We start from the raw sequence: 138149 nt of genomic DNA, 5'->3' as shown, positions 1-138149 counted from the left end.
TTGCGTGAGGGTTGCCTCGGGAATGGAAGTGCTTTCTTTGCTTCCCAAAGGGAGGAAATTCGTGCTTTGTGGGGGAGTGCAGGGAGTGGAAGCACCCCAGGCTGGGCTGTTCCTGGGGAAACCCACTGGCACGCTGGATTTGTATCAGCTGAGGGTGCACTGAGCTCAGCTCCTCTGCAGTGGCTCTGTCCCCTTAGCAAGCTAGTGCTCAGGGTATTAAGCATGCCACTGCTTTTATTTACTGATAAACATGCTGAGATGTGAAATCTGTGTAAGAAGAGAGTATGTGGTTAAAGCTGATTTTACTGAGGTAGCTCAGCAGTTACAAGAGCCTCAAAGTATGGAGAGCAAAACCCCAGCCTCCTCTTTAGCATAACCAGTGAATCTAAGAGCTGACTTTTGGCCAGTTCCTGCTCTTTTTGGCTGTCTAACCAACCTGTGCTGCTGCACAGAAAACTCCTGAAGATGTTCTGGTGAAGCCTTTTCCTTCTGCAGGTGGAAGTCAGGGGTTCATAGGGTCCTGTGCCCTGGCCCTCTCTGCAAGCACATGTGTGTGACTGCCAGAGGTGCCCTAGGCAGGGATGCTCCTACAGGTGTGCCACCTTCAGAAGGCTGTTTTAACCCTCCATTGTTTCAGGAGCTCATTTACCAAAGGGAAACTTCAAAGTGGGGAGCAAGGGACTGCAGCCCAAGGGGCCAGGGATAGGGGTCTATGGGTGGGAGTGTCTTTGGTGGGCTTTGCTGCCAAAGCTGGCAGAGCAACATCCCTGAGGATCATCCCTGCCAGGAGCTCCCTCCGCCCTTCTCAGGCTCCCATCGCTTTGCTGTCAGATTCCTACATTGCTTGAAGGAGTCGCATTTCCCTTTAGGGAGCGAGTGGTTCACATAGTTTGGTATTCTGTCACGGCATTCGAGGGACTATCACTAACATTAAGAGGAATGATACATCCATCCAGCAGAGAATAATCTGCTTAATGGCTAAATAGGAAAGCTGTATGTGTAACATGGCAGGCAGCTAGTCGGCTCCACGGGGCAATTCTCCCTTTGATAAAATTGAGAATCATTTCAAAACAGGAAATGAACTTTCCCTCTCTTTATTCAATGAGTCCCATAAACATAAACACGCCCCTTGACATCCATAGAAGTTTCCACTGTAAATGATGTATTTATAGGAACGGACGTGCCATGGATGCCTTAATGTAACTCCAGCTTCCAGCTTTGTTAGAGACAGATCCTGAAGTGACAGATAGCCTGAGACAAAATTTATCTCAGCTCACACCCTGTGCCAAACCACGAACAGAACAGCTTTACAGGAGAAACTTCAGCATTCAAACTTTCTATACTGGAAAGCAGGAGAGCAGGGTGATTTGAAAGGAGGATGAAAAAAATCAGGTGGATGATAGCTAGTCGATTTGTAGAGGTGATTCTCCAGAAGCGATTTAAATCTGGGTGCATTTCATCAAAAAAAAAAAAATCAGATCAGTTATTCTTAAACCCATGCTACTCTTTCAGTAATTAAAGTTGTGGCTACACACTTGCATGAATAAGGTAGAAATTCTTTGTTATACGGTTTAATAAGTGAAATGGAAGTAAAATGAGAGAAAACTGGAACTAGGGAAAAGAACCAGTGGGTTGTTTCTAACCCAGGCTGGTCTCCAGGCTGGTTCTCCCTTTGGCCCCAAACCAGGAGCTGGTGGAACAACGGGGGATGTTTCTAAGGGGCAATGCGTAGAAAGGGAAGGAGCCACTGCTGAAAGAAATGCAAGCCAAATCACTGCCTGCAATGATGGTCTGCCAGGCCTCCTGTACCTGCTTCACTGGTGTCTGCCTATGGTCTCAAGGTCACAGAAGGACCTGGAGAAAATAGGGGAAAGTGTGTTTCTTTGCCTCTCCCTACAACTTCCCACATTGCCATCCCCATCACTCACACCAGTAAGCTTTTCTCTCGCTGTCAGCCACCAAGCAGCTCTTGGATGATAAAAAAAAGCCATTCAGGCCAAATGTGTGGGACCTAGGTCTGAGTTAAAATAAGCCCCTCAGCCTGAGCAGCTCACCTGGAGCCTGGGGATGGTGAGATCCAGCTCTCCTTGTCCCCACTAAAGTCCCAGCAGTCCTGGGGTCCAGGCTTTGGGTGACTGGCAGAGTACCAGGCTCATGCTAACATCCAGACAAACTGCAAGACAAAGGAAAATCATCCCTGATATTTTGTTTAAATAACAGTTTCCCATATAAGCCACATAAGCTACAGCTGTATATGTTTCAGCCCGATAATTAACAGCCTGTTGATTATGCCTGGGATATATAATAAATACATTGTGGCCTGCCTTCTCCTCTCCCTGTCCCAAATAAGGACTTACTGTGAACATCTTCCAGGGGAGTGAGGGATGATGCTAACTCCCAATATGGGTTACCTCCAGCACAGGTTACCACAGAAGCTGGGTAACAAATCCCCACCAGCATGTCCTGCCCCTAGCCCATTGCCTCCATCCACCTTTGCAGTTTCTGACCTCCCATGGGGAGAGGAGATGTTGTGTGACCCTTCCCTCTTCCCACAGCCTGGCTGTTTGGGGTAAGACAGAGCCCATGTGGTCCCCCTGGCCTCTCCTCGCCCTGCCCTTGGGCAAAGAGGAGAAATCGGTGCCCTGCAAGAGTTTGTGTTAGTATGCAACCTGGCTTCTGTGATTTTCTGAAAATGTCATCTCAGACAGTAACTCCTCTTTCATCTGCTTTTGAAAGCAAGTAATTCTCCTGGAAAGCACTTTTCTGTCTGGTGTCAGGACAGCGAAGCTCACCCTCAAAATGGAGGCTCGTTCAAGCTGCACTTTACGAGCAGTGGCTGCTCTTCACTTAAGTAAGAGGCAGTGCTCATGAAAAAGCTTAGCGTGGGGCAAGGGTCAAAAAAAACAACATGAATATTCTGCTGTTGCAGGAGTGCCAGCCTGGTGCAGACTATTCCTAGCTTTTGTGCCTGCCCAATGTTATCTGAAGAGATAAAGGGGGAAGGTCTGGTGAGGAAGGCTGGCTGGTGGAGACGGGATGCAAGAAAGCTTTGCAAATGCTGCTGCTTGTTCTTAGAGAAGGAGCCCAGGGCTGTGGCTGGCTTTGGGCAGTTTGCAAATGTGGGGGATCATATTTTATTTCTTGCTCGCGGCCAAGCCAGCTGCTGCATTAAAACATGGCCATGGGCAAAATCAGCGCTGGATGCAGCCGTGACATGGGGTAGAGGAACCGTGCAGCAGTGCATCTGCGTCCCTGGCACGCAGCCCAGCACACAAACTGGCAGCACAACGAAAGGGGGGGAAGAGCTGCAGCCTCCAGAGCCTCCCACGCTCTGGTGGCCGTTCCTTCTTGGGCTAAATCTTCCTGAGCAGCAACCTCTCATTGCCATGGGGAAGCGGGACCCAGCAGGCTGCCTCCGCTCTCCGGGCTCCACATCATCCCACTTGCCCTGTCAACTGTGGTGGCAGCCAGGACAATCCCAAAAGCAGCAATTTGGGGTCAGGAGCTTCCCCTAAAGCTGTGCCAGCTCCCCCAGATGCGAGCAGCCCCCAGGGGACATTAACTGCAGGGTGGATCGGGGTCTCGCAGTGTCAGTGCTCCAGGAGCTGTTCCTCTGCCTGGCTTTCACTGCTGCTGCCAGAGAGGGGCACGGATCTGTGCTGAGAGCTCTGTGTGCACTCACTGTGTCAATATTTAATAATGGTAATTAGTAACAGGCTGGGTGGCTCAGGAATTCACAGCTCAGCATTTACCCCATTCACCTCTCCCATCTTTCGGGTACGTAAGGGATATGTCTGCAGCAAAGAGAAGCAGGGGCTCAAAGGTTGAGCTCTCCTCGGGGACATTGTCAAATGGGTCCCAGGCCTCCTGCTCTGAAGAGGCTTGACATCAGAAAACACTCTCTCCTGTCATGTATGTGAGCTAAGTTTCTGATTCTTCAGCTCTGAAGGTTCAAGTTAACAGCTGCAGTAAAGTGAAAGCCAAACGCAAAGAGTTGCAGAGGGAATGGGCAATAAAACAGCAGCTAAAACTTAATGCTGATAAATGTTTCTGGGACTCCTTTTCTCTCTGCAAAAGAGGAAACACATGGGGGGATACTGAAGGCCTATAAAGACTTGATGATATTGAGGAGGTGAATACGAAAGGTTTTCATTTTCTCCTCCAATAAAAGAGATACAGGCCAATAAATGAAACTAGCAAGAGGCAGGTTCAAATAAATTTCACTTTATTTTAATATAAAAAAATATATTTTAATAAAATACAATCAAGTGGTGGAATACCTTACCTAACACATGTGGATGTGGGTGCCCACAGTGTAGCTCAATTAGCCAAATTTGTAGAAGAACAGATTTATCGAGGGACCAGAAACGGCTGCAGTGCCTATGTTAGCTCTCATTTTAGTGAGAGAGGAGAAGCTGTGTGCAGCCATCAGGAGCTGCTTCGAACCATAACCTGTGCAGACTATAGTCCCAAGGAGCAATAGTCACTGTTCATACAACAAAAGACTGCTGGATTCACAATACACCTCTCCATCACATCTTGAAGGCTCTGCTGTCAGCACTTACTGCCCAACACAAGACAATTACTGGGTCCATGCCCCCTCCTTGTTCAAAATGCTGTGCCATGTCTAGCAGGGCAGTGGCTACACTACTTCATGCATCTGGGATACTGGGGTGTTAGGATGTAAAGGTTTGGGTTGGACACACCTCTCACCAGTCCCAGCTCCCCCCCAGAAGGCAAAGTACTGGTAGCAGCGCTCCAAGACCCATGGTGAAAGGAGTGAGCTCCTTCCCATGTCTTCTCTGCAGAGAAGCCTACACCTCCTGCTTTTTTTTTTTTTTTTTTTTTTTTTTAAACATGAACACTGCAAAAAAAATACAGGCTGATTGCTCTCTCCTGCACCCTTCCCCAAAGTGCTGGCACCTGGGAGCAGGTGGGGATCACTGTTGTGGTCTTTTTTTTTTTTCCCCAGAGGAAGCAATTAGGTGGTCTACCTATTTTGACAAGGGTGGTGTCCCATCCTCCTGGTGTTTTCCCTAGAACAACTGCCATGACAGCCATGTGGTACAAGAGGCAAGCATTTGGCTTCATCATTTTTCAGTGCAACCCGGTCTCTGTGGCGCGTTCATAAATAATTACCCTGCTGGGGCTTTTGGAGTCGGCTCACTGCTGCAGATGGGCCTTGAGGGGACGAAAAGAGATGGGAAGACAAAACCCAAACCAAGACCCAAAGCTTGTCTAATTAGTGCTGGGAAGCTTCCTACTGAACCCAGCTCAAAGCAGGGCTCCTTGTTCATGCGAGGGAGCAATTTGCCGGAGCTGACAGGGCACGGCATTAGCATTCCCAGCGGCTCCCCAGCGACAAGCAGAGGGAGGAGGAAATATCTCGCTCCCTGATGAGAGCAGGAGGTGCATGAGCAGGGAGCATCACTGCAAGCCTGACAGCTGCAGGGCTCCACGTCCCCTCCGCTGCTGACAGCAGTGCCTCCCGCTGCTTTGTGTCCCCGCCGCCGGGATGACAGCCCGCCGGGGTACGCCTTCCTCCCAGACGTGGATGCTGCGCACGTGGGAGCAGGCTTTGTTAGAGCCTGGCAAACAATAGGGAAAAAAAAAATAAAAAAGGAGAAAAAAAAAAAAAAGAAGGTGGCTTTCTTCAAACCCAGACTTTCTCACTTGGAACTGATTTGGTTTTCAAGGAGACGGTGAGAGCAGCTTGCCTAACCAGACCTCTCCTTGGAGAGGGAAACAGATGGGGAATATGCCCCATGTTAGAAGAGATTAGAAAAAAAAAAAAAAAAAAAAAAGAGCTGCCTTCCCAATATAAGTGGAAATTGGTAACAAAGGAGCATTATGCTCAGAGCTTTCAGGGCCCTGAATGCTCATCCCCCTTCTGCCACCCTCTTCTGGACACTGCTCCAGCACAGGCTGGACAAAACCACCCGTGGAGGACTCCAGGTGTGCCTCCGAGTGAGGTCCTGATTTAGGGTGGTGCTGTACGGCCTTCATCACCTAGTGGGCTTCTGAAGGGTGCAAATGCTTGAACAGTTTGCTTTGGTTTTGCAAGGAGCAGGCAATGAAAGCTCCTGGTTGGGATGGGATGCTGGGAGGTGGTTTGGAAACTGGCTGCAGCTCTGACACTGAGAAACCCTACAGTTAGCCCACAGGCTTTTCTCTTCGTCCCCAGTGCTTGCATCCTTGCCTCTTTTCCCTACTTTTGACACAGAAAGGAAAATGGGAGACAGAGATAAATTAGGATTGCAGCCTTCAGCCACGTTTCTGTGGAGCAGTGACCTTCATTTGCAGCAAGCAAGGCTTAGACCAGAAAGTAGGTAAAATTTGCTAACTCCAGGCACTGTGGGACACTGAATGGGACTGCCTGGGGTGCTTATTGAATCCCCGTCACTGGAGGTTTCCAGGAGCAGACAAGGCAGACATCTGTTACAAATGGTTTACATCTAATTGATACTGCCTTGCAGCAGGAGGACAGACTGGATGGCTACTAAAGGCCCGAGGCAGTCCGATTTCCTGAGGTGCTTTTAGATGTGCTAATGATCTAAGCTGTTCATAAGAGCTAGGTATTTGCTTTTAGTACCAAATTGGCACATTTGGCGTGCTCTTAACCAAGCAGCATATTCATCATGGTGCTGGGAGAGCAGGAACTGGCCTGGCTTGGCCTACAGTGCTCACCACACACATACATATCCAGATGAGGCAGCAGGCCAAAACCCACTGCTAGCCTGACATCCATGGGAAAATGATACCTGCACCTGAGGATGGAGCATTTCACAAGCTGAGGTGGTGTCCCCAGCTGTGGGTGACAGGCGAGCATCCTCACAGAGTGGTTTTGCAGCACCTATCAACCAGTTTTTGACAGAATCAGGAAGGAGGAGGAGATGGGCAGGCCTTCTCCTGAGGGACAGCCCCATAGCAGGCTCAAGCACAGTGCACAGCCTACGCTCCTCATCCCAGCCATGGGCCTTGCTCCCAGAGTCTCTTCAGGGGGCTGCAAGAGAAATAAGTACATGTGGGGTGCTGCAAAGCCAGACATCTGCTTGAGGGGCCAGCCTGCTCCCCCAGAGTGTGTGGACCCCACAGAAATGGGAGGAAGAGAAGCAAACACACCTGTAGTGGGAATTACTTGCCATGCTTCTGAAGGAAGCCTGTCTCCAAAGCCATGGGGTAAGAAGATGCTAAGCTCTGCCCTAAGTCTCCTTTTGTGTGGAGCACCCTGGCAGGATCCGGATCAGGCGTTCTGTGGGAACCCAATTTAAATATGAAAACGCACAGAATCAGCATGAAAATTATTACACAATTCAGAGCCCTCAGTCCTGGTCTAAGGCTCACTTCTGACAAGCTTACACTAAGAAGCAATTAACTTTGAAAACGACCCTATTGGATCAAGAAAGCAAGGCAAAATGTTTTTTGTCTGACAGCCATTTCAATTCTGTTATGCTTTCAATGTATTCCCATATTTCATCTGCTATTATTGTGTTTTTCCCCCAAACTGAGCACAACCTTGAAGTCCCCAGGCTGTGGATCTGTGTGGCTTGGGAGGATGCAGGTTAAGATGAGTTCCCTGATGCTGTTACGGATTCGCCAGCTACTGATAGCAACTGGAGTGGACATGGCTTTGAAGAGCCTCTTGGACGATCTATTCTGATACCTTTATCTCAGTAATAAACTACAGTTCCTGAACAGGTGTATAGAGTATTTCAAGTGGATAGAACAATGCACGATACCTGTACCTATGATTAAAAACTTATTTAATACATGTACATTAGAGTCATAGAGTCAGAAAATGGTTTGGATTGGAAGGGACCTTGAAGATGACCTTATTCCAACCCCTGCCATGGGCAGGGACACCTCCCACCAGCCCAGGTTGTCCTTGAACACCTCCAGGGATGGGGCACCCACAGCTTCTCTGGGCAGCCTGTGCCAGTGCCTCACCACCCTCTGAGCGAAGAGTTTCTTCCTTACATCTAATATAAATCTACCTTCTTTTAGTTTAAAACCATTGCTCCTTGTCCTATTGATCATTATGTGCATTATGTGCACTTTAATTATACTGTTAAATATATAGTATATTACAGTATGTTATACTCAGGGTTAGAATTAGGTGATCTCTAGGGACCCTTCTGACCCAAACCATTCTATGAACCAATTTATGGATCATATACACCTTGATTAAATGGCAGTCTCACAGTACCCGTGACACGGGGGCATACCCCTGGGCAGGCACGGTGCTGCACCATCACTGGCTGGCCACGGGTTACGCAGCCTGCACCTGCACACATGTGAGGGCACAAAGTGTGCGGGCTGCTCCTCATGCAACTGTACCCTGCTGAAGTGACTTCTGGCTCCCCCACTACACACAGAAATAGCTAAGCAAGCAGTCGTTTCTCTATACGAGATGAAAAGACATTAAGGAAAAATAAAAATACAGCGGTGGCACTTGTAAAACTTCACACGCTCAAGGACGCGGGTGTCAGGCGGGGCTGGCAGCTCTGCTGAACCAAAGGGCTTTCTTGCCACTTAATGTGTACGTGTGAGCTGCACCCCCACGGACTGCTCACTTGTGCTTTACGAGTGCGTTAGACGGGTAAGATCATAAAATGAGAGCTGGTGCCCCTTTGAAGCGCTGCCTTGCTTTTGTGCTCTTCTGCCTGTACGTTATCACAGTGTCTTTTGTGAAGCTTTATTATCACTGATAATGAAGAACTAAGAGGGAAAAAATTATATTCAAGTATTGAGTAGTCAAAAAAAAAATAAACACTTCACAGGATACTGGAAAATCAAATAGAAGACTCCAGGGCAGAAGGGCTAATTAAAAAAAAAAAAAAAAAAAAAGGAAAAAAACAACCACAAAAGCCTGCCTTACTATGAAAACCCTTGAGGGGAGATAAAAGCTGAAGGGAGGTGCATGCTTGAATAATAAGGCCTTAATGGGTCTGGGTCCGTGTCTAATACAAAGCATTGATTTTGGCTGCTTGATGAAGTTAGTTATTCGATTAGAAAAATCTAATTTAAAGGGACGCTGCCCACTAAAGATCACTCTGTTAGAGAAATATGTATTGAAGTCGTAATTAACTATTAATTTTTATCAAAAACAACAAAAAAGGAAGATTAGAAAAAAAAAAAAGTCTGTGGGTAATCAGTTTATTTATTTCGTACAGCTGGCAGAATTTGTGTTGCATCTCAGCTTCTCTCTTTGGTGTGTCCAGTCCTTTGGTCTCCCATTGGCTCTTTGAGAGTGCAAGAAGGAAGGAGAAATATATCTATTTTTTAAAATAGCAAGATGTGAGTCTAGAAATGCAATGAAAGAAGATAAAAGCCAGTGTCAGAAGGCATTTCTGTAAGATATTTTAAACAATTTATTTGAAACTCAGCTGTTTCCAGTTTGAAAGTGCTCAGTTAAGTAGGGATCAGCAGGAGATAATGACCGAGGTGTTTGGAAGGAGCCCAGGTTATGCAGGGAGGAGAGGAGAGAAAAAATTGAGGGAAAGGGCAGTTTGGCCACCAAAATACTGTGCTTTGACTCTGCTTCTTAAATGCAAGCTCAAGCCCTGTCCTTACAGCTTCTGCTTTCTAGGAGCCCAGAAGCAGCAATGAGGGATTTGCCTACACGCAATAAAAACCAACACTGGAGTCCCAGTCTTACCCAGTCTCAAGTCTGGACTTGTGAGGCAGTGTCCTCTCTTTAATGCCACATCCCCATGCTGACCCCAGAGAACTCATTCCAGATCTCTGTATTCACAGGGGCGGAAGCAGGTGGGGATTAGACGTGTCACTCTCAGGGCACATGTATTGTTTTATTTAGAAATGACAGATCAGGGGTGAGACAGGGCCAGTGACACACCTCAAATTATTAAGAAAAGCACTCATCTAACCTTAGACATGGCAGTATTAAATGTCTTTGCCAGTTGGACTCCCTTTGTAGTCATTGTGAGGCATATGAGTCATCTCACCCCGATGCAGACATCCAAAAGAGGGCAGATGACTCACATCTTACAAGTACCTACTTCTCTTCTCTGATTATAAAGGCCAGCTCAGACGGAGACATCTGATGCCAGGTGAGATGACTCCCATCTTGACGGGCTAGACCGCTGCAAGATGCAAAATATGAACGTAGACAAAGAACAACACATGCAGGCTGCTCAGCACCCATCTGATATCCTACCCTAGTGGGTGACTTGATGAGAAATATTGTGTCTGATTCCTTTCTCGAATCAATATAGATCAGCTGGAGAAGAAAGACACCAGGAGAAGAAAGTAGCCAGCTGGATAAATAAGTCACAAACGGTGACATGGCTCATCCATAACTGGTGTGATCAAACTGCAAGGGTCACTGAAGAGCTCACCCAGAAACTCCCATTTTTTGGTGACTTGTAGCACTGTTGCATGCTCAGGAGGCAATCTTTGTAGCATCACCAGGAGCCCAGCCTAACCGCTAATATTGAAAAAGCGTGTTATCCCCCCTGGCAGTGTTACAATCTCCCTGAGAGGACATCTAACTAGCAGTTGGCGAGTTTATTGATCCTGGTACCCTTCCTTCAAATCAGCAATAATTTCCACATTTCAGAAGCAAACGTGTCATTTAGTCATCTACAGAGTTGTCTTTGGAATGAATGAAGGATTCAGTGCTCAAACAATATGACTGCATGTCTGACTCTTGCAATCTCTGCTCTCCTCCCAGGATGTTAATCCTGGACTCTGTGTAGCCGCCTAACCCAGCTCCTGCAAATGCTGCCAGGACTGGATTCTGGGTATGTGCCGCATGGACTTGTCATTAACACTGAGACAGTCTTGCAACAGTTTCTTCAGTGTCACAACCTGATTATTAAGATCTCAGCAGCACTGGGACATGCATTCAGTGACAATGGACAGCCCTGGGATTCCTGAGCAGTACTTTTACAGCTACTTAATTAGGGGCAAAAAACAGCTAGAGTCCAATATCATGCTTTCAGGTTATTCTGAAATCATGCTGTAGAGCTAGCCAGTCAAAATTAACAACTGGAAGTGGAAAACTTTGGACACAGACATTTAGAGACAAATCTATGACCATAGCTTTTGAGGCAGAGGGTACAGCCAGCCTGGAGGACAGAAGAGAGAAGATGATGCTTAAAGAGAAGTAGTTAGCCACTTTTACAGACATTTCAAAGTCTCTTCTACAAGCTCAGCACATTCTTTATAGGCATGTGTATTTTCATGTGAATGCACGAAGAGTTGCTGCATTGGTTAAAATTAGCTACAATACATTTAGGAAATGGGCATGATGACAGCACCCATTAATAATAATACTACTCATCATACTTCTTTGGAACAAAAAACACTTACCCATTGAAATGTTGCAGGAAAAAAAATCAGCTGTTACCTCTCTCCATCACTACAAGGCAGAACCTAGTGCTGCAGCTCATTACAAGTGTCGTCCCAGGTAATCACATTGCTCTATGAGCAGCAAAACAAATGAGTATTGGGTTCCTACGGATTTGTGTCCTATTTCCCCTCATCTGCCTCCAGCTATGCCCTCTGCTGTACTCCCAGCTTCCATGTAGGTCATCTGATAAAATACCAATGTCTTCGATGCTGTTCCTTCTGTCTCCTGCACTGAAGGAAACTAGGATTACAGAGGTCTGATCTCTAGATCACTCTTTATCCATACAGGTTGAAATTTCACCAGCTGTGGAAGGGCAGGACAAAGTGAAAGGAAATGACATGGGATTTTGCTCTACAGCAAAATCTGATATGGTGGTCTAGGACTGCAGGTACAAAGGCTTTGCCTCAGAGACCAGAGGGGCAGTAGTTGGTCAAGCTGTCAGTCCTGATGTCACTAGCAAGTGTTTTGAACTCCTCTCTATGGCAAATCTGAACCAATTTGCCGTATTTGTTTTATCTCTCTCAGTTTTGTCGGGGATGTTCAGTTTTGAACCCAATTCTCAGCTTCCTCTGTCTCTGGCAACTACCGAGTCCCACCTGTGTTCCAGCTTCTGCACCTGCTATGGGCAAAAGGCTCAGAAACTGACCTCGCCAAGTCCTACATTGCTTCAGTTCAGGGGCTATAAATTTTTACACGCGCTCACAGCCAGATTGTTTGGATCGGTTTTCTTGACTACGCAAGTTCCCAAACAGCGATATTATTATTTATATCTGTCAAGTCTCTCATTAATCCTAATCATAAATCCTGCCCTCTAACAAAAAACATTTTATGCCTCCTAAGGGAGGAGGTTCCTTCTGAGTCACTGGCAGAACAGCGTGTTCTCTGGTCTCATGGGCTCTCCAGCATGTCTGGCTTTTATTTCTCCCTCTTTCTAGTTTTACGAGTCCTCTCTTGGATTGCAATCATCCATCAGAGCCCTGCAAGGTGGCAAGAAATGAACAGGAATGTCTGGGCGTTTCTCCTACAGCTGCCAATCAGTATCAGTGTTGACTAAACGAGTTGGCACTCGTTCACACAGCCAAGTAGCATTGAACATGAGTTTTGGGTATGTTTTGGCAAAGAACATTAAAGATGTGTGATCTGTCCTTATTTTGGTAATTGGCTATTGGTCAGAACTGATTAGGCACTGAAGTTTGCATGTTATCACATGGCATGACAACTTGGCTAGCAATTCAAAGGCCTAGTTAATGAGGAAAGATGATCTCAGTCTGCTTACAGGAAACAAAGTCCTTCCAGCAGTGTCCAAACTGCAAAAAAAGCGAGTGTGTGGTAGCATTTCACTTCCGCGTGTCCAGACCTGTGTATGAACCAACAATGTTGGGCCTGGGTCCTGGAAATGGTCCCAAAAGTGCTACAATATCAGCACAAGGGCAGTGCTGTTGGGGCCAAGAGCGTAGCTCTGGCTACTCCTTCAAATGTTGTAGCCGAGCTCATGACAGCCTACAATGGCAAGTTGTATTGAAGTTGTGCTTGCTGCTGGAAGAGAAGAACCATCATGGGTCATTGCTGTTGTGGTGTGAAGGCTTGCCATTCTCTTGTGACTGTGATGAATGTTGGTAATGAACATTAGAGCTGCTCCCTCCCCTTCAGATGAAGGCAAAGAGCACGCCTGACCAGAAACATTAGCATCACTGCTCGCTTTCTGGCGAGCAGGCCATTAACTCATTGTGACAATAAGAAAATAAGGCCAGGCTTGTGTTTTTTCCTTGTTTGTTTTATTGTTTAAGTTGAGAGAACTGTAACAAGATAAAGCGCCCTCTGGAAAAAAAGTTTATTGGATTTGAATAGCTCAATTGATGGAGATGGGCACCTACGTGAAACCATTTTTTCTTTCATTTTTTCCTTCAGTCTGCGGATTTTCTGCTTCTGTTTCTCACAATCTGCGCAAAATGTGAGCATGAAGTTACACTTTTTTTGCTGAAGTAAGGTTTTGTACTAATTTGGAAAGGTATAAATCATAATCTGCAAGACTAGAAAGAGTCAAACAGCACGTGTTCTGTGATACAGCGCTCAGATACTGGTTAACTCTACAATTATTAATGGTTGATCAGGAACTGGGCATAGTTCCTCTGTTAAGGCTGTTATCGTTCAGTCAGACTGTAAGTACATTCAAGAGTCATGAGCCATATAGCAAAACATTTACCACTAAGGCCAAGAGAACTAATTTTCTAGTGTTTTCTTTCTTTCTTTCTTTTTTTTTTTTTCCTCCTTCAAAAATTATAACTTGGTTATAACAGAATGACCAAAAAAATATTAAAAAGATGACAAAATGAACAATCAAATGATATTAACATTTATGGTTTACTGTCATCAGAAGAAAAAACATTTCTTAATGAACCTATGGAAATTAGTCTTGCAATTACTGTTAACATTGGTTGAGCTGATGAATTTACGGTTGTAGTGTTCTTGGCTGCAGTTTAGAAACACAACACAACAGTGAAAGAACATTTGTGTCACATTCCTGCTGCCTGTTAGAGCAGGAAAAAGATCTAGTCTCATGGGAGGAGAGGCATGGCTGCCCTCTAAACTCCCACCTCCCATAGCCTCCAGGAATTACCCGAACTGCGTAATGCTTAGCCAAGAGTAAATTTGATAAAAGTCTTTCTCAGAATATCTCGGGAGTTCACAAAGCAGTGGCAGACTTTGCCCTCCCTGGGACTCCGCAGGAAAAGGGTACTGGAGGAGAAAGATTACTGCTTTGGAGGGTTGGGTCAGACTGGTTGGGGCGGACTTGAGAGATGCAGAGAGAAATGCCACAAGATATGTCTTAATGGAAGCTGTAGGCCTTCCAGGATTTCCTTTCAGGCAGTTTTTTTATCTTTAATTGTGCATTGCCAGACCGGCACTGGGATAGACAAAGGGGCAGAGTTAAGGTTACAACACTGACATTTCTAGTGCTTGGTGATGATGCTCTGTAACATTCTCTTAATGTTAGGTGGGACCTTCCTGTGAAACACAGTTGTTCCTTTAAGTTTCAGCAAGGTCTTCCTTAAAAAGGAGGCCCATGCTCCTAATTTTAACATCTCATTGAACCTACTCCTTCAGTACCTTCTGAACTCCCTGCTGGAATCAAAGGAGCTTCAGGCTGCTGAGCCAGCTGTAAAGCTCCTGAGAAGTTTCTGACTATGTCTGAAAGCTCCTGAGAAGTTTCTGGCCATGTCTGTGGTGAGGGGTGGCTCAGCAGAATGGAAACAGACTCTTGTTTTGGCACTTACACATCGATAGCGGTGGTGCTGACAGACTAGCTCTATCATAATGTTGTGAAATTAGACATCACCTTAATTGTCTTTCAGGGTTTAGATTTTTTAAGTGCTCAGGGCTTATCTCCTCTGCATTGGTCTCTTTGGGGATCAGGTTTATCTGGAAGATCAAGATCTCCTCTTTCAAGTGAGAAGTACAAAAACAAGCTACCATGCAACAATAACAGGGCATCTCCTCCCATTCTTTCCACTTGGACCAGGAGACAAAGGAATAAATGTCTGAATTTCTGCCACTTGCTGATTGTCTTTTTAGCCATCCTGGTAAACAGGACACTGTACTTAGATTTTCTTCTTCTTTTTCCAGTCATCATGGGCTAGTAGCTCTTGAATCTGTTTGTTCAGGTTATCTCCAGATAACATAAAAAATGCTTTGTGAAAAGTGACATTGAACTGACGAGGTGTAACCAAGGTGTTTTAATGTCACTCTAATGTTTCAGACCTCTGCAAGTCTGTTGAAATTTTATCCTCTTTCAGACAAGCTCAGAATCTCTTCAACCAACTTTACAGCTGTTTGAGACAACAGACACAGCTTCTTACATATGTGTAATCTAATCTTGACTCTTAATTGTTTTATTTTTTTTTTTTCAAATATCCTTATTCATTTTTACCAGAACCACCTGAACATTTAATGCATTGATCCTGAATATCCTTATCAGAGAAAATATGTTAAATGTGTTGCTCATGAAGAACCTATCACAAAGGGATTTTCCTTGAAATATAAATGGCACCTTCAAATTTGTCTTCTTTCCATAAATAAATCTATTCTAATGAGGTCGTTTGTGCCAAGAGCATTTTCTGTTCTCCAATGTTAATCCCCTGGCAAGTCTCTTCAGGCCTTCGGAGTAATCAGTCACATCATTCTCAATAATCAGTCACAGCTCTCCTGAACAAACACAGGCTGTGGTGGCACACGGTCCCACACACCAGTGCCAGGCTAATGAGACGGCATGAGCAGGGCTCGTCTGATTGAACTCCAGGAATGTGAATTCCCTTCTCGCCATCCTTGAGCAATTTGGGTTTTGACGGAGATGGCAGAGAACTTCTGTCCCAGAGGTACAGCTCACTATGAAATAGTACCCGTACTTAAATCACTGTGTCATGAACATTTGCCTGCCAGAACATCCAGTTTTTCTATTGTATTATGAAAGTATAAAAATGGACAATCCACGATGGGGCAAGAAACCCAATTGTACAGAAAGGCACTCAAGCACCCTATTAAGTATAGATGAATTGCCAAGAGGTAAGTGTATCGTAACTCATGATCTTGATATGAATAGATGTAAATTATCTGGGGCTGAGTATGCTTTTCCTGTAAAAAACATATTTTACAAAAGCTTTTGTTTCCTGTGCCCTTTGGGAAAAGAGCAAAAGTTGCCACAAATGCTAAATATTTCTGCCTACCTCATTCTGACCTAACCTATTATAAAGTATATAAAAAAAAGGTACTGAGCTGCCATGAGTTGTGCTTAATAGATTACTTAAGCCTACTGTTGGTGTTACTAGATGTGAAAACAAAGAGAAATAATAAACTACACCCATATGAATGATGCCACTAGCCTGAATAATTAGAATTGCATTGTGCAGAAGATTTTTGTTAATGGTTCATCAGAGAAGACAATTTCACACAGCTTCTTAAACCTTGCACGTGTCTAATGAACTACAGCTCCATGGCACCAAAATGCAGAATCCAGTTTCTCTTTCTTTCCTTTATTTCATTAACACAAGGTTCTCCTGCAATGTGTGGCTGAAAACATCATTATCACACCTGGCAATCACACTGGCAATGGGGATAAAGGGATTTAAGAGATAAGTAGAGCCTGAAGGGGACAGACAGCTAACCGGGAATTGTAGAGAGCATTCCCAGCAGATGTCTGCTTCCCAGACAAAACAGAAAACCTTGGAAAGCAGAAGATAGCACAGACTTGAAGCTCCTCTGTCTTGCCCTAGAGGGCTGGAAAGTGCAAAAGTAGAGCTTTTCCCTCAGCCTCAGGCCTGGGAGCGGATTCAGTAAGAACGGAGCCCAGGTTTTACTTATGTTAAGCCTGATCAACGAATGCACATAATTATTTTGCAAAATTTATAGTCACAGAAATTAACACGACCTAAAGGGTGACAAAAGTATGCAAATCAAACTCTTCCTCAGCTAGCATAAAAGCTACTGCTTTTCAAATGAAAAATGTAGGAGTACATACTTGACTATGTTTAAGTATATACAAAAATAGGTGCCGTGTCTGCAAAATGTGCATTTGCATAAAAGCCAGCTCCTCTTCCGAGGACTGTTATACCAGGAACAAACTACTAAAATAAAACACAAAGTAAATGAATAATTTAGAGATCTCGTTTGTATAAATCCTCTTCAAAAATACATGTATGTGTGAAGGGGGAGCCAAGTGACCATTAGATAAAGTACAAATCAGTGAGCTCACCGTGGAAGGAAAGCTATTTTTAGTCAATTTTTCTTAAAACGTTTTATGAATATGGCTTCATATCATGCTGTATTAAATTATAAGAGTGAAAACTGGTTCTGATTTAAGAAGAGATAGCATAGCAAGATGTAATGTGTCAGAAATGTAATTGTATGTTGCACGCTGATGCTCTGCTTGTCTTCTATTTGTTGGAGGCTGACCAAATTGGGAAGCTCATTTTTGCCAGGAGAATCTTAACCCTCAAGAGCCCAACCTGCAGCTCTCATATGCAGCAGTAATATTTTTCCCTTGTGTCAGCAATAAGACAATTAATGCTAAGAATTTACATGGAGTAAATTCCCAAAGTATAGTTACAGCCACTGGGGCTGGAGGAGAGAGCCCTCTGAAAATTAGGCCATAAAGATCAAACCTGCAAATAATATGGGCTGTTGTAGTTTTTAGGATGGGCAAAAATCATCTGTTGAGGGTCTTCCCCTCTGTGAAGGGTCTCTCTCAATGGCAAATGGAGCCTGGGTGTCTTTCAGTTAAGCATTCATTGCAAATCTGGCTCTGACGCTGGTAACATCCATTTCCACTTCACCATACCAATGTTCCAGCACAATTACTGGCCCTGGTTCATTAAAACACTTTCCTGCCTCTGAAGAACTTGATTTGTCCCTAAGATGCTCCTGACTTCTCGTGTGAGACATTAGCCTCTTCCATTCCCAGCCCTACCAGCTTCTTTTGTGTCTTGGTGGCCAAAACCTGCCCTCAAGGCTACTGAGGCAAAGAAATGTATGTATAAATAAGAAATGAAAGCTGTGCAGCAAATCAATTTAAACGCTATCCCAGACATAAAGTTTGACAGTTCTTGTGTTTGAAGGGAGGAAAGAGAGGCAGGTTTTGACTGCTGTGATCCAAAACTTCCAGCTTCTGGCAGTCCATGTCCATACAAAAATGCAGTGCCTGAGAAGCAGAGGCTGTGACACCAAAGGGGAGGTTACAGCGGCCAAGCTGGATGTAGCCTCTGGTGATTACGTGTAAACTTCTAAGAAAATTGAGTCATGTAGGAGGGCATTCATTTTACCAGGACTTGAACATGTCTTGAACATGTTTGTATTCATAAGCTGTACTGCTTTAACCATTCCAACACGAACACAAACCAGTATCGCCAGGATGGAGAGGACACCCAGGATGGGCACCTATGCTGAACTAAAGAACACAGAAAAAAAAAAAAAAAAACAAAAAAAAAACTCCACAGCTTTATAGGTTGTTCCTGTGTCTCTTTTCATTGTCAGAGCAGAAAAACAACTCATTATTGCCCTTCCTACAGCAACAAGTGACTTATGATTGAAGAACAGATGCCTGGTGAGCTCATATCTTAAAGGTCTGAGAGGGTCAAAGAAAAATGTTGAGAAACCAGCAAGTCCTCTGTATTCATGATCCTATATCCAGAGAGAGGAAGACCTGAGAGAGATTCTCACCATGCCAAAAAAAATAAATAAATAAAAATAAATGTAACTATCTACATTGTTCAGAAATTAGGATATCTTCTATCTAGAGAGAAGTTGCATAATGGACTCAAAGCTTTAAGTCTCAATGCCTTGCTACTGAATTTTAATGGTCAAGGAACTGTTCAGGAAGTCACCAAGAAAAGCCAGTACTTGTCTCCAAAGTCCTATTTACTGAAAGAGGAATGAATGGCTATTCTGAATGGGTGACAAACCCAAAGGCGTCATGTCACTCAGCAAACATCTCAGGAGGCATACCTGAGACCAGCTGATGAATACATGAGCTGTTTGGTGCTGTACTTACTTCAACCCCTACCTTTTCCTCCAGGCTCTTCCTCTTAACCCATAATTTGGCTGTCAGATTTATGTGATGTTGTCTACCAGGCTAAAGGGCATTTGATGGTGGATAAAAAATTGAGAGAAATATTTGAGAGATGCCAGATGCAATCTGAGAGGAGAAATAACAGAGTGACTGCCCTTGAGACCAGTGAACTTTCCAAGCCACTACAAGATGCCCTCTGTCCATTTACCTGGAGGTCTGATGTAGCTGGTCATGGCTACTAAACCTCGATTGTGAAGGTTTTCTGAGTTGCAGAGATCCAGGACAATGATTCGGAGGCAAAAGCAAATTAGCTGGTATATTCTTCTCTTGAATTCATGCTGTCAAAGGAAAACGTGAAAGAAACATGCAAAACCTCATAGGAGTCTGCTGGTTCCCTACAAATGGCTTTGTGCTTTGCAGTGTTGTTCTGCAAGTCATCTGCTGTATGTGTGTATTGGTTCATACATTATGTATGCTACAGAATACAATTTTTAGATCCCTTGAATTTCTCTCTTGTCAAAGGCTTCATCATTCCTCTGAAATTGCTCACAGGCTTTGAATGCACACAGTGCCCTGCACTGCTGCATTGGACATAGGGCAGTCCTAGGGACATAATGGGACTGTAATGGGACGGCAGATTAGCCAGAATGCACACATTTACAATTGCTCGTTCCTGCCTCCTCTGGAAACAGCGGAGGAACAGAAGCAGCTGGTATGCAGAGGAGATGAGGTGCAATATCTGCCTAGGAGTGCTGGTTGCCCAAGCACCTCTGGTGCATGCTGGGGAGCACAGGCAAACCCCGATGGCTCTTTTTGAGGCTGCAGCCTATTGATGACTGTTTGCCCTTTGTTAGCATCTCCCAGCACAGGCAGTTTGTCTCAGTCCATGGTGTGCTGTTGGCTGCTCACTGCAGCGCTTCTCCACATGTCAGCTCGGAGCATGATGGCAAGGATGCTGAAATGGGAGGCATTAGAAACGTGTTGGCAACACGGGGAGCCACATGTGGCCTTTAAACAGTGTGTTATGGGCGGAAAACAGCGCGGAAAGCACCAAAGTGCTGCTTACACAGGCAGGCTTCATAAAGAAGCATCTTCCTCCAAGTCCTCAGCTGGACTTGCTGGCCTCATTGACTTTATGGTGGAGTTATCCCAGCCTACACCAGCTGAAATACAGCCCACTAGGCTGCACATTGCCGTGCGAAGTTCCTGTGAGTGGTACAGTTTATTTTCTCATTTGTTGGCGCTGCCATCTGGCACAGCCCTCGTATATCGTTCTCCATTCGCTGTCCTCTGAAAACATCTTTTGTGTTGTCTATAGACATTTCACTTTTCCCTTGCCAAATATTAGCTTTATGACTGAATACATCCTTTGACTCCTTTTGAAATATCTTCAGCACATTACTTTTTTCCTCATACATCGCCCTCAGGTTTCTATTATGCAGTGTTGTATTGTGCGTGCAGGTGTAGCATGGGTTAAAAGAATACAAGCCTAGCTTTGCAAACATTTGTGCAGCTTCACAGCTTTAATGGGTTCCAGTGGTTATAAATAATAAAGGAAAACTAAATAATACACTCCTTCCTGTGAGTCACATGTAGGCTGGCTACATTTCGGAATTCACCTCCTGAAAAAAAGGACTTTGCCTTTGTTACAGGACAAACACGTATCATCCTATGATGGCACCTCAGGATCAGACTGTAGCCTGCAGAAAATTATGGATGTACCAGAATGATGTGCTCAAACTCAAACCCTGGTGACTGATACAGAGAGCAGCCTCCCAACGATGCCTGTAGTCCAGTCCATCCCACGAAGGCCTGTGCTGCTCTAACGAGGGATGAAATTAGCTCGTTTGACTGGGTAGCTACAGGAGGTTGTTCCTGAAGACTGAGATGCAGAACTCAGGGAAACCTCCTGGGTTCCCTCTCCACCCTCACTTCTCCCTGACTTCAGAGACACTTAGGGCTGCTCACCCTGCTCACCTTCAAGACTTGGTGGGTTTGGACTGTGGACTTTCAGGCTTTGGACTTTGGGGCTGATAAAACGCTAGGTTATAGCCTTCCACCCTCAGAATGAATGGCAACCTGCTCTACAGGTTGTCCCACTGATGCCCGTGAGAGTACCTAAAAACTAATATTTGCCATGATAGAGGGCATTGGGTTCTGATGGGAAATTACACCAGGTTTCCTTCCTTCTTTTCTGATAGGCAACAACTAGCTCCTCCTTCTCACTTGTGCTCTGTGGTCTAAGGAACATGACAAAGCTTTTCTAACATATAAAAACCATCTACCTCAACCAGTTAAGCATAGGGCACCCATCCCACTGAAAACATATCCAAATTTTTACAAGCCTGCACTAGTTGGCCTTCATGGCATTGTTCTCATGGCCCTTGGGATGCTGCACATGACTCTGGAAAGACAGGACAGAAGGAAAGATGCAACAAGGACCTGGTTTTGGCTAGACAGAGCTTGGCTTTCATCAGAGATAAGATATCTGCTGAGGAAAAACTTGCCAACTAATGATTTCCAGCGTGAGAGGAAGGTGATCTAAGACAGGGCCTTGAAAGCTGGTCTCTTCTGCTAGTGACCTTTTTTTGTTCCTGCAACACACAGCCATCGGGAAGGAAGACAATTTTACCAGTGTGGCTATGCCATGTTCCACCTCAGGTACAGCAGCTTTTTGGAAAGAGGTCACTGAGAATTTCAATCAGCTCTGTTTGCAGCTCCCTGCCTGACTTTGCCCTCTTATTTTGGCTAACTTTTGACCCCTGTGAAGAGGATGGAAACAATCACAGCTCCTTCTCCAGGCTCAGAGTGCCACCATACAGAGCAGTGAATGGCAGGCAATTTTTAAAAGGCTCACACATCACGTAGCACTGCAGGAGCAGGTTTGCTTTTTCCTATAGCTACTGCCGAGTGAACGGAGAATATATTAACAAGTGCTATGTACCAAAACCTGCTGCTGAACATTTCTCTCTTTGAGACATCTGAACAAACGTATTGCTCTGGTGTGTGTCTATAAACTGATGGTCAGCGAACAGAAACAGTGAGAAGCCGATGCACCAGGGCAAAGCTTCTCGGTGCTGCTCTGACCAGGGAAGTTAAAGCACAGCACAGGGAGTTACTTTGAAATAAATCAAAAATATTCAACAATAAATGGTGAATGTGATGTGCAGGGCAGGTGACCTCTAACAGCAAACAAAGCAGAACTTTTGATCTTAAGACAAGTTGTTTCTCCCCTGGAGGGTGTCATTTGACTCATTCTGCTCTTGTACAGTTATTAGAGATAGTGTGATGTGTTGCAAAAGATCAGGAGCTACAAGAGCCAAGCACAAAAGAAAACATTTAAACGCAAAAGCAGGGGTGGCAGTGGGAGAGAGCTCTCATACAGAGAGAGCTCTTCTCCACTTTGCTCCTGCTTCTCTCTTGCTTGTAAACACACTGCTTGTAGATTAACCAAATGAGGAGAAAAAAAGGGTGTCATGCAGAAAGAGCTGTGATTGATTTCGGTGACTCCCTTGTCACTGACTGGCAAGCTGGCATAGCTGGTCACTAGATGCCATGAATCATCCGCAGACCAAAATCAGAGAGTAAAGAGGACATAGCTCACCCAGCTCAGCATACGTGCGGGGCTTTGAATGCCTGAAGCCTTCAGAAAAACATTATTTTTTCTTCTTTTCACCTGTTTCCTTCCAGACTCTGCCACTTACTTCCTACTCTATCATCTTGTGTAGTTCTCACTTACTTCATAATGTTAGTCAAGGAGAATTTCAGCTAGTTTCTTTTCTCTCTTTCTCTCTCTTTTTTTTTTCCCTAGAGAAAATAAATTCTAAGGATTTCTGATACTCTTTGTTCCCTTCCTTCCAAGTGCTGAACCTTGTACTGGGTGAAATAGGAAAAATGTGCCTTTGGGAAAAATAAGTATTGGCTGGTCCTGTGCCTTGATCCTATTTCATATTTTGCCTCCATCTGAATATAGTGTCTTGTAATTGGAAGACCTGTGAAACTGGCAATCAAATTATTCTACTGTATATGTAGTTCAGATCCAAATAGCCATCTATGGGCATCCCATAAAAGTAAATCAAATAAATATGTACAGTGGGAGAAATTCATCTTACTCTGAAGATATCCAGAGCTGACAAAATATGTCTGAGACCTCTACTAAAATTAATGTATGGTGCACAGCAAAGAGCTTGGAGAAACAGCAGCAAGCAATACATTGAAGACAAGAAATCCAAAACAGAGCTGTAAATTTAAGCGTCCCTAATGCCACAATACTTCTGAAGGAAGTTTGACAGACTTATGGTGCTTTTATGGATACATCAAAGTCATGCCTGGGATTCTCAAAATCCCAAAAGCTGCAGTTTGGTAAGAGTTTAAGCTGATCTCAGTTGCTGCTGCCTCTGGACTACCTGCCTCACTGCACTGCTGGCTGGACTTCCCTGCTCTCCCTCACATTGGTGTTACTTCTAATCCTGCAGTGAGTTGGTTCAGAGAACAAAATTGTAAGAAAATGTCTCTTTATTTTTCCATAAAATTAGTTGCTAAGTTTCTCTCCCTTAACTGGCTCATTGTAAGATCAGGTAAATGTCAATAAGAATGGGGGAGAGTGCATCTAAAGAAAGGAGGACGGCACCCTTACATTAGATCTTAATAAATTTGCTGTGCACTTGCAGCCTTAAGCACACAGCCCCACTCCCAGTCATGCATGTGGATGTTTCAGAAGACCTACACTTTAGCTGCACCAGAGTTGCATATGTTTTCTTTAATGCATAATCCTTGAAACACTGGGTTCGCTTGTTTTATGAGTTAACTACGTGGATCCACCATACTCTTTGGAATTTACATATCCATTTTAAAAAGAAAAAGAAAAAAAAAAGGCACCTATCCATCATGGTTGTTCAGAAAATCATCCCAGTAGGACCCAGCCGTGTGGTGTTTCCTTACTTGTGTCTGAAAACAGCCTTAAACGATAGTGGTGAGAGAGGTAAACTGTTCAAACTGCTTGTTTCCATTCAGGTTTTGACTCAAAACCTTATTGACACCATTATAAATGTCAACATTTGATACATAATACATGAATACATTTCAGCAGATGGAGTGGAATAGAAATGAAGCCAATATGCAGTTGAGGCTGGGTTTTGAATTGCTGGAAGGAGGAGAATGGAGAGAGGAAAGATGCCAAGGAGGAAGTGGAGCAGAAACAGAGATAGGAAGATGGGGAGGGAAGAGAAATCACTCCCACTGAGTTCTGTTGAATTGAACACTAACAGAGTGAAAGAACAATAAACAACGCATTACCTGCTGCAGCAAAAGATGATATTTTGCCTTTTCACATTGTATAGAGCTCTCTTGGAGACTAGCAGGAGTTGCGGTATGGACAGAACACAATATGCTTGCTTAGACCCATGCCACAGCCCATCCTCCACATCCAGGCACATGCAGTTTGCTCTCTCCACAGGATGCACAGGATACCCCTAATATCAGAAACAGTTTAACTAAAACAGCCTATTAACCAGCTGCTTCAGATTAACAAGAGCAACTCACAACATAAACCCCATAGCTGTAGCAGAGCTACAAAATTGCACTAAACTTCTGAAAGCGTTTTGTCGTATCTAAAAGTTATGATTCTTATAGATTACATAGTTACAGGAAGCGACCACACATCACTCTGTAAATAAATGAGTACCTTTAGGAAAAAAAAAAAAAAAAAAAAAAAAAAAAAAAAAAAAAACAAACTCATAATTACACAGAAGAAACACATACAGTAGGAATGAGGTGCAAAAATAGCACCTCAAATAACCCTTCCAAATGATAAAAATGATAACTATGTTTTCTGCAAATGATAACTATATTTCTAGAGTCTAATAAAATAATGCCAGAACACAGAGAAGAGCATAAATGTATAAACAAAAGGTAAACTTAAGATTTTGCACTTGAATGACCAGGTTACCAAAAACTATTATAGTTTACCATGTATCAAACAGGCCCAGAAAATGATTTTCACAAACTCCTTTACATTTCCTAAGGAGGAGCTTGTATGAATTTTTTCCTTTCCCTATGTTGTTTATGCACTGAATACTTGCACTTCTTTTCTTAGAGACAGAGGTGATTAGTCACAAAGTCTCTGCATTTAGAAGATCACTGTATTAATCCATGATATTTGCTTTTCTTGTGCTTCTCTTTCTCAAAATATAAAAGAAAAACCAACATTCATTACTCAAATTTCTCTAGGAAAGCATGGGATCTTCTCTGTACCAGAGCTGTGATAGCTCCATTTTTATAGAGCAGATCAGTTTATCTGCTTTTGGTCTCAGATTTGCTTATTTAGCCTTCAGCAAGTGCTGTGCACAAGCATAAGTCTGACAAACTTAATTTATGTTAAGAAATAATTTTTCTGTTGTCATAGAAACTGCTGCAAGACGATCCAGGCATGAGTAAAAAGTAACAAAGGTAAGCCGGCTGGTGTTTCTGCTAGTGAAATTCCCCTCATTGTTTATGTCCCACCAGTAATTTCCCTGTACCCTAAGGCATAAAGGGCCAAAAGATCGCATCTGGCAGGATCGCTGAGAGGAAAAATTTGCCTAGGGGGTGACTGCAGTGTCATAAGGCATCCACATTTCTCCATCCTAAGTCCTAAAGAGGGTGTGCAGCCGGCACAACTGCTCCTGCAAGGTTGCACCATGGGGATCAAAGAAAAGGTTTTATTTCAACTATGGAGTAAAAATGGACTAGAAATCCCCAAAGCCAGTTACAGAGACCTCCCTGACACCATAGGGAGAGAGGGAATAACTTGCTTCTGTTATGCCAGGAGTTTGCTTCCATGCACAGGAATGAATCGTGCCCACATTTTAATGTTTGCGCAGCTCTCGTCATACATTGACAATTTCTGCTTCAGACAGAGGGAACTTCCACTTGGGCAGAACATTAATAGGAGGCGAATCAATGAACATTGGTCATCGTGGCATGTTTGTTTCCAGTTGCCTTCACCCACCCCCAGCACACCCTGCCCAAGATCTCGGTGCCACGGCGTAGGCAGTGACACCCTACCCAATGTAGGTGATCACTCAGCGACATTTTTATGCGATGAGAGCATGGGAACACAGCCTGTGCTACAACACTCACACTACTCAACCTCAGCCATCAGTCGGTGACATCTTAGGGCCATTTATACCCAAGTCTGGCAGTGGCAATGAATGTCACTCATCCTTGCCACTGCTGCTGTTGGGCTGTCTTCATGTTCTCTCCTGAAGGAAATCGCTCTGTGCATCTGCTACCATTGGTTCAGCTAGCAACAGGCATTCAGCTAAAGGGTCATTGCTGTGGATCCATGGCCTTGCAAAAAGGCAGAAGGACAAAATATTACTACAAAAAGGCAGAAAACCTGTAATGCTTTGTGCACGCTTCAAGTTCCTCTAAGCAATAACTGGAAAAGGAGGAGAATTCCCGCCCGGAACCCTCCTCTGGTGCAATTAGTACTGGAAACGCTCCAAAAAGACAAGGACATTACAGCTTCTTCTTGCCTCTCATGCTGATTAGTTGCAATATGTCAATAAGTAGCAGAGAGTTTAGTAAACAAATGTTGCCTTTTTTTCTGCGGGTGCACTGTCCAGAGAGTTTTATTTTTCCCCTATTTTTTATCATTTGGAAATATTTGCCAAACGATGTCTCCAAATCCTTTCTGATCTGAAGCTTGCTCGCATTCATTTTGCAAGTGTTGGAAATAGAGGCAGGTCTGGCATTGCTTCTGATTCCTGATAAGGTGAATGCAGTTTTCAGTACTGGGTGTGCCAGTGAATTCCAAATTGATAATTTCCAAAATTCTCTGTAAAATGCACTCTTGTAGGCTTTCCATGCAGCTTTGTCTTTGCTAATAAGGAAGAAAAAAAAAAAAAAAAAAAAAAGCAGAACACAAGGGGCAGGAAGTCAGTTAAAGTATAATTGTCTCGTGATTTATATGGATCTTAGTAGACGTTTTTAACGGAGCTTACTGGAGTCTAGTTACAAGAATCTGAATAGAAAGTTTACCTTTTGCTTACACATTTCTGGCATTGTGTATTTTTCAGCAGCCACAGAGGTGAGCAAGGGATGGAAAATGAAAACAAAACTTAATTATTATTGTGATTGTTGTTGCTAGATTATAAGAAAATGTCTATCTGCCACTTCCTCCCTGTGAGCACATGTACACTTCTCTTTTTATGTTCACTGCCTGTCCACAGCTTGTCTCATACATGCATCTCGTTATGTCTCATTATCACATCTCATTCCCATGATCTTTATAGTGCAAAACAAGGTGTGTATTTGGTTATGAAAATGCTGGAGGGGGTGAGTGCATTTTGCATGGGAGATGCTGTATTACCATGTCAATCATTGCTCCTTCTTTTTTCTTAGTCTTTGCAGATTAATCCTGGATGAGCCCCAGCTGGAATGCTTCTGGCACTGGGGAAGCTCAGATTCAGACACCAAATTCTCAGCCCAGGTCCACTGGCATGCGAATCATATCCTGTTATCAAACTGGCACCAAGGGGCCCAAAGCTTTCCTCCCACCGTGCTGAAAATCTGGTTTAGACTGAAGCATATCTTATGGGCTGCTGGGGGAAGATTGTCTTTGCCGGGTGAACTTTTATTCTGAGATCTGTTTTTATTATTATTATTTATTTTTCCCATAAGAAAGGCTGCTGTCTATCAGTCTAGCTACTGAAAGAGGAGCAGAGGAGGAAGACTACAGGAGCCTGGTCCATAGCACCCACTGACACAGGCTGTTTCTACACATTGCCCAGGCTCCTGCAGCAGTTTGTCCTCTGTGACTGTGAATGCTGATGAACTTTTCTGCTGTTGGAGCCTGCTGCTGAGATGCTTCTCTGTTTCTTTTATGAGGTGAGCTGAGAGTTTTGACACACCTTCAGCTAAACACGGGGACCTGAAGGCTACCAGGGTCTCCTGGAGGAAGCAGAGCTTTTCAACAGTGCAACCTACACTGCCACAAAGGCAGTGATTCCTGAAAACAAGTGCTTAGGTCACCTACATGCTCAGAAAGCACTGCCTGGACTGCAGCTTCCCAGGGCGATTGCAGATCCAGCCTATTTATCTGCTGGTGGAGGTTCTGTGGTCGGTTAAAGAGGGAGAGGTAGGACAGGGGCACGGCTGTGGGATTAGGAGGAAGGAGGAGAAAAGTCACAGAGGCAGCAGGTCCGTGGGAGAGAAGGGATGTTGTACTGCCTTGGATATGAATATAAACCTTGTCTTGCTGCCAAATGAAGCGGTTCCATGTGTTTGTTTCCTTTCTTTCCTATTTTTTTTTTTTTTAACAGATAACACTGACTTAAAGACGGAAAAATATAACAGTGTGCCCTCGTTTATATTCTATAGCTTGGCCCTTCTCCCTGCTGCTTGGCACCTTGCCCATCTCCAGCAGGCACTTTCAGATGCAGATTTCTCCCTGAATAGGTAGGGAGGGTCTCTTTGTCCTCAGCCTCCCTCTGCTCCCCAGGGGCTGTGGGCCTTACTGGGCCACCCCAGGGAGCAGGACTGGCTAGGGAGCTGGCAGAAAGGGCCCCCCGGTTGGGGTGCATTACCATAAGATGAAGGAACACCCCAGCCATGCAGCTCCAGGCAGGGGCGGTATCTTTAAAAAACACCCATAAATACCACGCAGAACAGTGATTGCAGGTTGCTTACACACCAGTTAAAATTCATACTGGGCAGGCTGGATAATGCATATCCCCGTACACTAAAATGGATACATTCAGTATCTGAAAATGGTTTATAGATTTCGCCCGAGATCGGGGCATTGCCTGGGGCATGGCAGACGTATTTGCAGGGTGGGATATCAGCAAGCAGCTCGGTTGTGACAAGAAGACAGATTACAACAGGGGACTGAAGATGACCCCCCATTTGTCTGCCATTTGTGTGACTCAAAGGCCAGCCTTCCCTGAGGATTCGCTCATGCTCTTAGCTATGCCCATATCTCTGCTTTGTCCACAGATTTGGACCACCTCATCTGAGCATTTCCTTCATGTTGGCATGGGCTGGGTTATAACCTGAAATCCTTGTGCTATTTGCAGTCCCAGTGGTAAGCTATAGAGAACTATTCTGCAGGATAATCACTTAGAGTGGTGGGCTCTCCTAGGTATGGGCCTGTGGTTTAGTGGAAAGGGATCACAGAGCAGATTGGATTAGTATAATGGTGAAATTTGTGGGCTATAAATAAATAAATATACATACATACGTATATATATATATATATATAGGGTTAATGGTTTTCCAAAAACAACCCAAATTCTTCTACCTCCATTCGTCACTGCTCTCTCTTGGGAAGCGGCTGGGATGGAGATGGATGGTGACACCAGGATACAGCTCCACAGTGACTGCACCTTTTTGGGCAGGGAAGACACATCCTGAGGGGCAAACACGAAGAGTGGCTGTCTTTGGCCTTGTAAAACTTGGTTAGTAAGTTCCCACTCATTTCTTGCTACGATGGGGAAGTTTTCTGGAAGTATTATGCAATGTCTGCCTACACAAATGGCCACATAACATGTTGGGTTTACTGCTGTATAATTACACCTTCCAAAATACGTATTGTAACCCTCTAAACACCTGAAGAGGTAGCTAACAGGTACTTTGATGACAAGTACTCTAGAAGGACTTCGGAAATGCTGCCTGCTGTGGAGAAGAAGAGGAGCTAACCGCCTCTTTTCAATCCTCTTTGGTTTGTGGCAACAAAAACCTTCACTTTTCTTCAAAAATCAGTATAAGGCAATATTGTTTACCAAAGTCTGTTGTCTATCCTTACAGGTTCTCACTTCTGAAATACATCCATTTGCTGGTATGTAAAACATATCCAAGCCTTGCATCACCAGCTGTGCTTTCAGACCTTTATTAACCAGTAGAACTGGAAGGTTAGTATATCCCAGATCTGGAAGAGGAGGATGGCAAAAAGATTTTATATGCTCTGTAATAACCAAAATTTGAGATATAATTCAGAAAATGTCGACCAATTGACCTGCCCATTAGACATGTGCTAGGCTGCAGTCTCATTAAGAGATTCCGGATTAATTATATGCCTCTTAGAAAGGTGTCTCACTGAGGTTTTTCTGCAAAGACTATTGGTATGCTTCCAGGTATGCTGGACTCTGGTAAATATACTGTCAGGATTTTTAGCATGTATGTTACAAAAGAGGTGAAGAGGTATTTCAGGCTTTTTTAAACACAATTTCAGCACCAGTCTGACTAAATCTGTTTCTCCATCAATCTATTTCTGCTGCTTCCATGATCAAACCATGCGTAGAAAGGCCTTAAGAATAGAAATAATAAAACCCCAAGGAAGAGCAGTTTATAATGAAAACAACAGGGCTGATAATTAAACTTCCACCAACAGTGTGAGCTGGCAATCAACTCAGTTAAGAGAGAGAGAGAGAGAGAAAATTCTTTGCTGTCTGCCTTTGGGACTGATCAACCCTAAAAAATATCTCACCCTACCTCTTAAAAATGGGGTGAAAGGCTCTATTCTGGCAGCAGGCAAAGATGTTTCCATTTGGCATACTTCTCCTTTCTTGTGAGTATCCCTCAATTGATTTTTAAGAAGCTGTTCTACATAAAAGCCCCCCGTTTGCCTCTGGGCTCCCAGCTTATTCCTGTCTCATTACCTCAGTTTTGATGCCTGCAAGACATTTTAATAAGAATTCATTCCCTACCTGAGAAAGCCCTAATATGCACCGCGCAGTGATGTTAATGAAAAACAGTAGGTGCTGTAGTATCTGATTCCTGAGATCTCGTGATTAATTGTGACAGCAGCATTAGCAGTCAAACATATTTACTTTATGTCAGCTGCTGATTGACAAAATATTTATCTATTGTACTCAAGTATAGGTCATAACTATAAATGCCCAGGTGAACTCAAAAGAGGCTTCTTTAACCACTGCAATCCCTACATAATGAAGTATTTCTGGGACTCATTTTTTAAGATATATCCTGCTGTATCTGAACTTATGGGGTATTTTTGCAGAAATGCTTATTGCATGCTGTAGGCTTCATGGTTCTGATTATCAGCCTAGCATCAATAACGTGTGTATGTGTGTGTGTGTGTGTGTAAATGGCATTTGCTTGGATAACTTCTGTAAGGGTTCTGTACTTCCAAAACTCTTCTTATCATCGGGATCCAGTATAAAACGTATTGACCTTCCATGCTTATTAAGGTCCTTTTAACTTGCCCATTGAGCTTCTTACAATTCATAATGTGTTTTAACCTGACAAGATGATAAAGAGGTAGGAGGTGGAAAGGGAGGAACTGAATCAACAAGAAACAAAGTGACTTATAAGTTGCCCAAACAATCAAACCAGATAGCTGAAAAGCAAGGACACGCTTCTTCATGATCTATGTTGTTTCTCTCCAAGCACTGTACCCTCTTTCCAGTTTCTTCCACTGGGAAAGAATTCTTGATATGAATATTTTTGGATTCAACAACACATTTTTTTTTTATTTTTTAGCATCCTTATTCAGTTTCACTTTTTCAACTGCCTTTGCATAAAGCCTTTTATAAAACCAGAAGTGCATTAAGATCTTTCCTTCAATCTCCATTGCAAATAGGAACCTGAGTCAAAGACACAGAGTGAGTGCTAGCAGCAGAGGCACTTCAGTTCAGGTGAGTTACCATTTATGACAACCGCACTGGGATTTTGTTGGACAGAGCAAACTATCAGACAATAAAGCATGATTTTAATTGAAATATGAAGCCCAAAAGGATTCTGGAAATAGTCGTTTTCAGATAAAAGAAAGGACAATTATTCAAAATATAAGGATGAAGTTGCCAAAGCAAGGAAGGAAAGAAAGAAAGAGAAGGAAGGAAGGAAGGAAGGAAGGAAGGAAGGAAGGAAGGAAGGAAGGAAGAAAGGAAGGAAGGAAGGAAGGAGGGAAAGACAAAAAAAAAAAAAAAAAGGTTCTTCCATTCAAGGTTTTTTTGTTTTGTTTTGTGAATTTTCTAAAGCATTATTTTCCTTCACTATCACAGACTAAAGCACTGCTCTCCATAACTGCCCTCCTGCATTTACATTTTCCTTTGTCTCTGAGGACGGCCAGCTGGAGCTGGGAGCTGTTGGTAGCCAAATCTGAAGAACAGGATGCAAGCACGCAGGCGGCACTGGATGAAAGCAGGGCTGCTCACATTTTTTGAGCTTTCCATATCCTTCTGGCAGCTCCAGGCAAGGGTGCCAGCCCCTAGGACAAGGGCAGCATGACCCAGCAGGGCTGGTGGCTGTGTCAGCCTCCTCGGCTTAAGCTGCTACCGCAGGAGGCCGTACGCTGCCAAAATCCTGTCAGTCCCCACTCATGGGTAGCAACTGTTTGTAAAACAGCCTACACGAGCACCGACTCTACAAGGGCTGTTCCTGCACCCCAGGCAGGGGATTTGTAAGAGCCCTGAGCCACTGAGTAAATAAGAGGCCATGGACGGGCACTGTGCCTCGGTGGTGGTCCCACAGGCCTCCCTGAGCAGCAGCCGGCGCTCACGCTGGTGAACCAGGCCTGTAATGAATTTAATATTAATTACTCTACGCTGAATTATTGCCATTCAGCCTAACTCACTGCTCCCCTAAATGTAACTCAGATTTCATACACGTAGCCCAAAGCAAGTCCATGCTCCTAGTTGGGATTACATCCATCATTGCTCGGTCTCGTACCGAAAAAGGCATTGCTTTTGTTACACACTGCAACGTTCCCAAAAGCTTAGGGACTGATGGCAGCTGAATATATTTATTCTGGATGTTCCGCCACTGCACCAAATATAATCTGCAACCTGGTCACCTTTAACCTGTTAATTTCCTTTTGGCCATCCTGAAAGTTGGAAGGAGAAGGATGGATAAGACATGATATGATGACATCAATGTTGAAGTGTTTTAATTCAGTGTTATTACTGTAGACATTTTTTTTTTGTGCATGTTTTTAAATTTCATTGATTTTCTTAAATACCTATGTTTTTTCTTTTCCTTTCCCTTTCATTTTCCCTTACCCTTTCCCTTTCCTTTTCCCTCTTTCCTTCTCCTTCTCACTCTTTTCCTTTTTCTCCTTCCCCTACCCCTTCTTCTCCAGCTCCTTCTTCCTCTCCCTCTGGTGTTACTTCTTGCTACAAGAAGATACTCAACATGTGATGCAGTTTCACATGCTTTTGCTTCTAATAATAAATACGGGCCAAGTTTTGCACCCTATAAATTTGGGTGTATGAATTTGGCCTGATTCCACTGATATTAATGGAATTTAAACTGACATCAGACTCTAACCCTACTTTTTTAATGCTTGATTTGCATGGTCTCAGCTGTGAGACAATTCGTCTATAGACTACTCTAAGCCCCCATTAAATCAGAAAAAGAACGTTTCTGACTGAGCATGCCAATCATTACAGCTTATCTAGTGAGAGATGCCACATGCTTTCTCCTGCTCTATCCTTATTTTTGACAGGTACTTATGCTACTCATTGTCTAATTGGGCCTGCCAATCCTCCCTGCTCATCCCAATCTGTCCATCCCAGACACGAGAATCTGAATCGTTTTTTTAAAATCTGCATATGGTTGTTGATTACAAGAGATGGGAAAAAATGCAGCCTAGATGTTGCAATATGCTTATTTCTTTGTGATTATCATTCAAGAGAAAATAAAGAACTGCAAAATTAAAAGAGGAAATTGCACTTTAATACTTGGGATTACTGACTCTAAGGATGGGAAGGGTACTAATGACAAGATAAATGCCTTATTTCTTCTTGAGGCTTGCACACTCACAAAGCAGTCAGGGCTAAATCCTGACATTTGCTGCTTGCTGTGCTGTGAGGAGGAGGTAAAAGCTATTCTCAGGTGGCACCAAACGGCAGGAGATAGCTTGCCAACGCACCACAGAGCCCAGCACAGGGCTTCTGGAGGATGAGGATGTCATCACGAGCAGCAGGGCCTGGTAGGTCAGGACCCACTTTGCCTCCACGCAGAGAAACAAGAAGTGCACTGTGCTGGGTCCCGCTGGGAAATTCAGTTTATGAACAAGAGGATTCCCTCTGTGGAGCATGCATCTGCCAGCCGCTGCTGAACCTTGCTGCTGGGGCTTGCCAAGCAGCACGCCGGCATTTGGACAGCAGCGTCTCAGTGGGGCTGGCAGAGCTCTGACATTCCCCTGGGACCTGATCCAAAGCTCATGGGATTCAATGGGGGACAAAAAAAAAAAAAAAAAAAAGAAAAAAAAAGTCCATTGATCTCAGTGGTTTTGTATCTGTCCTTTCTGCTCTTCTCCTTTGATGATTTATCCAACGCTGACATGCATATATCACTTCTGAAGCACACAGAGCACTTGGTTTTAATCTCACAATTTCCCTGGTGACAGGAGAAGAAGTATGCTGGCAGCTGACATTGAAAAATACTCATTATTCTGTACATTATTATTGCTTTTTACCTCCCCACGGTAGATAGAAATCACAATGAAAAATCACAAATATTTTGTTTTTCAGCCTCTGCCTGCCCTTAAAGGCACAGCAAAATATTACAAAGGGCAATTTTGTATGCATGTGGGAAAGCAACGAGAATGTTTTGTGTTGAAATAGGAGGTAAGAGAACATTAACGACTAAAAGCCACTGTTAAGCAAATGATGCCTTTCTCTAGAAAAAGCTTAGAGAGGGAGATACACTTTCTGATTTACCAGGGAATTGAATTCTCTTCTTGGATCAGGAAGTAAGAACATTTTATACCTGTGAAAGCTTCATTTGAAAAAATCGAGATTACTGGGCCATTGGCAGCACTGCTCTGCTGAGTCCCACAGTGCCAGTGGCTGCAAAACAGACTCACGATTCCTTGCGTCCTGTAGAGAGGTTTGCAGGGACACCAAGGGGTTGCCACATGGAGTATCTGGCTGTGTGCTTCTCCAAAGGATGCTTCTCCAAGGGGTGCCTCCAAAGCACCCAGGTTCACAGAGCCATGACAACTCCTTCCCACTGGGAGGGCCACTCACTGGCAGTCACTTTCCTAAAGCAGGAGGGTTGCTTTGCTATATTTTTTAATTTTTCATTCCAGTCCAACACCTTTTTGCCTTTGTTTCCCCACTGGCTAGTGCAGTTTTTTCAGCACTAGATGTCAGTGTGGACATATGATACCAGACTGCTCTGCATTTTTTCCATTCACAAGAGAGGAAGAATTGCTATTCAGAGTGAAACCGAGTCTCTCCCCAGCCTCGTGATGTGCTTCCAACCAAACAGGTCTTTCCTTTCCTGTTTGACCTTCACAAGAAACGTGTAGAGCTGTCTGTCCTTGGTATGGGTTCGTATAGCTGTAAAGGGGCCCTCTTCATTTTGTGATCACATCGCGTGTGAGTTTAAGAGGAGCTACCATGACTCTGGAGGAAAAGCTTTGCTTAGGAAGTAATGGGGACAAAGAAAAGGTTCTGAATTATCGTGATGAATTGTGACCCTGCTAAAGGGGTACAGGTACTCTACAGAAGTGGCTAATCCTTTAACTAGCAGTACTCATCCCAATGAGAACCTGATGAGGCTGAGTTCATGCAGTCCCATTGTCTAGAACATTTCATCATCTAGAAATGTTTTGCTACAACAAACTCTTACAAGCACTGTTCTAACTTGAACCTGATTTGTTATTTGCCTGGCATTTTCTCAATGCAGAAACGAAACCAGCTAAGAGCAGAGCAACCAACCAGGAAGTGTATGCTGGGTTCCCAAAGTGGTAAAATGACTCTTGTTTTTCTTTCACTCTTTAGAAAATATTTTGCTTCTTTAAGAAATGTAAACCTCTGAATCCAGACCATGAATGGTGCCTGGGCTCTTACCAAAGGGCAGAGCAAGAGGCATGAAGCACCCCAACTCCCCTATTTTATTTTTTTTTAAGGAAACAAGAGCAAGGACTCTGCTCCTCCTGCTCCCAGTCAATATACCAGGAACAGATAGAGCGGGGAGAGGAGGAAATGGGTTCACAATTCCCTTTCCTCATCTCTTATTTTCATGGGTTCTGTCTTCTGCCAAGTGGATCAGAGCCAGCACAACAGATGGAGCCTTTTACACCGCCCTCGTGCCTGGTTTACACCAGGCATGATGCACAGAAGCCTAGGCAAAAAACGCTTCTGGCAGATAATGGGAAGTGGAGCTCTCTGACATTCCTCCCGAGTCAGTATGGCCTTCAGAAAAATCCAGTTACAAGCTTTTATATTCTTCATTATCCACTCATTAATGAAGTATTACCTTGATACATTTACTACTGCACCTTGCTTTTATTGTACTTAGAAGTCCTTACTGTCCCTTTGACTTGTTGCAAGTCCCGGCAGCGCAAGCATGACTGCCCAAGCAGCTGTGCTTAAAGGCCCTTTGAATAGCTACCTGGTATGTTTTTGTTTCTTGTTATTAGGCTTATCAGTAGCAGACTGTAAGTAGGAGGATATAATATATTAAAAGAACAATACTTACAACTATCAATTGAAAATATTACCACATACCATGCAAAAATTAAGACAAAGGTATTTTTTTTCTCTTGGATTCTGAGAATTTAAGGTAATATTTGGCAGAAAACACAGAACCTGAGAGAATACAAATTGTACTTGGCAAATCTAATGTCACATGGCTCTACCACCTGCTGTCATTCCTACATTTTGTTATTGTTTCTGTAACTCTGTTTTCCTTTTACTCATCTCTTTCAGTAGATGTCTAGCATTCAAGCAATTAGTACTGCTAATGAAAGATCTATCCTGTGAAAGAACTTGTCTGCAATCAGCTTCTGAAGACTGCTTTACCTGTGTAATATTCAGTGTGTCAGGACTCGAAGTGCTTTCTCTGTTAACTCTCATGAATTGTTCAGACCAAGCTTTTTGTAAAGACTATGCCTCTCTAGGTGCAGAAGGGATTCATGGTCTAGCACTCTGAACTGCAAGACAAAACAATGTCATTCAGGAATAAACTTTGAAAGATTCGTATTATTTCCCTCTGCAGAAATAAAGAGGGCTGAAGCCATCAACACTCCTCCCCCCCAACTCCACATTCAGCTGGCATCGCTGGGCGCTGATATACAAGATCTGAAAACAAGAGAGAGTAAACACACTTCCCATCTGTTAGTTTGTCCTCCACCCCCTCTTCTTAGAAATCACAGAAACAGAAAAATCAGCTGGATGGGACCTTTATAGGTCAACTAATCCACCCCCACACTCCCATACCCACAGATCTGTGTATTAACGCCTTGCCCAAATAAACATAGATTGATGTCGCTTCATTTATGAATTGGTGCAAACGCCTGTAGTGTAAGGATGAGCATGGTCTAAGCTGCTACTTGTCTTCAGTTATTCCTTGAGAACATAACAAAAGAGGTCTGTGCTGTAGCTTTTGAAGAAATACAGCACTGGGGGGGGCCTCTAGATGCATGAAAGGTCAGGAAGGATATACAATGGGATACTGCATGCAAAGATGATAACAAAACAAAACAAAACAACAAAAACAAACAAACAAACAACAAACTAACAAGTAGAACTAATGCAGTTTATTAAAGAACCAGTTACGGCCTGATTATGCACTCAAATGGCAAATTCAAGTGAATGGCATTTGGCCTTGGTGAGTACTGTGGTGCTCACTGGCTACAATAATCCAACTCTGAATGGAGAACAGTTTAGAAATTATTATGGTGAATACACTTGCCCATTAGAATTGTTAGACTAAAGTGTATTTTTTATCATACTACTTTATAGCAGATGTAGTGGAATGCACAGCACAAATTGCCATTTCTTCAAGTAGATTATTTCCACGTATTTCTTCCTGTACAAAATGGTCAATCTGTAAGACAAGGAAAAATGTTCATTTATTTTTAAGGCTAGGTTATATTTTTTTTGGTGAATATTATCTTTCCACGTGGGTGACTCCAGTGTACAAAATACAGCATGTTGTTTATGGTGTGACAGAAACTTCAGAAAAGCATAAACTTCAAACAAAAGGCAGAAGGTTCTAAACACAATCTCTATAAAAACAAGGATAAACTTCCTCACATTAAAAGCATAAGTAACTGCATATTTCCAGAATAATTTTAGGACCCAAACCTGGAAAGACTTTCAGAGTTGCTTAGTTTTTTTATTTGGTGAAGACTGATGACAGCATAGTGCAGGACTGTTTTTACTGCACCAGTGTAAGCATATGTATAAATCTTTGCAGGCTTAAAACCAACATGAATAAAGTGTTACTCAGTGCAAATAAAAACCTAAGATATTGAATAGTAAGGTCTGCTACTTATTTCAGGAGACCAGCTACCAGCTGGAGATACACTAATACCAATACAGGGCCTTTATCTTTTAGCATAGAGATGTGAACATACCTGAAGACAGTTTGGTCAGCCAGATGGCTTAAACGACCTACAGATGCAAGGCATGTGTATTTTACAAAACTCGTATTTTACAGGGATGAAACAGTTCTGTTTTGCTTTCTGTTTGAGCAACTGAACACTGCTTTCAGCATCTGTGGAGAGGTGTTGTGCAGTGTGATTTGTTTTAAACACCTGCAATGTACAGTAATGTAAAAACCTCGCTGATCTTTTCCAACCACAGCATGCACCCCTAATTTGGCATCTGAACAGAAAATCTTGTTTCCCCATGCCCTACTAGGAGCCCATCTTAGTTACCAGAAAATTAAACTCTATGTTATGAGTGTTTTCTATTGTTTTTTCAGCCACCGTCCTTCAGAAAGGACTGCCTTTTTGAAGTAAACCTTCCTTCAAACATTGTTGTAGTCACCCTATAAAAGACACCAAAGTGAGTAGGAGGGGAGAGGGAGGATGATCCATCAGCACAGCTCACCGTTAACCAAAATTCAGACCCGGTTCCATTTATACAGCACACGGTTTCCAAGATGTGCAATGTTATGAACTTATAGCCAATTTTGTGTTCTTAGGGCACACCTGCCACTTGGTATTTTTAAGGAAACTGGTGAAGAAACAAGCTTATTATTTTCAGTTGCTGATAGACAAGGTAGTGCAACCAGAAATAAAATGGAGGTATACAGCTTACAACAAAGAACAGCAAGTGTATCTGCCTGTCTAAACCAGTAATTTTTCCAGTATCCTGGACAAGGAACAAGAAGGCTAGTGCCTACTTCGTGCTTATTTAATTACGAATAAGATTCCCTAGATATGTTTCTACAGGAATAATAAGAGCATTCATCCACGTAGGCCCGTGGAAGTTAATTTTCATACAGCTATGTACTTTCCGCCGAGTCCCAGAGATCTATGGAAATTTGGTCAGCAGCAATATGTTCTGCTTTCTCTTTGCACTGTTTCCTCTTGCCAATGATTATTTTCTGTGCTGGGTAGGAAATTGAAAATTTTATGCAAACTGCTTCTGGAGCATAGTAATGAACAAATGGGTGGAAGCTACAGTGCCAGGTACTTGCCTCTACAGGACTTGGTGCTTGTGGAGTCATTTGTTAGAAGAAACATTAGTTTGAAAACCTAACTGTACTACTGGCTATAGAGAGCAAATTTCCATACACAGATGAAATTCTATTCAATCATTTACAAGAGGGACCAGGAAGGATGGAGGGGAGAAAGCTGGCTCGGAAGCATGCCACATCATTTTTCTGAAGATGTAGGCATTCTCTGAGGTATGGGTCCTGTTTAGATTCACACTTGATAGTGAGAGATCTGCAAATATTATATTTAAATGCCCGAAATGCATGGAAGCCAAAGAAAGAAAAGAAAGAAAATCACATCTGAGTGCTCTCTGAATGCTCTCTGAGAAGGAGACAGGGCTGTCCTGTTGTTGTGACTTGCTTTCTGCAGCTGGCTTCTCTTCTGTGAAATATTCTGTGCTGTTAAAGGTAATTTGCTGACTGTAACACTGAATAACTCTTTGGATGTCTTGAGGGCTTTTTTTCCCCCATAGGCTTTACTATTTAATTCTATACTGAATAAAAGGTTAGTCATAGCCAAATAAAATCTGTATTTAATACCTGCTCAACCCTTAGAATCACTGTAGGGAAATTACAGACGGTACCGTGTAGCAATGCAGCATTTTCAAAATGCTGCTTATCCTACCAGCAAGCAAGCTCCCCTACTACTCACTAGTGGGAATTTTAAGAACTCCATAACCCTATTAACACATTGTCCTCTAAACCTTCTCTGATAGGGCTGAACATGCAATGAGTGTTAAGTGAGGGGCAGAAATTATCAGTCATGTCTGCAACATCCTTTGCCCAACTGGATTCTTGGGATCAAGCAAGAGAGGAACTCCTACTGTAGCTTTTCCTTCTGTGGGAACATTAATAGGACCTCTGTCGTGTAGAAGGTAGCTTCTGCATGACTGCTTGCTTTCTATACTGTTGGCATCTCTGAGAGATTTGACTCAGGCTGTCCAAGGGTTTCAAAAGGAGCTGGCGGTATAGCAGATAGCATGATCACACTTTCTTTAGGAAACTGAGCTAGAAAATGACCATGCTTGGTCTACCTTGGGGTATCTCCCCCTGCTAGCAGAGACTGCAGCTCATCATTCACAAGTGGGGATGGCATAGCATGGGACAGCACATTATCGACCCCAGCTGTCTGCCCAGCCCCATGAACAACCTGTCCATGAGACAGCTGCGGAATTGCTGCCTCGTACTGAAAGCAGCAACAGTTTAGAGCAGGATCCTCTGAAGGGGGTTTGGATTACTCGCAAAGCGGCTCAGCCATTCAGGAAACCGGTGTGGGAATGAGTAGTTAGTGCCGATAACCTCCTCCACCATCCAAAGTGGTGGTACCGACACCAAAAAATAGATAAATCATGGAAGCACAGAATCATGAAGGTTGGAAAAGCCCTCCAAGACCATCTGGTCCCACTACCAGTGTCACCACGTCCCCAGGCGCCAGCTCCAGCTGCACGCAGCTGTAACGGAGATGGGGAAAGGAGGAGGAAAAGGGAGGCCTGTGTGCTTATTCACGTCTGAGCGAGCATCCTCAGGTGCACCAGAGCGGTGCTTTGTGCCTGGATTAAGGTGCTGGCTTATTTTACTGTGGTAACTGTAGAACAGATGGGTGCTGCCCAGACTGTAGGGCCGAGTTTTGGGGCGGCGTGTAGCACCTGGCGGCAGGCAGCACCCCACAAGCACCAGCCGCTCGCTGGCGGTGTGAGGAGGGCCGGCAGCGGTGCCGCCCCCAGCATGGCGACAGGGAGCGGAGGAGCGGCTGCGCCGCCCTGCCCGCCCCAGCCTGGCCCGGCCCGTCCCGCCTCCCTCGCCACAGCCACAGGGCGCTGGGCGGGCGGCCTCGGGGCCGGCGCTGCTGCCGCCGCCGGTGCCCTGTTGAGAGCCGGGCGACGGAGGATGGCGGTGGCAGCGGCGGGGACGGCAGCGGCAGCGGCAGCAGCGGGTCGGAGCCGCCGCTCTGGGGCAGCCAGCGCCGTGCCGAGCAGCTCATGGTGGCGCCGCCGAGTCCGCGCCGGGGCCGCCCGCTGAGCCGGATCGCGGCGGGCGGCTCTCGCCTCCCCGCAGCCAGCAGCAGCAGCCGCCGCCGCCGAGCTCGCCTTCTCCCCTCCCCGCTCCTCGCAGCGCCCCCGCCGGGGCCGGACTCCCAGCGCCGCCGGGAAGGAGGAGGAGGAGGAGGAGGAGGCAGCGGAGAAGGGCAGCGGAGGGACCATGGGGGCGAAGCAGAGCAGCCCGACCGCCGCCAACGGCCGCACCCGGGCGTACTCGGGCGGGGACCTGCCCTCCTCCTCCTCCTCCTCCAGCACTAACGGGAGGGCGGCGGGCGGCAGCGGGCGGCCGGCTCACTTGGCGGCGGCTCCGGCTCCTCACGCCGCTCCCGGCGGCTCGGCAGCGGCAGCCGCAGCCCCGGGGGGAGCCGCGGGGTCGGCGCCCCGCAGCAGGTCCCTGGGAGCCGCCGCCGCCGCTGCCGCTTCCAGCACCGCCGGGAGCCGCGCAGCGCAGCCCGCCTTCAGCATCCCCCACAGCAGCGGCCCCTACGGCTCGCAGGACTCGGTCAGCAGCACCCCGGAGGAAGGCGGCCGGGACAGAGCCCCCGGGGGAGGTGGAGGCTCCGCTGCTGGCTCCGGGGGTGGTGGAGGTGGAGGTGGTGGTGGAGGCTCCGGGGGACCCCGGCTCGTCATCGGCTCGCTGCCCGCGCACCTCTCGCCGCACCTGTTCGGAGGTAAGGGAAAAGGGGTTTTTTTGGGGGGGTTTGGGGGGAGCGCAGAGCCGGTGGCTGTGTAAATGCTCTCGCCGGCTGCTTACATAATTAGGGTTTAATTGGATCATGTGCCTGCCTCCGCCGCTCGGGCGCAAAGCCCCCGACCCGCTGCAGTTCCCCTACAGGAGCTGCCCCTGCCGCTTGTGGGGCGCGCTGAGGCCCTGGGGAAGGCGAGGGAAAGCAGAAGCTCGAAAAGTTTCTCTATTTATTTCCCTTCCCCTAACAGAGCAGAGCAGCAGCTCTGTGCCTTGCTCTCTGCCTCTCAGGGCACAGCGCTGTCCACGGCTCCAGGGAGCAGCCTGCAGAGACAGGAGCGAGGTGTCGAGGCAGGAGGCGAAGCCACCCCAAATTCACCAAGAAGCAGAGGCCCTCTAAAGCCTCACACTAAACCCAGAGCAGTCTTTTTGTCTTTCCTGCGATGTCTAGATGAATAGTGGTAGGTTTGCATTTCGCCACCTGGGTTCTTTACCTTGAAGTCAAAAACACTCAGCACGGAAGTTGCAGAGTGCTTCGGGTGCTGCTTATTTAAAGGTCATTGTTCCTACAAGTCAAACATTAAGGTCCAAGGTGACCTTTTTTTTTTTTTTTTTTTTTTTAAATGGATTCGCTCTTTCCATAAATCTAACGCATATCAGAGGAGATACGTGTTGTAACTACCAACCAGCCTCCAAAAAAAAAAGCTTTATTTTTGGAAGGTGGAGGGTTAACGTGAAATTTCCCCGTTGCTGTATTTCGATAAATGGGTTTGTGAATGCCGTCTGCAGCCGACTGGGCTTTTTTCTTCTCTGTAAGGCGACCTGTTGGTAGCCAAGGCAGGAGTGCCTTCGGTCCGAGCCTTGCGGGGAGCGCAGGGCTGCTGTCACGTGCCAGCCCCCATCCATCGCTGCTCTGCTGACCTGGAGGCATCAGAGCTGTTCCTGCCTGGGTCTGAAACCGTCTCCTCCCAGCGCACTGGTTGGACACAACAGAGAGCTGTCAAGCCCTATCATAATAAAGGAGTATTTGCCCTTAAGAGAGAAAACAACTGTTCTCATAGTACCAAGCTGCCGAATAGTAGTGCTTTGTTGCAGGGGTGCTTGCTATAGCATCACAGTAGCTTGCGGGAAGAAGGTACACGCGTTCCTTTCAGTGATGAAAGGATGCCCTATCGCTAGCTTGTGCCGTTCGTACGAAGCACAAGGGAATCATTAAAACGTGTAGGCAGTTCTTGCTCAGAGGAAGAACTTATTTCTTCTCCCTGCTTTAGTGTTGTCTCACAACCCGACTTGCTGCAAGGAGGGACTGGATTAAATGTGAGTGCACTGAGAAGGAGCAGCAATCTAGGAAAGTGTTCAGATGCAGGAGGGTCTCTTCAGGGTAACTCTGATTATGCTTTCCTATGACAGGTCATAATGTGTTAGTTGCTGTACTACAGCATATTTTGTCTTTCACAAATCTCTGAAATTGGAATATTAAAGAGGATAGGGGCTGAGATGATGCAGAGCTTGTTGCTTCTGCTGGTGCAGGAGGAAAAGCACCAGGAGAGGCGCATGCTCTTCATCTACTCACTAATAAATAAGGAATGCCATATGTTGAGGTTTTGGGTAGCAAGTGTTAAAATGCACTGTCCTTTGGTGGTCATGAGATGATCATAAATGCTCTATTTTTTTGTGTTCTAAAAATCTTAGTATTTCCTATCAGGATGAGTAGCTGTTTAAGCATAATACTGCAATACTTGTGGAAAAAAGCCTTACTTGAAACACTTTTTTTTTCCCCCTCAATTTAAATATTCTGTGATATCAGTGATACAACTCCACGTCACCTTGAATGTAGGCATCCTGGTCTAGTTGCATGCTTTGTGTCTGTCTTCTTGATTCCTCATAACAATTAGTGCTTGGAATGAGTAGCCCCACTCAAGATCACAAATTGGTAGCATCAGCATGGTGAAAAATAACTTGAAGGATTGTTTTTGTCCTGATGGTAACTAGCTCAAGCTTGTCTAGGTGTGGTATCTGGCATTTAACTTGTGTATTAAATGCATGCTTGAAGTTCCCTCCCTTGTGTTGTAACTTGCAAATTGACTGAATTGTTCCTTTTTGTCTTGAAAACTGCCTCAATTAATTTTGAGAATTAGCACAGCAATTCTATTCAAATTAAAGAAGAGCAAGAGTAACTTCAACAAGTTGCACTGAATCTTTGGCTCTTTGTGTTTTCAGGCGTACTGCTTGGCTTCATCAATCAGCGGTGCGTGGGCGTTACATTAGTTAGATTACTGTAATTAATTTGCCATTAATGAATTACAGTCCATTGTCACTTTTACTGAGCAGCTTTGCATACAGAAGTAATGTATAAATATTAATTCTGTAGCGTAGCACACTGAAGCCTATACGGTGCTTATTAATATGCCATTAATGTGCTAGAAAATAGAAGGTATTATGATGTGGGACGTTAACGTATGGGAAAGTACGATGAGTTAGCTGCTCTGTTCCTTTGGTAGGAGTCTACCTACTCGTAGTAGTTTGTCTAGTCGTAGTTAGGGCAACCTCTCCTGGCTCTGAGGGCCTCGTGGTCCTGGCAGGCCTTAGGATCAGAGTGTAACGGAGGAAATATGGCCATGCACCGTACGTGTTAGCTCAGAGTTGGGTTTGCTGACAACTTGAGGCCTTGGTCCCACAGCACAAAACCAAAAGAAACCCATGCAACATAGCTGAATGTGTGACAAGCACTCCTGAGGGAAGCTGAGGGCAGAAAGCAGAGTGAGGGCCAAATTTCCTAAGACCTTATGGTGCTCCCAGGCATAGGGGCCAGGCCTGCGCGTGATGCCCAAGCGCTGTCTTGGGACGCGGCACCTGTAGGGTGATAACTGTGGAGCTGTGACCAGTAGCTTCCTGCTCTGGTCCTCCACAGATAGGACTTCCCCTCTCTCCCTGCCCCAAAGTAAACATGCTTACTTCTCTAAGAGCAGCCTGTAAAAGAGCTGGCCTTGGGATCCACGGTTAATTTCGTTTTTCCACTCTGTTTCGAGGCAGTATTTCTTCATCCACTGTCACCACTACAGCGAAGCTACTGCTGTAGTTGTAATGTAGCCTCTTTTTGTCAACGATGTGTGCCACAATTGGCTCAAACTGGACCATCTCTCAGAATTTTCTTTGTCTGGGGTAACTGCTGGTGTGCTACTTCTGTCACTTGAAATGCTGACAGCTCCTTAAAGCCCCCTTTATGTTCGTGATCCTATTTCTGGGTGGTCACAACAGGGAGAATTCCTAGTGAAATCACCTGCTAGAAATACACTTAGAGTGTTCAGATTTAAATTGCTTCTTGAGGACATTGAGAGAAGGCAAGAATAAAGACATACTTCTTTGTGATTTCTCGTAGAAACAAATATGTAAGAATCCAGCTGTAGAAAACAAATGTTTTTAAAAATTTGCCACATCAGTTCTTCATTAAGGTTGATTGAGCAGTGAAGTGTTATACAAAATCTCATATTATCTTCATTCATGTCAATATCATACACAATGTTATATGATGTGCATATATAGGCAGATTTTAAATATATAATGTCAGATACAACTGTTGACATCTTTCAGGCCTGCTTCAAGACTTGGAGTAATAATTCAGACATTAGGTTGCTTCTCTACAACTTTATTAGGGGAAGGAAGTTTGTTGCATTCTTCCCAAGCCAAATAATTATCAGGCTATTTCATGAAGCATCTTACAGTGCAGGATTTATTGCCAGCCACTGAATATATGTAATGCTGTATGGGTAGTATCTTGTATGTGTTTTATAGTAGTGTTTGATTGCAACAATAGCTGGTGGAGGCAATGAATGAATTCTTGCTATGGAAGAAGGTTCCTTTCAACTTTCTCACACCTTTTTTGGGGCATCAAATATCTTCTGGTCACTTCCTTGCCCTTCTCTCCCAGTGTCATGCAAGTTCTGTTGCTTTGCAAAACCACGAGTGTGAAACTCTTAAACACTTCAGATTTCAGTGCTGTTCCTGTTTTGCCAGCCAAAGCTGTAGCTCTGATGTCTTTGCCACCCCCTAACTTGGGAAAAGTGTTGGGAAGCATGCTTTGCCATGAGACTATTTGGGATATCCTCCTCCATCTCTGTGTGTGTGTGTGTAGCGTTTTAGAAGCAGTGAGACTTGCTGTTGAAGCTTCACCCTGTTTTTTAATGTTTGAGGAAGGCCAGCAGATATTCAGTGCAAGATATACTTCTCTAAATTACTTCCCAACCATTCAGAATGAGGAAGGATTGTAAGGTTTTTGTCTAATGAGTTATTGCTTTTCCATACAAACTCTGCCTTTCTTTAGAGAGATGGTAACACTGCTGTTTGCTGTTGTAAATACACACAAAAATCCCATGTGTGTTTTCAGATAGTCTTGCTCTTGCTGTTCATAGGTCTTCCAAGATGCAGTACAGTGAAAACTAAGGGGCTGTTTTGATTTCTTCCTCTTCACTTGGCTGCAGCAGTGAAACACAATCACATCCATGTTTGTCCTCTTTGGGAAATGAGAGCAATAACTATGAAAGGCTGACTGATTTCTGCTGATTGTAGAAGAAGGCTAAAATTGAGACAGGTTTGCAAGTTGGGAGAAATACAGACGTGTCTGTACAGATGCACGCACCTTCACAACAACCACAGATTGTGAGGGAGATAGATGTGTGCCTCATTTTCTCTTCAGTTATACCTACGAGTTGACTCCAAAGTGAAAGAGAAGAGTCTTGTTAGCAGTTGTTGAAGATGTTTCAATCAGATGAAGGGTTTTGGAAACGTATTAGCATCCCATTAACTACAGTGCAGGTTAAAAAAATATAATAATAATTCATTGTGCTAGGAAAGCAGTCCAAGGATAAATCTAATGATAAGGAGCTCCAGAATAATTCTTACGACAGATGGGTTTGGGGAATCTGATCCCTTTTCAGGGTCTTGCTCTTCTGTATTTAGTGGGCTCTGCTGTTGTTCCTGCTGCTTACATATAGTGAGCAGCAGGGGCACAAACGCTCCTGAGGAGCAGATGAGGGACAAGAAAAAAGAAGTAGAAGGTCTGCCACCACTTGCCCCAGCTCAGAGAGTGGTTTTAGTCTCAAATGTTACGTGTCCAGACAAATGAGCTAAAAGAACTAAAGGAGCGCTGTCTGGATCTGCCAGCAGCTCTAGTGAAGCCCTTGGGACCTGTTTTTGGTTTCCTTCAGATGGAGCCAGGTCTCTGCGATGATGAGAGATCTCCTGCCTGGTAAACAAAAGGTGTTAGGGAGAAGCCAAATGATAAGAATGGCAGTACTGCGTTTAGGGAAGAAACTTAAATAGTTAATGATCTGAAGAAAGGGAAGCTGGCTTAATTGTAATGCCATATATAAATATTTCTTTTGGCTATCAAGACGGCACTAACACCTGACCGAGCCTTTGGAGTGCCAGTTCAAACAAGGCCTTCCTCTTTAATTTCTTCTAATCCAGCCGTGATATCCTGACAGCGTGTCTCTCCTTGCGTTCTCTCACATAATTGCAGACTCCACTCCAACAACCTTCCAAGGCATTTCTTTGTCTTGTGAAGAAAGCCTTTTGTCACTGCTAAAAATTCAAACCTATTTTTAAAACACGTTGCCTACCCATCTGCTTGAGTACATTCTCTCCTCTTCTTGCCAGCTGTTCACGGAGAAGTTCATCATGTAAATGTTCTTGATTTGCTGTTTTAGTCTTGCTCAAAAGTTTCAGTTTTGGAACAATGTCACCGAGTTTTTTAGGTAGGTTCTCCCTGCTATTTGCAGATGCATGAACCAAATTTATATTATTTTCAAGATTTTTCTGCGGTGTGTCCACTGCTCATTAATGTTTTAATTAGTTTCAAGAGAGACCTGTGTTCATTTTTACAGACTGTGTCCGTTTACTGTGGTAAAGGAACGTGTTGTCCTTGAACCTGTGCAAAGGAGGAGCGAGAAACCTCTGATTGCTAAGGGTTTTTATTTTTGGAATATCTTTAAAAGCATGCACCTTGGAAATCAAAAACAAATGATTTGTGCTTTAAAAAAAAATAATAACCTGAGTAAAACCAGAACAGCATTTCATATGCATACAAGAAATTATTTTTGCTTTCTACTCTCTTCTTAATTATCTCGTAAGCAAATGCCTGAGTTCCCAAGGCCACCTTTCTTTGTAAATGATCGTCATCGTGACTCTCTCAAGGATGTCTCAGCATGCATCCAGAGCTCTCTGGTGCCTGTTATTTGATAGGCTTCAGATTCCTGACACCTGCAAAAATGGGAGGCTAAGCCACAGTAGGAATGAGGCTTGTTCAGCCCGGGTGCACGCTTCTGTGCCCTGCGTGTAAATTGCATCGTATTGACCTGGAGAGATCAGGAAGCACGCAGGGAAGTCTTGTAGGGCTTGGGATGTTTGAGTGCCTGCCGAACAGAATTAATAGTGTTGTATGTGAATCGCCTCCGTTACTCGTATACTTCTCCAGGAATTGACCTACCTGGGTGTTTTCTTCGTCCTTGTGTGCTCTGTCTGAAAATCAGACCACCGCAGACTGAGCAGTCCCCAAAGAGCGGGCGTGCTGCATACCATTGTGGATATTTTTAGGAGATTCTGTTTGCTGACTGACTTAGCGTGCTATAAATACAGAGTTCTCATCTGGCATGCACTTTGCATGTCTTCTAGTAACTTATAATAAATTCACCTAAGAATAATGGCAAGAAAAAAATGAGCTGTTACAATTTATTTGGCTTTCCATACCGAGTGTCACTTATATAAAGCAATTATTTAGCAGCACCGGCTCTAAATGTTTTTTGAAACTAGTGGTGTTCCAAAACGCTTCCTAGTTGGGCTGCCATAATTAGTCCCTGTGTCAGGTTGATTTATACTGTGATTTCATTACTGTTTCAAGAATTGAAGGTGGAGTTGTTGGATGTGAGAGGTTAGCTGAGCATCTGGAGCATTATCAATGCTAGGTGATTACATTCTTTGCTATGTCAGTGCTAGCACATTGCCTGAACATGCATAATGGCTATTCTCCGGAGACAAATGAAGCTTTAGTTATAATTCTCTTGGATTTATTTTTTTTCCTGAAGTATAGGTGTATATACATTTGCTTGAGTTGAAATATAGCTAAGGCATTTCCAACATTTTTTGAAATTATTAAGACTCAGTGCAGGACGAGGGGAGAGCTGTGGTTCGTTAAAATATAGATGCATCTGTCTTAGGATATTGAATTTGACACCAAAATGAGGGATGGATTTGTGCTGAATTTTGCCAAGCGTAACCTAAATGCAGTTCTTCTGTACTCCTAAAATAAAAACTGTGTCATAGTGCACACTAATAGCTGTGGCCCTCATGAAAGGAATTTAAAACTGGTAAAGTTTTCCATGTGCAGCCAAAGAGAAGTCAGCCCTGACGTGCTTTGTGCACGCTCCTAGAACACACAGACAGTATTTTGAGAATCTGAAAATACTTTATTTTTTAATGAAAACTGGACCAATCTGGTGATAGTCTTTCAGAAAACTTACAAAATCAACTGTCTCCTTGCCAAGAATCTCTGCAGGGCACTATACAGCGCCCTGAAAATCACGCCACCTTTGAATCCTGATTTCTGCGGCTATCCTGAGTTTTACTTCTTGTGGACTGAAACAGCATCACTCCTACCTGAGTCCTGAGCGTGAGCATGGAAGGGAATCCTGCCTGGCTTCAGAAGATCCTGTGGCCCTACCAGATAGGGCAGTGCACTCTCAGTTAAGTAAATTTCAGAGGTAATGGTGGAGGATCTCCAGAGTATAAAGATTGGCGGCAGTAACAAAACGCAGCGCTCTGGTCATTTAACTGCTTTCACCAGGAGGCCATCTTCTTTCTTCTCAGTCTTAATTGCACCATCAAGGATGACTGAAGTAGCATAAGATGCCATACTTGAGGATTTGCTGGCCATTTTCTTGGGAGTTTTGCTATTCTTTGCCAAGAATGAGTGTAAAAATCACACATCTGCATTCTGGATGTTGGATACAAAGCCTGTGCAGCAAGTGACTCAAGGCTCCTGCAGCCTCTTAACTCTGGATAACCATGATTCATCTTCAGAGGTTATTTTTGAAGAAGGGTGCTGAAAGACGGTATTACTGGGCTTAGGTGTGAACTGTCCAAAGATAGGGTTGTGCATTACACCTTTCCTTTCGTTTCTCAGCATTGTGATTTTGCAACCTCAGTGGTTGATTAGGGTTAGCTTTCCTATCCCTGCTATTTGCATATGGGTCTAGTTGTTAGAGGCAGTCAGATCAGTGTGGATAGATGCTAGTTTGCTTTCGATATTCAGGTCAGTATTAAATGTATGCCAAGTAGATTGCTTGTCTGACTTTAAAAACAAACCAAAACCCAACAAAAGCCCTAACCCTTTTGTTAAAGCTCAGGATTTATTAACATATTACAGTTCCAAAATAATAAAATGCAATTGTAAAACTACTTCTATATTTTTAATGCGTCATGTATGTATTCCACCATCGCAATAAAGCCATAAAGCTGTTGCTGGTTGATGAGAAAATGATTCCTGGATCCACATGCCAATGAAAACGGCTTGAAATTCACGTATGTAAAGGGCTGCATGCTATCAAAGAAATTCCCTTTGAATGTTTAATTCAGCTGTCCTAACATTTAGATACTAGATGACAAGTGTACAGCAATTGCTTGGCTTTTTAAGTACCAAACTGTATTGCTCTTCAGTGAGATTTAATTGTGTTTCTCCGTCAGTTCAGCCTTGGATTAGTTTATATCCAAATGTCTCATATTCATGAATTTGTCTGTTTTGTGACTGATAACATTTCAAAGACCGATGAAACTGGGCTGCTTTGTAATCATGGATGTGAAAAGCCAAAGCGTTTAAAATGTTTTAGAAGGAAACTATAATGCTGAAATGGCTTTCAGTTTAGAGGAAATACAGATTATATTGCTAGCATAATAAAGCACGTGCTAAAATAAACTGGCTTTTGTGCGCTCGATAAGTCCAAGATCCAGTGACTGCATGCGGCGAGGGAGTGGAGGAAGTGTTCATCGCAAATGTGGGGCTGGTTCTGCTGCAAACAAAGAAATAAGATGGCTAAAGCAAATACTGGGGTTTGTGTTGCGCAAGTGCGGGAGATGACGTGTTCGGCTCTCCTTTGTCTCCCCGCTGTGCCTCTCCACTTGTGAGGCACGCAGTTGCATTCAGCTGATGGAGTCAAAAGGAAATGATCAACACGTTTGGAGCCGGAGGGCAAGCCTTCTCATTTTGGCTTTCTAGTGGGCTTGGTGGCTATATTGTGACTTTTCGTCTACAGGTGTCTGTCGTGCTAGCAATCAACCTTCTAAATGTCTTTAATGATTGAACATTTTGCTTTCGGAAGAAATGTTCAAAGACATTTCTTGACATTAAACAGTTTAATGTGTTCATGAAAGCTGTTGATCTGTCAAAAGTGGACTATGAACTAGGCTGTATGAAGACCACTTGGTCTGACAGCACTGTTGAGATTGCCTTATCCATGTGGATAGGATTGAGCTTATGCTGTCATGAAACCTAAGGTCTTGGAGTGGTTGTCTGTCAAAAGCACTCTAGTTTTTAAACTCTGCCCCCTATTGACTCTCTTTAAGGATCTGGCCATCTTTAATCTTTAGGCAAGGTAACTTTGACTACTGGCTGAATTGTTTATAAAACTCACCAAGTATTTGACTGTTTTTTCTATTAAGTGACAGAACAAAACATTTCCAGTGGCTCTGCTGCAGTCCTTGCTTTTAGTAGCGCTAGAAAAGTCAGTGGGAATGAATTTCTCTTAAGTTCTTTCCTAAGGATTCTTCTCAACACTTGGAAAAAATTATACTCTGAACAGTCTTTATAAATGTTCAGTATGGCTTGCCTTGTGTTTTTTGTCACAGACGTGGCAGTCTTTCTCTGCAAAATACTTGCTTATGTGTCATTGTTGCTTGATTTTTAATAGTGTTTTAATGATATTGACCTCCATTTTAGCTGAATTTTAACATACTGATGAAAATATTGGCATACAAATTTTATATTTTATCATGATGTTTTGTTGATGCAAAACACGCACTCCACAACAAAGCTAGGAGTAGCTGAAAGTATCCAAAAAGTGTACTAGAGAGGTGTTTTTCGCGTTTTACTATCCACAGATAATTTTATTTTTCCCATCTCCTCAATTGTGACAATAGCTCATCATTTAACTAATGAAAGTGGCAGGTGTAAGCATGGTTTTGAATGACAGCATAGCATGTGGCACTGAATGCTGTTGGCTTTTCAAGTCTGAAAAGCTCCATGGCCATGTTGTTGGTTTGGTGGTGCTTCTGGCTTCCTAACTATGCTGAGAAACAGGGTGCTGGGCTAAAGTAGCTGCCTTTTAATACTGGAAATTACTCTAGCTGCAGCTCTGATATAAAGAGCTGGGAATGGGAAACCTGAAGGTATTCTGGACCATGTGAGATGGTATAAATTTAGGGATATTCAGGTTCTTCTCTTTGCTTACAGGTTAGACAAGCAAAAGTGATGCATGATTTGTCAACATGAGGAAGACTCTTAATTGCCTGCAAGTAGTAAAATGTCTGTACTTGATTTAACTGTGATGTTTGTAAAATATTCTGAGAATAAGTGCTACAAAACTATACTAATTTTATAAGATTCATCGCTAAGATCTCTTATTTTTTGTCCTTGTCCTGTCATGGATTTGGACTTGCTCAGCTGTTTAACAGCTGTGTCCTGCAGTAGCCTGTTCTTAATTCTAAAACTTGGTTAGCCATAGCATGCAAACAGTCTTTGAAATATGTTAACATCAAATGTGGCTGGCCTGACTCTATCCACAAAGATTAAGAATGAAATTGAGTGAAAAACGTAAGCACCCCAGAAAATGTTAGCTTCAAAGGAAATCCTGTAAAAGTACACCAAATTTGTAAGCAAGAAAGGGGAGGAGGAAAAAGCCTGTATGGAATGGTGGTGTTTGTTATATTACTGTTTTTTAGGGGGAATCAGGGTGCACAGCTGTGAGTGTGCTAATACAAATGTTTTCCAATTTCTTAAACTGTGGTCCTTAACACACAAAAGCCATGTGTGTATAGCTTATTGAGAGCCTCCCCTTTTTTATTTCCCTTTTTTCTGCCCTATTGAAGTTTTCTGTGCAGATGAGTCATTTAGCTTAAACACCAATACGGAAGTGCTGTTGGGAACAAAAATATAAATCTGCAGAAATACTAATTTAGCCAGATTTTAAATTGTTCTTTTGTTTAAAATTAAAAAAAAAAAAAAAAAGAAAGGAAAGTGTATTAGTTCAGAACTTTTTTTTCCCCTGTGGAAAGAAATAATTTTGGGTATTATATATATATATATATATGTTCTCTTTTATCTGTACCCCTAGTTTTAATGGGGGAGGGATGCTGGAGAGAAATACACTAAAATCCTTAATTTGTACATCAAGAAGAAAAGAGGTCATTTTGATGAAATTCTTTATTTTAGGGTATCATTTTTTTGGTATTTTCTTATCTTCAGTTTTTCTAACTTACATTTCCCCTAGCTTAAAAATTGCCATGTAACATTTCCTTTTTGTTAGCAATATTTTGAAGTGCACTCAAAAATTATTTTGATTAAACTTGCTTCCTCAGAGATCCAACTGGATACATGTGTGTACATATAGCACGAGTCATGAAGGCCTGGAATTCAAATGTCAACACATGAAATCCTAATCCTATCGGTTTTCTGTTCATGCTTTCCAAATGTACAAATTTACCAAATGACACAGTTGTAAGTCAATTTCAGTCATGTTAAATTTGATGCACAATTAGGAAGGGAAGGAAAGCATCAAGTCAATACTTTGTTTTTCTTGCATTTTCCCTATTGTTTTTTATCTCTAAAATATTTACCTTTGTTTTCTTTCAGTCAGTGATAAATATACTAGGCATAATGCTTTTAAGACACTTGAACAGGTAAAACACTGTGAGGACAGCTGTAATTAAATCTGTGAGTCTTGCACATGCAAAATTTTGGGTGTACTTGCAAATCTGCCTTGAAGAGCGTAATCCCATTTGTCAGGAATTGTCATATGTCACTGACAAGAATTCTTTCTTCTGCTTACATGAAAGGAACTATTTTGTAATCTCGGCATTCACCCTTGAAATTAAGGCATTTCTAGTCCCTTTCCAGGAAGTTCTAAATTGTAAGCTAATTTTAGTGGTGCCTTTCTAACTCTGAAAGCCAACAAACTGTATAAAAAATGGACCCTCCAAGTAAGGTTTAGGAATATCCCCATAAGTGCTTGTCCATGGGGGGATAAGAAGAGAGGAAAGATACTTTGTCAGCTCTACAGTCTGCTCCTGTCGTATACAGTACTTAAACACCACGTTTTCCTTTTTCATGGTGTACTGGAAAGCAACAGGCCTTTCTCTCCATGTTGTAGATGAATTTTCATGATTGTTTTTAGGTTACTAGTCATATAATGTCTTATTCCCTAAAACTTTACACGAAAGGGGTTACAGGAATAGATTTAAGTAATGATAATGTGTGGATGAAGGTCTCTGTGATGGTTAGAGCACTTTAAGACACCTTGAGGTTAACTGTTGCTTCCCAATACTGCAGTGCAGGATCAGCTAGGTTTGGTCCGTTCTGAGCAGATGATGATCATCTATTCTTTGCTCATGTCTTAATGGAAAGCCACCTCATTACTTCTGAGTTTCAGTTTGACAATTAATGTTACCACTGGAAAACTTTCCCTAATAAGCAAGTTCCTCCTACTGTTTCACTACCGGTTCCCAATTTTGAATGCATCACTTGCAAATTGGTGCATTTTTATTAACATAGTTCTCTTCATTACAAATGTCAAGGGCTCTTTTTTCCTCTGTAATTATACTTGACTCTTTCTAGTTATTAGATATAATTTAAACAGCGTGTAGACTCTTGAAATGTAGCTGAAAGCTGGTAGGGCTTAGTATCTCATTTTTATTTTTAAATTAAATTTCTTTGTAATAAGCTTGTAGAAAGCTCTCATTTGCTAGATGTCTGACAAAGAAGGACCGGGATGGTAATGAAGCAGACAACATTTAACAACCAAGTAACTGTGTTGAAACACTGAAGCTGCAGTTTCTGTCACCGACTGACTGTCTGCCTAGAAAGATTCAGGAGGATTGATGGATAAAAGAATTTGTTAAAAATAAACGTGTTTAGGGAGTTGTGTGGCATTACTGTTTGTGCTAGCTGGTAAACTTGAAGCCGTTTCTTCCTGTACGAACATGGGAGCTGGCTGTGGTTGGGTTGTAAAACTGAAAGCGTCTGATGGGGCTGCGAGGACTTCCCGTGACACAGACCGAAGTACGGCTGTGACATCCTATGCAAGTTGGCCCTGGAAGTGGAGGCGGTTTGCAGTGGTTTTATGCCCCTATATGTCTCGTCGTCCTTTGCACAAACAGAAAGTAACATCTTTGCTTCTTTAAGTGATGAGCATTGCCTAAACACCAAGCGTAAAGCCCACTGAAAGGGCTTGGTTCTGGAAGGACCTGCAGAAGACGTTCTTCAGTGTCCCTACAGCCATCGGTTTCCTCACTGTGGGGCTGTACTTAGTGTCTGGGGGACGTCATGGAGAGCTCGCCCAGGGCCTTGGGCCCTTGAGGGCCTCAGGACAGGGCCAGTGCCGGTGTCTGGTGTCCATTCAGCACCCACACCCGAACAACACATTGGGACCCCATCAGCAAGAGGCTGCTGGGGGGTCCTCACCTCAGCGGCGGCCATTTGCTGAGCACAGGAGCAGCCGGAGGGGTTTCGAGGACCGCCAACTGCATACATTGGGAGTTAGGGTTAGGGAGAAGGCTTGAGCAGCAGGAGGCTCGCCAGAGGTTAGCCTTTGGAAATAATGTTAGTTTTTCTTGATGAGAGGTGAAAACCTACAAGATGGGGTTCTGAAATATTTACTTGTGAAAAAAAAATAATACAGTTTTGCGTCCGGCGGTGCTGAGGTAACAAGATAAGATCCATCTTTTGCGTAGGGGGGAAAAGAACAAAACATGTAAATATTTAATTTCACTTAATAGCTTTCAAGGCCGCGATGGAAAACACAGTAATACTCTGATTCATGTGTGAAAACGGGGTTTGTAAATACTTCAGTGACCTTTTTCCTTTCTCTTTATGCCCCTGCTTGCAGAGAGCTATGTGGATTGAATGTTTTTTGCCCTATTGTTAAGTGCAGTTTATTTAAGATAATACATGCTTTTTTTCCTCCTGCTTACTGTTATCTTTATACAAACGTCTTGCTGGATTTTCCTTAGGGGTGGGAATCCTAAAGTAAATATTATTTCCTTTTTATGCTGCAGAGCTTTCGGTATATTACCGAAACCATTCCACTAGCTTCTGTAAGAACTTTGGCACCTTCACTCAGTTTACTAGCAAATAAATAAATGAGGAAACCACGTGCATTTCTTACTCACTCTTTTCCCATGAGAAAAAATAGTGTATTTCAGGGGGAGAAGAAAACCCTTTTTTTTGCTCTTTCGATCATTGGAATAGACATTTATACATTATATACAATATACATGATTTTCAACTTGTAAATGTAACGTGGAAATACCATCGTTAAACAAAATTGGTATTAGAGTTTCCTCATTGTCCTGGTAAAGCTGTGTTTCCAAATCAGTTGTCTCTAACTTATGGCTAACTCTGCTTTATTTAGGTTGGGTCTCTGCCATATGTCTGGGAATTGAGGCAAGCTATTGTACAGTTGCTGGAGGTGCCTTCCACTTGTGGGATTATTATTTTTTTCCCCTTAAACAAACTTCATTGGAGGGATCATATATAACATGATTTTATTTATAAGTTCATGGTTTTTTAATGAAGTCCCATTCTAAAATTTATATCCCTGGTATTGTGATTCCTTAGGATTGGTAAAAGAAACTCAGTTTGTTCCTAAGTAGCTAAAGAAATGTATGAAGATTGAATAGGGAATGAAACACTGCTAATACTTGCTTGGATGGGGAGGGAGAACAACACATATGGAACCCACCATCTACATTTACATTTTAATAAATTTAGAACTTGCTTTAACAGACTAGCCAGTGCAAGACAAAGACTAGTAGTTTTATAGGAGGCTTTTTTCCTGGCTTTGTTTTTCAAGTTCTTTCTGGGAACAGAGATAGATAATAAATGTTATCATAATTGGTACTTTTATAAATTGCTTGTGTACAAACAGTTTGTCTATTTAAAAAAAAAAAGGAAAAAGAAAAAGTTTTGTAGCTTCATATTAATGCATTTTAGATCAGAATTTTTGTGTAAATTGATCTAAAAGAGTCAGACTTGTGTGTACATGCTCTTGCCAGAATATTAATAGATTAGAGGACTGTATTGTTCTTTTAGTACTTTGAATTTATTCCAAAAGGCTTGCTATTTTATTTTGCTGGATTGTACTACCCTCAGCTTTATGAGATACCTAGCTGGGTCAAGAGCAACAACAACATACTTCAGGATTTATGATCCCACCTATGTTGAAGGTAATGTGCTGAATTGACATAAACGCATTTGAAAGGTTTGTTGTTCTTTTTTCTGAAGGGCTTAAATGAACTTTTTTTTTACTCTTGAAATGTTGCCGTTGCATGTTTCTAGAGTAACTAAATGATAGTCTACCAGGATTAGTCTGTTTCAAGATATATATATAGTGCAACTTGTACGAGTTTTGTTGCACGTAGAAGCTGGATGGATGAGTTGAAGTTTTTATTTTACTTTCTGAAGGTCACTGTATAGATGTTAAGTGCTGTGAACTCCCTTCCTTAACTTGACTTCTACCCAAAAACATATGCTTGTGTGTAAATATTTATATTCCCACGTGTGTGATACAGCCCTTCCAACTGCATCTGTTTTTTTCTGGGCAGCTTTCATACACTTTTAGCTAAGGACTGGTTTTACACCAAGAGCAGAATTTCAATCTGTCCTACCACGTTCTGCGGAAAGTACCAGACAGACAGCATGTCGGACTAAGGCCTTTTGTTAGCAGAACAAGTCTAGCATTCACTTACTCTTCAGCCTTGAGCTGGAGGATCTCCCTGAAAGATTAGGCAGCTGTTAGTCTTCTGTAGCCTGCATACTGCCCTGGGGAGATGTCTTCCAAAACAGAAACTGCTGTTGTAGATTATGGGATTAATAGAATGAATGGTACAATGTCTGCACAGTTCTAGAAAGCAAAGAAACAAGTTTAAAGGGTATTCTTACCACACAGTGCCAGGAATTGTACTCAATATTGCTTCTTCTCAAGGATAAATAAATAAAGAAAAAAAAAGAAAGAAAAAAGAATAGAAGTAGGTTTCTTTTGTTGGCAGATCTCCTGGTTTACTGATTTTTGATTTGGTACAACTGCTGTAAAAGACAGGTACAGCAAGACCTTTGCTGGAGACTGTGTCTGCTTTTGTAATGATTGACAGGACTGTTAGGCTTCTTGCAGGAGCCTTTGGGAGGTGTTCCTCAAAATGCTAGTTAAAAGCAAAATAAATTAAAAACAACAAACAAGATTCTTTATAAAACAACAGCAACAACAATAAAAACCAACCTGGAGGCACCAACTGTTTTTACACGCCTGTGCCTAAACGCAGATAGAGTTTACTGTGGAAGAACTGGAACAAGTCTGTTTTGTTACCAGAGTTAAATAGCTGATGGTTGGCTAAATTTATTGGTGGCCACGCTGTGAAACTTCTCAAAGTTGCTGTTGTTGTACTCACCGATGTACAGTGGGCTTGCCTTATGGGGGCTTCTGCCAGGTAAGGAGTGGATTAAGGCAGATGTCCATGTGGGAAAACAGTTACTTTGACCTCTTCTCCTAAAGCCCAGGGTAAGAACACCTCTTGGAAAACTGGCAACAGGGTTTAAGAGTGATGTAGTTATCCATCAAGGGCATCGTGGAGGTTTTTGTTTTATAAGCTGCTGAAATTATGTCTTCTGTCTGCTGAACGAGAAGTCTCTCTAAGAGACTAATGGGCCCCTTAGTTGAAGGAGGCAATCTAATCTGAAATGGAAAAATGCCTACAAATAATGTTAATTCTTCGCAGTTCTCAAAACCTGTTCTGTAGCCAAATATTTAAGGGTACAAATTCTTTTTGGCTTGAAGGACTTTTTTTTTTTTTTTAACTGAAAGCATTTTTGAGAACTGTTGTTTGTTTCGCAGATGATTTTGGGAAGTTGTATTTTTTTTTTCAACCTAGAGCAAAAGGCTACGGTGAAAAAATGGAAGTAAATCTGTCTCTCTAATCGTTTTGGCATCAGGTTATTGGTAGTGTTTCTTACTTCCAGACTTCAGATGTCTAAGTAGTGATGGAAGATTCATAAATTATTTTTAATGAGTGCCTTACCCTTTATAAAAGCAGGAATTGGAAGAAAATGAAATCCTAGTTGTTTGAGCAGGAGTATATATACTGGGTTAGGTAGTGTGCATTATGGATTTTTTTTTCTTTAAAATCATTTGCTGCTGAAGTATGTATATAGCACACCTTTAGGGTGCTTTCTTCATTCTCTGGCCTTTTGTGCCAGAAGCTGCCGGTCTTTTTATTTTGATTTTGTTCTTGTTGTCATTTTGGTTTTGTTCTGTGTTAAGAAGGTAATCTGATGTGGGGAGGCAGCGCTAATTTCTGCCATGAGTTACTCTTTCTGCTACCCTTGCCTCAATGTCATTGTGGGCAGCTAGGCATTTTTACATAAGGTAATGCCTAGAGATTTAGGAGAATTGCCTGGCCTTCTGTATAAGCTGGGGCAAGTTTTACTGCCTTTCTGGAGTGTATAATGAAGTCATTGTCCCCTTTGTACCATTACTTTTCCTCCTCTTTTTAGAGGAGTCTCTCTGAAGAGGAGAGACTAACACACATATGCAAACAAACATATTTGCAGCACTTGGCATGCCATGACCCTGCTCTTATAAGGGCTTTCCAGGAATATGAATACTAATTGTGACTGGTCTTTATTCAGTTGTTTTAAAATAGAAAAAAAAAAAAAAGGCTTTTTTACATAAAAATATAACTTCTTGACATGTTGTAGTTTCATGTCACCTCAGTATTCAAACAAACTCAAGACAGTGTCTTTTTTTTAATGTATAATGCTTATATGTATCAGCTGATAGATCGTGATTTTGCATGAATGGTGAAGACCAAGCCATACTAGTTAGTTACAACTGCTCTTAGCTTCAGTAGTGTTACGGATAAATAAAGCACTGAAAGCATGTACTGTAATAAATAGAAGCCATAATTGGATAAGTAAAAGCATTTTAGTTAACATGTCATTATTTAAACGGCTGAAAAGTCAAAACATCTGTCATCTGAATTAATTTGTTCCAATTACAGTCTAGTGTGTGTGTGTGCATGAATATGTGCATCACCTTAGCGTGATCCATTTAATGTAAACGAGATGTTTCTGCTCTAAGGGTTTGACTGATAGACCAATGCAGCAGTTATAACTCAAGAAAAACAGAAAATAATCAGTAGCATTCTCTACAATGATCATTTGAAGTTCAAGTAATGCACAAAATATTTCCTAAGAGCTTGTTCGAGCAGCGGTATCTTCCACGTGAAAAGAGCAAGAATCACATTGCTGACTTGGTTGCTGAGGTAGGAGTGATGTGACATGGGATTTTAAGGTTGGCTTGCAATCCATGGATGTTTTGTGAGTAAGATTTTGCAGAATATTGCAGTTACGTGCTCTCTTGAAGGCAAAAGGCTGGAAATGGAGGCAGATCTGTCATGACTGGCATGTTTACAGCACGCAAGTCACCAGCTTGATTTTCCTTAGCTTTTACAGGCAACAGCTGAGAAATCTTGGTTAGGGGAGTTATTTGTTTATGGGTTCAGTTCTACCTTTTTCTGAAGCAGTTGTGTATCCTCTCTACTGCTGCTCCTATCAGTCATTTCGCATGCTTTCCTCACTTTGCTATTTCCCCAGATATTATTAATCGGTCCTGTCTTAGAAATAAGAGCTTTTACAGAACTAGTAATTATAAAACTTAAATATCATTCCAACTTAAGAACCTGCTCTCATTTTATTAAAATTTGTACAGAATTCATGATTAACAGTTAAATGATGTTAATCCTGATAGATTTAACAATCTAATTCCAATATACACTTCTGAAGTTACGGCTTTTTCTAACCCTTGGTCTTCTTCCTATTTTGAAAGGTTCTCTTTAATGATTCTGTTAAAAATCTAGCTTCTTATAAACCTATATCCTAGTTTCTGTAACTGTCTTTATACTAAGGTACTTGTTTTCTAAGTTGGAAGACTAGAGCAGTCACTGGAGAGTGAACTTAGTTAAATTTTCCAATTACAACCAAGAAGGCAGCTTTATGAGAAGTGAAGATAATCAATAATATTTACAAGCTGTTCCTAAAGCAAAATTCCTTTGTGCTGAAGGTGAATGATTTTTTTCAGCCCAGGCCTTGCCACTGAGTTCAGTCCTCGTTAGTAAATCATACTTTTATTCTGTTTGGGGGAAAAAAAAAAAACAACAAACATGCTTGACTTTCACTGGTTTCAAGTGAATGAATATCCATAGGTTAGTTTCCCTGCAGATTTAAGAAAATGGTGTGGAGGACTGCTATTTTGAGAGCTCAAGAGGGGAAATATGAATATAATAATGTAGGAAAGTCTGCTGTTGTGCTAGTTATTAAAAACTTTTGTATGTATAATTAAAAAATGGGATGAAAAAAAATGAGAAAACAAGTATGCTGTGAAACAATTATCCTCGACTCTCTTGAAACTGAACTTTTATTACGTGTAATTCTGTTACATTGAATGATAAATGTAACCGTAACTACTTTCGATATATAATTTAATGATGCTGTTAAAATAAGACATCTTTATCAAAGTTAATATTGAAACTCCTGAGATCATCCCGTATAATAATTAAACTTTTTATTTACATGTGTTCTTCCCAGTTGTACTCTTTGATATTTTGTAATGACTTTTTTTGTCATTGATTGGTTTTCCCCTTTTTTCTTTGTCACTGCTACCTCTATTTCTGCAGGAACAAGTAGGTTACTGGTAAGTATTTCAACTAAACCAGACCTTACAAAGTTTTGCCTTAGTGAGGACGTTTTTTTTTTCTTTTCCTTTTACCCTCACTTACTTTGGTAAAAACTTTGTAGACAGCAGACCAGTTGTCTGTAAATGCTGTGCTTCCTCAGGTCTCCATTACCGCCTTGTTTGTGTAGTAGAATACTAGTTTTGAGATTCTCCAAGAGACTTTGTCTTCTGCATGCTGTCAAGCAGCATCCATATCTGTGCTGTCTTCGAAGATGCTGCCTTCTCCTGGGGCTTGCTCCCTTGTTCCCGTCTGCTGCGTTTCAAGTGCAGTGTTTACTTTGTCTCTCCCATTTCTTTTTTTTTTTCCATAAGACCTTCTATGCATTTTGGCTAGTTTGCTCAGAAGACTTCTCTGCGTCTGACAAGGTGCTCTGTCTTCACGTGTTGGGTTTAGTCATCCTCGTCAACCATTACTCAGCCATTTTCCCATCACACCTCTTTCCTTTTAGCTCTCATTAAATACACTCTCAGCATGATACAGCCACCCTCCCCTCTCTTACTATCATGCTTCGTGTAATTTTAATCAGATTTGTTGCGTTATGCAGTGCGAGTTTTCAAGATATTTATGTCCGTGCATTTTCAAAAAGCAGGACTTCATTCTTTTCTTCTCATCTTGGAGCAGCTCTTCCTATACTTACGGGATTTCTGTTAAAAGCATTTTCTTTAATCCTACTGGATTTGTGAAAGTCCTGACATTATGGGCACTGTGGAGAAGGATGGTGGTGGTGTAAAAAAAAAAAAACAAAACAAAAAAAACTGGTTCCCTCTACATAAGAATAAGGAGCTGTCTTGCCAAATTACTCAGTCACTCCAGAAGAGCCTACTTCAGCAGAACAGTGGGACACTGTTATCCTGCCTGTCTTCTCCACCTCCCATTGTGAAGCGATGAATGGGAAGAGACCTTCTTTTTCGGGTGTTGGAGGAAAATGTGGCTCCGGGGAATGCGAGAAAAATGAGGGCGTAGGAAAATTAACGAAGAAAAACAAAAAACTTAAACACCTAGGTTTAGGGGAGAATAAGAGTGAGAAAAAAAGAATATTCTGCACTTAAACTGCGGTAGGTGAGGTAGGAAAAAATGATAGGAATATGTAATGTCTACCGAGTAAGAGTTTGAAGTCATTTCATTTGCATGAAGTTTTCAGACCTCCAAGCTGACTTGCACTGAGATATTTGGCATCATTTGGTAACGGAAAAACTAAGCTTGTTTGCCAAGTTAATCCTGCCTACAACGTGCAAATGAAATACACTTGTGCCCAGAATCACTGACCATGCTTTCTGGCATGATTTCTATGATTTCCAGCATTCATCATACACAGGAGGCTAATTTTTTTTTTTTTTTTAATCATTTGGATCTAGAGTCCATGTGGAGCCTTTTTTTTGTACAAGACAGCTGAGGCTTGTTCTTACCATTAAACCCACTGAAAGCAACTTCCAACACAAGTTTATGCTCCTTTACAAATTTTGTCTTGTTACCGTGCTTGTGAATTTGAAAATTCATAGACTCAGGAGGAGTTCAGGCGAAGGAGGTTTGAGCAGTCTGTTGTCTGCGTTGACTACAGATCCCTACAGATGGTGGGCTGGGGGGATAACACCCGACCACACACTCCCTACACACGAGTGGAGCTAAGAAGGTCTTTTCTACTTGTGCTTGGTGCTAGCTTTGATCTAAAATAGCGCTCCCGAAAAGCTGTCACTCTAGTAACAGCTGTTCTTATTCTTGTATTAAGAGACAAAATCACCCTTCTCACAAATCTTTCCCACCTACAGTCTTATCTTCTGGTTTTCAAAGTATTTTAGCACGGGGCTTTCCCCCCACCTCTACTTTCGTGGCTGTATTTATTGCTCTTCAGTTTCTAAAAACGCACAGCTGTCGATTATAGTCATTATCATGTGTTTTACATCGGTATTAGACACCTGGAGCTGTGCAGTTGCTAAAGGCTTTACTCGTGAATAAGAAAATGTCTTGTTCAATTCCTGCTCTTCATTCTGTACTGCGTTATTTTTCAGTGATCGCTATTGAAGATAACAATTAGCAAGACCCAATTAACAAGATGAAGGGAGTTAAAGAAGTTACATAGTGAGGTGTTCCTTCTTCAGCTTTTGCTTAGGAGGTGAAGGAAGTATTATCCAAACACATCTTCTCAAACTATTCCACGTCTCCTGTGAGTTTATCCTTAACTGAAATAAATTTCAGTCTTGTTGTTGTTTTGTTTTTTTTTTCTCCCCATTTCATTTGTTCTTTCTCCCGTGAGTGTTGTGCGAGCTTTAAATAAATAAAATAAAAAAATAATAATACAGGAGAAGATCCCTTATTCTCATCAAGGAATTCACAAGTGTATTTATTTCAGTTTTATGGCACAAGACGGGTAAAGAAACCCCTATAGTTTAGGAGCGCAAAATCACAAGAGCTGAGAAGAAACTATTTGTGCTTAATCTGGTTGAGTTTTGTAAAATGACAGAGTTTGGTATTTTTGTGTTGTTGTTTTTGCTAGTATATGATTTCCTACTCTCTCTCAAACTGAGGGAGGTACATCCTTATTTCTTTTCATCTCCAGAGGTCTTTCCAGATGGGTTCTCTCAGCTTAGGCCACTGGCAGTGTAAGGAAGGATGAAAGACAAACAAATAGATGTACATGTATCTTTTCTCCCGTAATTAAAAAAAAAAAAGTCTCTACATAAAATGACAAATTTTCTCCAAGTAGCCACTTGTATTGGGAGCTACAGCATTTAGAAATTTTCATTAAGAGGGTTCCTTGGGAACTGGTAATACTTTTTCTTTCTTCTTCTTCTCTTTATTTTATAAACCTTCAGACTTCTTAAAGACAGTTAAAAAATGCCAGTTCTCTGTTCTTAAATTAGTGTGAATTAATCTTATTCCCTTTGATGGTAAGGGTAAAGTTGCCAGGTAAGATGTTAGCTTTGGTAAAGCAATGTGCTTTCATGTACAAAGCTTCATGGTTTTTGTTTAAGGAATTACTCATTCTGTCTTTCCATTTCAGCTGGCTGAGGAGAAGAGAAGAGGGAATTCTGTGGCCAAATAACTCTGACATGTGGTCTTGACTGGAGCTCTTTTTTTTTTTTTCTTTAAGCGTTACAAATTAGATTACAAAAGAAGAGTGCGACAAAAATTTGACTTGACCAGAAGTGTTACTTCGGCAAGAATCTGAATTCTTCCCATCTATTTTTCTGCTGTTCTTACGATCTCGCTTCATAGTCCTTTATGGAGTTGAATATAAAAGGAAGGAGTGGAAGAAGTAGATGCATTGTACAGAAACATAAAATGTTGATGCTATTTGTTTGATATTCACATCGGTAGACTTAAAGAATATAGTCTAGATTAAAAAATAAGTAGGTGGATGCAGAAATAGTTTAGAAAAATCCTGTCTCTGTTCTAAGAGAGCAATTCAAGTGGAGTATCGCAGTGGTCCATGCTGGGTTCATTTTTAATCCTCTTGGGAGACACTTTAAAAATGGAATCTAGAGCCAGACTTGTAAGATCTGGAAGCAAAACTGACATTCATGATGAGTTTTGACATATTAGAAAAGTGTTCATAACTGATTGAAAAGGAGAAATTAAAAGTACTAAATGTTTAGGGGTGGTTGTGAGTGGAATGGGACAGCAGTCCAGTGGTTTGTGTACAGGGTGAGTGTGTGTACACCTATAAAGGATAAATCCTTCTTTCAACACCTGGTGTAACAGAAAAAGGTGATAAATAACCATTTCTGCTTAGGACTTCTGGAGGTTTGGCCTGCAAACTCTGCCCAATTTTTGGCAATCCAATATTAAAATGTTGGACAGAGCCCAGAAGAGAGATACAGGAATAAAAGTTTTAGATACCAGAGCCTGTAAGGAAAGATTAGAGTAACAAAAAGATGAAGGGTGCATTTCCTAGTGTGATTTTTTTTGTAAGTGAAAGCTGCCAAATGAGAGAGAAGGGAAGATTTTTCTCTCTAGGAGTGGCTGATGAGCATTGCGGGTTGGCTAGGATGGTTGTAAAGTCTTTCACTAGTTGATTTTTAAGGGCAGATTAAATCCTCTAAGTGCATTTACCCAGTTGCCCTGTGTGGGATGAACTCAGTTACCTCTTGACATCCTTTCTAACCACGTTTCTCTGTAAGGTCTTTCCTGTTTATTGGGGAAGGGATTTTGTTTGCTAGGTCTGTTTTAGCATCATTATGCAGGCATTATTTGTGACAATACTCTTGCTTACCACCCTGCATACCGTCATATTTACTGGATGCTGTGCTTCCAGACTGTCTGTACTTATTTCTCTGAATGCTGAAGAACAAGTGCAAGCATGTAAGTAACTTTTGTCAGCCTTCTTAATTGCCAAATACATTTTGCAAAAGTGTGTGTATGTAAAGCTTCACTTACATCTTGCTTAAATGTAAACCGAGATGGATTTATCTGTCTTCATTGAAAACACAAACATACAAAAACTTGACTGCATTCGATATTTATTTGTGAAGAACAGTTAGTTTCATTATACTTTTAGTGTGTTTTTGGCGATGTTCTTGTCATCAATGACATTAACATTGACCAAAAGGACCACCCCCAAAGGTATTCTAGAATAATACCAAAATATTTTTGCAAAAAAAATGTCCAGGAGTTTGTGTTATTTGTTGGATTTGAGATTTTATTTTGTGGGATGTGGGAAACAATAGGATTTCTTGGATAACTGTAGGCTCTTTAGCAAAAGATGGCAGTCTGAACAAAGTGATACATTCAAGAGAGAATGAGAAAGACAATTCACTTCTGAATACTGAATTCCTCCTCCTTACACAGGTTTAGTTATTTCAAACTCTCTGTGCCATCTTGGAATTTTCTAGTTGCTTTGCTGTAACTTTCTGTTTCTTTCTGTCCTGCCTCTTTTCTTGTAACTGCACTTCTTTCCAGGATTGTGGGTTTGGTTTAAGTAACCTGTTACTTTCGGTATTGTACTCGGGATTGTGAAACTAGGTGATGGAGTCTGAAAGAATTTGCCTCTGGTGTCTCTTAAGCCTGCACTTGCAGAAGTCAGCGAGGTGTCTGTGCGTGCTCAGTTCTTTCCTGCTCTACAGCTTGGGATTGAGAGGTGACTGAGGTTGTGATGAGATGTGGCTCATGCTTTTTTATCAGGGGCAATGTCCTCTCTGCAATGTAAGAAGGAAGGAGAGCCTTGCAACTATGTGGTGACCCTAATGCAAAGGTGATGGTTGCTTATCTTGGATGAGGATAAGGGATGCCGAGAAACCAGCAACTCCATAAGAGTTGCATTTTTGTCTAGAACTATAGGTCATCTGTTACGCTATCTTTTTGTAGATAGCATTTGACAATTTTTACAGGACACTTAACCTGATGCCACCTCATCCAAGGACTACTTCTACTTTGTCACCCACATGTCTGCAAAAGCAGTGTTTATCTGCGAAACCCAGTCAAACAAATCAAGTAGAGAACAAGATATTTTTGACCTGTTGCTGATTGTTGAAGTCATGTGGAACTTTCTTAAAGTTTATCAGAATTGTTCCTTGAAACTGGTGGTAAAAACAAACATGGGCTATCGACGTTGTTAGCCTGCTGGACAGTGGTACAATAGGGTCTTTGTTCCTGCAGAGCACTTAATTGTGAACTGGGTCATGAAACTATTGCCTTCTGATTTGAGGTAAGGAAAACACCAAGTTGGTGACAGTGTTGGAAGTTCACTTATCTTTGAAAATACACTTAAAAATAGTGTCTACATTCAAGATAATTTGTTCTTCGGGGCTGCTAAAGGAGTTGGAAATGTTAACATCCTTCACTCAAAACATGCACTGTGCATCTGTTGAGGGAGATGGCTAAGTCCAGGAGCTGGTTGTTGCAGCACAACTCTGGGAAGGAATGAGAAGTGGGATTTCACTTGCCTTTGCAAAACGTTTCAGTAGGTATAGAGAGCTCAAGGCCCTTCTGCTGCTGTAACGCTGGTCTCTGGCACTCAGCTGATGCTGGTCGGTGGAAAAAATCTTTTTCCACAAAGAAACCTTTACCACTGGCTGCTAAATTGGTCCGTAAGTCTTAGTTAAGTGTAAGTGGGGTGTTGTTCTGCATGTTGAATACAGCTACAGCAGTCATCTTCCAGGCCTGCAGTGTCAGGAGGATATTTGTATGTGCTTACCTGTTACCTCAGCTCCTCCTTGACACTGGATACGTCACGAGGTACTATATTGTCAAAATCTGGGCTGTTTACAAGACTTAAGGACAGGCACATGGTCAAATAAACACATCCAGCTGAGAACTCCAGTGGGATAACCAACAAAGGTTTTTGATAGCTGTCTATCCTTGGGCATGGTTTTAAGGAAAACCCTTTTCTTGCTTGCACTGATAAGGGCTGCTGCTATTATTATTACCATATACACAATTTCTCCCTACTGTTTTATTTGGATTCAGGGCTTCTCTCCCCACGTTCCTGGGATAGGTACCTTTTTAATACCACTGTTAACTTCAGAAGTGGTTGTAAAGACCTAGTGGTGGTTTTCCCTGCCCCTGTCACTCCCAATTAGACGTGTTGGTGACCCTGGGGAATAGCGTGAAGAGTTCTGTCCAGAAAGCAGAGGCGACTTGTTAATGACTGCCCCAGTGCTCAACTAGCCATGAACATAATTTCTAACTTGCTGTAACACAAACGCTCCCTTCTGGCATGGTCTGCAGCGTGTAAGGAAGTTATGTGCCTTCTTACATCAAAATATGTTGTCAGTTGTGCCTGGCAGGAGCGTATACATGAGAATAAGGCACGGGTATTAGTAGGTTTTTGGACTGTGACTAGACTTGAGAGTAATCAGCTGCATTTGGCTGATAATGGCTGAGAGAGAACTTCCCCCTAGGTCAGTTTTTGGAGAAAACCGTAACGAAACAGCTTTGCGTGGTTTGGGGTGTTTGGAGGACCGAGATACTAATTTAGATTTTAGTCATGTCGAGATGCAGCCTGGGGGAAAGAGGTTACGCGGTGGCTGAAGGGTCACTGACAGAGCCTCCTCCAAGTAAATGAATCCTCCCAACCTGTTCTTCAAAATACGTGTTTGGTTGTTTTGTGCTTATTAATCCGTGGGTGTAACTGTGACTTGTAACCATGTGGGTTTGGGAGGGATGTCAAAAAACGAGAGAGGAGCAATATTTAAAATAAAGTGCAAGACTGGAACAAGAGCAAGCAGATATGAAGCACTCGTAGCTAAAATGGGAAGAATCAGAGCTGTACTTTATCTCAGGAAGTGGTTTCCAGTGTACACGTTCAGTTGCTGCTCCGAGTTCCCCATGTGTGCTACCAGCTGTCTGGTTTCACTTGCTTCCTATTAGCTGTAGAGAAAAAAAACAACTGTTGCCTCCACAAATTCAGTGCATTTCTTCAAGTGCTAATGCTTCAGGGCTGGTTGCTTGATCTACCTCTGGATAATAATTACCAGAAAAGATCAAAATTCTCAGGCATCAGTAACTTGAAAGTGCAACATCGAGTCACTCGATACTCTTGGCTGACTCGGTTCATCGTGGGCTCCTGAGGCTGGAGGTACAAAAGCAAGGGACAGCAAAGTAAAGACGATGGGAGCAGGCTGGGATGTGGATACTGGAGGTGCAGTGTCCACTTACACACGCCTGTGTCATTCCTTTCCTACGGTGCCAATGAAAGAGTTGGCATTGAGCACGGATTTTGAATATTTTTAAGTAGATATCTATGCTCTGTGCTGTCCTGTAGGCATACGTCTTAACAGCTCTTTTGCATCAAGATCCCTGTTGGGTGGCTTTTTGTCTCTCACTTGCACGTTAATTACTCAGCAGATCCAAATCAGCCTACCACTCAGACTTTTCTGTGGATCCTAAAACTTGTCCAACCAATCTTGTCCTCTTAACTGGAAGACATGGTAATGACATAAATTAAAGCATTAAGTAGTTTTGTCATGGACTATTATGCAGTTGCATCACAATCCAGACTGTCTTAATTATTCTTTATCCCGCGTTGCCTCAGGCTGTGACCTCACAAGCTAAACAAGGTCAAGCTTGGCTAGGATGAGAGAAGTCAAACAATTTCGGCGCTACAGGAAATATCAGTGATTCAGTAGGTGAGGCGACACCCCTGAGTTAATGTTGTGCCCCAGACTGGCGTAGGATGCTGCAGCTTGCCTGATGAGACGTAAAACTGAGATCCTTTGTTAAATTTTCAACGCTGTTCCTGGGAAAAGCGATGCTGTTAATTCAGAGCTCCTGCCCAGGTTCAGATTTTAATGATTACGTGCTCCATACATTTCTAATTTCTGTTTTGGTAGAGCTGTGTTATCCTCTCTCTCCTGTCTTAAACTGCTCTTGAGGTTGTTGTGAAACTTTACATTCCAGAGGTGGTGACATGTTCGTACTTGGCAACAGATCCATCTGCAGAAACAATGGTCCATTCTGAGGTCTTTTGAAATCAAGAGAATTATATTCATGGAAGAAAAGTCAGGTCAACACTGAAAAGCTGCCAGATTTATTATTTTTTTATTATTATTTTTTTTGCTTTGAATGTGTGGAGAATGGTGTTTTGGCTTAAATGTGGATATTGGCTATGTGGTCAAGTGTATTCACGCTTACATGTTTTTGTTTTTCATAGGATTCAAGTGCCCTGTATGTTCAAAATTTGTATCTTCTGATGAAATGGATTTACACCTTGTGATGTGTTTGACAAAACCAAGGATAACCTACAATGGTAAGAAAGAAGTAAGCTGATAATTTCTTCATTTTAAACGTTAGAGTGATAATAATTATTTATTTAGTAAGATATTCAGGTAACTAATCCAATGGACTCAGAAGTGGTGTGGTTTTTTTTGGCTTGTAGTGAACTTTTTAAAAGTAATTTCTAAGAACCTGGTCTTTTTTTTTTTAACATTGTATGCCAGTATAATTTATGCTGTTGACTCATACTACAAATGTCAAATTATCCTAATTTGAGTATGTTTTATTCCGTTTTTGATCACAAGGTCATATGCTAGTCATTGTCCAGTTAGGGTCCAACTGAGATAGGTGTAGCTTAAACAACCTCCCATCTGATGGCATTGAGTGATCAGAAAGATCAAGCCAGTCTCCTACTGGGGCCATTGCTAAGAACTGTTATTGATGCACCATGTACCTATAACTTAGTCAAAAAAAGGGGCTTTCTTGAAGGAGCTGAGGAACTGCCTATTGTTTATGTGATAGGCATAAGGACTGGTAGATATACAGGTCTTCAAACCTTCAGTTTTTGCGGGTTTAGTGAGACTTTTCTCATTGTCAAATGAATCAAATGTGGTAGCTCTGTTCTCATACCACTAAGCTCTTCTTGTAAGCAGCCTGTGATGCAAGACAAACAGAACTTTTGCCACTTTGGGGATCAAACCCTTATGTCACTGTGGTTTAGGCTAACACTCAGCTCTATGTGAGAGGTTAGAAGGAAACTGAGAGGGAGTCAGACTCATTTTGGAGGTGCACAGCAAAAAGTTGAGAGGCAATGGTCACAAGTTACAGCAAGGATAATTCAGCTTTGATGTAAGGTAGAAAGTCCTCGTAATGAGGATGGTCCAACACAGTAGCAAGTGCCCAGAGAGGCTGTGCAACCTCATCAGAAAGTGACTGGGTCAACCCTGAGCAACTTAGACTAAGTCAGTCCAGTATTGAATGAGGGACCAGAAGACCTCCAGTGGTCCCTTCCAACTTAAGTTAATGTCTAAGTAACTGGTAGTGTTATGGACTCTTTGTGGTCTCCCTTCTGTTATGGTATTCCATGCTGAATTTTGTCTTGGAAGGAGTCTTGAAGGACGGTAGGGCCTATCTTATTCTTTGTCTGGATAGTAATAAGGCATCAGGGTTACAGGAATAGCGTTAATTGCGAAAATAATTTGAAATCATATACCAGCAGTTGTGAAATCCATTTCAAAGCACAGTACTCAGGTAAAATAAATATTTTTTTTTTTTCCTCTGGTGTTGCACCATATATTTGAGAAGGTTGACTTTACCTAGCAGAGGATTCTTTTTTTCTTTTTGTTCTGGTATTTTTGTTTTGTTTTTGTCTTTTAAATTAGGACTAAGCAGTTTCCAAGGTGGGCCTTTAGGGTTCTGTGTACTGTGAGCTGCTGAGCATAAGAGAGAAGTGGGCTAGTCAGCCCAGTCAGGGAGAAGTAAAGCACTTGGGATCAGTTTGGGTGGAGCAGAAGGTGGCAAGCTGGCAGAGAGCAAGCTCTGGCTGTAATCCAGCTGGTGGGATGTGCACAAATTACAAGCTGACAGACTGAGATCCTATGCTCCTGCTGCTTCCTATATGTATGTACGAGCACATTCAGCTGACTTACTTTTTTTCAAGGAAATAGCAATCACATAACACAGCCTCTCAGTGGTGTTTGTGACGTTCATTTGTATCGCAGCGGTGCCATAGTCAAACTTTTTTTTTTTCCCCTGCATTGTCTCTCCCAGCTGGTACGTTGTTAATTGGAGCTCTTTTGGGCCATCTCATTACTTTTGTACAGTCCCTTTAGCAAAAAAAACCCAACAACTTCCCTGTAAATGAGCACAAATAAAAACCCCTGTGTGGCCCATGAAGCCACTCTCTTGATAATTTGCAACACAACAAAAGCAGTTGTGGACAATGCAATGTAAGGTATTACCTGAATCATGTAATTTGTCAAATTAGGAGCGTGTCTACAGCGTACAGAGCCTCAGATGCTCGTTCTAGGAAAGTGGTTATAGAAGCTTGAAAGGAGAAAACTACTAAATTGCAGAAATTGGTTTGAGAGAGACACTTACCTGGAATTACAGTCTCATTCTCATAAAACCTTAATAGAAGTGTGCATTAATCCTTTTGACGGCAGCTGGTTAGCTCCTGGAGTTGTGGACTGAATCTTAAATTAGAGAATATAGTTGGTTACTTAAGGTACTGCAGCACAGAGAAATTGAGGATATGGCTTCAGCATTGTGCACCACTCAGTAGTTAATTTGTAGTATGACTGTGATACATTTAATGAGGCTAATGAAAGAGGATTAACTAGCAGATCGATAACTTGACTGTATGCTGCTGTAATTACAGGCCCAGAATTGCACATGGGTGTCTAGATGCATACATTTCTCCTGTATTTCTGCTGTTTGCTAGGACAAAGAAGGTATAAGAAGGGCATCTCAAGTTTTGCTTTAGAGAAAAAAAAAAAAAGATGCTGCTATCAACTCTTGATCTTCTTTTACCTCCTTTTTCTCTCTACGTTTACGTTGCAAGTAGTTGAAGGGAACCTTACACTTGCAAGCGGTGAGATGTTTAAAAGTTAGGTGGTTGGGCTAAACTGTGCATATATCGGATTCTGTTTTGGATATGTTTCCTCGTGATACTGTGACTGTTTGAAGATTAGCTCTTTCTAGGAAATGTCAGGGAGCAAATTGTACCTATTGTGGGATTCTGAGAAGACAAGTGTTCTTTCTTCTCAATGGGAGTCTAAGGCTTTCCAAAAAATGGTGTAAGACTGTTGTGATTAGAAAGTTTTGTTTGTTTGTTTACAAAAAGTCCTCCCAGGCAATGTCTAACTGCTTTCTGAACTACCTTTGTGCATTGCCTTTGGGCAGAAGGAAGGGCCAGTGCACTGCAGGCTGTGGCAGCTGCCTGATTTACACGTGCTTCCTGAAAGGGACTGGTCACAAACTTGTCCCAGTTGTGTGCTGCAAGTTGTGCTGATTTTCACAGAAGTAAATCAGTACGTATTATTAGCCTTATTCTTTTTAAAATCATGTGATTTGCCTCCAACAGAGATCTCAATGCTTACTCAGTTGGGCCTGTAAAAAGGGCTCTTTCTTTTTTCTATGGAACTTTGTTCCAAGTATCTTCAACTACTTGTGGTGCGCAGCCATGAACCAGTATATAGTCATTTTGATGCAAAAGCTGTTTAAATGAACTGGATTGTGCAAATTCTGTGGTGTTTGCTGTTACTGTCTTACATAGTCTTGCTTTTTTTAGCCATTAAGGACACCATTCATACCGTTACTTGCTGAGTCGCCAAGGAGCCCAAATAGGTCCTGTGCACTTGCTAGCCACGGGCTGCTGAAAGCCAATTTTGTGGAGAAAGTGTGTTTCTTGGTAGTCAACCTGGTTTTTGGATGTTTTTTGAAAACTACTGCTAAACTAAATACTCTACAGCCACGCCAATTTCGTTCATCATCTTCAGCGTGTTCAGTGAGGCCCCTGTCACCAGGTCTTTACAATTTGCAGTCGTGAGTGGCACAGAGGGCCCACTGGGGGCCAACTCTCCCAAAGATGCTGCTCACGGAGCCGTGGTGTGTTTTGGCCAGGCAGAGCCCTTCTCTCAAGCAAGGCTCGGTGCTTTGGAAGCAACTTGCCTTGGCCTCCTTGCTGTTGGGTCAGTCTACGTAAATACCAACTGCTGAACAGCAGAAGATCAGGCTTACGTGGCGAACTTTGAATGCAATTATTGTTCAGTTTGTGTTTTTACAGTATTGGTGCATTTTTTCATTGGAAGATGTTTAAAAAGACCCAAGAAGACACAATTGAGAGGGCTGCTTGGGACTCGAGGCAAACTACTTTTAGAGGGCCTGCAACTAATGCACCAGTTCCTTCTGAAGAAACCTCGCAGCTGGTTGTGTCTGAAGTAATTCTGTTTGTCTTCTCGCCATGCCTTTGTTTGCCTCTCGGAACACTTTGTAAGACTTTATTATTATTGTTGAAGGGCCTCTCTGACAGCAGGGCCCAGCAGCCTGGCTGCCGGCCAGCTGGGGAAGCCAGTGACCCCGTGGAGCCGGGGAGAGCCAGTCGGCTCGCTGCACTGCTTGGCTGGCTCGGCGAGCCGGCCTCTCCTCTCTCCAAAGTTTTTGATTGAAGTAGCACATTCCTGCGGAATATTTTGGGTTTCAGCAAGTCAGCACTTCGCATCGGAGCGTCGTCCTGCTGGAAGCTTTCTGAACGGGCCTCCGGGAAGCTTTGACATCGGGGCTGCTTCTGCTCAGGCCGCCCTGCCTTCAATTCAAATACGGCAGTGGGTCTGGTTAGTGGCCAACATACTGAGCGAGGCAAGTTTCCTGGAGAAAAACTTTTGCTTGTCTAATTTCAGAGAGTTAATATTACATCTTGCAGCCAGTGCGTGAGCTGTTAGAGGAGTTTTCCTTCCTCAAGGTAACCACTTCGCAATTTTTTTTTTAATTACAGTAAGTGAAATTTTGAGCCCTCACACCAAAAAAGAGCAGGGGATCAAACATCATATACAGCACTGATGACATATATGGTTTATTTTTAAAGTTTATTCAGCTCTGTTTTGAGTGGAAGATTAGTACGTGGCAAAACTGTTGCAGACAGAACATTGAAAATGAAGGTAGGTGTACTGGAAGGAAGACAAGAGTGAAACTCAACGTGCTTTTCTTGTTCAGCAACATACTTTGTCTTTAAGGGTGTTTGAATCCAGTACCAGGCACAGCCAGCCAAATATTTCGGTGCCGACTAACTGAACTCAAGGTGACTTGAACCGCAGCAGTGCTCAAGCTTCAGCAGTGCTCTGATGTAGATTAGCAAGGAAGCAAAGCAGGGTTTTGTCACGAGGGTGTAAATACTCTGTTAATTCTAAATCAGTTCAAAAAGAGAAGTGGTCGCACTGCATGTTTGGTGAGGCCTGCGTGCAAGTTTCAGAGTCAGGAAATGGCATCTGTCTGAGCAATGATCTTGCTGTAGAAGTTCTCAAAATCTAAATGACAACTACAGCATGTGCATTTCAATGCATAAAGGACCCAAAGGCCTGCACAAAAATATTTTTGAGACATGCTTTGTGAATGGGACTGACCTGTTTTTTTCCAGCACAAGTTGTAAGCTTAGTTGATTGGTGGCTGTTTTGAAATCTTTGGGTCAAGCTACTTTTGTTAGAACTTAGTTTATATTGCTCAGTGGAAGGGAAGTGCACCACAGCCTGGCATCTGGACCACTGAAATCTGTGATGCTGGTAGTTATTCCCACTGCAGTGACTTAATTTCCTTGGTCACTTCTGTTCACTAAAAAGGGGAGGGTGGTGTTTTACTCAGCAGGGCTGATGCCATCACCTGTCTTGACTGAGGTACTCAAAACTTAATTTTCTTCAGACTGAAGAGAATTACTAATTTCAAGTTCACTTCTCTGCCAGGATTCCTGAGACCATACCCTAAAAGACCTTGCAAAAGGGCATCTTGCCAGTCTGCCAGGAAAAGCTTAAGCCTTCCTCCTTGTCCTCATCCTTTAATAGGACTAGACTTTCAGCAAAGCAGTACAAAATAATACCAAGGCAAAGCAGTTCTTTCGTTCCGCTTCACATGAGATACAGGATTCTCCTTAGAAATTTTCAGTTCTTCTGTTTTGGAGTTTAACAAGGTTATTGACCAAGAGTTTCTAGCTTCTTGCTCTACCCTGGGTGGTTCTGCACTCTGTCCTCAGGGGTGCTGTGTGACAGGGGAAGAGCATACCCTGCAGGATAATTTAACACGTAAACAGACACTTAGCCTTGGCGTGCAGTTAATATAGTGACATTTCCTCCTGTTTTGATCTTGTGTACCCATGAAAACCCTCCAGATTATGGAGGAGGTTCATTCAGTTTCCCTAATGCTTTAAAACTGTTTTCCAATGCATTTCTTAAAAATAACTTGCACTGCTGAACATCTGTTGGACTTGGAGATTTTGTTTAATGTGCCAGTAGAGGAGCATTACTATTGTAAATAAAAGTTTAATCTCAGACATTTGCACAGCTGTTACTCTGTGAATTGGTATAACATCAACTTGGACATTTCATAGCTTGTCGTGCAAATCATTGTCACAATTTCAGGGAGGGACACTGTGTTTGAAGAGCTTGATTGAAGTATATTGACTAGTTTGCCCATCCCTTTAGGAACTGTTTAATGTTTCAGCAAGGAGAAAACTTCCACTGATTTTCACCAGCGTAGGCTGTGGGTAGCTACTCATTCAAACCAGACTGCCAAGAAGAAGAGGCAACTCCAGCTCTTCTTCCCTTTTATTCAGTAAAACTGTATTTCCTTCCAACCATACCAAATCTCTTTCACCAGGTGTTGGTGCCCCATGCAAAACCAGCCTGTTACAGTTAGGGTTTGCTGGGGGGAAGGTTGTTCATTTTAAAGAGTAGTGGTGAGAAATGTCTAAATAAAGCCACACTCAAGCAGCAATGTGGACCTGGCTCCTAAAGGAGGTAGGACGTGCTTCTGTGACCCCATTTGAGCCTCAGTCAGTGGATGAAGTGGGTCAGTCTGTGATAGTGTGGAGTTGGAGCCTTTTCAGAGGCCGCAGTCTCTAATCTTTCCTCCACACCCACAAACTGTCAACCCTTTGCTACCAGGAAAAAAAAGTAAGTTGTGTATCTCTCATGGCGTGGCTGTGAAGGAGGCTCCTGAAATGGGAACACAGTGTAACTGAGAGAAAAGGGCCTCAAATGTCTGGAGCAGTTCTCAGAGCTGCAAACTGGCCCCATTTATCTTGTTAAGATACAATCTTGGAGGCTTAATGGTGGTGGCGGTGGCTTAGATACCAGCATTGCTCATTACCTTATGCTTCCCTTTCTCTTACACGAAGAATAGGTTCATAAAGCAGCTATGACAGCTCATTTTCCTGGTGCAGTTTGGGGACGCTCAACAGATTATGCTAAATTTTCTTGCTATGATGAATTTGAGTCAACGTGTTTGCATCCTACCGAGGAGTATAAAACTTTGGGACATCGGACATCACGTCCATTCATCTTTTAAACTTTTCTCTGGTTTGTTGTGAACAGGACTTTTTAATGAACCTTTGGAGAGCAGGGTATTTTGGTGGGTGATTCTCTGCATACTTGCCCTTGAGCCAGGCCTAAATCCGCCAGACAGTTCTTCCTGCAACGGAGCCATCACAAATCACTCTTGGCCAACCTAGCTGTAATGTCACCTCATACTTCAGCTCCTGAGGGTGAGACAACAATTTTTTTCTCAGTACATTGGAATCACCATTACATAAATGCCCACATGTGCCATGGGAATATTTTCTATGCAGCACTGGATAAATACAGTAAAGCTTTTGACAACTGTAGAACAAGCCTGATTGTTTTCTGAAAGAAGGAGGGAAAACAGGATCATTCATGTGCTGAATAGCTCAAGTTGTTTCTTTTCCTTACTTCTAATCTGAGATGCTGCTCTTGTCTTGCTTTGGTACCGACAGCGCTGCTGAAGTCAAATGACAATGGTTCTTGTCCTAGAAAATCGTAGATACACCTGTGAACTGGTGCCGCAGAGGAGAGCTGCAGGTGAAGAAAGGAGCGATTCAGCTCAGGTTAGGACTCGCTCTGTTCTTCTGCGTGTCATTGTGCTGCTGTTATATAATGGCAGTGCGGTGCTGCGTGCCGCAGAGAGCCGAGGAGCAGTTTGGTTCGCTCCGTAGCAAACGCTCACGGTGCTGTGACTCTGCACCATGTGATCCGGGCAGATAGGAGCTACCTTCCGTGTCTTACGCTTAATCAGTCTTTAGCTTTGAGAGGTCATTCGGAGGATGTCATAAATCGTGTCTGCAACTGCTGCAGTCTTGTGACTGCTGGGAATTTAGCTTCGGGGAAAATAATGTCCCTAGTTTTGAATAGTAATTCTGCTGCCTTTAAGTCTGATGCCTCTAAAGCCTTGAGATTTTACTTGTTTGTTAGTGGCAAACCGACTTATGTTCTGTAGCTGCGCTGCAGAAACCATACCCTTGAAAACACACATCTTTTCCTGACCTTAGAGAGTATGTTTCATTGGCTGGATTTTGAAATAAAATGTACTTTAAGTCTTAGGTTTTTAAAAAATAAATGCCAAACAGCATTGCACTGAGTGGTCTTTGTAGGAATTTCACGGTGTTTCCTTCCCAAATTTCCATTCTCTTTTGCAGGAACTAGGACAGATGACTTGCAGATCAGGATTTTTTTTTTCCTAAGGAAATGCAAAGCAAGAAGCAGCATTCCCTCCTTGCTCAGAAGCTGCCCCGAGGGCAGATCAATTGAAAATATAGCCTGAAATACCATTTGTAAGGTTTCTTTGGTTTTGTTTGGTTTTTGTTTGTTTTGTTTTGTCATTGTTGTTATTTTTGTTTTTCCTTCAGAGTAAAATCTTGCTTTAAAACTTGCTACCCTTTAGTTATTTAAATAGTCTTGCGCTTCTGACTTGCAGACTCAAAATGATAAAGGAATTTCGTACAATTTTTGCAGGGGGGTTCGGTGGTAGAGCAAGCTTAGCTCTTCCAAAACAAGCTGAATGAAAACACAGTGTGGTAGAGTACTCTCATGTCTAACTTGGGGATGATTGTCACTGCTTACTTAACAGAGAAAAAATTACCAGAGTCAGGTATTTGTAGCAAAATCCAGTGATTCTAGACCAGCTTGTAAGTTGTCTGTTGACAGTGACTGATCGTATACTGACAGAGCTACCAAGCTGCAAAGGCCAGCACATGGGAGGCTACAGCACGTCCTCCCTGGAGGAACCTCCTCACTCTCTGAAGTTTGTGTCACCGTCTCTTCTGTGGCCACAGATTTTTGCAGCTGCAAAGTAACCCTAAATTTTACCACACAGGAAAAACTTCACTTAGGTTTGGTGGTGAGCTACGTTAACAGTTATGAAACCTTGTTAAAATTTCTTCATAAACACCTTAGGTGGCTTCCATTTTAACCCCGTGCCAATGCCTGTCTGAAACTCAAAGCCACGTCAAACTTTAATCAATTTTACCGCTTTCCTCATCCCCTATTTTCTTGTGCAAAGTCTAGGTAGCCTTTGTGTATAGTGCTAGGTAATGGATAACCTTCATGTGACTAAGCAATAATGTAGGATTCAGTGATAAGTTTTTAGCCCATAAACAATGCTCATTTGCTTGGGGGCGGGGAGATGGGGGGAAGGAATCGTTTGATTAATGTTTTTATCTTTTCTCCTCCTGTTCTAAGCAATCTGTTTTGATCTATGGCTTTATTAGCCGAAACACCGTGTTGTCATAACGGTGCCCAATAGCTTTGATAGGCTGGAGATTTAAAAATGAGGAGAGAAATAAAACTTTAATACGGCCATGGAAGTGCACTGCCAGATTGTCTGTGGAAAGCTGAACAAATGTTGGGGAATTGTCTTCGGGGACTTCTTTTTTTCTAAATTCATCTCCTGGTTTAATCATCTTGTGTTATTATTAGGAATGATCGTGACTGATGAACGCTGAAATTATGTTTCTTTTATTTGACTTAATTACCAGGATCTAGAAGTTGATGCTGTTTGCTTTAGAAAGTAAAGGAAGGTTGTTGGAGCTAAACACCCCCACACTCTGTACCTTACTGGGACAGTAAAATCCTGTAGGTACTTGCTAGCACCAGAAACACCATATTCTCTGTGCTTGCTGGAATAAATTGTTATACTGGATTATGGGTTAGTGTAGAGCAGAAAAATTGAGATAACTTTGAAAACTGACTCAGTATTTGATGTTATCGGAAGTTTTTGCATTCAGATGTGTTCTGGGATCCATCTCTGTAGCAAAGCTAATTGCATTTATAATAGGAATAGCTCATAAAAAGCAGTCTGTCTGCTGTGATCAGGAAAGGAAAACAAGTGAAAATTATGCAGTGATTACATCCCTGTCCTGTGTGTGCACATTGACACCAGACATGCAATTTTTGCTTGGAGGAGACTGATCTAGACCCTGCTGGGCACGGCACCCTGTCGACCTAGCACCTGGCACTAGGGTTAATAAACCAGAATTTATGCACGCTGAGTTTTGGCACCAGCATTTTCATCGTGTGGAGCTCAGTAACGCATCGTATCCTCCCTAAGAATAGCATCTTAGTCAGACGTGCCTGGTTTTTCTCCTCTCTTCTTGTTTTGATCTTTGGCTCACGGCTTCATCCTTCGTGCCATCTTCCTGAGTGCTCCCTGTGCATTCATTTCGCATCAGATCAAGCCAACCCCCATCCCAAGCTTGCAAAGAAATGAGCCAGTTGTTTGGCCACCATGAAAGGACTGGAGAAAAGAGCTGGGAAAATTCAGTGTGATCAGGGCATCTGTAGGAAGACTGGAATAAGAACCAGAGAAAGAACAAAGCGAACGAGACACTGAATCAAATCCTACAGCCAACTTCAAAACAAGTCACCATTAAGGTAACCCATGCTGCCCAGAGTAAAAGGACAGCTCACTACAGCTGGGCTTCATTCTCTCTGCTCTCCAGAGAAACTGTTCTCATACCCTTTCCTTCTATAAAGGTTTCTAATCTGCCTGCTTTACCTATGTTGTGGTAAATGAGAATTCTCATAGGTACCTTTCATTAAGCCAGCAGGTCCCCATCAACACTCTCATTTTCTTACAGATCATTACTAGAATGAAACTTCCAAGTTGCTTTGTAATGATTTTCTTTTTTTTTCTTTCTTTCTTCTTTGTCTGGCTTCTGACCATAGTTTCATTGACAATGAATGGCTGGAACCTCACTGTTTGGAAAAAAATCACTTCTGTAGTCATTTTAGTCTCCTTTCATGCTGGGGAAAAATAAGCTTAAAGTCACTTTTAAAAGCTGCCAAGGCAAGAGGGATTTCCCAGCCTAAGTGGGGATCCTGTTGTACAGTCACAGCAACGTCTTGCATTTGCCAGATCTTTGCCAGTTCAGACCTTTCCTTCAGTTTGATCAGAGACAGTCAACTTCTGTAGTACCTATTTTGCCATATCCACACTCTGTTTCCCTCTCCCAGTCTTTGTGAGCCTTCTTGGCAATAGCATCCATTCTTGATTTGGCAAAATTGCTTGCTTTAACAGACTCCAGCATCATAGTTAAGTCTTCCTTCTGACCATTAAGCTATTTGCAGAGAACTGTCTCTGCATGACAGGAATTATTTCCCCCTCCTCCTGACCACAGCAGTATCTTTTCCTTGTTGTATCTAATTTCCACATGACTTCCTACAAGAAGATGCTTCTGTAGATGCTTCTCTACTGCTCTGGGTTTTATGCCTGGTTGGTTGTGGTGGGTTTTTGTTTGTTTATTTTTATTACTTTGCTAAAGAAGTTATCTTTGCAGAAAGCAAACTATACTACAGAATTCTCTAATTTCTTGCCTCTTGCTCTAGCAGGAACCATACAGTTCAGCCACTTTTGGACTGGATCTCTGGATTGCAATCCCTACTTCTCAACAGACCTAAATTCATTTTGCACCTGTCAGCAGTTTCTTAGTGCTGGTACAAATAGTCAAGGATGTCTAAGTAGCCCTTAAATATTTTTCTTTGATTTATTCCTCAAAGATAAGCAGCATTGTGCACCAAAGAATAAAAATGATAAAAGATCTGCATGTGCGGATTTCGCGGTGATGCTCTTTCTTGCCCACATCTGTAAGTTTAATTCATCCCAAGTAACTCCCAGCTATATAAGAATCCTTTCTAACTGCTGCAGACTCGTTGTCTGTCAGCAGTACGTGCTGGTTGCCTCTGGCCACTTACTCAACCACTCCTTTTTGTAGCATATTTGTGGTATATGATCCTCTTTGATGGTAAACTCAGCCTTGAGAAGTGTAAATCATTCTTATGCAGTGGAGCCAGGGAGAGGGGAATACTCCAGTGATAGTTCTTCACGCTGTTTCCTAAGGAGTCTCATTTTTGCTGCCGTTTCATTTCTTGTGGGTTTGCCCCTTTACATGCTACTTTTGATTTAACTCCTGACAAGACCGATACAAGATTAATAACTTCTAGCTGGAGAGATCATGTGGTTTAAAAAAAAAACAAAAACAAAAAAACAGCCTAAAGGCAGCTTCCCTGTTCCATGAGCTGCCATAAAGAAGTTTTTGTTTCAAAATGTTGAGTGCCTGGACACAGCATTCATGATGAAGTCGTACCGTGGGGCACTACTTTAGTACTGCTATGTTCAAGGCTTTTTCACTCAATCCCCTACTGGTGAGAAATATTTAGAATTATTTTTTATCTCTCAAGAATAGCTTTTCTGAAGGGAGGGGGAAGCTCTGGGACAAACACGGCATCCCAAGGAAGACTGTTCAAGAAGTTACCCCTTGAGGCAGTCGAAACATAAGGATGCATCAGTTCAGTTGTAATGGAGATGGTGTAGGATGGGTAAGTTTGGCACAAAGTCTTTTTACGTCATTCTGGAAGACAAGGCTGTTTGTGGTTCTACCGTGAAACAGGTACCTGTATCTAGACAAAAATTTGGAAGTGTAAAGACACAGTACTTACAAATGTGGTGAACAGAACTTGTCATTAGAAGTCAGCACAAGAGGAGAAGGCTGTTTAGCTATCCTGAAATGATTTAATGTTCAAGGACATCAAACTGCAAGCAGACCGATTACGTACAAGTTGGAAAGACTATAGATTAAGCAGATCTTTCAGAGTCAATCAGATAATTGTCTCCACCGTCTCCAGAGCAAATCTCGAATCACTGTGGAAACGCAGAGTCACTCTGGCAATAAATCTCAAGACAGGAGCACAAGGCATTTCATGGCCAATCAGGCTAATAAAATTTAACCTGTGTGAGTATCTATTTCACCATAATATTCTCTGCCAAAAGCATAAATATGGTTTGAGAAAGCTGGTACACTGATCATCATAGCTTAGGAGTAAGTGGTTACGATGTAGTTGTTTGGGGTTGAGGAGCTTTATTTCCCAGACGACTTGGCCTTTTTTCAAAGCCTAGCTCTGCATCATGAGTCCTGGGGTGCAAACATGTTAATTTGATGTTGTCTGAAAGCTGTCTCACTTGTGACTTGAAGTGTTTTGTTTTTTTGTGGTACGGTAGCTTGTATTGAGACCACATCTCTTGAAGTTGTAGATAGATTTCCATTGTGGCCACTGAGGTAAACTACTTCACCAAAGAACTGCTTCTCTCAGTGCACAAATACATCTCCTGTTTTTTCTTTACTTCACCTGCTTAGAATTGTATTGAGGTAGCCAGAACTATATAGACTTTTTGGGGGGGGGGGAATAGGACGAATAGAAATGATGCCTATCACTGCTATTCCTGTTTTCATCTTTATTCGATACGAAGTGAAGATTTTTTCATTACCAGACACACCCGATCCTTATCTGACCCAACAGGAAACATCAAGTTATTTCTGAGAAGTGGCTTCTGAAGGCTGAGACTGTTGCACTAAAATCTAAACGCAGTTCTTAAAATTTGGGCTGCAGCTGAGAAGCGATGAAACTTCTACAGCCGCTTCTCTCTAGGTGTTTGTGACGCAGGTGTCGCAAACTAGGCCGTATCCCACTGCAAATATTTTTCTTATGACTTCCTTCATTTTTTGTGGTGCCTTGGTGCTATGCTTGTGTTTAAGGAGAGGGGAAAGCCAAAGACTATAGGCAGTATTGGTGCAGGAAGCCTTTCGTGATGGGTATTTAGTCCTGTACAGATACCTCCATCTTGGACCAGCACTGAGAACATGAGAGGGAAGGGGAGAACAAGGGTAACGTTTAGACTTTCTAACTACCATGTGCTCAGCTTTCTGCTGTTGTAAATGTTGCAAACCACTTAGCTGAGGCTCCAGTAAAAGCACTAGACTAACTAGACAAGACTAATAGTGTGTTAACCACATATACCTACTTGCTGGCTACCAAATGGTTCCCTGTGTAAAGTGTAGGTTCAGCTGGGCTGCTCGTTTTTGTGACTGGATTAGGAAATACTTCGGATCTTCCCAGAAGGCAATATTAGTAAAAGTATAGAATTAATTCTGCAATGTAAATGAATTAATGCCATTTGTGCGAAGAAATGTTGGATTCTAGATGTCTAGAGCTTGATGTAGTGTTTACCTTCATTAAAAAAGAAAAAAAAAAAACAAAAACTGAAAGAGTTTCAGTGATCAGTAACAAAAACGAACGAATGTGTAACATATGGCAATATGCTGTTTATTGAAGTTTCATCAAGGTTTTTAAACCTCTTAAGGCTCTTATTTTGCCAGTTTTAGTGCTGTTAAGATACTGTTCAGAAGGTGTATTCCAGTTTCAGTCACGTTCATGGTAGGGTGTGCTTTAGTGTTCTCCTCACTGTTAAGCTACCTGTGGTGGCAACTTCCACACAAATTTAAAATTATAAGTGTTTGGAAAAAAAAATTGATATTTAAAAAATAAAAAAAAATTACTTAGATCAAAGGTCTTTCTAATTTGTGTTCCACTCAATGTTTAGAGAGAAACAACATACTGCAGCTGCAAGGTGCTATCTCCCCAAGTGCAGCCTTCATGATTTGATTCAGGGTTTCCTGAGTCTAGGGCTACCTCTATCTGCATTTTCAAAAGAGAAACAGAAAGCAGTAGCACACATTTAAATGATTTCATGCATGGGGTATGTATTTCATGTGCTTTTGCAGTCCTCAGTTTAAAGACAGTTTCATCACGGGCATTGCCTATAATTTTAGCCGTGGCTGAGCTGGTGGCTTTGGTAATTTTTAGATGTATTTTTCAAAAGTTCTAGCAAATATTTTTAATCAAATTTATATGCAAAGTTGTCAGGATCGTTGTATTTTAGATTACTGCCTATCTAGCTACAAATGCTCAAGCGGAATAGAAATTATTTTTCAGTAAAGACAAAAGTATGATTCTGGAAGGAAAAATTACTGACAACCAAAAGTTAAAATACTTCTAAGCAGGGATAGAGGAGAAAGAAGTATTTGAGCAGACTCAGGAGGGAAATACTCTGCTCTTTTGCCAGATTTCATCTTTGACACCAGTCTCGGGCTTGTGAGTGCTTGTTGCAATAGCTGGGAAGGTGGAGGAGTGTTTACCTCCTGTTTGGTGCAAGGCAGATGGATGTGGGGGTGCGGTGAGTGTTTGTGTGTGTATGCATGTGTGGGCGAAATGGAAAAATGTGGCTTCTGCTCATTTCCTCTTCCCACTTCCATTTAGGTAATACACTGATATGAATGTTTTAACCATAACATTGGTGAGATCTCAAACTGTTCTTTTTTTTTAATCCTTTCTCTTTTTTCTCTTTTCTCTTTTTTTCTCCTAAAAAAAAAAAAAAAAAGGTAAAATGAATAGTATGCATCTGCTGAATCACTGCACTACAAGAAATTATGAAAACAACAAAATTGTTCAGACTGCAGTGGTTCTGTGTGAAATCATGTACACATTTTTCCGTAGCAGAGGGCTGTATGAAGCAAGTACAGAAGAAAGCCTGACTGGGTCCAGGGCAAACAGCTTATTTTTCACCTCCTGTTGATCTGAGACTGGTGATCTGAATCACATCAAATTGTGGAAATGGAGTCGGTCTAAAAGTGTGGCATGTCCTTCAACAACTTGGTTTTGGTTTTGTAGAGCAGTTGCATCGGTTTGGGCTCGGTTGGCGGGCAGTGCCACGTTGCACTCAGGCATTCATAACAGTTGGGTATTTTGTGCCAGTTTCTTCAGTACTTACTTTTTTCTGACATGACAGCCTGACAGGATTCGCAAGGTGACACAAGAGGAGCAGAGTGCTAACTCGGTGGTGTTTAAGAGGAAGAAGACCATTGAAACCTATTAACAAAACCTTTCCCACCTACTCCAGCCGTGACAGAACCCTGCTGGGTTTCTAAAACCACATTCAGCGTTCACACCAGCTCCTCCTGGCATGACTGGGACAAGCGTGGTGTGCACCCAACAGCAGCAGCCCAGTGAGAAAGTCAGGGCTGAAGCCAGGGAGGGAGGCAAGGTGTTTGCCTGGGGCTTGCCCTGTAGGGCCAGGACTGGCAAGATGGAGACTAATGGCAACTGGGGATAGTATGGGAGGACTGGAGGAAAGAAAAGGAGTCTCAGACACTTAGGCTGGTGGGAGATAAAAATGTTTAAATTGGCATCTTGCCCTGGTGCTAGCCAAAAGGTGCAGAGCCTTGTCAAAATGCTCAGCAGGAGGTCTGACCCACACGTTGTGAAGTCTGGGGAGCGCGTGATAAGCCAGACACATACAATGGAGAGCGATGTTAAAAGCAGTTCAGAGGAATGTTTTCTTTTATAAATTGTATTATTACTGGACAGCGTTTTAATTTTTGTCATCAAAGCTTGTCTAAATGCTTCCCTCTTGAGAGCGCTGAGGAGAGGAGCCTGAGGATTAATTCACTGGAGGTGTCTTAGTGCCGTTTTGTTTTGGGCACCAAGTGCTGATAAAGTAACTCTGGAAAAAATGATTTTTATTAAGTGAGCTCTGTGTATATGGTAAGTGTTTGAATTATTTATGGCACTTCTTCCTGTAACCTGGCTGTAGGAAGAGTAGATGTGCTTATAGGACTTTTGGCAAAGTATTTGAACAAACAGGCAGTCTAAGAGGGTAGTGTCTGAGAGCCTCAGGCAAAGATTAATATCTCTGTACCAGGACAATACTGTCTGTACAGTCTTTGTCTCCTGCTGTCAGATGTTTTCATATCTTTTCATACAAAAAAAAATAGTCAAGAAAGTATTTGTCCGTAGCACCTTCTTCAGGGCAGGTTCTTAGTGCCAGGATTTTCTAATAACAGATGAGTTTTTAAGAGCTTTTTCATTGTTTTAAATTGCTTTTCTTCTTTGGTTCATGAGTGCTTACAACTTCTGATAGAAAAAAAGAAGCAATTTCTTAATGCCTACAGATAATGTTAACATGTAAAATACATTTTTTTTTATTTTCTTCACTGTGGTATGTGTGTATTATTTTTTGAGGGGGTATTTTTTCTTTAGAACAGTTCACCTCATGTTAGTTATTCTTCACATATCCCCATGAAGATGCCACACACGTGGCATTACACAGTATTTTTAGCATAACCAACAAATATAGCAGAGACCAAAACGAGTACCCTTTTAGAAACCCGAGCACCTGCAAGACAGCATGCTGCAGTTCGTGGAGAAACAAGGTAGACCTGATTTCATGCATCTCCATTTCACTTATTCTGGCAGTGATGGCTCTTTAGCTGTGTGCTTGTCATTTTCTGTCTGCTTGGAAAGTCACAGTGACAAATATTGGAGACACCGGAGAGCATACCTTAGAGCTGATGGTTTCTTGGTCGTGCCAGGGAATCACAATCTCCACACACCATCCCGTTAAGCCCCTTTTGGTTAAAAAGGGGAAACTTTTCCCCAGAAGCTGCAGCAATTCAAACACACAGCCCTTACTTTGCCAAGCGTGCGCCGTTCTGATCTGCCAGGGATTGCCTGGATGCTGCATGGTCCCCTTTTGGTAACGGTGCACCAAATGAGGTCGCTTCTAACCAAGACTTTTAACCTGCCTCTGGCAAACCAGGCCTTACGTGACCTCCTGGTTTGTGTTGTGCTAAGGCTGCATTGTGCATCCCGCCTTCTGGCTGAGAGCAGCGTCCAAGAGAGAAGGTTTTTATTAAAAATATTTTCCCAGAAACTTCTGTTTGAACGCCAGCTCTCATGCATTCCTAGTAACTTACTTTTTCCTCATTTCTTTTGGGACTTGGTAATGCTGCAAGAAATGAGTATCGCCTGGAATTCAGGGTCTTCAGCACCGATCTTTCCCTGATGGAAAGCTTTCATTCCTGTTGCCAGCAGTCAGATAATTACACTGAGGAAAAGGTAGATGGGATGTAGTAGAACATGGTGATGTGATGTGAGGAGGGGAGGTGGAAGGTGTGAAATAGGAGTACTGGAGAAGCTGGTAAAAGTTAGAGAAAGCCAGATATACAGAACAGAGAAGAATGGGGTAGTAGAAGAAAGCAAATGACAGGCTGTGTTTAGAGGGAGGAAATTAATAAAATCTGTACCCAGTAAATTAGCTTTAGTGTCTAGCCTAGAGAAACGTTATCTTTGAGCTTGGATTTAACTTCTGTGATGACAACTGAACGTGGAGAGGAGGGGACAGCTGAGCAAAACCCACCCAGAATGAACCCTCGGAGCCCCAGAGGCACCAGGTGCCATCTGGACGATGGTACCAACTTCTTCCAGTGTTGGCTCTTGGGGTCAGCAGCACAGCTTGTGCATGCAGCAGCTGTGGGGTTCAGAGCTCAGGTTTCCCAGCTCAGATCAGAGCAATCTGTGTGGATGTGCATCTGCTGAGAGAGTATAAACGCCAAAGGATTACTGGCTGTCGATGATAGCTACCTCTCTTCTCCATGTGGTTGTCTTCCTACAGGACTTCATTTTGAGCTACAGCTGTGTTTAGGCAAGAAACTGAATCATAACCATATTTTAAGCTGTTAAGATGTCTCCCATTAGGAATCTTCAGTCACCTGGCATGTGTGAATGAACCTCACCTTGAGAGGGCTTTCTGCAGGATGAGAAGCATCTTCTGTAGCGGTCCTTGATATTATGAATAGAGAACACTTTATTTGTTGTAGTCTACCTTTTTAACTGTTCAATCTTGTGCTCTTTCTTCAGAGGATGTGCTGAGTAAAGATACTGGGGAGTGTGCAATATGCCTGGAAGAGCTGCAGCAAGGAGATACTATAGCACGGCTGCCTTGCCTCTGCATATATCATAAAGGGCAAGTATTCAAGTATTCCTCATGGCATAGATAGAATCCCAGAAGGTCACATTTATGGGGTAACTTCACTGAAACCTAATTGCCTTTTACACTTCAAACAAGCAAAAAATGAACAATGACAACCCTAAAGATGAAGGTGGGAGAGGGAGTGCATTTTGAACCTGTTTCATACTTATTGTCACAAATGCCTGTAACTACAGGAAGTAAGATGTCAATGAATGATGTAAGTAAATCAATAGCCTTCAAATCATGAAGGTTGGAAAAGCCCTCCAAGATCACCTGGTCCAACCATCCCCCTTCCACCAATGTCACCACTAAACCGTGTCCCCAAGCACCACATCCAGCCTTGCCTTGAACACCCCCAGGGATGGTGACTCCACCACCTCCCTGGGCAACCCATCCCAGTGCCTGGCTGATGGAAGCCCACAAGCCATCATCTGAGCCATGTATTCATTTCAGTAAGAAGCAAGAGGTTGAGGATGGGTATCCATTTCCAGATAGTCCCACAGGACACATCAGTGACTCACTGTGATCCCAGACACTCTTCTGCTCCCCATGGTTTTCTGCGGGTTTCAGGCAAGGAAGGGCTTCATCTCTACAGGCACCACCCGACACAAAGCTGGCAGCGGCCCCAGGGAAGGTGCAGCAGGAGGTGTGACACCTCCCACCCAGCTGAAGCTGACCTTCACCCACTTGCCATGGGAACGCACAAACTCCCCACTGCACACAGGGTGGGTTGGCTGCTGGGCCAACACAAACAGCCCAGCAGCATTGCCCTGTCTGTGCCGGGGAGAAGAGAACCAGCTGCCTGTGGCACTGTGAGCCCGGGCTGAGTGTGAATAGTGGGACCTGTTCTGGGGACAGAGGAGTCCTGCCTTGAGGTGGACACCTCACCAGAGACCTCCTAGCCATAGGCATCCTCCGCAGAATAAGTCACAAATGCTTGCTCAAATGTTTTGTCAACACAGTTGGGGACACCAAATTTCATAATTTCAAAAAGAAATGTCCATTTCCCACAAAAAAAAAAAAAAAAAAAACTAGATAGATAGATAAAAGAAAGTTGGGTTTCTGGTTAAGTCTGAGCAATCCCAAAGTGATTAAAGTTTCTCATTTTAGTTGACAAATTGAAAATGTTCAGGAAATTTGGAGAACTGAAACAAAAAAAAAAAGTTTCGGATGGTTGACTAAATAATTGGTGAAATACTTCCCTAGCAGATTTTAATACTTAAGATATTTAACTATTCAACAGTGTTTAATATCCAAGTACAACTGTGGTTTAGGGTTATAAAGTTTTCAAGGAACGTTTAAATATATTCTTTGTGAATACATAGATTGTGTACATGGATGTGTGCATATACATGTAATTGTGTTAATATAAAATCCTACTATTTGTGTAAATCATGAAATGCCTATTAATACACATTTATTACTGCTAAATGTTACTGTGGTATTCACGTCAATTGTTTTCATTTTTGTCTTGCATCCAACAGCTGCATAGATGAATGGTTTGAAGTAAATAGATCTTGCCCTGAGCATCCATCAGATTAAGAGAAGATTCATGTTTTTAGGTAATATTTCTTTTCAGATGTGTACATTTCAACAACAAATATTTTGATTATCTGAAATAACTCTCGATGCTATTTTCTTAATTTGTCAATTTGCTACTGTGTCTCAGAACAGCAACATTAATCAGTAAGCAATGACGTATATTACGATATGAAAAAGGTTTCTGCATCCTTATATGGTGTGGTCTGAAATGGTGTATTTCATTTTTAGTACTGGAAAGTGGCAAGTCAGTGCCAATGAAGTTTTAGCATTAACTTCTAAAGAGTATTTTTTCCATGGAAATGAAACAAGATCAAAATAATACAATCGTTTAATTTTGGATTGTTCCGCAAGTACTGGCATTTATTTCTGACAGAAAGCTTTTGGAATCATAAAAGAAAAAAAAAAAGTTGAAATTAGGTATTTTCAAAACCACTTTCATTTTAATGCATTCCAGAATGTTTTCTTTTTTTAAAAAAAAAAAAGTTAACATGTTCCCATCCATCCCATCCCAGAGAGGTTCACATTTTTCCAGCTTATGTTTGGTGTTAATCATTTCAGATCTGCAATCAGTGTCAAAGGTTTAAAGGATAGGTTTATTCTTTCAGTTGACTAGTTCTAAGTCTTTATCTTGCATTAAACTATTGCCCTCAAGCATTGCAAAACACCAACGCTCATCATAATTCTTAAAGGAATGGATATCTGGAATTCTGGTTAGCAAGTTAAGGTTTGTTTTTGTTATTCTGCTAGAGATTTAGGGGCAACAAAAGTCTGAAGACCTCATTGTTGGCATTTATCTGTTCACTTGTTTCACCTTGCTTCACAAGTCTGTGTTGCAGGTCACATTGCAGCGCTATGATCATTGAAAGGGTAGCAGAGAAAACATGAGGGAAAATATCCTGCTACAGGGATGATTACTTTAACCTCAGGGCCTATGTTAGCCGAAATAAATAAACGCATTTCCTGTGTTGTCCCCAACAAAAGAATGGTGAAAGAAGCCCACATACTGCTTATGAGCATGTTTGTCTCTTCAAATGTTCATGGATGTGTAGTCTCACGTTAAACCCTTTCTTTTCACAGCAGAGATGGTGATAATTGGGAGTTTTAGGAAAAAGGGGAAGGAAAACACAGTGTTTGTGTTCATGCTGTTTCTGTGTGCTATATATTGAAGTAGCTGAAATGCTGATACTTTGTCTTCTGCTTTTTCAACAGCTGCTTCCACTGATCAGAAAACATCGGAGATCTGCGGTTCCCTTGCTGAACACAGCGTGCCTGGCTTGAGACTTAACTGTTCTTTGTGGCTGAAAGAGGCAACGATGGACAGCGACATGGAAAAAGCATTGCAGACACCAGTAGTGCTCAGTATACCAAACACTCATGCAAAGGACACACAGGGATTTTGAAAATGCTGCACATTCTGTAACAATCTACTCCCCACAGACGTTATTGACACTCTTTTGTATTGAAGGCCAAAGTTCCTAATTTCAGCCCAACCTCTGGTTCTGTGAAGAAGCGGGTTATTGGACACGTTTCCTGCTGCCTCAAGTGGAAGCCGAGACGTTCGATACGTGCTCTCTGAGACCCTTGCAGGAGGGTGGCCCCATTTTCAAATGGGAACGTTTTCACCTTCTCGTTGGCTGAAGAAGAGTAAATGGCAAATTAAATGTAATCTAACAGTGTGACCTTATTTACTGAATTCACACCCTGTTTTATGTTCTTCACTTTTACAAGAACAGAAAACAAACTTCTCTGCATAGGAATACTATATTTCAAAATTTTCTAACTAAACCTTTGTCACAATGCAGTCCAAAGAGTAAAACTGGGACAGGTAACTAATTTATATTGATCAAACTATAGGGATTGTTGAAATCTGCACATCGTATTGCTATTTAAGTAACTAAAACTTCTCTTTTACTGCTTGTGAGTAAAAACAAAACAAAAAAAAATGCAGCAAAGCAAAATCTTACAGCTATGCAACTTTTTTTTAAATAGGAAAAAAGAAGAATTACCAATTTTAAGTGCTGCCAGTTAAGGTAATTTGTTTAACGGGTATTTTTTTAAAAATGTTTCAGGTAATTATTTTATTGTACTACTCTCATCTCCAGGCTGCCTCCTGAGGTGGAAATGAATAACTACAAATGTGGGCACAGCAAGAATGTTGTTTTTTTAATAGGCATGGGTGAGATAACATCGAGGTGGGAATTGTGTTTAATTTTTAAAACACGTACGTGCAAGTTTTTCTTTGTTTCCTTGTTTGAATGTTTTATCTGATGGCAGGATTTGTAGTACTTTGCATCTAAACCATTGGTCTCTTCATGTGGAGGCTAGCATTTGACAGTGTGGTTTTTTGTTCTTTTTTTTTTTAAAGGCACCTGCATTTGTTTAATTTATTATTATTTTACTGTATTATATTAGAATAACCAGGGCTCCATGAAACACCGGTTGTCTCTGGGGGGTACACCAAGTAAAACTGTGGTTAAGTATTAGTTCCCGTAAGGTATTACAGTTCAAAAAAAAGAAAAAGACAAAAAAAAAAAAGACAAAAAACTGGAACAGATATCAGGGCTTAGAAGAGTACTTTTTATATCAAGAATTAATCCTAGTAGTATCTGAACTTCACAGTACAGGGAAGAGTTTATGAATATTTATTCCTGACAGCAGTTTTAGTGGGTTTCAGTAGCGAAAATAAATTGCACACTTCAAACGTTTTTCTTGTACATACATAATTCTGCTGTTCTTCTTCTGTTTAAATACATATTTCTCTCTGTTGCTACTGTGATTCATATCAAAAAGGGCAAAGAGCAGGAGCAACTGCTGCTATCCAGGAGAACGAGTGCAGTGCGTGTTACTCGGCTCTCCCGTCTCGCTTGCAGAGCAATTCTTTCCTGGATAACAGCTTTCCCTGGATGTTGCACTGTAAAATGCCATTGTTATGCTGCAAATCTAAAGGAGTCCAAACGAGATCATTTCCCTAATTGACGGTGCAGTTTCTACGTTTTTGGGCTTGCATCACTGGTTTCGGCTGAACCTGTAGCTGCGGGGCCCTGCTGTATTCTCTTTTCCAGCGGGAGCAGAGCCGTTTTGTCACAACTCCCAATCCTGTAGTCACACCACGTGTACAGTAGTTCCCTGTACAGATTCCCTTTTAGCCGAGAGTCATTGTGTCGCCTCGTCTTGTCACAGGGGCTGGGGGGTAGGAGGGGTTACAGCACCTGTAGTGCTCGAGCAGCGGTGTTGCCTGCAGGCCCACTTTTCCAATGTTTTATATCCCCGCTGTTTTCCGTGAGGAGAGCTTCCTCGTTCACGTTGATCTGATGTTTGCTGTTGGCTTCACGCCTACAGAAACTCACCTGTAATATGTAGAGCGGGTAGCTTAGCGTGTCGGTGTCCTGTGCTCCAAGGTCATAGGTAGTCTTTGGCCGGGGGATTAAGTAGATAAATATTATAAACCTGTTTACAACTTCAGCTTGGTTTGGGTAGTTCATGTTTCTAGTTCATTTGCTGCTGTTTTGGGCAGCTGGATTTCCTGTGTTCGGATGCAAGGAGGTGGTGCAAAGACCCCGCAGCTCTCGCTGCTGTCCACTCGCGGTCGCGTCGACGCAGGGTGTTGCAGGCAGGAGCCGCAGTTTGAGGAACTGATACGGGGCCAGTCTTAGATGCTGGTTTTGCGTTCTTGGTATTTCTAAATTCCTTCTGAAAGGCTACGGTAGGTTTTCTTCTCTCAAAACCTGTAATATAGACCGAGCCAGGAATGACCCTGGAAGCATGGGACTGATGCTTGGGTTTGAAACCGCCTGTGGATATTCACCTTTGTAAGCTTTCTGTCACCGGCTGCGTTGGCCAGTTGGAGGCAACCGTGCTGTAGACGTAGCTGAAATAACAGGCAACACCTTCATATTAAAAACATCCTCACAGCGGTCCCGAGTCCTTGCCCTTCAGAAGGGGAAAACAAACACAGAACAAGTCCTGTGTCTCAGTCAAGGAACCCCACACCTGTCCACGAGAAGCAATAACTTTAAATCACGGTGCGATATGCTTCTTTGCCTGTAAATACATTGAGATTGCCAATCCTGTGCTGTTCCGGAGTGTTTTCTGTCATCTGGCCTACATTTTCCCCAAGTATGTAAGGGTGTGAAATGATTCCCATACTCAGGTCTGCCACAAACATGCTGCTTGCCGCGAGGGGAAGGGTAGACTCGACGCTGTCTTGAAACGTGAGGTTTTTCTGAGCTTGTCACGTACCCGTGTTATCTTGAGCAGCAACTCGTGTTTGGAAGCTCCTAGTGGAGGTGGCTGTGATTTGGTTTGTAGGTACCTGCCCTCCGTACAACGCCGAGAGAGCCGTGCTACTGGTGGCACAGGGCTCTCTCTAATAACATTTTCCTTTGGAAGTAGTCAGCTGAGTTTCTTTCGACATGTTTTGTTAGGTGGTGAGTTCAGTGGGAAAAGGAAAAAAAAAAATAATATGAAGCACACTGTAAATTCGTGGTATTTTATTTTGGGGAAGAAGAAAGCGTAAGACAGATGGTCTTATTTGTAATCAATTTAATTTTCATATTCCAGGGTAAGTGTACTGCAGTAAATTGAAACGGAAAATGTGTAAGTAATGTACAGAGATGTGGGTGGGTACTTGTGACCTTTCTTTTCTCTCCATGCTCCGCCCCCTTCATGATGTAAAGGGGTTTTTATGATTTAAACAATCTCCAAAAGTGGGAAAGATCATTTTTAGTCAGCAATGTGGGTCTTTGTGCTGGTGTTTTTGGACCTGCTGAGGTCCAAAAACATACACTGGGGAATGCAGAAATGCCACCGTGGGATCTTGCAGCTCACTCTGCCAGGGGAGGACTGTCTCAGTTCTCGATGAGTGTTATATTTGCTACTCCACTTTCCACCCCGCCAAGCCTAAAAGCCATTTTAGTGTAAATTTCTTCCCTTCTTCGTAGCTGAAGGCGTGCTACATTTTAGGGCCATATCCCCATTGGAAATCCTTTCTTTGGCACCAGCAAAATTAATGTAAGCTCCTGTGGTTGAAAGAGGAGGGCTCGTTATGGGTTTTGCTGCAAACCAGCCAAACATTTCTTTTTTTTCCCAGCATCATCAGCTTGTACCACTTAACCTTTTGTCACTCAAAATAACCTGTGAGAGAAACAGATCTGTGTCCAGTGTTTGTTTCCTAAATGTAAAACTAATGCGATGCTTTTCCAATATAAATTGTTTCTAAAATCAAGTTGAGCATCGTTTAGCCTGCTGGGGGGGATGGGGAACAAAACAAAGTCTCGACTCTCTCCGGTGGCGTTTGGTTATCTTCCGAGCGCTGCCCAACCCACTGTAAAATGTTCTGGAAAGTAATTCCTTGCTTAAATGCGTCAGAGCTGATGATGGGGCAAACCGTAAAACGACCTCGTTGTACATACAGCCTGTCCAGTTGCTGAAGTCTTGCTCAGATAAAGCGTTGCGGGAATAGCCTGCACCTGAAAAGGGTTGGACGTGGCTCTGGCTTTGATCTAATAGGTTGCCAGTGTACAATAACTGGAAGGCAGCAAGCCAGCTAGCTGCCGATCCTTCTGGCAGCTTTTAATCTATTTATGTTTGTTTGAGAGACTTTTGCCCTTGAGTGTGCTTTGGCAAAGATTTTGCAACGATAAGTAGGATTTGCTCGATACTGGCAGAATTTCAAATGTAAGTAACCCCATGTTGCAAGTACATAATCTGTTGCTGAATCCTGTTCCTCTTGTTTTTCCCTCAAATCTGCCCTGTTCATTGCTAATTTGTTATACGTAACAGTAAAAACACTTCTCCACCTAACTGGTCACGAGCTCCCAGGGTGTGAAATGCTAGCAGGAAGAGCCATCAGAGCACGATTCTGTGATCTTCCTGTCCGCATTAAGATGAAGTATTTGTTACTGCACAGTCAGAACTGATATTGCCAAAGTACTCCAACTTTCAAGGAAGAAAGGAGGCGGCTCAGCTGCCGGGGGGGCTGCTTTAAGGAACTGCTTCATTTTAAAAGCTGCGGTGATCCAGCATTCACCTTCTTACTTGACTTGAGAGTCTCATTTTAGCTCTCCCTTACCCTTTGGCAGGCGTACCTGCTGCTAGAGAGTGCAGGCTGTGTGCCCCCATCCCTTCGCCTCTCCCCACAGAGCTCACCCTGCCCACAGAGCGCGGTGCTGGCTCCTGGGACGCCACACGTACGTGCAGTGGTAATGGACAAGACGTCTTCCTTCATTACCCTGAGCAGAAATCGGAATGTAATTTGCGATGTCTCATGTAAAACGTGTTTGTATTTCTTTATTTTTTTTTTTTTTAATCGAGCAGTATGATTGCAAGTTGACTTAAGTTGTTCCGAGGTACTCTTTTCAATGGTCTGCCAGTACGTAATCATGAATGAAAATATTTTTTTATTGATTTTTTAGGTTGTCTGTTAACATTCCATTCGTGTAAAATATGTACAAATCTATGTAATAAATCTTTTGAAGCACAGTTTTCTTCACAACTTCCAGGTGATTTTGGTCGTGAGGTAGTGGATGAGGCACCACCACGGCGGGGCAGAGCTGCTGTACGTACGTCTGTGCTACAGACCAGACTGGAAAGGGAGGAGGAGAAATAGGTAGACCCAGCTAGAAGGGCGGTGGGCTTTTTTTTTCTCCTGATTGCCTTCTGGGAAGCCTGAATTCCTTCACTGCCCGTAATTCATACGTTTTCCTCCTCCGTCTTGGGCACGTGAAATGGCAGCTGCGTTACGGGAGCAGTCGCTAATTAGGCAGCGCCGGGTTTGGCCTCGCCTCAGGAAAATCTGCTGGAAAGGAGTCCGTTTCGGTAGGTGCAGGATTTCGGGGGTGAGACGTGGATCTGTGGAGCCCGTTGGTATTGTGTTCCCCTCACGGCTCTGCGTGTGTGGGGCCTGACGCGGGCAGGGACAGTGCTCGCTTCTGGGCCTGGTGTCCCTTGGAGCAGCAAGGGGAGCAAAACGTGTGGTCAAGGAGCAAAACACGTGGCCAAGGAGCAAGGAGGGAGCAGGGAGGGTCTCCTTCAGCAGCTGGAGCTAAACGGGGACGTAGTTTTCTCTCCCCTGGGGTCCTCAGGGCCTCGTGCTCCTTCCAGGGCTACCCCTGAGGAGCCATGTCCGTGCCTGAGGGGTGCGGGCCGGAGCCCTGCGTGCTCCTTCAGCAGCTCTCATCGTGGATCTGGCCCCGTGTCCAGAAAGGCGAGAGCACGGCAGGACCCTGCTCACACCCAGACAATGGGCAGCCCCAGCAGCAGCCGAGTGGGACAGGGTTTTCCAGGCCTGGCTTAATAAAGCGCCTGTTTTCTGAGGGGGATGAGGTCAGGGAGGCGTGGGGGCTGGGAGGAGGGGTTTGAGATAAATAAATAATTGTATGAAGCCCATCCTCGGTCATCGCAAGATGACTCAGTCCTCAAGGCGAGAGAAGGGAGGAGGCAGATGTTAAAAGGAAGGGCCCTCAGTGGTGGGAGCTGCAGGTGCTTGGTGCCCCTCCGGGCTCAGCCCCCTGTGTTTTGAGCCACGCTGTGTGCCAGGCTCCTGCCCTGCTTTTCCTTTTCACCCTGGTTACAGATTTCTTTGTTTGAACAGGCGTTTAAATTTTAACCCAGGCGTCTGTCTCCTCCCCTCCCTTCCTGGCTGATCCTTTAAGCAGGCTTCAAATGCTAGGAAAAGGAACAAAGTCTCCGTCTGCCCCGGACCAGCCCCATCCCCGACCAGAAAGTCCCACCACGGGTCTCCTCCCATGCCCAGGGGGGACCTGGTGGCTTACTGGGAGGAAAGCTCTTCAAAATTCACCCATGCAAGGATTCACATCTGCTAAATTCAGCATTAAAGAGCCAGGCAGGTAGCGGGGGCATGAACACTTCATTTGCGCCAGTCCCTGAGCTCCAGGTCTCACCGCTGCTTACGTTGTGCCTCCTGTGTGCAGGCTGAAGCCCAGGCCAAGTGTCTGCTCGATGCTGCTTCAGCAAGGCCAAAGAACCTGCAGCAGCCTGGTGGGGTTCTTTAAAAAGCTGTTTATTATCACAGCAGACGAGTAGAAAAACCGTAACGCTGCATACAGAGAACGTCTTCGCAAATTACAAGCAAGTCTTAAAAAGGTTACAGCGGTGTCTGTGTTCCAGTAAACATGGCTTTTGTGGCAGACCACTAAGGTGCTGATCAAAAGCTCTCTGCAAGTAGCCTGGTGAGACTACAAAGAAAGAAATGGAGCCCACAGTGCTGTGCCAACAAAGTAGGACACTTGGGCTACCCCATGAGCAGTTCCACTAGCCCCAGCATCCCAAAGCTGTGATGTGAGTTGGGAGCGGGGGGCAGGGAAACCCCTCAGAGCCAGACCCAGCTGGACCCAGACCTGCGGGCCAGCCCAGGAGAGCTCTTGCAACCTGAAATCTCCCCTGGCACCAGGGGGTGTGACTGGCACGGGAAACGAGCAAATAATTCAGTGATTGAAGCAAACTGGGAGCATTCTGCCAACACAGGCAAGTGAGGGTTCTGGGGAAGGCCCTTCTCGCCCCGGTGTCTCCTCCCTTCGCAAGGTAAACCACGAACAAGATTTTGACAAGGCGCACGGGTGTCTGATTTGTTGAAGTGGCTGAGAAAGCTTTAAAGGCCTTGTTTTGGCAGATGTTTTTGCAACTGAAATCTAGCTCGTATGTAACTGTGCCCTTTTGCTTCAGTAAACAAATGGCTCAGGTGCGGAAATCATTCACTGGCTTTCCTCTGGCACAGTCTGAAAGCTTCGTCTGCCTGTCTCCCTGTAAAAAATCAGTGCTGATACCATGGGCAGGGAGGAAAAGTCACTGAAAAATAATTACTAGGTTGTTATTAATCTTTTTTTTTTTTTTTTAAACTGCTGAATTGTTGAAAAGCTTTATGAGTGTTGTAAAATATGTTAGGGAGCTGGAAAGAGCAGACAGACCTGAGGACTGGTAAAGGTGTGCTACCAAGCAGGAAAAGGAGAAAACCTACAGAGAAAGCCTTTTTTGGGGGTTAGTCAAGAAGTTTTGTGGCTTATTCAGCAACTGGAGAAGCATTTCTCAAAATTTTAGGGGGGGCAGCAGCATGGCAGAAGGAAGGAAGCTGGATCATGCTTCTCCATTTTCCGCTCTTTGTATGCAGCGTAAGGTAGAACTTGAGATTCCCCTTATGAAGAATGCCTAATTTGCACCAAAAATAAATATCAAGCACCCTGCTTCTCTGTAAACTGGTTTATTTTAAGGCTTTCTAAAGTAACGTTCTCTAAATGCTAATTATTTTGGAAGGGGATAGTGTTTTCTTGCTGGTCCTTATCACTGCTACGAGCACCTCGCGTTGTGCACTAGTTGAAGCATAGGATAGAAGGTTTCCCAGCAAATCTCAGTGCTTTTTTGTGCTTACACGTTGCTGGGAGAAGGGATTTCCACTTGACGCAATTGGTTTTCAATTGTCCCTTCACCCCCCCGAAGCGAAGCAACTTCATACTGGTGTATTGCCACCAGCACAGTGTCTAGGCCAAGAGCCAAGGCAATGAACAGGCTGCTAATTAATTTTTCACATTTATCTCCAGCCCCTCTCCCCAGAACAAACACTGTGAAAGCAGGAGGTGGCAGTATCTGTGCAGCCCTCAGGAGATCTTATGCAAAAGTGTTTTACTGCCAGTGTTACGATGCTACAGTGATGGTAGGAAGGTTTTCTGCTTCTGTAAAAGAACACGTATTGGTTTCAATATGGAAAAAAAAAGATTATTGAAGGTAATCTGAATTTCACGTTTATCAAAACATGGTGTCTACGACCACTGTTTTCCAGTGGGAAGATGAAGGCCTCGTTTCTAGGCAGGAGAAAAGGATTCGTGTTGATAACTTCAGTACCACACAACTATTCCAGCCAGCTTATGTTTCCAGTAAGACCATCGTTTGCAGCTATGAAGCAGATAATACTGTCAGCTTGTGGAGCCTGGGCATCCTGCACCCCTTCTCGTGTACGCGTGCGTATAAATAAGTTAGAGATTATTTACATCAGTGTACAGAATAAATCTGAACTCAGTTACCCAAATCCATCTAGCTGCTCCCAGATTTGGTCTGTTAGCACTTTGTGTTTCATCTTCAAAGCACCACACGGACATGAATTATTTACCAAGGCAACTTCCCACTCACCGAAAGGATTAAGAATAGCGAGCAGGGTAAGGGATGGAGCCGAGGGAGGGCAGCTTGTTCATAAAAACGCAGCTACTCATGTCTCTCTCTCCTGCCACGAGTACTGCTGGTTTATGCCTTTATAAACTCTGCAGTCCAAGTGTAGGAGCAGTCTTTGTAACACGAAGCTCGTCGACATGGCCAAGTCCTCACTCAGAAGCAAATGATCCGCTCTTCGTTTTCAAAAGCTTTGGCTTCTTCTTGGCTTATCAGGTTCCCGTTCAAGCTGTTGGAGAGGGAAAATAAAAGGGATGTGAAAGCGAGGCAGTGATTGTGCCCATCCTCTGTTTTTCCAAGGTTTTGGAGCAGAGATCAGAACTCGGCAGTGCCGTGTGCTTCCCAAGGGTGTGCGCGTGGGAGCAGCCTCCAAAGGCTGACTGCATCTTGCTGCTCCCACTGCACGCACAAGGAGCAAGGCGACTTCTTCAGAAAGAAAAACAGAACACCTAAATTCATCTTCACAGCCTTTCGTGTCTTCTGTGACAGCAAAGGAAGAAAACCCGTAAGTACTCAGACATTATTAATCTGAAATGACTTAGGGGAAAATTTTCTAATCTGGCTACACTGATATTTACGCCCCTGAAAATAAGCAGCCTGCTAAGTGCAGCTTTCAGAAACGATGGATACCATTAAGCCATTGAGATTTATGGAAATATCAGGGCTAACAAACACCTCTCAAAATCCAGGCAAGAATCAAAAGACAGACTTTGGTTTGAAAATGCAGAATGACTCAAGTGGGAATTGAGGCCTCCTTTGTAGATGACAGCTGATGCTGGCCTTTGAAAAAAAAAAAAAAAAAAAAGCATCTTTCCCACATCTCCAGGGAAGCCACTAGTCAGATAGTGAGTCATTGTCTTTCCAAGCAAGAATCCAGTGTCCTTTCACTAAAACAAATATGTATTTTTAAAAATACATTTCAGGTTCGATAATATGGGAGCAGCAGTGCTAAAACCAGCACCACTCTATTGACTCCCGAGCTCCCTGAGGTGAGGGAAGGAATGTGGTATTTGGCTTTGTGCCTTATAACGCACACGCGTGACTGGGTGATGCCTACCTAATCTAAAACAAGCAAATCTTACAGAAAAAGTTAATCTCCTTGTAGCTTAGCACTTTTCAGGTGGCTGGAGCACTGCCCGAAGAAAAATCCTAGCACAAGTTGTATGAAGCAAATTAGTAATGCTAATTAAATGTAACCATCTCCTGCGTGTTGCGATTTAACTCCTGAGGAGCATGAACATGTTAAGAAGTTTGAAAAAAAAGTCATGAAAAGCAAACTTGTCTAGAAATTTTGACCCTAAGTCTGCAAACACATGCATTCAGTGAGTCGGTGATACAGACAGATATGAATGTCAAAAAGTTTTGTGAGTTCCTAACACGCAGGGAAGTGTTTCAATGACAGAGGCTTTTTACCTCTGTGAAACCTGCAGCTGGATCTGCAGCCCCTGCCTCACATATACTTGATTTTTAAATTTTTTTTAAGGCTGGAAAGTGAATGCCAGATGTGTTTTTGAAGGGAAAGAAAGTTTACAAAGTGAGCCTTTGAGGAGAGGATCTTTACCAGACTTCTTTAATCGCCGTGTTCTCCTTGAGAGCTTCGCTGAGGTACTTCACCCCTCTGGCTGTAATTTGATTCTGGATAAGCCTAAAAAGAAAGCGCTTCATGTCAAACTCGCATGCAAACCATTTCACAGCACACGCACAGCCTAAGCTCAGCTTGACATCACGGAGCAGGGCTGTCAGTCTTGCCACAGGCAGACGGCTGCAATTTCCATCCAGGATGGTGCCCAGTGCTGCTCAAATGCCCCACACGTGCACTTTCAGAACCAGAGCCCGGAGCATCGATCCCTTCCTTTTAAGCCTGCACGTGGCTGCACTGTGTGGACCACCAAGATCTTAACACGTTGCATTTTGCTCGCTTATGAGTATAAAACTACTCATCATCCTGTCCTAATTCCCTACTCACCTTTCGGTCTATCATGGTGTGCCCCATGGCTGTACCAGATTCATGAGGCTGAAAATCAGAAGGAACTGAAGGATCTCTTAGGGATGGAGGAAAGGAAGGAAGCAGGGAGACGTTCCCATTAAAGGGCTTCCTGAACTTTGTAAATGAATCAAAATGCAAAGGGATCCACTGGATTCTTTCAGCTGCTGGAAAAACATCCTGCTCCGAGTGCAACCATCTATATAGGTCACCACCTTTTGGAGGTATCCATTGATATAGTAAGCCAGGAGATAAATTTGCCTACAAGCAGAAACACTCTGATAACACTGAGCTTTGGGAAGTTTTCTCATGACTCAAACAGAACCATCCAGTGAAGCATATCTGCAGCTGTGCGCAAAGAAATCCAGCCCTTCCCACCCCTCTTTTATTTTCAGGGTGCTGGGCAGCAGGACTTCCACTGCTTTTACAACAGGCTGCAAGCACTCAGCCCCTCTGACAATCAGCACGCTTCCTAAGGGGCACGAACCATAAGGGGCACGAACCAAGATTAATACAGGGAATGCTGAAGGTTGGTTAGCAAAGATTTTATGCAAGTTTGCAAAGGGACTCTGTTTATTACATTTTCTTGGCCACTTGGGATGAACAGATGGCTGTTTGTTTCACAGCCCACATCTGCCCAACCCCGTTCATGGAGAAATTCCTGTGAACCTCTGGATTAGGACAGCCAGAGCTGTGTTTTCTTAGAAGCTTAACAAGTCCCTTTGCGATTGCTAGAAACCATAAGCTCTGCTTTCCTGGAGGTTTGTGTCTCATGGTTGAGTGTCTTGCCTCAGTGAAAGAGCCTACAAGAAAATACCAGGCAAACGGGAGATGTAAATGGCTGTCAGGTAGCTTCTTGGTGGAGGAGTCAGAGTTGAGCTTGCTATTTTGACAGTGCTGACAAAATAGCAAGAATTATAACAATGTTATTTTATTCTAGCTGTCTGCTTGTAGATTTCTGAAACTTACCTTGGAGGCCAGTGATGCTCTGCTAAAGAGAAATGAAATCAGCTGGTAGTTCGAAAGTTACCAGGACACACAAATAGCTTCAACTTTTCCCTGTAGGAAAGTAGTTTCTAGATGCTAGACACAGCTTTATTAGCTTTCTATTAAAACTGTCTACAAGCAGTCAGCTGCATCCAGACCATGCACAGAAAGCTTACTGTGACCTACATAGACTTGGAAGGTGAAGCTTTAATGCAGTGACTGCCAAAGAGCCTGTGCCTCTGTGGAATGTAACTCACCATAAGTGCACCAGTTTCTTGTTGACCTTCAGCATCTCTGCAAAACTCATTGCTGCCTCATCATCCAGCTCATTTTTTGTCAGCCTAAGTGGGAGAGAAAACGTTCACTTCAGATGTTATTGTTATTTTTCATCCCCCTGCTTTTCCAGCTCGTCTGAGACTTAGCTTTGGACAGCCAAAGGGGCGTGTGCTGTTCCTGCCCTGAGCAATTTCTAAAGTCTGGACCACAGACATGCTGAAGAGAAGCCCTGGGGTAAAAGGGACAAGAATATTAGAGATCTTCTCTTCTCGGAGCAATGATTTATCTAATGCTATTTTCTCATGATATTAAGGTGAATACAAAGTACGTGAGCTGTGGTGGGAAAAGGTGGAGAGGTAGAGACAGCACTGACGAGGTGCAAAACCTGTGAGGATGAAGAAGTGAGAGAAAATGGGGAAGGAAAGGTGGAGGGAGTAGAAATAAGTACAGACCAGAACTGCAGGTAGCCACAAGGGGAACTGAGAAGCCCAAACTCAATACTGGGCATGACAAAACCAGAGGCAGATGTGTTAAATCACTGCTTTCAGGCAGCAGTCTGCAGAGACAATAATAAGAGACTTCTTATCCCATAAGGCAAAACCCAACCAACCTTTCTAAAGTTAAAGGGTGACATAAAGGACTCAGCATGCACACTGGAAGTGTGGCAGTGCTCCTCCAAGCAGGAAAGCTGATCTGCTCCTCATGCCCACGTTCTTCCAAAGGGCAGCAAGATACAGGGGATGGGAGAAGGGAGAGCAGGAGGAGCAGATGGGATCAGAGGAAGTAAAACCAGGCTGCAGCTTTCTCTGGAGAAGGAAGAAGAGAAGCAGAGCACACTGTTGCTTACCAGAAGATTTTCACGGAGTCGTTGTGCTGCATGGCTTCAGCAATACTTTTCCCTCCCTCTGACGTGATGCCGTTGAACGCGAGACTGTGAAGCAAACAGACACAAAGGCTTCAGAACCAGCCAGCATTACCTGACCCCGCCGCTGCCAAACACTAATGAGTATCCTGGCGTGGTGTGTTTTGACTCTTAAACACAATACCTGCTGTTGTGCAGGGAGAGAGGAGCTTGTAAATGCATGCTTTCCATTACAAACCACAAACATTTCTGAGTCTGCCCTTCGTTCTTTGAATAGACGTCGGCAACATCATCCGGTTAAAACTTACGCTTCAGGCTTTGAGGGTTCAAAAAGCATTTCCATCCTCAGAAGCTAGGCCAGAGCTTGAAAATAGTGCAAGGCCTCGGAGAAAAAAAAAAAAAAGGCAGAAAGGGGATGAAACGGGGCAATGGCACAAATATGTGCTAGTATGAGCCCCTGATAACTTCTGCTGAGACTGTGTACTCTCAGTCCCTCATGACTGGGCCTAAAAATGGCAAATATGCTGACGTGAGCTGATGTAGCAGGCACTATCTTCTCTTACCCTTTGCATCAAGCTACCACAGCAAGCTGGTGCTAGCCGTGCATTCAAATCATGAACCAAGATGAAGCAGTGGAAGATAAGAAGTGAGTCCCAGTGCAAGGACGCTGCAGAGCAGCAGATTCACCCTGCACAGGTGCCAGCAAAGCCTGACTGTGGCTTGCAGTTACCCCTCCTTATTTTTGCAGGCACATTCTGCAGCATATTTGGTCCTGTCCGAGCATCCCAGGTGTAGCCCAGCTCTGATTCAGGCTCAAACTGTTTGCTTTCAAGTCCGATGCACCTGGCTGGATTCTGCAATGAGGGGGAGATGGCTATTTCAGATAGCTTTTAAGTTTAAATGTATCTAGGTCACTGCACCTGCTCGGCTTTGAATTTTTTAAGCCCAGCTATAAGCTGGCAGAAAGGAGGACAGGCCACCAGCTCCGAGATCCCTGGATCTGAAGTGGCAGCAGCAAGCTCTCAGGAGATCCCCAAACTCCCCGAGCGCTGCATTTGTGAAGAAACCGGTGCCATGTGCCACCTTGTGGGGAAACCAAGAAGCCTCATGTGTTTCCTCGCAGAGAGGCCAGTGGAAATGGGAGACAAATAGCAAGGATCACCAAGGCTTCCAAGCGTGGTGGGAAAGCCAGCGCTGCGTCGAGCTGGGCTGGGGTTTTACCTCACGTTTGTTAGCGTGGGGTGGTTCCTCAGGGCCTCTGCGAACGCCTTGGCACCTTCGTCTCCGACGTGATTACCCCACATCCTGGTGAAGACAGGAAACCAGGAGGTATCAGGCGTGTTGCCCTCCTGCCCCTCAGCATCGCGTTCTCTCCTTTTCTCTCCCTTTCCCTCCCCCTACCACCACTTCCCAGGCTTTGAGGCTTGCAAGAAAGCTGGCACGAACCATCCCCACCGAGCCGGGCATGTTCCACTCCCTGCACACCGCGCCATCAGCCTCTCTGACTCACCAGTACCCTCAGGCCACAGCACAGGAGACAGCCTGCTGCAGTGCCAATGCTTTTGGGATCAGCTTGCTGTGCTGGGCAAACCCTCCGCAGCCCTGTACCCTTGTGGGGTCAAGGAGTCTTGTGATCTGTGCAGCAAGCTGCTGTGACACATAGACAAAGCCCTAAATCCTCAGCATTTGCTGTAGGTTTTCCTGCAGTTTTAGGTGTCCCTGCTGCAGTTTTCCTTTACCTGTGGGGCACAGACTGGGTGTAACACAGCTCAAAGTAACGTGGCAAAAGCTGCACAGCTCTGATCGACGTTCAGCAGCAATATCTGGTCAAATCCTTGCCACACAGACCGAGGGCTTTGACAATTCACCGGGTATTCTCAGGCTTGACAGAGCCTCTGCTGAGTTACAATGTTTTTTCACAGATCTCATGTCTTGATGACTCAGAGCTACACTCAGCTTGATGGGTAATTAGTTGGCAGCTCTTAAAATCAATCGAGTTTTGTGGTATCTACACACAGCCACTTCCAGTAAGTTCCCTAGAATTTCCTTCTCAAAAATAAAGCCCAAAATCTGATTGTTCAAACCTGATTTTCACATTTGTTACGGTGGCCAAACAAAAGTTTTAATTCCATGTATTTGAGTATTAGATCCTAAGAAGAACATTTTCCTGCAGAGTGAAAAGAAAAACTGGGATTTGCCAGAGGGAAAATATCAAGCCCTCAAGTCTAGCATCTCTCCTAAGAGGACAGGGATCAAAGGTTTAGAGGACATTAAGACTTCTCTCCAGTAACAGGAGGCTCTCCAGTCCAGGACAGAAGGATGAGGAGGAGTTCCTTTTTATTCTCAGAGCTCACAAATTTATCAGGACTTGGCACAGAGTGTTTGACAACCTTAACCTTGACGCTCAATAACTAGGTACATCGCCAATAGTCATAAAAGCATTTTTTTAAAATAGAAAACGTGGCTGTGCTTCTGCACCAGTTTGGTCTGCAGCTGGAGGGAGAGAGGAAATGGGAGAAGGAGGGAAGGTAAGAATGAAAGAAGAAATCCTAAGGGATTTACAAACGCTTTGCCAAGACCAAGCCCTGAGCATTCCTCCTAAGCGCTGAACTTACCCAATTTCAAACATTGTCTTGCTCTTCTGGATGGCCTGGGCGAGGCACTTCCCTCCTTCGCTAGTTATTTTGTTTGCTCCTATTCTGCACAAAACACGTGAATTGATGAGGTACCTCGCTGACAACACTACGGCTGTCAGAACACCAGCTCATGAAGCAATACAAGCATTTAAGGCTAATTAACTCTGGAGGCTAGTTACGGTTATCAAAGATTAACCTGGAGTAAAAAATCCTGCAGGCATTTGACCTTCGATTAAAGGAAGACATATTTTGTATGTTGGCCCTCCTAATATGACATATTTCTGGGTAGAGTCTTGATTTTGGTGCTCCGTGTGTCAGAAATGAGACTTAGGAATTGGTCCCCAAGACCAGGCTCCCTGCCTGGTTTTTAATCTAACTCATAGCATCAATTGCTGCTGCAGAGTACATGAATTACATGCAGCATGATGCCAGAGGGAGCACAGCATTGCTTGGTAGTGTAGCTCGAGAGAAGATTGCAGCACAGACTAATAATTTTATGTTTTTCTGTTCCGAGCACAGGCTACAGGTGGTGGCACAGGCCAGTCCAGCACTGGTCAGTGGCTGGTGCTGCTGGAACACCTTTCCTTTCCTTGGCTTGTGTGGGAGCATCGCATGGCTGCAGTTCAAGAAAGAGGCAAGTCTCGATTGCATGCACATTACTGTAAAGAGCAAACCAACCCCCCAAACCCTTTGAGCCACTGAATTTACATAAATGAAAACTGGTTTGGTTGACTGACTTCAGGCACACGAATATGCATTCTATTCCAAAACAACCTCTGGGATTACTAGGTAGCCTGACAGAAACTGTCTTCCAACAGTTTTTTTGGTGGAAGTGAGAAGATGAAATAAACAAATCACTGTTAAAGTGGTGAAAAAAATGGAGAGCTCTTGGCCTTCAAAAATCTGCAAGTATTTCAAGTGGGAAGTATGTGGCTTGTGTGGGGTTTCATAGCCAGTTCGTGGCAGAACAAGGCCTAGAACCCAACAACCCCTGGCTGTGGGTTGCTGCCTTCATACCAGCAGCTGGCATTGCTGTGGGTACCTCTATTTTCTGCTGCGGTCATAATTAAACCATTGGTTAATGGTTTACCTTTATGTCAAATCAGTGCTGTGCATGGCCAGACAGTTATGTGGAGAAGTTCCAGGAATTAAAGGGAACAACTTACCAAGTGAATTTGGGTAATTCCAGCATTGAGGTATGACTCCAAAGGCCCAGAAGAGGCTGGGTATAAAGAAGCCTGGTGCTAAATGCAGGTGAATTCACCCATTGCAAGGGCCAGCAAGGTTTGTGCACCATTTAAGCCTCACTCGAGTGTTCAAACTGGATTTAAGTAAAAAGTTTCACCTGCTGCCACTCACTGCTAGACTACTGTAAAAAAAAATACATAAATGCAACCAAAATAATATTTTACTTGCAACAGGATTTTTGCCTTTTTTCACTCTACCTCGCTTTTCAAGTTGCTTTACCTTAATTATGATGCTGTACAAGTATAAAAGAAAAAAAAAAAAAGCCCAACTTACTTAACATATTCAAGGCTTGAGCACTCCTCAATGAGTTTCGCAACATATTTGGCTCCAACATCAGTGATTTGATTGTTGTATAAGCTTAAAGAAAAATCACATTGGCAAAAATGGGTTATTCCTGCTGTTACTTTAATATTTACAACCTGGATGTTTTATAAAGCACATAGAGCATCAATCTTTTTTGTACACATGCACAATTGCTTGTATTTCTATTTTGATACGCAGTTAATATTGTGAAGGGCTAGATATAAAATACAAGAAACCAGGCTGTAAATCATGGGAAAATATGTATATAATTTTTTAAATGCACGGTCTCCTCAAGCAAACAAATCTTCCCTTTATTCCTGTGTCAGTACGGAAATAACACCGCATAAGTCTGAAGAAAAAGAAAACACCAGCAGAATGTATTTTCATTTTTTAAAATGTCATAAAATCCCCTTGCAAATATTACTGAAGATCAGATACCTGAGCAGATGTACTTACAGTAAGGCCCTGGAACAAGGAGGTAATTCTTGGTATCCATGCTCACTTCTCAAAAAATCATTTTCATTTAGCCTCTTAACCCAGAGTGGGAAGCCAGAGCTAACATGCCTACCAGCTTTAACTTGATTAAGAATTAAAGTTTTTAAAAAAATGCTACTTTATATGTTAAAAAAGGAGGTGTCTTTGGTTCCCACCCCACCAATGCTGTGTCAGCACTGCAGTTTTATTTTCTAGCATCAATACCTCGTGCTTTGCTCCCAGTTGGTACGTACCCCAAGAAAGTCACAATTTTGTACTTGGAGAGTTCTTCGTATAATATCCTTACTCCATGATCTGTAATTTGATTTACACTGAGCCTGGGATGAGAGGAAAGAGAAGAGAGTTTCAATCAACAGGGATTACATGTGTTCATCCCCCATGAGTTAAGGGATGACTGGAGGTCTGTGCAGTCCCCTCTGACATTTCAATAGGTTCTTAAAGCAATAATCAAATAGGTTCTATTAAAATCAATTAAGGGAGATGTGAACTCAGTTTTACATGGTTCACTTCAGAAACAAAAGAAAACAAAAAGCCCCCAAACACCAAGGCGGTGTTCTGGAAGCTGCCCATAGGCCTGAAAACCATAAAATGCAGTAAGTCAGAAACCAGAGAAAAACACCTCATCTTCTTCCCGCGCTTAGTGATTGCAGAAATTCCCCTTGACGCAAGCAACAACAAGCTTTCCAGACCACTCTTGCAACCTTCTCTCTGGGTACCTAGTTAAAGCCAGGCGTCTTGAAAGGCACAGCACTTTCAGGCTCCACTGACTAAAGGTTGTGAAAAGCTCTGGCCAGGAAATGGAAGTGCAGTCCCAGAGGCATGCTAGGTGTTCCCAATTTATTGGCCCAATTACACGCAAAACAAATCAATGTCAGTCACTCACAGAATGAAAATATATGTATTTTTTTTAAATTCCTGAAGCTTTTTCACTGTCCACAGAGCAAAGCCAAGCAAGAGTCATAAATCCATTTGTTAAAAATAAAATAAAATCTCGTGAGGCTGAAGGAGCTTCAAAAAATAAATACTTGAAGTTCCTGCTTTTCTGCACCTGACTATTTGGACAAATAAGGTCTGGCTGCATTACACAACCTCAGCAGGTGGAACAACGTGGCCTGTGATGTTAGAGGTGGAATGAGTTTGCCCCGATCACACCAGCTCATGTCCTCCCTCCACATCACCTCAGGGAAATCCCACAACTAACACTTCAGCCACCTCCTTTCATGAAGTACTGCATGTTAGCTTTTGTTCTGTGAAAGCCAGACACCTTGGCAGGATGTAAAAGCAAGACATTCGCAGCATTTGGTCATGGGTTACTGTGAATGGCAGATTTGCTCTCACCCTTTACGTCCAAGGACAGAGACGGGCTCAGGCAATCTTCAGATAGAGGAGGAAGAATTTCTGTTTCCTTTCATCTCCCTTAAGCACTTTCTCCCATAAAAATCCTTTTCTGAGAACAAAAGTTTGTGATAGACCTACCTAAACCTAGAGATGTAAACAGTCCTGGTTTCTAAGGACTTCTTACCACCTTTTCTGTTTGAGTTTCCAAATACACTCACCCCTGCTCCTGCCACTGACTGAACAAATATTTCATGAGACCTGAAAGTGGCAGAGCTGGGGGTAGTCAAACCTCTAATCCAAATCATGCTGCGTGGGGCTATTTCCAGGCTTTGATTTCTGCTTTGAAGGCCAACTGCACTTTAATTTCCAGCAGCAGTGAGAATTCTGTTTCTCCACTTTCAGGATGAACTCCTCCAGCCCCACTGCCAATGGAATGAAGGCTAAGGAGGAACCAGCTCATACAAACTCCTACCTGATCACGGCAAGCTTGCTGAAACAGGGCAGCAGCTGCTTTATTCCATAGTCGTTGATGTTGTTGTTGTCCAGATCCAGAGCCAGGCGCTTCTGGAGGTGGTGCACGACAAAGGAAATGGCGCTGCAGTCAGCGGAGTAGGCATTGCAGTACGTCAGCTTGATGTAGTTGGCGTGCATGCGTTTGGCAGCCAGCTTCCCCACCTTCTCGCTCTGAGTCTCATAAAGGCACCTCAGCATCCAAACAAAGTTTGGCTGCACCTGAATCTGATTGTAGTTTAGGAGCCTGGAGCGAGTGAGGCCCTTCAGGTGGGATTTCATGCTCTCCCCAAGGTAGGTGATGAGGGTCTTTCTCTTCCTCTTAATGACCGCAGGCAAAACTAAATGCCTGAAGAGCTTCTGCTTGGATCTGGAAAGCAGGCCACAGAGAAAAAGGTTGGTAAAATGGAAGTGCTCGTTGTTTCGGAAAGGATCCTCCCCCGCCAGGTGTTTCTTCAGCCAAGGGATGTGAAGGCAAGAAGGCTGGGCAGTCTCCGTGGAAGAGCATTCGTTGAAAAACTGCAGTATCTCCTTGGTGCCCACTCTCTCTTCGATAACCAGGAACAAAGCTGTGAAAAAAGACTGAAGGGTTAAGTGCAAGAACTCATAAGTGGACTGACTGTCACAGCCGGTATAACCTTTGACTGTCCTGAGAAAACCCAGCTGCAAATCTTCTTCAGAGATGTTTGCTGCTGTGACCTCCTCCTGCTCGAAGATGAAGAAGGAGTTTCCCATCCCTCTGTAGGCAATTTTACCCAAGGCCAGCAGGGTTTCCTTTCTTGCCTTGAACATCTCTGCTTGACTCCGGGTGTTGCTCTTCAGCAAACTTGTTTTCAGAGACCGGTTCAGGTGGACCTCAATCATGAGCAGAAACACGTCTGTCAACGTAACAGAACAGTCTGGCAGTTCGTGGCTGTCATACATGGAGCGGAAGTGTTCGTAGCATTTAAAGATAATCCAGCAAAATAAAGGCACCGAGCACAAACTGCAGAGATTGGGGTTGGCTTCCAGCTGGTTCAACACCAGTGCTCGCTGCCCCTCATCTTTGAAAAACATGGCAGTGTATTCCTTCAGGTTACTGCTGGAGAAGCCACGGAGCAAGACTTTCTTCCTAATGATGTTCCTTTGGATCTCAGTTCCCGTCCGTGCCGTAAGAACTTTCTTGGATCCCTTCAGCAGCTTTCCTCGGAGCAGGCTTACCAGCAGCACCAGCGGGTGGGTGGGCTCGTCGGGTGAACACATCTCGGGAACGCTGCTGAGATCAAACTTGGAATAGATCTCATCAAAGCCATCGAAGGTGAAAAGAACCGTATGAGGGAACTGCAAGATGTGACGGAACACCTCCGCGGGGTCCTGGTCTGGGTAGCAATTATATTTGAAGAGCAAGTCTTTCAAACACACGGCTTCGTCTTCCTTAAAGCAACTAAACATCCTACATCGGAAACGGAAGAAAAATTTGGCCCCTATGTCCAACTGCTTCCTGGCCCACAGGCTTTGTATCTTCTGCAGCAAGATCGATTTTCCAATTCCTGCATCGCCGAAGACATAAATCGTTTCTCCGTCTTCATTAATTAGCCCGACTGCATCGTCAAAAAGGGCTTCTAATTGACACACTTCACCTAGGCTCTCGTTGGTGAAACTGACCAGCTCCATAACGCTGTTAGAGTAAGTTTCTTCAAGCAGCATCTCTTCCCTCCGAGCATACGACATAACAAACTTGGAGTCTCGTCCCAGCTCATATCTGAGTTTCTGGCAATACCTGCTAACTGAAAAGACAGGGAAGTGTTATTAAAAAGCCCGTTGTATATGATCACCTGCCTTGGTGGGAACTGTGAGGGGCAATAAGTTAAAATAATTCTTCTGTAAAATCAGTTCTCTGGCAGATTGCTGCTATGGATTTGGGCCACCATCATTAGTCTCTTGGAAAAATCAGAGATTTGCTAATGAACTTGCTAATGAAAGAGGTAATGAGTTAAGTCACCATCTCCTGAAAACCAGTACTGACTCCAAGACGCTGCACTGCATTAAGAGGCTTCCGTCTTTCAGCTGAGACTCAAAGTCAAGCCCTTGAACCTTTGTTAAAGATTTGTCTCTGCAAAGGCAGGGGGTTTTGGTCACAGGTTAGTTTTGGCATCTGCCTTTTCCCTCTATTTATATTCTACCTGTTACTTCTATCAGGCAGGTGGTCATTCTTCCCTAACTTGTTTGGTAATTTTTATTATTGCAAACAGAAAGCATGTCCTTTAGAAAGCAGGCATCTCAAAAGATCTTTTTTAGGCTTTGTTAGGACACATAAAATTAAAATTGTGCAGTGTTGAACTGGGTTTTTATTGCAAGAGAAGCTTTACTGCTGATGGAGGCAAAGTCATTCTTGTATTTATACACAGTGGGGCAGACCTAACGAAAGGGATATGGATGCACGGCCTTACCTGGATCTGTATTTACCACAGGTCTGCTACAAATATTCTCCGAAGGCTCATAAGCTATTTCATCCAGCCAAGGCTGAAGTTCATAGTAAGCATCAGTGACTTTCTGTAGGACACGGATGAAATATTCCGAAACTTCTTCTCCCTTGCTTTGGACCAAGTCTAGGATTTTGCGAACCTGAAGAAACAACACATGGAAGATTGTTGATGCATAGTGATGACTGTTGTACTGCTGGGCTGCTTTAGAATCCCTTTTGGACTGGGACAAGAGCCTGAAGTCAAAACTGGTGCTTAAAGAACTTGAATTCAAAATCTAGCTCTGAATTTCAACCATCAAAACCCTCACTTTCTGTCTGTATTGGGATGTTGCAAGAAAGTCAGCTCTGCAGATTAAGGTCCCAACTTTTAGCTAAATCATATGCTAAAAAAAAAAAACAACAAACAACGTGGATAAATACTTCTCCTCAACACGGAAAGTAAAGCTCAGCCTGGCTGAGTATATTTTAAATCCTAGGCTGGTTAAAACAAAAAAGATGGAGGGGTTTTCTCAGTGCCCTAAATTAATTTTTCTTATTTGTAGATATTCCGGTCACTTTTAGATTTACCTCTGGATCCTGCTAGATCCAGAGTGGGGCAGGCAGAATCTCTCTCTGGATCTTAATGCAGATCCAAAAAACCTGCAATTCTTTCTTTTAGCACAGCAACTAACTACAGCAAGATTATCTCTGTACAATTTACTTGTTGCCTGCAACTGTTACTGAAGCTAATGGCTACCAAAGAGTATCTGGAGCAGCTCAAGGTGAATCCTTCCAAAGGCAAACCAGAGCCTGATCTCTGTGCAACCAGCACAAGGCAACCCCACTACCAAACCCTCCGCAGGACAGAGCAATCTTTTTGGGGCTCAGTTTGAATGTCTGGATCTTCTTCTTGCTGAGAATTGATTAGGGAGGTATTGGGGAGGCATTGGGGAGGCAAGGACAATCCCCACACATGGACTGTATATCTCGAAACAAGACACTGAAACTCATGATAAGGAAGCGGCAGACGGACAGAGAAACAAACGTAAGGACTATAAATCTCAAAACTGGACATTGGAATTCATTATAAAGATACAACAAACGGAAGAATTGGCAACAACCAGCTCTCGCAATTAAGAAACATGCCAATTCAGCAGATTCCTGACCAAAGGTGAAAAGTACACTGTGAGGAAGACTCGGGGTCTTCCTCCCAGAGACCCCTGCCCACGTCCCAAAGACCCCTGCCCACAATTCTTGGAAGGCTCTACGCAGGCGCAAGGTGCCAAAAGGCTAATTAGCATGAGAAGCGAGGGAAGGCGGGGATAGGTAATGCATATGTATAGGTGCTTGTAGAATATTGATAGATTGATTGTATAAATTCAAGACTGCTTTTTGCTTTGGGTATGCACGATAGGTGGAGAGATCCCCCGTGCATCCAGCGCTGCAATAAAGAATATACCACTTAAAGGAATTTCGGTTTCGATCTTTGAATCAATCTGGCACCCCAGATGGGACGACCTCTCTGCCGGACCGCAGGACCCGCTGGGGACAGGACTCCCTAGGGTACCCCCGGGATTTCCCGGAGGGACTCCTCGACTCACCGGATCACTGCGGAGGCAGACAAGGACCCCATCATTGTAAGTGAGTATATTCTTTATTCTGGTTTGGTTTTCTGGTAGACCGGTCGTCTGGGACTGTCCAGTAAGTCGGAAGGTGACTTCTGCAGGACAGTATTGGGTATATACTTTGTGGTTAGTACCACAAGTATATCTGGGGACCTTGGGGTCCATCTGTATCTGGAACTGTCTGTAAGTCAGAAGGTGATCTTCTGCGAGGCAGCGTTTGGTATATACTTTGTGGTAAGCACCATAAGTATATTTGGGGACCTTAAGGAAAGAGCTCGCTTTAAGGTCCATCTGGAATTGTGTTGTCTATTTCGGTTTTCTGACTCATGGAGTATGGTATTTAACTTTGGTTATTGTTACTGTGATTTTGGCTATTTTTCTGGTGGTAATAGTAGGTTCGTGGCATTGTTATAAGAGAGATATCGTTACGGTGTTACACAGTTCGGTTTTCTGACTTATTGCATGTGGAATTTGACTCTGACTATTGTTATTGTGATTTTAGCAATATTGCTGGTAATAGTAGCTTTGTGACATCGCTACTGAAAGATATTGCGTGCCTGTAATTTTGTGAGTGATACATTTTTGTGATACACTTTTGTAAGTAACACGTGTATTCTGAAAGTGTAAACTGGAAAATGGGGGGGCGAGTAAGCAGTGAAATTCCTAAGAAAAGTGTGCTGGGTTGTATTTTGAGTCATTGGAAGGATATAGGGGGGGCTCCGGGTGGAAGTGAAAATAAGAAAACCCTGATAAAATATTGTAATCAGTGGTGGCCCCTTTATAAATTACAAGAAGGGGAAAAATGGCCCAAAAATGGGACCTTGAATTACAACACGCTATTGCAATTAATGTTATTCTTAAGGAGGGAAGGGAAATGGGATGAAGTTTCATATGCGGATATGTTTTTTTACTCTAAGAAACCACCCAGAATGGCAGAAGGAGTGTGGCATTAATTTGGCCCCACAAGACCCTTTGATTTTATCGATAGAAAAGGATATGAGAAGGGATGGAGTGGGGAAATTAAAGAGGTGTTGTTCAGCATGTAGCATTGGGCAGAGGTGTTTAAAATTAAATGAGCCAGAAGAAAGGATGGAAGATTATGTTTTACCACCTATAAATGGTGATGTAGGTGCTGGAATAGAAGTTGAAGGCGCTGGAAATGACATAGACTCTAAGGGGTTTACTCCGATAACTGCTCGTACACGAAGTAAAATAAGACCAATAATCCAAGCCCCTCTGCGTCAGGCTATGGGAGCTAATGGACCTGCTAGAATTAAAGTACCCTTCACAACTAATGAACTAGATGCCTGGAAGGAGGCGGTGAAAGGGTATCGAGATGATCCAGAGGTGGTGGCTAAAAGATTTGAATTGATTGTGAAAAACTTAGACCCGGATTGGAAGGATATAGAGATAATGCTGGCTGCATTATCAGAAACCGAGAAACAGCTAATAGTTAAAACTGCTAGAACGCAGGTACAAATCCAGGTAGCCTCGGGAGCCCTGCCCGGCACAGTGGAAGTACATGTGCCTAGGGCAGACCCCAATTGGGATTATAATGATGAGAATGATTATAAAATGCTAAAAAGATATCAAGAATGGATTAGGATTGCTTTAGAAAATGCAATACCTAAATCTGTGAATTGGTCAAGACTATATACAATAAAACAGGGGACCTCAGAAACCCCATCCGAATTTCTTGAAAGGCTGAGGGCAGCAATGCAGAAGTTTACCACTATAGACCCTTCCTCTGAGGGGGGTAAACTTCAATTAGTATCTCTGTTTTTGGGTCAATCGGCGGAAGATATTAGACGAAAACTTCAGAAAATGAAAGAACCAGACATAAGGGATTTGGAAAGATTAGTAGAAGAAGCCTGGAGAGTGTTTAGAAATCGTGAGGGGAATGAAAGGCAAAAGTTAGGTGAGACGATTGCAGCAGCCACTGTGACAGCCCTGCGAAAGCAGGAAGAATCTTTTCGAGGCAGGAGAAGGGGGGGGAAGGTAATTCGACTCCCCTTGCGGGCTGAACAGTGTGCCTTTTGTAAAGAGATAGGACACTGGAAAAGGGAATGCCCGAAGCGGCAAGAGGAAAATAAGCTATTAATGGCTACAAAACAATGAAGGAGACCGGGGGACTCTACCCTAGCAGATCCACTGGTTAAAATTAAGCTAGGGAAATTGGGTCGGGAAGTAGAATTTTTAGTAGATACAGGAGCTACATATTCAGTGTTAAATCAGAAGTTGATGCCAGAAGATAAAGATTTTGTGACAGTGGTGGGGGCAACGGGTAGGCACGAAAAAGCTTTCTTTTTAAAGCCATTAGAATATGAATTGGGGAAGCAAATGGGAATACATAGGTTTTTGTATTTGCCGGGATCTCCTAGATCTTTATTGGGACGGGATTTATTAGAGCAATTAGAAGCTGAAATTGTTTTTGAAAAGGGAAGGGTAGAGTTAAGAGTAAAAGAAGACCGACTTATAAGTGCACTAAGTTTGGTATTGATCCAAACTGATTCTTTTAATGAAACCCTTCCGGAAATCCAGGATCAGGTTTATCCAGGGGTGTGGGAATCTGATGTCCCTGGGAAAGCAAAGAATGCTGCACCAATAGTGGTAAAATTAAAACCAGGAGAGAAGCCAGTAAAGGTTAAGCAGTACCCCCTTAGAATAGAAGATAGAAGAGGAATAAAAGATACAATATATAAGTTTTTGAAATATGGGTTACTGGTCGAGTGTGAATCAGAATATAATACTCCCATCTTACCAATTAAGAAACCGGATGGGAAGAGTTATAGGTTAGTACAGGACTTGAGAGCAATAAACAGGATCACTGAAGACATACACCCTGTGGTAGCAAACCCTTATACGCTATTGACCAAGTTAAGGGACGAGTTGGTCTGGTTTACCGTACTGGATTTAAAGGATGCCTTCTTTTGTTTAACCTTGGCCCCAGAAAGCCGAAACCTCTTTGCCTTTGAATGGGAAAATCCTGACTCAGGACGAAAAGTCCAGTTGACATGGACAGTGCTTCCTCAGGGGTTTAAAAATAGCCCTACGATTTTTGGTAATCAACTTGCAAAGGAACTTGAATCCTGGGAAGCCCCCAATTCTGCAGGGGTCCTGCTGCAATATGTTGATGATCTCTTGATTGCTACCGAAGACAGGGGAAGCTGCATACAGTGGACGGTGAGCCTCCTTAATTTCCTAGGAATGAATGGATATCGGGTTTCACAACAGAAGGCACAGTTGGTTCAAACCCACGTGACGTACCTAGGATTTGAGATCTCAGGAGGACAACGTGAACTGGGGACGGAACGCAAGGAAGCAATCTGTCGTACCCCAGAACCACAGACTGTTAAAGAATTACGAACTTTCCTAGGAATGACAGGTTGGTGCAGATTATGGATCAACAATTATGGATTAATTGTAAGGCCTTTGTATGATTTAATTAAAGATAACTGCATAAGACTAATATGGACAGGAGAAGCCCGAGCAGCCTTTAAGAAGCTTAAGATGGAGTTGATGCGAGCCCCAGCTCTTGGTTTACCAGATTTGTCTAAACCCTTTTGGTTATACTCCTATGAAAGACAGGGTATGGCCTTAGGGGTACTAGCACAAAAGTTGGGACCTTACAAAAGGGCAGTGGCTTATTTCTCTAAACAATTGGATGAAGTAAGTAAAGGATGGCCAGGCTGCCTGCGAGCAGTGGCAGCCGTAATTATGAATATACAAGAAGCCCGGAAATTTACAATGGGGCAGAAGATAACAGTGTTTGTCTCACACACTGTGTCAGCAGTTTTAGAACAAAAGGGGGCTCATTGGTTATCTCCTCAGAGATTTTTGAAATATCAAGCAATATTGGTAGAACAGGACGATGTGGAAATTGTGATAACTAATATTGTGAATCCAGCCTCTTTTCTTAGTGATGCTCCGGCGGAACCTGTGATTCACGATTGTTTAGAAACTATGGAGACTGTGTATTCCAGCCGACCAGACCTTAAGGAGGAGCCCATGGAAGATGCGGAAGAAACTTGGTTCACGGATGGGAGCAGTTTTGTTACACAAGGACAACGTAAAGCTGGATATGCTATAACAACTACTCAGCAGGTAATTGAGTCTAAGCCTTTACCCCCTGGAACATCAGCTCAAAAGGCGGAGATAGTTGCTCTCACGAGAGCATTGGAACTGGCAGCTGGAAAAAGGGTAAATATTTGGACAGATTCTAAATATGCATTCGGCGTGGTACATGCTCATGGAGCGATTTGGAAAGAACGTGGATTACTGACTGCTCAGGGAAAACAGATAAAACATGCTGAAGAAATTTTAAAATTGTTAGAGGCTGTAAAACAACCAGAAAAAGTGGCTATTATGCATTGCCGAGGGCATCAAAGAGGATCCACCGACTTTGAGATTGGGAACAGATTGGCTGATAAAGAGGCAAGAAGGGCGGCGGAAAGAGGCCAAGTGGAAGTGCTTGCTTTAATACCAGACGGTAAAATTCAGGCATTAGAGAAAGGACAGGCTCCTAAATATTCAAAAGAAGATTTAAAGTTGATCGAGGATCTAAAAGGGAAGCTGAATGTTGATGGGTGGGCTCATTTGAAGGACAACAGGGTTGTTATGCCCTCTAATTTGGTGTGGCCTATGGTTTTGGGGGAACACAATAAAACCCATTGGGGAGCCGATGCCCTGTATAAACTATTAAATCGAGTCTTGGTAGCAAGAAATCTGTATACCACAATAAGGCAGGTAACCCAACAATGTGACACCTGTATGCGTCATAATCCCAATACAGGAAATAGGGTGACATTTGGTGTCATTGATAAAGGGAACTATCCTGGGCAGCATTGGCAAATTGATTTCTCGGAACTACCAAGAAAAGGGGGGTATCGGTACCTATTAGTTTTAACAGATACCTTCTCGGGATGGCCCGAGGTCTTCCCTTGCAGAACTAATAAGGCTAAGGAGGTAATTAAGGCATTATTGAATGAAATAATACCCCGATTCGGGATCCCAGCAACCATTTCCTCAGATAGAGGCTCGCATTTTGGTGCAAAGATTGTTCAGCGAATAAGCCAGGCTTTAGGGATAGATTGGCATCTTCACACTCCTTATAGACCACAGGCAAGTGGACAGGTAGAAAAAATGAACCATTTAATTAAACAACAAATAGCTAAAATCGGACAAGAGGCTAATTTGTCATGGCCTCAATCCCTCCCTTTAGCATTACTCAGAATTAGAGTTAAACCTAGAGTAAAAGAGAATTTGAGCCCCTTTGAAATTTTATATGGAAGGCCATATCAATTTCTATTTAGTGGGGAGGATCTAACGCAGCTGGGATCAGAATATTTATATACTTATATAACTGAACTTCAAAAACAATTAAATAAAGTACATAAATTTGTGTTAGGGACCAGAGCTAGAGGGCTGGATCAACCAATCCACCCCTTTAAGCCTGGGGACTATGTATATATAAAGACTTTTTCAGGACAACCCCTAGAGGAAAAATGGAATGGACCGTATCAAGTGTTGCTGACAACTCACACTGCTATCAAGATTAGAGAACAAGCTGCTTGGATCCACTATTCCCGAGTGAAGAAGGCTCCAGGAGCTCCTTGGAAAGTAACACCAGGTGACAATGAACTGAAACTAAAGCTTAGTCGATCAAAATGAGGACATTAAGGTTGAGAGTATTTGGTAATATGGTTGGCAGAAGATTTGTTCAGAGAATTGTTTTGTTTTTATGGCTTATATTTGTAATTGTGATTCAAGAAGGTGCCTCTGTGACAATAGAGAATGGTGGGTGGCCTTGGACTGAAGCCGTAACAACAGAGGATAAGAATCTTAATGGAAGGTTATCAGTCATGGTCATCTGGCGAACAAATGTTAACTATTTATATAAACCATCAGAATGGCAAAAATTAGGGGAAGGGTGGACACACCAAAGAACCATAGGAGATGAAATTAAAATAGGGTGTCAAATGTTTAATGGAACGACTGACGAGAAAGCAACGGGGATTCTGGTTAAACCGATTTCCAAAAATGGACAACAAGAGGGTTGTATTCGCCCAGGTAAATTGGATTGCTGGTATAATTTTACATTAACAGAGAATGTAGAAATCAGCTGTTTTTGGAATAATAATAATGGCCAACAGTCCAAAGTCAATAATGGTGAGGGCCTCATGTTAAATTTTACAATATATGCGGCACTTCCTACAACAGTGAGACCCTCTACAACCCACACCCCACCTCTAATCAAACTGGAACCCAAAATTTATGAAACTGGCCCATATGTAGTAAGGAACACGGGCCAACAGCAATTGTTATTTAATCCAGAATGGTCACTCAAGCGTGTTGAGTTGCTAATACAAATCAACATCTCAGCAGTTCAACCAGCCTGTTCTCCTTTCTTAAGAACATCATTTGAAGACTGGACAATATGGTCACAGAAGCAAGTGCACTTCAGGGGCAGGACACGAAGAGACTTAACTGGAATGCTAGGAACAGGGTTAGGAATTTTAAATGGAATTGATTCAGAAATATTAATGAATAAGCTAGCCACAGCAACAAGTGATTTGACAAAATTAAAACAACCCTTGCAATCATCCTTATTGGCATTGGGAACTAGCCAATGGCAAGTTTCAAAGGTGTTACCGAAATGGGAAAATGCGGAAGACCAAGACCACAAACTAATAATAGATGCACTTAGTATGATTCAAGATAATGTATCCTTAGCTCTTAGTTGTATGCAAGCACAGTTATGGTTGCAGGCAACGGCTGCCCTGATTAGTAGGGAAGGAAGTGAAGGCATTTTTCCAGCTGAAATCCGAAAGGCAGTTTGGGACAATGCCAATGATTTTGAGAAGAAGTTCCAGTCTTGGTGGACCCTGGTGAATTTTACTTATGATCCCGTTGTTAACATGGCTACTGCCTTCGTGCTTACTATACGTAATGCTACAGTTTATGTTATACACCCAATCCTTGCACTAGGATTAAACCATGAGAAGACAGTGCTTTATCCTTCAGAGCATAGAACATGGGCACGAATGGAGAATGGGAAATGGCAGTCCGTAAATCTAGAATCATGTGTTACCCGGGAACAACAAGGATTTATTTGTGAAAGTAATACAATTGATGCTCAGGACGTATGTTTTGACACGGAGCAAGGTATCTGCCACTTTGAAATTCATCCAAATACTAGTCAAAAGACTGTGCTTGTATATGTTGGTAAAGGGTGCGTGTGTTTAAGAACTGCTTGTGATTTTGTAGAAATAGACAAGGAGAATATAACTCTCCATAGCAAAAATCATTCTAATTTTTGTATTTGTAACTTTGTTAGAATCGTCGGGTGTGATTTTCAATATTTGGCACCAGTGGTATCCCACCAGCTGATCAAGTCTAACAACACAATGTATCATAAGTTACTACCTACACCTATTGGGATGAACCTCACACTAGTGAAGCAACTAGTTAAACACCAAGACCTGATTAGAATTTTAAAAGGTATTCAGGAAAATGGAGAGAAGACTCTAATTACTGTCCATCATGATACAAAGGAAATAAGCAGAGTTTTGCAAAGAGTGAAACGAGACACAAGTCACAACTGGTGGGATACACTTTTTGGATGGTCGCCAACTGCAACTGGGATTTTGAACACACTGAGTCACCCAATTATTGTTTTATTGATATTAGTTGGTATAAGTTTAATATTGTCTTTTGTATTACTTGTTTGGAATTGGAAATTGTTACAACGAATGTCCATGTTAGCCTCCTTGACAGATGTGCATGGTAAGGTATTGAGGGGTACATATCATAATGATTGGGAACGAAAATTTCTCTAATCACATTAGTAGTGTTAGGCTGATGCAAAAGAATTTGCATGGGAAAAGAAAAGGGGGGATTGATTAGGGAGGTATTGGGGAGGCATTGGGGAGGCAAGGACAATCCCCACACATGGACTGTATATCTCGAAACAAGACACTGAAACTCATGATAAGGAAGCGGCAGACGGACAGAGAAACAAACGTAAGGACTATAAATCTCAAAACTGGACATTGGAATTCATTATAAAGATACAACAAACGGAAGAATTGGCAACAACCAGCTCTCGCAATTAAGAAACATGCCAATTCAGCAGATTCCTGACCAAAGGTGAAAAGTACACTGTGAGGAAGACTCGGGGTCTTCCTCCCAGAGACCCCTGCCCACGTCCCAAAGACCCCTGCCCACAATTCTTGGAAGGCTCTACGCAGGCGCAAGGTGCCAAAAGGCTAATTAGCATGAGAAGCGAGGGAAGGCGGGGATAGGTAATGCATATGTATAGGTGCTTGTAGAATATTGATAGATTGATTGTATAAATTCAAGACTGCTTTTTGCTTTGGGTATGCACGATAGGTGGAGAGATCCCCCGTGCATCCAGCGCTGCAATAAAGAATATACCACTTAAAGGAATTTCGGTTTCGATCTTTGAATCAGAATGAATCAAGAATTCAGTTCAAGCAAGGGGTTTCTAGAGACTATGGCCTTGTGTGAGTAAAGCAGGGCGAGTTACACGGGACACAGCAAAATCATGGTATTTTTTTGACAATTTGTGTGCTCTGAAAAACAACTTTAACCCTTCCAGACAAGCTCCCACAGAGTCCAGTTCACTGACTGTTGTGGCCTGCTCCCCATCTCTCCTTAGAGTCCTGGTGCACGGCCTCCCCCTCAGCTTTGTTACAACAAGCATGTATATTATGCTGAACAAAAAGAAAAGGGGATGATGGTACAGTGTGCATTTATTCAGCTTTGACCTTGCACACAGTGAGTACTGTGTTAGTGTCTCAGCTCGCCAGCAAGAATGATTATTTTATGAAAATCTGCACTGTTAGGCAAGTCCAAGCTCTCTGAATTCTTTACGGTTTGCCTGCCCCTAACTGTGACACTATTCTGAAGCTGCACGACTGGTTGGGGAACGAGGAGCTTGTTTTGGGTCACGACACACAGAGCAACTGTGCACACCTGATGATTTTCTCCTATCAAAAGAACAGGAATTAATTTTTGCTCCTGATGCCCACAGATGAATTCCAAACCCCAGCGTGCCAGGAGATATCAGTTTTACAAACCTTTACCACGTCCAAACATTTCCTGAAGTAGATTTTCCTTAAAATACTCTACATTATAATGAAGGCTCTTGTGCAGCAAGCTGCACTGACAGCCACGGTGGCCACCTCTTTATCTGAGGACAAAGCTGCAGCTGGGGATACAGAGCAGCAATTACCAACCTGCTCGTTTTGGCAGCTGCCAGCAGGCTTACGAGCAGTGCCAGCAGGGCTGGAAAGAGAAGTGGTGGAGATGCTTGTCCAGAAGGAATGGGGTGGGGAGTCTCCAAAATAACAAAGACTGGGAAAGACATCAAGTTCATAAAACCTAACAGTAAAGTTGAAAGTAACAGAAAGTTCAGGTTGGCTAGTGAAATGAAAACAATACCTTATCTGCTTGAGTTGGAAACTGAACAACAATCTCGGCGTCCTCGGTGGAGAAGTACTCATTGTAAAGCAAGTTGTCGATCAAACACTGCGTGTTTCGGATCTTACTGACCAGAAGCTCTCGGTAGATCTTCAGCAAAGCAATGCAGGATGGCGGGCTTGCTCCTGGAGGTTTTTCCAAGGAAATCTCCAAGTTAGCACAAAGTTGGCCTTCCATAGTCGAGACAGCAAGAAGCTGCTCCGTCTAGCCTCATCTTTGGCAAGCTGGCTGGCTGCAGTGAGGAGTCAGCTCGGGGTTAGCTTCAGGGAAACGGGCGATCTGTCCTTCACGTTACCGAGCCTGTAAAAGTAAATTGCACAGAGCCTCAATGTAAACGCTATCCTGTGCAGATACATCCTGCAGGTAGCCATCAAAGAGTAATTCCAGCCTCTGCACAACACCACTGACAACTTTATCCAAAAAAAAAACCCACAACCTGTTATCTTCCTCATGTACTTCCAGACATTTATTCAGCTTTTGGAAAAGAAACAAACCAAAAACTACTGCAGGCAGTCTCCCCTGTAATATAAATACTGCGGTGCAGCTTGCCTCAAACAACAACGCTTGCATCTGCTTTGTTAACTGCCCGTTCCTCGTGCATAATTGAATATTTTTATTAGCTTTTCGTGTTTCAACAGACAAAGCAGGGCATCTGTCCAAACGCAGCTCGACAAGGAAATAAAGGGGAATCAAATTCTATTTCGTAGCAATTAATTCTGTAGGAGGAATTAATTTCTACTAGCAATTCCCTTTGTCTTCGGTCACAACGAAAGCCTCTGTGTAAAATTTTGCCAAGAGGGTGACTGTCCTCAGAAGCGAGGCCTTGTGAACTCCCCGACAGCCCTGGCTGAAGGAAAGCAAAGCACATCCCCGGCACAACCGTTTGGGGTCGCAGCCAACCCCAAAACAGCAGAGCTCTTCCGACCAAACGCGACGTGACCCAGTGAGCTGGCTTTCCTACCACGAGTGAGTGACTGCATCTGCTCAGACAGATCAGCCCTGCAGTGCACCACGCGCATGACCCAGCGGGTCGAGAGGCTGACTCCTGAGTCACCCCGCTGCCTAGGAGCCACGCAGGCACATCCCTTTCTTTAAGAAAACTCATTTCAGAACTGAACTCCATCACGGAGACCAAACAAATGTTGAAAACATCATTTCCTCCAGAGCTTTTGCAAGCTTTCGGTTAAAGAGATCGAGTCACCTCTAAAGCACAGGCAACACAGACACTAACACTTCTCTTTCAAGCCACTGCTCCTACCCAACATCTCCTGCTTGCTTTGGTTGCTCTAGGACCACATTATCCTAATGCACATTTTCTTCCTAGAGCACAAGACAGTGGAGAAACGAGAGGATTCAGAAAAGCATTTAAGGTGAAGGCATCAGGGGAGAAAGGGAGAAAAAGCACTAAGGCAGAACGGGGAAGCTACAGCTGGCAATATTAAACCCGCGCACGATGACGTACTCAGTGATATTTTCTGTAGTAATATTAACTTCAGGATTAAAAAAAAAAAAAGATACTCAGTATTGAAGAAAACAGTAACTTTCACCGGTATCTTTTCATAAGAAAAATGGAAAATTTCCACCATCCCCAGACAAAGAAAATGTCACGTCAGATGAAGAGCTGAGCGCCTGAAGTTAGAACAGCCCTATCTCCTGGCACAGGCAGCTAATAGCAAGGCAGGTACCTGCATGTTTGTAACAAAGTGGATCGGCTACATGAGGAAACCTCGGGTCCTACCCAGACTAAAGCAAACACAAAAATGTTTTACAGTAGCTGGTTTAGGTGCAGCAGCACCTACAGGTCCTCATCAGTGTGGGAATGTGCTTAGTTTTTCAGAAAAACTCCCCACAGGACTCAGACATACACAGTTCTGCTTTGCTAGCTTCAGGTTTTTGGAAGCAGGAGACCAACGTGCTGACACTATGAGGTATCAGACTTATCTGCAAGTCTATCGTCTCTTTCTGGAAAGAGTCCCAGCTTCCACGGTGCTTTACAATGGCCTCTTTGAGTGATGGATCACAGGGTTACAACATACTGAGTCTCCCATTACAAGGTTCTGTTAGCTTTATAATGCTAGCTTACACAGCTAGCATGTTTAAAGGTAAACGCTTATGTGGCTTAGAAGTCTATGTTGAAAGCAACCACTTGCTAGACCACGGAGCATGTACAATGTTTTCTTTCTTATCTCAGGCACTCCAGCTGCTGGATCCCGTGCATCAGTCGTGGGGATGCTGGAAGAAAAGGCTGAGGCATACATGCATGTGGGGACACCTCCGTGCACTAAGGTCTAAAAACATCCTCTGTTGAGAACCGCTGCCTCATTTAACAGCCATTCCATTTCTGAAAGGCCTAATGAATGAAATCGTTTCTAAAAGCCACCCTGAGCTTCTTACAGTCCTTTTTAAGGTATCACTAAGTTACGATAAAGAGAGATCTAACAGAGATTCTAACAGCAACAGCTGAACATGAGCACTGAGGTTTGTACAAAGGGCACACACAAGGGGAGGAACAGAAAGATTTGCCTGCTCTGTAAAGCACCTGAATCAGCAGACCACCTAAGGAGGAAGGGAGAGAGGCAAGAACAGTGATACCTGGGCAAAGCAGGAGCCTGGTACGGGGAGACAAGGAGACAGACACATATGGGGCAAAGCCTCGATTCTGGGAACAGAATGGGCTTCTTGTTCCTGCTGGGAAAAAGAAAAAATAAAGGTTTACTCGAGAGGCTGCCAATGATGCTGTAGAGGAAATTAAGTGAGCCTCTTTGAGAACAGCTTCAGCCGAGTGGAGAGGACAGAAAACAGACTATCAGGAATTAAAAGGAGGCAGAGAGCAGAGTGCTCACCCATCAATTGCAAAAGCAAATGAGACAGAAGACAGTCTTGGCCAAATAAAGCATCAGTGGGGACTGAAGCAATGTGAGAAGCAACAGCAACACTAGCAAGGGCTGCTTATCACAGGCCTGCAAAACTGAGAGTAACAAAGAGGAAGCAAGACGGGGATCAGGCCAGGAATAAAGAGGGAAATGAAAAAGGGAAATGAAATGCGTCATAGTAAGAGATACAGCAGAAGTATCAGTGCTCACAGCAAAGTTTTATGTCAATAACCTGCAGCAGTGCCGATAGCTTCCAAGAAAAGGTATTGGCACTTTTATTTAGTGGCTCTTCTGACTTCCCTCTGTTTAAACTCTCGGCATTGCACAAGCATATATAGTTATATTTCCTGGCCCTGCCCTTCTCATATCCTTTTTTCTCGAAGATTGCCTGCTTTCCTTCTAACAAAACCACTGTGCCTGTTCAATTTCCAGTGCCGCAAGTCCTCTGGCAGCGAAGAATACTCTGTTTTACTGGTAGCAGCAACATTTATCACAAAAAGGTTTTACTCAATGTAAATGCTGTGTATAGAGGGGCTGAAGGGTCTTAAAGAGTAGCTAAAAAGAATTCCACATTTGGGTAAACTTAATAATTAACTCCTTATTGAGCTCGCTGCTCCCAAGGAGATTGTGTAGGAAGAAGCAGCAAAGCCAATACAAGGAACAAATTAATTAGGAGCTGTCCTCCGAAGCAGCTAATTTAAGACCAGACAAGTGTATTTCTAAAGACCTGAAAAACTCAGTCAATAGAAGGTTTCTTCTGTAGTTATCAAAACGACTATTTTGTAGTATTCAAAGTGTGGTTACTCTTAGGAGGTGGCTCTATGAAAATAGTGCCCCCTCTCACAAGAAAATCTGAGCCCTTTGAGTCTTCAAGTCAGCTTTGTCTCCTGAGAAAAGCTGTCCTGCAGTGCTCACCATCCCAGTGCAGGGTCGTTACAGCAAAGGGAGAACTGGAGATCCTGGCATGCTTTTTCATTAATTGCTGTAATCTTGACTCAGTCAGGCCAGTCCAAACTCAAGTACTTGCTACCACTGGGAGAAACAGAAAACAGACTGCTTATCCACATCTTATTTCATCCATGCCATAACGTTTTTGAACATAGCAAATACACAAGAACTTATTTCCACACAGCGTTAATTTCAGAGTTGTTTCTGACTGAAACCTCAACTTTAAAAGAAGCTTAACTCTTTTACGCGGTACGAGAACAGTAAAAACGTGCAGATATTAGAAGCAAATGGGCACGAATACTACATGGGAAGTCATGACAAGAAGTGATGTAATTCATTTATTTCCCAGAGGTAAGAAAAAACACCCTTTATTTTTATAGCACAAATTGTGCATTTCTTGAGGTTGCAGAGAGTCCCTGTACTGATCTTAAAATGATAACCTGTATCCATGAGTTAAAACCCATTAATCATACTCCCATTTACAACTATCATAATCGATGCTACAGAATATCAATACGTGTCCTGGGAGCCATACATCAACATCACACTAGTGTAAATCCATTACAATTCTTGTGGTTTTGGGGTCACTGAGATCAGCACCTTTCAGTGATTTCCCCCCCCCCTCTGTACGCTTTAACTCTTAGCGTAAGCTTTTATTGCCCCTTCTAGTTGTTTGAAGAGCAACAGGTAATAAAGAACACGTAAGAAATAATTTCTAACTCCATCGGGTAACCTGACAAGCTTTTGCTTAAAAGGCGGAGGCTGTTAAAGAAATATTTATATCCTTCTTGAGTTTTGCTGCTGCCTTTCCCAATACTACACTTTTAAACAAATGGAGCTTTAGCTACCAGGCTTGGAGTCCCTGGTACCAAATCCTTGCCAAAAAAGATGCTATGGGGCTCCCTGATAACTCCTTTATGGCATGTTTCAGGAAAAGAATTAATAAATAAGAAGGAGGCACGATTTGGCAGGACACTGCGGATGCTCCGACATCAAGGTGCGGGCGTGGCAGACCCCCCCACACCCTCCTGCGAGCAGCTCCCACCTCCCCCGCTCGTTTTTTAGCTTATTTTTGCCTCAATTGGGCAAAACAGCGAGGCCTAAACGACTCCCGTGTGAGTCAGCGGGACTCACAGCCCTTCAAGTAGCTCTGCGGCAAGCAAAAAGCTTTCTAATTATCCCCCCCCCCCCCGCCCTCGCCGCCCCCCATCGCCCGCCGCGACATGGCGGCCGCCCCCACAGGGGGCGCGGGGAGGGAGCGATGCCGCCGGCAGCGCCGAGCCCCCTTTCCCCTCTCCGTCCCCTGCACTCACCGCGGCGAGCCGGGACGGAGGGCAGGCAGGGAGGAGCGGTGCTTCCCCCGCCCCCGGCCCGCCTGAGGCGGCTCCCGCCCCGCACACGGTGCCCCCTCCCCGGCCAGAAGCGGCTCCTCCCCGCACGGCCATGGCCGGAGGCGGCTTCTCCTTCAGAGCCATCGCTGTGCCTCCCGCTGGCTCCTCAGGGAGGGAGGAGGCTTTCGCCGTCCCCCTGAGTTCCCCCTTTTCCTCAGCAGCAGGCATAAAGTATCCCTCCTAACTCCTTCCAGGTGTTTACTTTCCCTTTGCTCCTTGCAACAGTAAAATACCCCCTCAAAAGTGCCCAAAGAGCCTGGTGGGGACCCAATAAAACAAGTGGCTGTGGCATCCAGGAGCTGAGCTTCACACACTTTTACCTCTTAATACTGCACTTTCACTTATTAAAAGTGCAAAAATTGTCAGGTACAGTTCCACATCATCAGCTCCAGCTTATGTAAGTGACACATATTCTTGAAGCACGCATTGAATAGGCACGGGAGAGGTTTGGTAATTGCAATTTTATTTACTCCAATCTCAGACCAGACAGTGCTAATATAGAAAGTATCATGTTTTGCTTTAGAGTTGTAGTGCCCAACTCCAGGAACAGTCATACGACATGAGGACAGTAACTACAGATCCCTGGCAGAAGTTTACAGAAGACAAAATATGCAGAGAAGACGTGGTAAGTTTATTACATTCTTATTTCTCCATTTAAGCAGTCACACAGTGACACTGGATATACCTTACAGTACAGAAAATAAATCAAAGTTCAGTTGTTTCACATGTTCCAGGTTGTCTGTTTTTCCCCGTCCCCGAAGACTAACTATAGGGGTTGCCAAGTACCGTAAAGACTGGTAAGTACTGTAAACCTTACAAGTGCTTCCAGTTTTGTAGGAAATTGTTGCAACTGTGGAAAAAAAGACTGAGTCTGTTAATCTGTGATTTAACAGACAAAACGTGCTAAGATGAATTCACAGAAGTCTTGCTGATTTTTCTGGACTTTAGACCAAATCCTAGAAAAGTACCAAGACAGTTAAAGTAATTTTTAAAACTTCAAGTATCTAAAATGTTTTCTTTAAAATCTGCTGGTTGTACTTCACTAGTACACCTATGCTGATTATCAGCTATAGAAAGAGGGAGGCTGTTCTACTTCGATTAAGTTTCTCTACTGAATGCAATCTTCAGGCCTGCGTTGCCTTTCAGGCTAACACTTAAAAACATGGAGCTAGTTAATAGAAGAGGAATATTTTTAGCTATGTAAATGGGAACTCCACAGCTTCAGACAGGTTGGGCTTTAAGACCATTACAAGAAGCAGCAAAGAAAAAAGTTTAGTATTGCTTTAGAGTTGAGTCTACCTTACACTCTAGTAAGTCTTTGAAATTCTTGGTAACTTAAGAACAAAGGGCCTGATCCTGCAGCCCTTATTCCTTAGAATGTAACAGATGCCAAAACCTAGGAAGATGACCTTTTTCTTTTAAAAAAGTCTGTAAACATAGCGTAAGTTTGTGTGCAGAGCTCCATGAGAGTTACAGAAAGATAATTTACAAGTCTGCAAAAGGTTCAGTGTGTACTTAAGCTATACATACAAAACAAAGAAGTTATCAATGTCAGTTTGTCTTCAGATGGCAAATTATGTCTAACAGCTTCCTGTAGATGCACAGCAAACTCAGATTTTATTGATAAACAAAGAAACCGCTGATCAGCACAGTGAGGAGAACGATCCAAATCAAGGTGAATGGCCAAGCAAGTGCAAAGGTGTTCTATGCAAAATTTGCTTTACTTGCTTTAACAGCAGCTTCAATTTCTTCAAAGATTGGCACTGGTCCTGCATAGTTATTAGTTTCAATAGCTTCTAATTTCTTTTGATACTCAGTTGGCAAGCCATTCTGTTTTGCACCCATGCAGATAACCTATAGTCAAAAGGGGAAAAAAAAAAAAAAAAGAGTCAATAATAATGTTAGGAGGGATAGATCCCTCCAAACATTTAGTCATACAGAAAGGACCAAGAGAAAAACAGGTACCACCAAGGGAGACCCCTAAGATTTTGAAATGCTGCCAATGTGCCCAAGACACAATTAACTTGCTAATTCAGTCATTCGGATCAAATCCAAAGCACAACAGTGAATACCTAAACAGGTTATAGGAGTAACAGAAACAGATACTTAGCTTAGTGAAAACAGATTCCTTAGAGTTTGTTACTGCAGCTTTCCTTCTACATACCCCAAACCCTTAAGTTTTAGTGCAAGAGAATCTAAGTGACAGGGAGAGGAAAAGAGGAGGCTGTAGGAGCCAAGGCTTGAAAGAGGCACTAGCAAGTTGCCAAATAGAAACGAAGAAAGATAAATACAGAGACTTTAAAAGCTGACACCAGTGTAAATATTCTTTCACACATTCAACAACCAGGAAATCCAAGGATGTGGTGTTTGGAAGGGATAAACTTTGCCACAAAAAGTACCTTGCAGTAGATGGATGTAGCTCATTGTGTACAGATACCTGTACTAAATTTTTAGACCTCTTGTCTGGTTAACTTAGGTTAAACAAATAACCCAGGGCAGGGTGGGGGGAGAAAAAGAGAACTACAAACCAACGCTGACAACAGCAGGAGAGAATGTTTAACTAGATAAAGTTGCCAATATTGGAAGTCTGCTCTCACGGCATCCTAGTGAGAGCTCACACGCAGCAGCAGTTTCCACATACTAATTCCTTGAAAAACCCTAAAGATCTGTTTTGACAGGAAGCAGCAAAGCTTGCTTTCTAAGCAAGCTTTCTCTTAAGAAATCCCACAGCAGCAGGCCTTCGCTATGCTCCTGGAAGCTGATTTGTGGGAGTTGAGAGAGGAACGTGGGATTTCACAGGCTCAAGCCCTGTTTCTTTGCTTTTGGTCAACGTGTTACAGCGATGTCTGCCTGCAGTTGCTAGTAACTGCACAATTCACAGTTCCAGACACGCAGCCATGCCACCTGAAGCTAGTCCTGCATCAGATCTCACAGGCTAAGCAGGTCAGGCCTGCTCCGTGACTGGGCCGTGTGTCTCTACAGAGTCAGTGAGTTGCAGAACGGTGTTGAAACACTTCTGCCTCCCCAGCTGTCAAGTGAGAACCCTGCAGTGCCTTACAGTGGTGCTAGAGATCTTGTGAATCTACTGATCTGGTAAAAAGAGGCAGGTGGACTCGTGCATTAGAAGATAGTAAGATAATTTATAAGGCAATAGGAATAACCCACGTCCTTAGGACTACAAGCCAGGTGCTGTATGCTCCCCACAGAAGCTTCCCTCTGTCCTTTCAGTGGAGTGCATTAATTTTTCATTCCTAAATAGAGAATTGCTGCATGTATGGAAAGGAGCTGGCATCCTTCAGAAATCCTGGTGTCAGTCATAACTAATTCATGAGTTAAACAGAGGCTTCATGTAAAGCACAACATAAAACTGATTTAGTCGATCTTTAAGAGCTGGCAGTCCTCAGTAAGCATCGTTACACTAGTAGATTGCACAAGGATGAAGTTACACCTTTACATTAGAATTACTCATGCCTTTTATCTACCGCAAATAAGGTCCTTATTAAACAGGCCAGAAGTACTGCATTACGTGTTTCTGTTCATTCTCTCCAGACACAACACCTACCTTTTTATACTGGGGAGAAGGGGGACCACGGACGTAGTCCCTCATCTGGTAGCTTCGACAGGTCAGAACCTTTCCTGCTGGAGTGTGGACGTTAATTTCTATTGGGACATAAATTCCATCTGCAACTCCCTCTTGCCTGCAAAGGACATATATTTCTTTCACGGTCAATAATTGAAGCATGGGTAAAAGGCATCTTACATCTTTCAAACAAACTGTGCAATTAAACCTATGCATTTAACATAAAAGAATTCAGAGCAGAACACTCATCTTCATGGTTAAATGACTTAGAGAAAAATAATTAAAGCAAAACATATTCTGGTACTTTTTGTGCTAACTGCTTTCACAGCCAAAAATAAGCTTCTAAAAGTGAATGCTGCTCCCTAGTCATCATTTTAACAATGTAAGAAAGATGAGCAGCAGATAACTTGTGAGATTAGAGAGTGTTGCTTGTGATTCAGGTACTGTGCAAGTCTTGTAATCCACAAGAGAAATCCAGCCAAGATTATCAGAATTAATAAATACTCCTGTGTGGAGCCAGGAGTTGGACTCGATGATCCTTGTGGAATCCTTCCAGCGTGGGATAGCCTATGATTCTACTATCATTACAAAAAGGAAAAAACAAAAGCAAAATGAAAAAATAAACAAAAAAACAAACAAACACTAAATTAGCTTTTGCTTGAAAACAAGGCACTTTTAATCTCAAATATTTTAGAAGCCAATAAATGCACTATAGAGTGAAATTCACATATTAAAATCCAGTGTCTTCTTTATCCCAGCAAAAGCTTCCACCCTGCTTTTTACAAAAAGCAAGCAAACAAACAACACTACTACTTTTAAATTGCTCTCTAAAGTAACAGAAGATGGCAAAGTTAAGTCACCTACTTATCCAGTGAACTTAAATTGCTAGTGTTCATTTTCCACACTACTCCCCATACTTCGTCTCCAGGGCTCTGAACAATGGTAGCTGTACCTCCATGCCAGACGGGACTTGTCCTGCCTTGATGATGGCCAAAATCGAGCTTAAAGTCCTGCAAATGAAACCAATGCAGAAAAATCAATTTCACTCAACAATAAGGGTTGTTGGTTATTCTTGACATGAAGGGGGCACCTACAACAGAGCCTACAAGAAGTCAGCTGGAGCCACAGAAGGAAGAACTCACAGTCACGCAGCCAGGATCTGATCCAGCTTCAGCTCATGAGGTTTTGGTGCTGTTCTAAGATGTAAATGCTACCATGACAGGTCCAGGAAAATAGTGATGATAAGCCTCCAAAATGGTAAGTCTTCTCCTCACGTGCTAATAGAAGTGCCCAGGCATACAATACCTTCCTGTGTATTTTCCAGTGTTGTATGCCATCTCCTCACTCAACTGGAACACTTTTGGGTATTTTTAAGTCAAGGTATATGCCTCTTTGAGTAAGCTTATTCAAGTGCTGCATGTCAAAACATTGCTTTCAAAATCAAGTATTTCTTTTTCATATAAGGAATACCAAATATTATCATACAGACAAAATACAGTAACTTGTTCTTGCATTTTTTCCAGTATAATTTCACGTCTGACTTCAGAGAGGCCCAGTTTCCTTTCCAACTTGTACACCTTTCACTAACTGTAAAGGAGGGGAAGAAAAAAGCCTGGAGGAAGACTACCTGATCGATAACAACAACAAACCGAAAAACTGGCAAAGGCATAAGTCATTATAAAACCAAACAAAGTAATAATAATAATAATAATAATAATAATAATAATAATAATACAACTACAAAACCTCACGGCTTTGCTTACTTCTGTCCATCCCCTTTTTAAGCTGTAAGAAAACTTTGATTTGAAACCCATGCCTCCTGCATACATTAACACATTTGCTTTCTGATATGTTACCTTCTTGTCACATGCCCTAACACATACGGGAAAAGGCTGCAGAAATTGAGCAACTGGAGGCTTACAAAAAAAAAACAAACGGAGGCTTTGCAGTCTATTTTCATATTATTAAGCCTCCAACCACCACGACCATCGAGCCCAACCCCTGACCCACCACCAACCAGCCCTCCACTAACCCACGCCACCCATCTAAACCTCCTTTAAACACCTCCATGGATGCCGCCTCCACCCTGGGCAGCCCACCCCGATACCCGCAGACCCCCCCCAGCCGTCCCCCCGCACCCACCGGCAGCCTGGCGGTGCCGCAGGGCGCGGCGGCGGAGCCGAGCAGCAGGCGCTCCCGCAGCAGGTTGCTGCCATAGGCGAAGTACAGCGCCTCCATCGCGCCCCCGGGACGCCCCCCCCCCCGGCGGCGGGAGGGGCGGCGCGGGGGTGATGGCGCCATGGGCTGGGAGGGGATGGGGGGTGCGCCGCCATTTTGGGGCGGTGCTGAGGAGGGAAGTGGGGGGGGCTACAGGGGTACTTGTAAAAATTGTAATTCGTCATTAAATGCGTTAAATAAAAAGTGTGGTTCTGAGCCTTCCTGTCCAGCAGTTTTCCATTTATTTTATTTATTTATTGTTTTCCCCTAAGCAGCATTAAATAGGGATAAGTGCCCTTGGAGCGCTGCGTTCGGTTCTGGGGCCCCAGCACAAGAAGGATGTGGGCTTAACTACGACAAGTCCAGGGGAGGGCACAGGGGTGCTCAGAGCTGGAGCTCCTCTCCTGTAAGGACAGGCTGAGGGGGTTGGGGTTGTTCAGCCTGGAGAAGAGAAGGCTCCAGGGAGATCCTATAGGGGTCTTCCAGTGCCTAAAGGGGGCTACAGGACAGCTGGGGAGGGACTCTGTCAGGGGGTGGAGTGATAGGACGAGGGGTAATGGCTTTAAACTAAAAGAGGGTAGGTTTAGATTAGATATAAGAAAAAAAAAAGAAAATCTTCACTCAGGGGGTGGTGAGGCACTGGCACAGGCTGCCCAGAGAAGCTGTGGGTGCCCCATCCCTGGAGGTGTTCAAGGCCAGGCTGGACGGGGCTTTGGGCAGCCTGGGCTGGTGGGAGGTGTCCCTGCTTACTCTGAACTCTGCATAGAGAAACCTGCCTCTGTCTTCTGCCAGTAGCATCAGGAATGCTGATTTCAACCAGACATGACAGAAAGCAAAGCGGTTTCAAAGTCACGAACTTTCTGCTGGGTTCAAGAAAATAGGCAGAGATGGCTGTGGTACCTGTCCTTCAGAAAAGGCTGCCGTGTGAGCACAGCTGTGGGACAGCACACGTCCCAGTGGAGGAACTTGCTGTGAGCCTCCTGGCTTCACCCACCCCATAGTTCTGCCTTGGGGAGCGTCCCTGGAGGACGCCAGGTTCCCCACACACTAGTGCTTGCTGAACAACCCCTAAGGTTTTGCTCTGAGCTGTCGCTTGTGAGCCAGCATTGGCATCATTTTCTAAGCAGAAAATCTGGTGTATGAATTGTGATGTGTGTAGCAATTTTCACTTTTTAATCTCAAAATGATGTTCAAAAAACAAAAAAACACCAGCCTTTCATAAGACTTTTTAACAAGGAGCCTTTCATAACACTTTTTAAGTTATTGAAACCTGAAATTCTGTACAAAAATGCTATTTTCCCAACACCTAGAGTTTCAACAGCAATTCCAGTGATTTTTTATTCAAATAGCGTATATATTTTTGAACAAAGAGAAACAGTTTTCTCCTAAATCTTGTGTTCTTTTTAATGCTATTCAAATCTAGGCATGAGAGTTACAAATGAAGTCAGATGACTGACAAAATGAGGAGGCTGTCCCCGAGCTTTTGGCTGGATTTGTGCACAGTTAGCAAAATTACAGTCAAACATACAGAGGGAAAATCAATTTTAAACACTGCCTCTTGCAATTCTAAGTATTTAATCACTCAGGAAGGTATTTCCAAAGAGGTCTATTGAGGTTTCCATTTTTTTACAGTATGTAATGAATATTGAGCCTTCTCTAGAGTGAAAGAGCAGTGGCAGGAGCAGAGTTCTGTTGTGCATGGTAAAAGTTGATCTTGCCTATTCCAGATATAACATACTGCTAATTCTGATGTTATTGAAGTAA

General features: G+C 43.1%; 3 protein-coding genes across 11 annotated transcripts; 1 reads left to right on the top strand and 2 right to left on the bottom strand.

The window, feature by feature from the left end:
• The first annotated feature begins 41109 nt into the window (after positions 1 to 41109).
• Positions 41110 to 96246, top strand: ZNRF2 (zinc and ring finger 2). The gene is made up of 5 exons (XM_068674514.1): positions 41110 to 42042; positions 70690 to 70785; positions 89339 to 89444; positions 90935 to 91012; positions 92202 to 96246. Exons 1-4 carry the CDS (start codon positions 41532 to 41534, stop codon positions 90990 to 90992), a joined length of 771 nt encoding a protein of 256 aa, XP_068530615.1. The 5' UTR covers positions 41110 to 41531; the 3' UTR covers positions 90993 to 91012; positions 92202 to 96246.
• On the bottom strand, positions 92200 to 130649 carry NOD1 (nucleotide binding oligomerization domain containing 1). 7 transcript variants are annotated; one of them, XM_068674510.1, is made up of 13 exons: positions 130511 to 130572; positions 127969 to 128061; positions 125338 to 125676; positions 114234 to 114408; positions 111767 to 113570; positions 110190 to 110273; positions 109432 to 109515; positions 107890 to 107973; positions 106496 to 106579; positions 105260 to 105343; positions 104394 to 104477; positions 102727 to 102810; positions 92200 to 101394 (listed from the first exon to the last, which is right to left on the bottom strand). In XM_068674510.1, the coding sequence occupies exons 3-13, from the start codon at positions 125551 to 125553 to the stop codon at positions 101322 to 101324; spliced, it is 2856 nt and encodes a 951-aa protein (XP_068530611.1). In that variant the 5' UTR covers positions 125554 to 125676; positions 127969 to 128061; positions 130511 to 130572; the 3' UTR covers positions 92200 to 101321. The 7 variants fall into 7 exon arrangements, 6 of the variants coding, with proteins under 6 accessions (XP_068530611.1, XP_068530609.1, XP_068530610.1 ...); XM_068674508.1 differs by having other exon boundaries at positions 127969 to 128064; positions 130511 to 130569; XM_068674509.1 differs by lacking the exon at positions 130511 to 130572 and adding an exon at positions 129165 to 130388 and having other exon boundaries at positions 127969 to 128064.
• Positions 130650 to 131030: 381 nt separating this feature from the next.
• Positions 131031 to 136486, bottom strand: GGCT (gamma-glutamylcyclotransferase). Of its 3 annotated transcripts, XM_068674516.1 has the most exons (4): positions 136311 to 136472; positions 135033 to 135178; positions 134151 to 134286; positions 131031 to 132442 (listed from the first exon to the last, which is right to left on the bottom strand). In XM_068674516.1, the coding sequence occupies exons 1-4, from the start codon at positions 136467 to 136469 to the stop codon at positions 132293 to 132295; spliced, it is 591 nt and encodes a 196-aa protein (XP_068530617.1). In that variant the 5' UTR covers positions 136470 to 136472; the 3' UTR covers positions 131031 to 132292. The 3 variants fall into 3 exon arrangements, with proteins under 3 accessions (XP_068530617.1, XP_068530619.1, XP_068530618.1); XM_068674518.1 differs by lacking the exon at positions 134151 to 134286 and having other exon boundaries at positions 136311 to 136486; XM_068674517.1 differs by lacking the exon at positions 131031 to 132442 and having other exon boundaries at positions 134149 to 134286; positions 135029 to 135178; positions 136311 to 136481.
• Between the last annotated feature and the right edge of the window lie 1663 nt (positions 136487 to 138149).

This window comes from Anas acuta, chromosome 2 (assembly GCF_963932015.1).
Source record: "Anas acuta chromosome 2, bAnaAcu1.1, whole genome shotgun sequence".
NCBI lineage: Eukaryota > Metazoa > Chordata > Aves > Anseriformes > Anatidae > Anas > Anas acuta.
This window is presented reverse-complemented; position numbering and strand designations above follow the sequence as displayed.

Bases quoted from the DNA above. Each gene is read 5' to 3' on its own strand.
- ZNRF2 (XM_068674514.1), top strand. From the start codon at position 41,532: ATGGGGGCGAAGCAGAGCAGCCCGACCGCCGCCAACGGCCGCACCCGG. The intron at 70,786-89,338 runs GTAAGAAAGAAG...CTCTTTCTTCAG, and splicing joins ACCAAGGATAACCTACAATG to AGGATGTGCTGAGTAAAGAT. The intron at 89,445-90,934 runs GCAAGTATTCAA...TGCATCCAACAG, and splicing joins CTCTGCATATATCATAAAGG to CTGCATAGATGAATGGTTTG.
- NOD1 (XM_068674511.1), bottom strand. From the start codon at position 125,553: ATGGAAGGCCAACTTTGTGCTAACTTGGAGATTTCCTTGGAAAAACCT. The intron at 113,571-114,233 runs GTAAGGCCGTGC...CTGTCTTTTCAG, and splicing joins TGTGGTAAATACAGATCCAG to TTAGCAGGTATTGCCAGAAA. The intron at 107,974-109,431 runs GTAAGTTGGGCT...TGTTTTGTGCAG, and splicing joins TCAAGCCTTGAATATGTTAA to AATAGGAGCAAACAAAATAA.
- GGCT (XM_068674516.1), bottom strand. From the start codon at position 136,469: ATGGCGCCATCACCCCCGCGCCGCCCCTCCCGCCGCCGGGGGGGGGGG. The intron at 134,287-135,032 runs GTAGGTGACTTA...TGTCCTTTGCAG, and splicing joins AATTTAAGTTCACTGGATAA to GCAAGAGGGAGTTGCAGATG. The intron at 132,443-134,150 runs GTAGGTGTTGTG...TTTTGACTATAG, and splicing joins CTTCTCCCCAGTATAAAAAG to GTTATCTGCATGGGTGCAAA.